General features: G+C 39.1%; 3 protein-coding genes across 3 annotated transcripts; 2 read left to right on the top strand and 1 right to left on the bottom strand.

Annotated features, from left to right (window-relative positions):
- Positions 1-12,599: 12,599 nt before the first annotated feature.
- On the top strand, positions 12,600-18,266 carry BCL2L15 (BCL2 like 15). The gene is made up of 4 exons (XM_044000117.1): positions 12,600-12,928; positions 13,836-13,957; positions 16,016-16,240; positions 17,521-18,266. The coding sequence occupies exons 1-4, from the start codon at positions 12,799-12,801 to the stop codon at positions 17,545-17,547; spliced, it is 504 nt and encodes a 167-aa protein (XP_043856052.1). The 5' UTR covers positions 12,600-12,798; the 3' UTR covers positions 17,548-18,266.
- Positions 18,267-50,859: 32,593 nt separating this feature from the next.
- Positions 50,860-124,963, top strand: PTPN22 (protein tyrosine phosphatase non-receptor type 22). The gene is given in 23 exon segments (XM_044004978.1): positions 50,860-50,946; positions 72,160-72,268; positions 74,055-74,131; positions 74,258-74,353; positions 74,526-74,564; positions 78,660-78,731; positions 78,848-78,907; positions 79,652-79,794; positions 80,678-80,744; positions 82,229-82,306; positions 85,236-85,328; positions 96,053-96,129; positions 96,229-97,049; positions 100,863-100,943; positions 101,391-101,521; positions 102,597-102,624; positions 105,906-105,983; positions 111,141-111,256; positions 112,608-112,638; positions 119,224-119,295; positions 121,225-121,271; positions 121,273-121,295; positions 124,364-124,963. Coding segments are annotated over 23 exon segments (2,496 nt in total). The 3' UTR covers positions 124,434-124,963.
- Positions 86,270-88,887, bottom strand: LOC122753524 (nuclear transport factor 2-like). The gene is made up of 2 exons (XM_044000914.1): positions 88,854-88,887; positions 86,270-86,658 (listed from the first exon to the last, which is right to left on the bottom strand). The coding sequence occupies exons 1-2, from the start codon at positions 88,885-88,887 to the stop codon at positions 86,270-86,272; spliced, it is 423 nt and encodes a 140-aa protein (XP_043856849.1).
- Positions 124,964-129,718: the final 4,755 nt, after the last annotated feature.

Here is a 129,718-nt window from a genome sequence, read left to right as displayed (position 1 = left end):
GATCGAATGCTTCCTGAAGGGAAGATTAGGCTCTTCAAGAATGTGGCTGCTTTCCCAGGTGGCGCAGGCAACTGTAGACTGTCCAGGTGTTGGTGAGTTAATTACTGAAAACCCTAAATTCCTTTGAACTAGCTTAATTGGAAACGGTCTGCTGATTGTATAGGTTAAGTTTAGAGTTGAGTATTCATCTGTATTTCCTTTTTCCTATTTCCTTGTCTTTGAGTTTTATTAATTTCACCTTTGTTGTTTAATTAATTCCCAAGTAATAAAATCTGATCCTTCTGTGAATTAAAGCTGTAAAGCTCCTTTCTTATTGGCCTGGGAGAAATATCTAAAAAGGGCAGTTCAGAGGGGAGGGTGAACCTAAAAGGTCCATTATTTCCAGGACCCGAATATTAAGGCGAGTCACCCAAATAACACTCTGTATATCAAATTTTGGCCCTCACAGTGTAAATCATGTACCCATTTTGACCTTATTTTACTATACGGTATGAGATGTTGGTCTATATTTTGTTTCTGCCATATTATTTTCCAGTTTTTCCAGCAATTTTGTCAAATAATGAGTTTTTGTTCTAAAACCTTGGATCTTTGGGTTTATCATATACTAGATTACTATAATCATATACTATAGTGTAAACCATACCCATTCTATTCCATTGATTCACCACTATTTCCCAGCCATACCAGATTGTTTTGATAATTACTGCTTTGTAATACTGTTTGAGATCTGCTGCTAGACCACCTTCTTTCACATTTCTTTTCATTGGTTCCCTTGATATCCTTGAGCTTTTGTTCTTCCAGATGAATTTTGTTATTATTTTTTCTATAAAATAAAATATTGGTATATACAGTTTGATTATCCTTTGGGTATAGTTCCAAATTGTTCCCCAGCATGGTTGGATTAGTTTACAACTCCACTAACATTCATTAGTGTCCCAGTTTTCCCCCATTCCTTCCAACACTTGTCATTTTCTTTGTCTGTCACATTAGCCAATCTGATAGGTGTAAGATGATATGTCAGAGTTGTTTTAATTTGCATTTCTCTAATCAATAGTGATTTAGAGAATTTTATATGATTATAGATAGCTTTGATTTCTTCTGAAAACTGCCTCTTCATATGCTTTGATCATTTATCAATTGGGGAAGGAATAACTCATTCTCATAAATTTGACTCAGCTCGCTACATATTGGACCCAGACTTTGGGACCAATCCTTTTTTTTTTTTAGTGAGGCAATTGGGGTTAAGTGACTTGCCCAGGGTCACACAGCTAGTAAGTGTTAAGTGTCTGAGACTGGATTTGAACTCAGGTACTCCTGACTCCAGGGCCGGTGCTCTATCCACTGCGCCATCTAGCTGCCCCTTTGGGACCAATCTTACCACTGGATGGGAAACTGGAGTCTTAGACTAACAGATCAGGGCTTGTGAGAAATGGGTAATTGTCTCCTCTCAATGTGGATATAATAGTCAGTCTTACTCTCCTGACCAGTTTGTAGGACGAAGGTCTCAGATCCCCTCCACCCCCTCAGGTTAGCAAGGTCACATGGTTCAAGGAGCCCTGGTCTCAATTAGGTCCTCTCCAGAGTTCTGTCCATATAAGGAAGTATAAGGTCCACTCCTGAGTTATGCCCATAGAAGGAAGAGGGGTGGGAATACTGCGTTCTGATTAGCTAGTTTTTGCGCGTAGATTGTAACCCCGAGCAGTGATGAAAAAGGGGAAGGTCCATTTGCATTAGGGACTAGGGTATAAAACAGGGCCTGCGAGCCCCCTTTAGGGGCATCCACTAGCTGCACACTAGGGTGCCTCCTCATGAGAAGAAAATAAAGCCTTTGTCACCTCGCCGATGAGTTCCTGAGAATTATTGAGAAGAGGATGGATTTTTCCCTCACAGGCTGCAGCCTTGCTGTTTACTGCTCCTTCTCTAAGTTGGTTCTAGTAAACACTGGTTTTTGCCATATTTTTTGGAATCAAGCTCCGCCTTGTACTCCTCAGTTACAGTAACTATCCATACTTTGCTTCTCTCCTTTCTACTCCAATTCTCTAAGATGAATGTTGGGCCTCTCTAACCACCTCTCTGACCCACCTCTGACCTTAGAAAGGAGTAGGATACAGCCTCTAAATTCCTGCCACCTGCTACTGGATCTCCTTAGTCCAACAGAGGATCTTTGGAATCTTCTGTCTCCTTACTGTTTTTTTTGTTTTGTTTTGTTTTGTTTTGCGGGGCAATGGGGGTTAAGTGACTTGCCCAGGGTCACACAGCTAGTAAGTGTCAAGTGTCAAGAGGTCGGATTTGAACTCAGGTACTCCTGAATCCAGGGCCGGTGCTTTATCCACTGCGCCACCTAGCCGCCCCCTGTCTCCTTACGGTTAACAAGCCTAGACATCCTATTACTTCCTGATACTGCTTTGATGCCCCTCCACCTCCCCTCATTGTCCTACCTGCCTCTTTATGTCAGTCAGATCTCTAGGTCCTGATCGTCCCCTGTTTGAGCGGTATATGCTCTCATTAAATGCTGCTTTTGTGACAGAGTATAACCCCAAAAGTGCAGATGAAAAAATGGACTCAATAGAACCACAAGGAAGTCATTTTCCTGCTTTATTGCTATTGTATTTTTCTTCCCCATAACTAACCTTTACCCTAGGTGTTTGTGGTTTGATAGTTCATGGAGCCCAGAGAATGGAAGGACAACCTTTTCCTCCTGGGTGTGGTAACAGGTGTTGAGCTGAAAAGACTTGTTAATTATTTGCATTTGCATTCTACTTTTATGCCACTATAGTTTTATAGTGTTTAAATACACTATGTTCGCATTCATCGAGGTTTGTTACTCTGTGTATCTTTGGACTATGTGACCTGGAAGAGGCCTTAGATATCGTCTACTCTCATTTTACAGATGAGGAAACTGAGGTTCAGAGAGAAGAAAGGATTTGTCCCATTGTCCAACAGATAATAAAGCAGCAGAATCAGGAGCTGAACCCATGTTTTCTGTCTTTACATCCTTTACATTCTGTCTTTACCACCTTATATTTTTTGGGGGTGGGGTGGGGCTGTGGGGGTTAAGTGACTTGCCCAGGGTCACACAGCTAGTAAGTGTCAAGTATGTGAGGCCGGATTTGAACTCAGGTCCTCCTGAATCCAGGGCCGGTGCTCTATCCACTGCACCATCTAGCTGCCCCTACCACCTTATATTTTGATAATGTTTTATACATTTTCAATGTTTTCCCATACAATAACTCATGTAGTGGATCATAGGATCATAGCTTTACAGGTAGACAGTACATTTCACTCTGTCTCAGTTCATGTAGGTCTTTCCAGATTTTTCTGATAGTATCCTGTTCATCATAACCTGTATATAGTACCTTAAACTTGACAGAGAATTTTCTTCATAATAGCCCAGCAAGGTAGGTACTATACTTTTTCCATTATAATCAATCATCATAACTATTTCCCTCCATCCTATTGCCTTCCCATGATATTTACTCTATTTTTTATATTCTTTTTTTTTTGCAGGACTATGGGGGTTAAGTGATTTGCCCAATGTCACACAGCTAGTAAGTGTCAAGTGTCTGAGGCCGAATTTGAACTCAGGTACTCCTGAATCCAGGGCCAGTATTTTATCACCTAGCTGCCCCCATTTGGTTTTTTGTTTTGTTTTGTTTTGTTTTCTATCTTCTTTTAACCTATTCCTCCTCAAAAGTGTTTTATTTCTAACTATCCCCTTCCCTGCTCTGCACTCCCTTTTTTTCACCCTTCCTTCCTTAGCCTCTTCCCCTCCTACTTTCCTGTAGGGTTAAATAGATTACTGCTCCCAATTGGGTGTGAATGTTATTCCCTCTATGAGACCACTCTGATGAGATTAAGGTCTTTGAGCTAATTCTGTGTTCTAAATTTTCTTCCTCCCTCCCTCTCTCCTCAACTCTCCCTATGAAATCAAGCAATTCAATATGTCATACTTGTGCAGTAATGCAGAACATCACCTTCCTCTAAAGTGTTTTGCTTTTTACTGCTCTCTCCTCCAATCTGCCCTTCCCTCCTTCCCCTTTTCCCACCCCCACTTTATTTCCTTCCCCTCCCTCAGGTCAAAAATATATTACTATACCTACTTGAGTATGTATGTTAGTCCTTCTTTGAGCCAATTCTGATGATATTGTATGATATGATTATGGATTTGAGTCAGATTAAACTCTGACCATGGGGTCTGGAAGGTACCCAGACCTGCCCCAGTATAGTTTGTTAGAAGTTTATTGCTTGTCAAAATTCTCACTGTCTCCTTTAAGTTTTATTGCCAATTAACAGTATTTTTACTTCTGCTCAGTCTCCCCACTTGTCAGCTACATATTAGTTTTGTCTGCAATCTATCATGTGTCAGAACCCCAGTCAGTGGGTCAGGGAGTTTGCCCACCAATTCAATACTCGGGACTCAAGAAGAAAGGATGGGACTAGGCACAGAATGCAGCCATTGAGTTGAGACCAGATGTTAAGTAACATTGTCTCTTTTTCTCAGAGCAGAATCCCCTTGGCCTTGGGGTCCCAACAATGGATTATTCTTTTCTTCCCAACATAGCCAAAGATAAATTTTAACCCTGTCATCCTTATCTTTAGAGACAGGGGCCTGGAGAGGGGAGTCAGTGGGAACTGTGAGATGTGAAACATCTGACTCTCACTCCCCTGTTTCCTTTTCCTTTGGTTTGACCTTGTTCCCCCTCCCCTTTTCTCCCTTGTCCCTGGAACACGTATGCATGTCTCCATACGCACCCTGGGTGAGACAGGATTGGATGTTAGATTGTGAGCTCATCCACCCTAGGTGTATGTGGGGACAGTCCTTTTCAAGATTACTATAAAAACCTAGAGGATTGGGCATATCTTTGCAAGACTTCAATGTGTAATTGGGTTTTGCCCGTCCTCATGAGGATGTAATAAATCTGTCTCTGCTTGACTTGGTGGTCTCCTCGAGTTATTTGGGTAAACTGAGGCAGTTTGCTCCATACAATATTAAGGTTCACTCACTCCCCAATTCCTTCCCCCTCTTCCCCTCCCCTCCATAAGCTTTTTTTCTTGTTTCCTTCATGTGAACTACCTCTCCCCAGACCATCTCTCCTCTTCCCCCTCCCCCAGTCTATTCCTCCTACACCTCAACCCTATTTTAAAGATGTCATCATGGGTTAGTTAGGTGGCACAGTGAACAATGTACCAGCCCTGGACTCAGTAGGCCCCAAGCCCAAATCTGGCCCCAGACATGACACCGCACCCTGTCTGCCCCACAAAGAACAAAACATAAATGCTTTACGGATATCATCCCTTCATATTCAGTTCAGACCTGTGACCTCTGTGAATTCCTTACTAAGATAGTTCTTATGAGTTCGAAGTATTATCTTCCCATGTAGGAATATAAACAGTTTGATCTTTTAATATCCCTCATGAAGTCTTTTTCCTGTTTACCTTTTTATGCTTCTCCAGGGTCTTGTATTTGAAAGTCAAATTTTCTATTCAGTTCAGGTCTTTTCATAGCAAATGCCTGAAAGACCTACATGAACTGAAACAGAGTGAAATGTACTATATAAAAAATAACAGCAATAGTGTAAGATGATCTGGAAAGCATGTGGTTATTTTCAGCAAGGCAATTGATATGGTGGGAAAATGGGGTACAGGTTGGTGGGAGTAGATGGGGTTCTTAGGAATTCCTCTTTAAAGAATTACACCCTCTTGCACACAAAACTTAGTTAGAATAAGGTGGTAGTTTATTTAGGAGCAAGGGAAGGGAAGGGTGGGGGAGGAAAACCATGAAAGAAATCCTTGGACTTTTCATGGGGAGATTTGGCATAAAGCACATGGCTCAGAGGTACCAAATCTCCTCAAACAGGAGACTGGAAGGTACTTTTATAAAGGACTGATGGGGGTGGACCATCTGCCTAAAGTTCCTTTAGTGAGAGAGGACCATCCCCCACTGGTGGTAGCTGGGGGAATTGGGTGAGGAGTGGAGGACCATCCCCCACTGGTAGTGACTAGAGGAATTGGGTGAGGGGTGGCTATGGATCCCTCTTCAGAACACAAAGGCCGCAGCCACACCCAAATTTATCTCCCCAGGATAAGGGAGACCAGAATGAAGGGTAGGAATCCCAAACTAGCTCAGTCCGATTTGGTTCAGTTTATCTCTCTAGGCGTTATCTGTCCTCTGGTTTAGTTTCTCAAGGAGAAGATTCCTTGTGTGCCCCAGAGAACTTCTGGGGTGCTCTGCACCCCATGACACAATGATCCAATATAACCCTGAAGGACTTATGAAAATGGCAACCCATCCACAGAGAAAGAACTGATAGTATCTGAAAACAGATGGAAACACATTTTTTTCTCCTCTTTGACAATTCCTCAATCTGAAGTTTTAGGGTTTTTTGACTGTTTTCTCTCACAACCTAGCTAATGTGGGAATGTTTTCCATGACTACTCATGTATAACTTATTTCAAAATGCTTGAATTCTAGTGGGTGGGGGTGGGAATGGAGGAGGAAAAGAAGTTGGAACACAAAGTTTTTTTTAAATTGATGTTAAAATCTGTTTTTGCATATATTTTAAAAATAAAATTCTATTCAATAAAAAAGGGGAAAAAAAGATTTACAGGTAGAAGAGGATTTAGAAAAAAATGTAGTACAGATCCCTCATTTTACAGAGAAGGAAACTGAGTCAAGTGACTTATCCAAAGTCACACAGGTGGTGTCAGATTTGTTGGGTTTTTCAGTTGTGTCCGACTTCTCATTGTAGTGGGACCCCAAGAAACCCAAAGGCCCTAACCCGTAAGAAATCCTTAAATTTTCCCAAGGGAAAAAGAGCTCTGTCCCCCCACCTCAGCAATGCAGTGTGGAAAAGAACAAAGATAATATATTGATATGGATGGGTGCTATTCATACTCTAGGCATTCCTTCCCAGTTGTTTCTCTTCTCAGGTGTTTTGCCCCTCTCAGTTGCTGTGCATCCCCTTCCAGTTGTTTCAATCTCCTCCCAGTTGTTTTGACACCTTACTCTCTTACTCAGTCTCCATAGTGACTGTCTCCTGACCATATATTCTTCTCTCTCCTAATAAATCTCTTTTATTTTACAAGATTTGCTATGAGCCTCCAATTCTTTGGGTGAGTTAGCCTTCCTGAGCAGGTAAGAAGTTATTCCTGATAACACCATACCTCATTTGGGGTGTTCTTGGCAAATATACTTGGGTGGTGTGCCATTTCCTTCTCCAGCTCATTTGAGAGATAAGGAAACTGAGGTAAATAGGGTTAAGAGACTTGCCTAAGGTCACACAGCTAGTAAGTGTCCGAGGATAGATTTAAACCCCAAAAGTTCAATCTCCCTGACTCCAGAATAGGCACTCCATCTACTGGACCAACTACTGCCCCAGAGATCCTTCTTCTATGTATAGACCCTAAGGAGATCAAAGTCAGAAAGAAAGGTCCTATATTCACCAAAATATTCACAGCACTGCTTTCTGTGGTGTCAAAGAGATGGAAACAAAGCAGTTGTACCTGCAAACTTGGGCTGGTTGATGTGTTGCTTAGTTTTTCTAAAGTGTTTTTCCCTTCCTTCCTTCCTTCCTTCCTTCCTTCCTTCCTTCCTTCCTTCCTTCCTTCCTTCCTTCCTTCCTTCCTTTCTTCTTTCCTTCTTTCCTTCCTTCCTTCCTTCCTTCCTTCCTTCCTTCCTTCCTTCCTTCCTTCCTTCCTTCCTTCCTTCCTTCCTTCCTTCCTTCCTTCCTTCCTTCCTTCCTTCCTTCCTTCCTTCCTTCCTTCCTTTCTTCCTTCCTTCTTTCTTTATCATAAGAGATGGCTCCCTGGGAATGGAATGGATATGAGAAATGAGGGCAGTATAAAAACAAAATATATCAATAGAAAAAAAAATTTTAAGCTTTCAAATAGAATTTAAAAGGTCTGTTTTTCATATAAATCTCTTTCACAATCATGGAAAAAGCCAATAGATGAGAAAAACAAACTTGCAAATGCAAGTTATTTATAATCAAACATGAAATTGCTTTAGAAGTTGACACCACTCAAGGATTTTATGAATTTATTGGGACATTTCTGATGAATGGAATGTAATACTTAAAATATGGGTCTAATCAGCAAAGCAGCTGTATGAGTTTCAAATCCAAATATCAAAGTTCCCTCCACTTCTGCTCTGATTGGCAACACCTGTATAGTAATCATCCATACATTGCCATAGCTTCAGCATCATGATTTAGCTTACATGTATAGTGTGAGAAAAATCACTCCAATAACTTCTGGAACTCAGCGTTGGTGATGTGTCAAAGGCTCATTTATTGTCATTCTCTTGAGAAGGGGCCACCCCTCCTTTATCTGGTACAATGACCACCAAAATGGAGGTTCACAGGCCTTTTATCTCCTAGTCCCTAACATGAATGGCCCCTCCCCCTTTTCACCATTATTCTGATTACTCAAGGGTTACAATCTATGGACAAAAACTAGCTAATCAGAACGCAGTAATTCTTAGCCAATGGGGGAGGTGATACAGGGACAATTCTTCAATTCCTCCCTTATATGGACACAGCTCAGGAGCAGATCTAACTGTGACCAGCCTAGCATTTCCCTGAATCATGTGATTTTGTTTGGGGGAGAAGCAGACCTTTTTCCTCAAAACAGGTCCGGATTGAGAGGAGACCAATCCCCATTTCCTCACATATAGCTTGCATGGAAATTTCGAGGCACCACATACCCGGTTCAAAGACAATGAATGTATCAGTCTTGATTCTAATGACAAAATGTCATGCCAGACTTACAGTATAACCCAAGTATTTAACTTCAAGCTTTTGCCCCACATACACACCAACACCCCCCTGGATACATTGCCTTCATTAGGGGTTACACAATATAATGGAGCAAGCACTGGAGTTGTAGAAGCATGTTAAAGTAGAAGTTCTGGGTTCAAATCCTTCCTCAGATACAAACTGTACAACCCTAAATAAGTCACTTAACTTGAGCCTCAGTTTCTCTTTGGTAAAATGAAGGGGTTGGATTAAGTGACCTCTGTGATTCCTTCCTTCTCTAAATCAACAATTCTACAATATTAATGACAATTCAATATAACAGCTGAGGAAGCTAGGTGGCATAATGGAAAGAAAGCCAAACCTGGAGTTGGGAAAACCTGAGTTCAAATTCTACCTCAAATACCCACTGGCTGTATGACCCTGGGAAAATCACCTAATTGTCTGTCTCAGTTTCCTGACCTGTAAATTGGGGGCAACAAAAGCACCTACCTTTGAGGGGTGTTGTGAGGATCAAATGAGATCATATTTATAAATGTACTTTAGACATTCCCTCCATCTGACCCCTCTGTTTCCACCACTGAGTGGATGGGCACAGCTGGAATAAATCATAAGACTGCCCCCAATGTGTCCATGACAAAGTCATGGTTAGAAAAAATTTTTTTTAGGGAAATAGATGTCCATTCTTGGGAAATGGCTAAACAAATTATCATATGCTAATGTAATGGAATATTATTGTACTGTAAGAAATGACAAATATAACGAATTCAGAAATTTGGGAAGATGTGAAATGATTCAAAATCAAATAACCAGGGTCAGGAAAACAATATGCATAATAACTAGAACCATGTAAATTAAAAGTATAAAAATGAAACTGAATGTTATATAATTATAATAACCACTCTTGGCCCCTGACATTTTGTTCTACTCTTGGGTGGAGACAGATCTTTTTGTCTAGATAGAAAGCCCTCTCTGTCCAGGGAGGGGTCACTTAGCCTACCCATTGAAAAGGGTCTTTAAATTGATGGCCCAAGGCTAGGGGTGGTCTGGTATAGCCCTTCATTTTAATATAGCCTGCCTCCAAATTAAGTTAGCCAATTAGATTTGATTGCTATTTGATGGACTACCAACAGTTAGAAGGGTATATAAATTGTGAGTCCACTGCCATTTTTGTCTTTGGTTAGAGGGAGATGGCCAATGACCATTCTTTTATTAATAACTTACTAGTCTTATTAATAAAATAATTAAATTGCCCAGAAACTATGTTTCTCATATTTTTAATCATTAGACCTCCTTTTTTGTATTCAAGTTATTATAAAGATCACAAGAAAGAAGACCTTGAGGGGAGTGGTCAGGGAGAGAATTGAGTAGTGACTGTTCTGAAATGTTAACCCTAAATTGTATTTTAACATTTTATGATCTTTTTCTTATTCAAGATTTTCATCAATGATACCTCACATCATCTTGGGGTAGAGACATGTCAGAGGGGATAAGAGAACTATGCCAATTCGGACATCTTTGTTTCTAAGCTAGAAATTGCTTGGCTATAGAATAATGATAAATTATTGTTTCTTGTACTGAAAATAAGGAATACAGTATTAATATATTTTTCCTTAATATAGTCCAATTGTCTGGAGGATGTCACATTGTTGGAACAATGGCTCCGAAGGAATGGGAGGTAGTATGATATGGTGGAAAGATCACTAGCTTTGGAGTCAAAGGACATGGGCTTAAATACGAGCTTTGTTGGGGCAGCTATATGGCGCAGTGGATAGAGCACCGGCCCTGGAGTCAGGAGTACCTGAGTTCAAATCCGGCCTCAGACACTTAACACTTACTAGCTGTGTGACCCTGGGCAAGTCACTTAACCCCAATTGCCTCACTAAAAAAAAAATAAATAAAATACTAGCTTTGCTACTTATTACCTATGTGACATTGAAGTGGTTATCTAAAATCTCTGATTTTACATTGTTTCTTAATCTATAAAATGAAGGTTGTGTGTCAGATGATCTCTCTAAGGTCCATTCTAGTAAATCTAAGTTACATCTTGTGGTAAGATTATTGGAATTTGCCTGACTGATTGGGATGAGCCACACCTGGCCTGCCCTGAGTGATGTGTGCTACTGATGTCAGCGGGAGAAGCCACTCTCCACAGGCAGTTTTGAAGGACCTCCCCTTTTGGGGGAGGAAGAGTAAACACTTGCTGAGAAGAGCTGAGTCTCTTCCAGAGTGACTTTCTTCTGGTGCGAGCAGCAGGGGCAGACAGTCCTGCAGGCCCTGGCTGCAAAACTGGTTTTCCATTGAAGCTACGGACCCCAGGCGGTGAGTTAACATACGAACTCTGATCTTTTGAATTAGCTGAACTGGAAGTGAGTTTGGGGATTGTATAGACTTAGGTTAGAGTTAGGAGGATTATCTGTATTTCTTTTTCCCTATTCCCTTGTCTTTGATTTTATAAATTTCACCTTTGCTGTTTATTTTATTCCCATTAGGGCAGCTAGATGGCGCAGTGGATAGAGCACCCAGGACTACCTGGGTTCAAATCCGGCCTCAGACACTTAACACTTACTAGCTGTGTGACCCTGGGCAAGTCACTTAACCCCAATTGCCTCACTAAAAAAAAAAAAAGTTATTTTATTCCCATTAATAAAACCTGATTTGTTTGTGGAAAAGAAGCTGTTATGCTCCTTTCTTATTGGCCTGGGAGAAATATCTAAAAAGGCAGTTCGGAGGGGAGGGAGCTTTGGATCTAGAGGTCCCTCATTATATCCGGGACCCCAATATTATGGTGAGCCACTCAATTAACTCTCCATATGTTAAATTTGGCCCTCACAATCTGTAGCTAATCCAGTGGGTTCCAAGAGCCATTTGTGCAATCAACATACTAGTACAGTACAGTACACTGAGGAAAGACCCTTCTTCATGACATAAATTGACCTGTAAATTCATTGGTCTGGCCTTCCCTGAAAAGATTCAGACTGCAGCCTTTGTACCACATTTGAGAGTTGCCACCTGGGATGTCTGTTCCCCAGCAGTCAGCTTGGCAATGAGTCTCTCTGGCTCATCACTTGTGAAGTTGGTCTTCAGATGAGTGATATGAAGCTGACCATGGGCCATATTTTCCCAGCTTCATAGGAACTGCTAGATATTTCTCTAAGCTGTCATAATCTCCAAGAACCCAGGGGTCCCTCCTGGCCATGATGAAGCACTAAAAACTGGAGGAGACACAAATATCAATAACATGTGGCTATGGATCCTCAAAGTCTGCCATGGAGTAACTGGATTATTCTTATACCAGAAGAACCATCCACGAGTTCTATCAATTGGCTGCTATCCTTGTACCAACATTCTAGGTGTGAGGTAGAACCTGTACAAAAGTCTAGAGATAGAGATGGAGTCTTGTATGTGTAGAACAGCCAGAACGCTGGTTTGCCTGGATCATAGAGTGCACTTAATGAGGAGGGATGAAAGGGAGTAATATATAATAGGCTAGAAAAGGAGATCAGAGTCTCGGTTGTTTAAAGACCAAACAGAAGAATTTATAGTTGACTCTAGCAGAAACAGGGATATTAGGGGGTGAGTCTCAGCTACAGAAAACAAACCATTTCTTCCATCCCATAAGCAAAGCCTAAAAGAAGCAAGTATTCAGGGCTAGTAGAGCATGTGGGACTTTGCAGAGGCCATCTCAGAGAAGTCATTTAACAGACAGATTTTCTTTCAGGAAATATTGCCTAATATGTAGTTATTTATTAATTTTTGTGCAACTAACAAGAGTGGAGCTCAATGATAAGCAACTAGGGAATTGTTACCAAGACTTCCGGGTGTTACATCAGCCTGGGAGGGAAGGTCTCAATTCTCTCCATAGCTTCTGTTACCAGGAAACTCGTTTGGGTGGGCAGGGCTCCAAGAAGACCCAACCAATTGTAAGTGGGAATTACCTCTACAGAGCAAAAATACTTGCTAAGTAGTTAGTCTCACTTCCTGTTGAAGTGAGTGATTGCTACTTATTTAGGGGAAAGGCTACTACTCAGCAAAGAGATCTAAAATGAAGACTCCAAAGACCTTTGAGGAACAAACTGAGTGCATTGTGGAATCCCTGCTCTCTGACTTCTTGGGTTCACCAAGGAGGGCAGCATGCCGCAGTCTCCATCATGATGGTGATGTCCCAGACTCTGGTAAGACTTCCTGAATGAGTGAGTAATGGTGATGGCTCTCTACTATAGGAACTGGACCTGTCCCAAGAGGAATCTTTCTCTATGAAAGCAAGTCAGCACAACTGCAGCAATTTATAGTTTTAGAGAATGGCCTGGGGCACTGAGAGATGAATTGGCCTTTCCTGGGTTGCACAGCCAGTATGTGTCAGAGGTGGAACAGGGATGACAATGATCCTCCTTCCTCCAAGGCCAGTTCTCTGTCTACTAAATACATCCCTCTTGTTCTTTAGCACTGGCTTCTCTCACCCCCTGGCCCTTTCTATTAGGTAGTTTTGTTGTTGTTCGGTCATGTCCAACTCTTCATGACCCCATTTGTGGTTTTCTTAGCAAAGATACTGGAGAGGTTTGCCATTTCCTTCTCCAACTCCTTTTACAGATGAAGAAATTGAGGCAAACAGGGTGAAGTAACTCGCCCAGGGTCACCCAGCTGGTATCTGAGGCCACATTTTAACTCAGGAAGAGCTTTCTTTCTGACTCCAGGCCTGGCACTCTATCCATTGCACCACCTAGCCACCCTATTAGGTAATAAAAAATTCTGACCGATGGCCTCTTTTTAGTATTTTTGTTTTTATATTAGGTTGTTTACAAAAAGTAACAATAGGCCACCAGCCAGTCAGAATTTTCTGTTTGTCATTGGCCAAAGTTTAGGTGTGTTCTGCAAATTAAGAGTGTTAAATTTATTTCTCCTTTGTGATAAACACCATGAGTAATTCAGTGAGGGATTCTCTGTTGGTGGAGACACACCATCCCTGCATTATTAGAAGGGGATCCATGAGGGAAGGGTGCTGAAATTATTTAAAACTTTAAGTGTACTTGCCCATTCCCTCTGGGCATTCCCTGAAGCATGACTATGTTTCCTTTGTCTTAGGTGAGTCAAGCTCTTTTGATGTGACAATCATTGCTGCCCGTCTTAGAAGCCTAGGTGATCAGTTCAATGGAGAAATGGAACTATCTGCCAACAGAGTCATCGAAGAAGCTATTAAGGGACAGGTTAAGTTTCTAATCCTCTTTCACCCTCTTGTTCTACCATAGCAGAGAGAAAGGGTGAGGCCCCAAACCCAGTCAATTCCTGATCTAAAATCTCTAGAGCTGAGAATATGCTTAAATTAGTCCAAAGTATTATAGAATTTCAGAGCTGGAAAGGACCTAAGAGGCCATCTAATTCACCCTCTTTTTGTTCTTAAGTTTGGGGTTACTTCAAAAAGAATTCAATCATTGCCAGCTGTGTGGGGGCCAACTACAGATTATCCTGCAATAGACCACTTCACAGACGTGCTTCAGTATGTCCAATGTACAGTGGCATGTTTGGTGACAGAGAGTGTGATGAAGGGTTTAGCCATCTTGCCATATGGAAATTAACTGAAGGAAGTGGGGATGAAAAGGTATAGTGGAAAAGAATGAGAGATTTTCAAATATTTAAAGGATTATCCCCAGGGCAGCTAGGTGGCACAGTGGATAGAGCACTGGCCCTGGAATCAGGAGGACCTGAGTTCAAATCCAGCATTAACCACAACACTTACTAGCTGTGTGACCCTGGGTAAGTCACTTAACCCCAAATTGCCTCACCAAAAAAAATTTTTTTTTAAAGAACATATTAAAGGATTATCCCGTGGAAAAGACTTCTTGTAGTTGGCTTTAGAGAGCCAATCTAGGACCTGTGAGTAGAAGAGCCAATATTTGTGATATCCTTTTGGGGGCAAAGAGCTTTTTCAAAAAAAAGCAAACCTCTTTTTCAAAGGCATTCCGCATAACAACCCAGTTTCGTTTTGTTCTTTAAAAGGAGAGGCACCTTTTCTTTTCTCTACAGTTATGGAAGCAGTACAAAAGGAGGATGAGTTTCAGATGAATTAGCAATGGAGTAAGGGATGAGTGTTAGCAGATCCCTGAAGCCATATTCAGCCACACATCAGTATCCTAATTGGAGTCAGGAGACAAGAGGATTTCCTGTACTACAACTATGCATCAGGACAATGTCAATCAATATTTACTTGAAGATGTTGAAGTCAAATCTTGGAGAACCCAGCCAGTATACCCGATCTCTGCCCAAGGCAGTGTTGTGAGTGTATTGTTTCAGCCCCTTGCTAGAAGCAGCAGAGTCCATTAATCTGGATGCCTGCCCTCTGTTAAATGGCGTCATGGATTTTTCACTAACATATCTTGACACACCTTGCCTCTACAACCTAACTTTTGTGTGTGTGTGTGTGTGGGGGCAATGAGGGTTAAGTGACTTGCCCAGGGTCACACAGCTAGTACATGTCAAGTGTTTGAGGCTAGATTTGAACTCAGGTCCTCCTGAATCCAGGGCCAGTGCTTTATCTATTATGCCACCTAGCTGCCCCACGACCTAACTTTATACCTTACAACCTCATTACTCAATTGTAATTGGTTTCTCCAAAGTTGCCAATGATCTCTCCATTGCCTTTTCTTAGTCCCCGTTCTTGTTCATCTATCTGTGGAAACAGACACTGCTGACCTCCACTCTCTCCTCAACATGGACACTTTCTCCTTTCTGGGTTTTTGTGACATTGCTTTCTTTTGGTTTTCTTCCATCTCCTTTTGCCGGATCATCATCTGTGTCCCTCTCCCTAACTGTGAGTGTCTCCCACGGCCATATCCTGGGAGCCCTTTCCTTCCCTGCTCAGTTTTCTCTCTTTTGGTGACCTCATTAGCTCTCGTGAGTTTCATTAGCAGAGTACCTGTGCTCCTGTGCCTCAGTGTTCTATCTTACCTCCATTTCTTAGAATACCTAGTTTCCATTCAAACCTCAGCTCTCAGGCACCATCAACCCAGCCGCTAGTGCCTTGTTGTTCCCGAATTAGTTTGTATTTATTTTCTTTATAGTATGTATGCATGCATGTATGTATGTATGTATGTATGTATGTAAGTATGTATGTATGTCTACAGACACCTGTTATCTACTTATCAACTCTAAGCTTCTAGAGGGCAGGAGTTTAATGTCTGTTTTCGTATCCCCAGCACCAAAATAGTGTCAGATGAATAGGAGGTATCTGATACATACTTACTGATTTATTGATTGTTTTTCTCCAGGCAGTTGCTGCACTACAGAGCACAGTGAAATCACTCAGCCAGGCGTGGTGTGCCCAAGACCCTAACCTAGCCTATGAGAGGGCCTTTCTGGCTGTGTCTGTGAAGCTGCTACAGGTTGTCTCCCGCAAAATACCTGAGACAGCCAGGCAGTTAGCTGGACCCATGAGGGATATGATCAATGAAAACACCAACGTGCGACAGTATATCGAAGGGCAGGGTGGTTGGGTAAGCACTCTCTTTAACTCTGCTAGGTTTTTGTCTTCTATTTGTACCGATGGCCAGAGGATTACAATTCTTTCCTCTACCCTGTCACTAATTTCCTGGTTGTAGGATTAGACAGGCTTATTGCCAGCAACTCAGCCTCTGTGTGGTTGATGCCAAATGCTGATGTTTGTAACCAGTGGTATGCTAGCAAATGTTTAATGAACTGGCTTTCTGAAAAAAATAAATGTGCACATAGTACACTTTTAAGTTTAATCTGAACTACTAACACTTTCTCTGTTATTTTCTTATGTCTAGAAATCAACAAAATGATAAATCAAACCTTGATTTGTAGCATTTGCTGATTTCCAAGAAGTAAATGCTCACACTGAAAATTTAACAGGCAGCTCTCTTGAGCTGGTTTGAGTGGGATCCCTTCCTATAAACACATATGTATACATACATATGCATGTCCACACACACACACGTGTGTGTATATACATACATGCATACATACACACACATATCGTTTCATTCATAGGAGATCCCTACTCTCTTTTTCTTTTTTTCAGGGCAATGAGGGTTAAGTGACTTGCCCAGGGTCACACAGCTAATAAGTGTCAAGTGTCTGAGGTCAAATTTGAACTCAGGTCCTCCTGAATCCAGGGCCAATGCTTTTATCCACTGTACCACCTAGCTGCCCCCTAGATCCCTACTAGTCTTTATAGTCTTAAGAAGTGGCTTAGAGCATTCATTGAGAGATTATATGACCTGCCTAGAGTCCAGAGCAAATATGTGTCAGGAGCAGAACTTGAACTCAGGTCTTCAAGGCCGGCTCCTTATTTCTACCTCTATAGTGGATTCTTCATTTTCTTTCTACATACGGATTATTTCATTTGTGAATTATATGTAGCAAAATTTCAATTTCAATTTGGCTTTCTAAAATGGGCTAACAAATCCCCAAATCACCTTCTGCCACTAAATGATGTGTTGTTAGGGAGTGTAAACTAATTTGAAGATAAACCTGAGCAAAACAAAACCCAACACATTGGAAAGACTGGAAAAGTAATTAAATAATGCATAATCCGGCCAAACCTAAATGATTTCTGCATGATCTTTTCTTTGGGATGATCTGAAGCATTGTTCTCCTCCATTAACATAGTTTATCAAAGGGCCCTCTAAAAGGTACACTTTCCAGAGTGGATCCCAAGTCACTGAGGGGAACAAGGCAGGGTGAGACTCCCACATTTCTCTTTTAAAAGTTTTTGAGGAATGAGACCCATCTGACTTTATTTTCTTTTCAGGAGAATCTAAGACCCTTTCCCCACTGACCATTATCTAAACCTTGACTGGCTGATTGAGCATCCTCCACTTAAAAAGAAAGAAGGAAAGAAGGAAAAAAAGAAGGAAAAAGGAAGAAAGAAAGAAAGAAAGAAAGAAAGAAAGAAAGAAAGAAAGAAAGAAAGAAAGAAAGAAAGAAAGAAAGAAAGAAAGAAAGAAAAAATTCATTTGTTCAACACCTGAATTTTGGTTAAGTAAGCTTAATTTTTCTTCTACAAATTCCTTTAGATATGGAGCAAATTCCTGACACCCACAGTGTCACTTTGCAGTCTTTGTTTTTGTTTACAAACAGACAAAAAGATTTTCAAGACTGAAAGGAAGGAATTCTTAATAGAAGAATTTAGAGCACTGTGACCCAACTTGTAGGAGAGACTTTGGAATAGGTGGATTCTCATATCACACCCTATAGGTAAATGAGTATTTATAAAATCAGCCTTGCCCCTTGATTTGATTGTGTCTACTCTTGCACTGATTATGCATCCAAAAGAATTTCTGGAAAATCTATGTGATGGGACTTTCCCCTATTTTGAAACAATTTTCAGTTTGGACTTGTAATTGTATTGATGTGGGAAACTCAAACTGTAACTCTGCCCTTCATATACTCTATGATCCAATGACACTGATCTCCTTGTTTTACCTTGAACAAAATACTAGGTCTCCTAACTTCATGTATTTTCTTTTTATAATTAAATTTTCTTTTTTCCAATTATTCAGCATCTGCCTTCACTCCTTCTCTCTTCCACTCTCCCTCCATTGGAAAAAACAAAACCAAACCCCAAACCCTGAAATACACACACTCAGGCAAAGTATATTCTCACATTGACCATACCCCCAAATGAGTGCCTCATTCTGCATATCTAGCCCATTATCTTTTTGTCAGGAAGTAGGTAGCATTCTAAATCACTAGTCCTCTAGAATTGTGTTTGATATTTGCCAGAGTTATTCTATTTTTCAAAGTTGTTCACTTTTACAATAGTTTTTTGTTGTCGGGAAATAGGGTAAGGGGTTTGGGATAGGGGTTGGGGTTAGGGGTCCTTAGGAATTCCTCTTTAAAGAATTACACCTTCTTGCACACAAATTCAATAAAATAAGATAATAGTTTATTTAGGGGCTGGGGAAGGGAAACCAAGAGAGAAATCCTTGGACTTCTCATGGGGAGAAGGCATGGCACAGAGTGTGGCTCTGAGATACCGATCTCCTCAAGCAGAAGACAGGCAGATACTTTTATAGAGGACTGATGGTGGTCCGATGAGGAGATCGTCTGACTGTGGAAAGTTCCCCTATTGAGGGATGACCATCCCCTACTGGTAGTGGCTGGGGGAATTGGTTGAGGGGTGGCTTCGGGTCTCTCAAGCCATCTCTCTCTCCTCCTCCCACCACAAAAGCAGCAGCTACACCCAATCTTATCTCCCCAGGGGTGAAGGAGACTGGAATGAAGGGTGGTGGTCCTGGAGCTAGCTCAGTCCTGATTAGGTTTCACTTATCTCTTTAGGTGTGTCTGTCCTTTGGTTTAGTTTCTCAAGGAGAAGATTCTTTGATGTACCCCAGAGAACTTCTGGGGTGGCCTGGGACCATAACATTTTTTGTTTGTTTTTTTGTTTGTTTTTGTGAGGCAGTTGGGGTTAAGTGACTTGCCCAGGGTCACACAGCTAGTAAGTGTCAAGTGTCTAAGGCCGGATTTGAACTCAGGTACTCCTGACTCCAGAGCCAGTGCTCTATCCACTACGCCATCTAGCTGCCCATAACATTTTTATACAGGGTAAGCCAAAAGTCACAATGTTTTAATAACTTTTTGGAAATTATTTTTTCTTTGTTTTTTTTACCACTTATGAGATCTGATTTTTCACATGTAATGTGAATATATATATATATATATATATATATATATATATATATATATATATAATATACATATATATATACTGTACATGATGCTATGGTATCGTAAATTAAAAACAAAAAATAAAGGAGTTATTAAATACTGAAACCCCTTTGTGACTTTTGTCCCACTCTGTTCTCTTGATTCTGCTCATTTCATTCTGTGCAAAGTCTATGAAAGGTTGTCCCCTCAACTTTCCCAGACACACTTACCTATAGCAGTTCTCAGACTATACTCCCTTTTGGGGCAACACAAGGCATTCCCCTTGAATGGTAAATTATTGGCTTCATGACAATTCTGACAACCCTTCCTGAATTAAAACTCAGAACAAAATCAAATTACAGTCCCAAGAGATTTTATTTCAAATAGCAAAATTTCACTAATCACCATTAGGGCTAAGCTATTATTATTTTTTTCTCAAGTGTGCAATAGCAGTTAACAATGAATGAATTAAGGCCATTTCATTTATCCTTCATTTATAAATTAAGAATCATCATCTTCTGGAATTCAACAAATACAATGAATCAATGATTCATTGCCCCCTGAATATGTTAAGCCTCCAATCTATATTTGCCTATTCACCCCTAAGGTAGGATTGAAATCTTTGAATTTAAGGTCTATTATTAGTAAGTTGGCTTAAAGATGTAACTTCAATACACACCCCATTAATTAATGGGAACTCACTCTTTAAGCAAACTTGTAAGTCTCCCTATTTTGACTGGGAGTGGTCCTAGCTTTTCAAAACTTCAGTACTTTAGAATATTATACCACATGATCAGCAGGATTAATAAACTCTTATGACCCCACCCAAGTAGCACTTTCACTGTTGTCCATGCCTAGAATACTCTTTCTCTTCACTGCCATCTTCTGGTTTATCTGGCTTCCTTTTAAGTCTCAAGTAAAAAGCCAATTTCTATAAGAAGTCTTTCCCTGTTTTCCTTAATGCTAGTGCCTTTTCCCTGAGATTACCTTAATCTATGTGTGTGTACAATATTGAATAATAATGGTGATAATGGGATCCTTGCTTTCCCTGATGTTACTGGGAATACTCTAGCTTATCTCCATTATAGAGTGGGTTTTAGATAGATACTACTTATCATTTTAAGGAAAGATTCATTTATTCCTATGCTTTCTACTGTTATTGTTGTTGTGGTGGTGGTGTTGTTATTGTTATTTAAATAGGAATGGGTGTTGTATTTTGTCAAAAACTTTTTCTACAGCTATTGAGATAATCATATCATTTGTCAGGTTTGGGTATTGATGAGGTCAATTATACTGATAGTTTTCTTGATATTAAACTAGCCTTGCATTCCTGGTATAAATTTCACTTGGTTGTAGTGTCTGACCTTTGTGAGATATTGTTATAATTTCCTTGCTGGTATTTTAATGAAAATGTTTGCATCAATGTTCATTAGGGAAATTAGTTTATGGTTTTCTTTCTCTATTTTTGCTCTTCCTGGTTTAAGTATCACCACCATATTTGTGTCATAAAAGGAATTTGTAGGATTTCTTCTTTGCCTATTTTTCCAAATAATTTACATAGTTTGGGAATTAATTACTCTTTAAATGTTTGGTAGAATTCACTTGTGAATCCATTAGGTCTTGGTGTTTTTTTTTTTCTTAGGGACTTCATTGATGGCTTGTTCAACTTCTTTTGTTAATATAGGATTATTTAAATGTTCTTTTTCCTCTTCAGTTAATTTGGGCAATTATATTTTGTAAATATTCATGCATTTCACTTAGGTTGTTAGATTTATTGGCATATAATTGGGCGAAATAGCTCTTAATAATTGCCTTATTATTATTATTATTATTATCTTGATTGATGGTGAATTCACCCTTTTCATTTTTGATACTGGTTTTCTTTCTTTTTTGTTTAAACCAAATTAACCAATATATAGAAATGGTGATGATTTATGTGGGTTTCTTTTATATCTTGCAACTTTGTTGAAGTTAATCATTTCAACTAGTTTTTTAGTTGGTTATCCAGGGTTCTCTATTCTATTTTTTCTAGAGGTTTATCATAGCAAACTTTTCTAAAATTCTCTTCATCTCCTTAACTTCTTTCCTGTTTATTTTGTTGTTAGAATTATCTAGTTCTGAGAGGAGAAAGTTGAGGTCCCCCACTAGTATGGTTTTATTGTCTATTTCCACCTATAACTTATTTAACTTTTCCTTTAAGAATTTGGATGCCATACCACTCAATGCATATATGTTAAGTATTGTTATTACTTCATTATCTATGGTAGGTGGTGCAGTGGATAGCCCTGGGGTCAAGAGGACCTGAGTTCAAATCTCATCTCAGACACTTAGTAGCTATGTGACGCTGGGCAAGTCACTTAACCCAAATTGCCTTAAATATCTGGGACCATCTTCAGTCATCCTGAATACATATCTTGCCACTAGCCTGAAATGGCTCTGGAGAGAGTGAGATTGGTGACTTTGCACAGCCTTCCTTCATTCCCGATGTCATGGTCCTCTTCCAGAATGAAGGAAAAACAACAGTATCTTTTAGCAAAATGTAGTTTCCCTGTTTATCTCTTTTTAATTAGATCTATTTTTGCTTTTTCCTTCTCTGAGATTATACTCCTGCTTTGTTGTTGTTGTTGTTATTTCAGCTGAAGCGTAATAGATTCTGTCTCAGCCCCTTACCTTTACTCTGTGTATCTCTCTGCTTTAAGTGTGTTTCTTATAAACAATATATTGTAGGATTCTGGTTTTTAATAGACTCTACTATCTGCTTTTGGTTTATGTTTGAGTTCATCCCATTCACATTCATAGTTATGATTTCTAACTGTGTATTCATCCTGGTTTTTTTTACCTCTTATTTATTTTCTTCTCTCTCCTTTTACCTTGTCTCTCCTCAAAAGTGTTTTGCTTGTGGCCACTGCCTCCCCTAATCTGCTCTTCCTTCTGTCAGCCTCCCCTTCTCTTATCTCTCTCCCCTCCTACTTCCTTGTTGGTAAGATAGATTTCTATACACAACTTGAAGGTGTATATTATTCCTTCTTTGAACCAATCCTGATGAGAGTAAAGTTCAAGCATCGTTTGCTACCATCACCTCCATTCCCCCTCCACTGTAGAAGCTCTTTCATGACTCTTTTATGTGAGAGAATTTACCCCATTTTACCTCTCCCATTCCCCTTCTCACAGTGCATCCTTTTTTCTTATCCCTTAATTTTGTTTTTGGGGTTTTTTTGGATATTATCCCATCAAAGTCAACTCACACGCATGCCCTTTATGTACACTCCCAATTGCCCTAATAATGATAAGCTTCTTAGGAGTTATGAGTATCATTTTGCCATGTAGGAATCTAAACAGTTCAACCGTACTAAATTCCTTATGATTTCTCTTTACTGTTTACCTTTTTATGCTTCTCTTGAGTCTTATATTTGAAAATCAGATTTTCTTTTTAGCTCTGGGCTTTTCATCAGGAGTGCTTGAAATTTCTCCATTTTATTAAATATCCGTTCTCCCCCCCCCCCCAAAGGATTATACTCAGGGTTTTTTTGTTTGTTTGCTTTTTTAGTGAGGCAATTGGGGTTAAGTGACTAGCCCAGGGTCACACAGCTAGTAAGTGTCAAGTGTCTGAGGCCAGATTTGAACTCAGGTACTCCTGACTCCAGGGCCAGTGCTCTATCCACTGTGCCACCTAGCTGCCCCTACTCAGTTTTGCTGAGTAGTGATTCTTGGTTATAATACTAGCTCCTTTGCCCTCTAGAACATCTTATTCCACACCCTCTGATCCTTTAATCTAGAAGCTGTTAAATCTTGTGTTACCCTGACTGTGGTTTCATGATAATTGATTTGAGATATTTTCTTGCTTGAAATAGTTTCTCCTTGACTTGGGAACTCTGAAATTTGGCTATAATATTCCTTGGAGTTTTCATTTTGGGATATCTTTCAGGAGGTGATCAGTGGATTCTTTGAATTTCTATTTTCCCCTCTGGTTCTAGGATATCAAGGCAGTTTTCCTCGATAATTTCTTGAAATATGATGTCTATACTCTTTCATTGATAGTTTTCAACATTCATTTTTGTAAGATTTTGAGCTCCAAATTTTTTTCCTTCCCTCCTTCTCCTCCCCCCTTTCAAAGCCAGCAAACAATCTGGTGTAGGTTATACATTACAATTATGTTAAATATATTTCCACATTAATCATGGTGTGAGAGAAGAATCAGAACAAGGGAAAACAACAAGAAAGAAGAAACAAAACCAAAAAAGCAACAGAAAAAGCTAAAATAGCATGCTTCAATCTGCGTTCAGACCCCATAGTTATTTTTCTGGATGTGGAGAGCATTCTCCATCATGAGTCTTTTGGAATTGTCTTGGATCATTGTATCGCTGAGAAGAGCTAAGTCTATCACAATTAATCATCACACAATGTTGTTGTTACTATTGTACATATTTTTTCATTTGGCCTATTCTGTTTTTTTAAAGTGTTCTTTTCTTTAGTATTTTTTGTGCTTCCCTTACCAAGCTGTTGACTCTTTTTTCATGATTTTATTGTATCATTGTTTTGTTTTGTTTTGTTTTGTTTTGTTTGTTTGTTTGTTTTGCGGGGCAATGGGGGTTAAGTGACTTGCCCAGGGTCACACAGCTAGTAAGTGTCAAGTGTCTGAGGCCCTATTTGAACTCAGGTACTCCTGAATCCAGGGCCGGTGCTTTATCCACTGCGCCACCTAGCCGCCCGCGTATCATTGTTTTTCCAATTTTTCCTTTACCTCTCTTTTTTGATATTTAGAATACTTTTTGAGTTCTCTCAGGGCCTGGGACCAAATTCCATTTGTTTTTTGAGGCTTTACATGCAGCAGCATTGATTTCATTGTCTTCTTCTGAGTTTGTTTTTATCTTCCCTGTCACTATAGTATCTTTCTATAGTCAGCTTGTTGTTGTTGTTTGCTCAATTTCTCAGCCTATTTCTTGATTTTTAACTTTATGTTAAATTTGGGCTCTGCTCCTTGGGTGGAGGGGGCAGTTTCCCAAGCTTCAGATTTTTCATGCTGCTGTTTTCAGAGCTAGATCTGGAGATCTATAAGTTTTCAGTCCTTTCAAGGTGGTATGATCTAAGGAGGGGTATGGTCACTGCTTTCTTGGTCTGTGTTTTGGTCTGTGAGTGACCATAAATGTTCTTTTCTGCCCTGGAACTGTGACCAAGGACCTTGCTCCTGTTGTTGCTCCTCCTTGCCCTGAGACTGTGACCCAGAACCTTGTATGGTAAATGCAACAGAGTCCTTCTCCCAATGTTAGAAAAGAGTACCCTGAAATCTCCTTCTGATTAGTTATCCAACCCTCTTACCATCTATGGGCTGAGAGATCCAGAAACTGTCATCCCTAGCAATTCAGTCACCCCCAAGGCCTCCTAATGGCTTGCCTGGAGTACCATGATCATCCTAATGAGGCAGACTTTTCCTACCAACCTTCTAAGTTGTCTTGGGCTAGAAAATTGTTTCAACCCATTCTTTTGTTTGTTCTGCCATTCCAGAAATCATTTTGCGGTGTTATTTTAATGTTGTTTGGAGGACAATTGGGGAGAACTCAGGCAAGTCCCTGCCCTTACTCTGCCATCTTGGTTCTATCATTTATCCACCTCTTGATCCAAGAATACTTTTAAATGCCATGGGGCAGCTGGTGGTTCAGCAGATAAAGTATGGTTGGCCTGAAGTTGGAAAGACCTGAGTTCAAATTCAGTCTCAGATCCTTACTATCTCTGTAACCCTGAGCAAATCATTTAACCTCTGTCTGTTATTTTCCTAAAGTTCAGATCCAACTTTATCACCCTGTGACTCAATAAATTCCAATGGCTCCCTATGACTTTAAGGATCAACTATAAAATCCTTTATAACCTAGCACTTGGATGCTTAGAGGTATCACCCATTCCCTCCACTCAGTAATAACACATTTCTATAGCACTTTGAATTTGCAAGATTTTTATATGCATGAGCTCATTTAAGTCTCACAATAATCCATACTGTTATTATCTTCACTTTATAGGAAAAGAAATTGTAGCTCAGAGAATTTAAGTGATTTACTCAGGTTCATATGGCATTGCATGCTCTTTTGCCTTTCTTCCACACACCCATCACCACCACTTGATTGTGAAATATTTCCAAATGTTCATTGTAGCCCACTTCTCCCTCTCAAATTCTAGTCCTTCATCTCTAACTGCTTACTTGGCATTTTGCTCTGCATATCTCACTGGCACCTGAAAGATTTCCTATGCTGTGTGAACTATTTTCTTGGACAAGAAACTAAGGACTTTAGTGGGGCACAATAGTTCAGTCATTTAAGAAGATGGTGTTTAAGAAGGAGATTTAGATTTCTGAACCATATCTAAAAATATAACAATGACAGACTCTTATCCAGGAATTAAGTACATCTAACAAGTGCTAGCAAAGGAAAAGAATATTTATTTGGAGTCTTTCAACTCTAACTAAAATAACCTTAAATTGAAAAGGAAGCGGGGAGGGACATGATCAATAGGATTGAGGACTAGCCATTTTCTCTGATTCTCATGGACCTCTCAAAACTCTCCAAAGCAAGAATTATGCATAAGAAGTATTGTTGCTATCTCCATAGGTTAAGACGCCAAGAACCCTGATGAAGTAATAACTTTAAAAATTAACAGCAAAGGGGGCAGCTAGGTGGTGCAGTGGATAAAGCACCAGCCCTGGAGTCAGGAGGACCTGAGTTCAAATTTGATCTCAGACATCTGACACTTACTAGCTGTGTGACCCTGGGCAAGTCACTTAACCCTCATTGCCCCACCAAAAAAAAAAATTTAACAGCAAATAATGCTAATCCCTAATGTTACAAGAATTTTTTATTCCCTTTTATTAATTTTTATTCTTCAGGGCCAGCACCATTCCTCTTGCAACTTTTGATTAACTAAAAGGCTGTCTTCTGTTAATATTAATTTTGCCTGACAAAATCCTGACTCCTAGAATAATAATGTTAAAGGAAGAGGATTTAACATTTTTTTTTTTAAAGCCAAAAGGGAGTTTGAGCTCCTCAAAGTGATTTAGTTATTTGGTTGTTTCCTTAACTGTGTAAGGAAGGATTTTCTTAGTGCCGATGTTCTTGGCTATCTTGTGACATGTAAATCTTCCACTTCAATCAGCCTATTGCGAACCCTCTAAATGTAGTTTAATCTGCAGCCTGACTTCGTTTACCTATAAAGTCAATTTAACTAGGTTTGGTTATGACTCTGTTTAACTTTGTTCAGCTTTTATGACAGTGAAGGAAGCACAATATTGCAATATGTAAAAGAATTATTTCTTTGTTACTCTGATGTAATTTTGTCTATAAGAGGCCTTGCTAGAATTATAATATTGGTCCAGGGTTTGTTTGTTTTTTTGGTCTAAGATCTGAACCTATACTTAAGCAATATAAAGCCTAGGTTTTTTCCTCCATAATTTCTAATTTGTGGCAGATAAATTTCAGCAGCAGTTACCTACCACATAAACTCAAAGAGGAGATATTTCTCCCATAACACAAGAAATGTGCTTGCAGCACTCCTTCCCTCATCTGTTTCCATACACTTGAAGGGCAGTACAAGCAAAAGCAAGGGCTTGTGCCCTGGGATTCACTCATTAAGACACTGGTAAAGAAATAAATTATCCCTGGAAAAGAGGAGGGGGTGGGGACTAGGAAGAGAATGATACCCATGGTGTTAAAAACAGCAACAATAACAAAATAAGAAGGGGGGGGGGCAGCTAGGTGGCACAGTGGATAAAGCACTGGCCCTGAATTGAGGAGTACCTGAGTTCAAATCTGGCCTCAGACACTTGACACTTACTAGCTGTGTGACCATGGGCAAGTCACTTAACCCCTCATTGCCTTGCAAAAATTAAAAAAAAAATAAGAAGAGAGGGACCTAAAGAAATTTCTTTCTAAAAGTACACAAGGAGAATAGAGTAAAATAGAAGGGATAACTAGAAGAAGTTACGGTGGACAAAGAGGTCTGAAACATCATGGACAAAAACTTACATCCTTTCCCAACTACAGGTGAATCAGTTGTTTTTTGTGGAACAAAACAGTGGAATGGGAGAATGCATAATAGGACAGAGGAGAGGAGAAAGGTAGAAAGAAATGTGTGATGCATCTTAATCAACTTAATGAAGGGGAAATAACTTATAGAGTCTCAGGAAGAAGAGGGGATATGGGAGAGAATGGGTGACAAAGAGAGAGAATGATATATAGAGGGAAAGAAAGAGAGAAGTCTTGATTCAATGGAGGGAGGGAATATCAATGAAGAAAACTCCTATGGAGGTAGAAACAGATTCAGGAATGGGAAATGAGGAACCTTAAATGGAAAGAATATGAAGGGATATGATGCTTAGAGAGGCTACTACCTCTGATAAAGCATTGTACCTCCATGGACAGTATCCTGCCTCTGGAGAAGGAATATCCAAAAACCTGGGGGCAACTGACATTCAGCAGAGTGGGAGGGCATTGATCCAGATTAAAGATTTAAAGACAAATAGGGAAAAGATGACCATGGGGAGAGCAGTGGGGCAGCAATGAACTGCACAATTAGGAACCCAGGAAAATATTTACCATGGTGTAATGCTTCTGCCCTCTCTATCTCCTGTAGGAATTGATACTAAGAGTGAAGCACACCAGAAAAGGGGGGAAGGGGCAAGATCTACAAGGCAATAATATAGAAACTTAGAAGAGGGAACTCAAAATAGGTACTTTAGAAGCTTTAATTCCATGAGGAATACAGAGACTAAAGAAGGAATAAATACTTATGCGGACCATGAATCAGAGAAAAAACTCTAGAATAGAAAGAAAAGGAAGAAAATTAATGAAGACAATGAAGTAAAGAATTCCTTTTTAGACAAAAGGGGAAATGGCAAAGCATCTCTATAGTACCTATTACATGCCAGATACTTTTGTTAAGCACTTAGTAAACATTTTCTTCTTTGAGCCTCACAACAACCCTGGAAGGTAGGTGTTATTATTATTATTCTCTTTTTATATTTGGGGAAAATGAGGCAAAGAAAGTTCAAGTGATTTCCCTCAGGGTCACACAGCTAGTAAGTGTCTAGGTCTATTTTGACTGCAGGCCCAGTGCTCTATCCACTATGCTACCTAGCTGCCTGGAGATAAGGCAGAGACAACAAAAAGTAAACCTAACAAAAGATGTTGATGGGGAAGAGAGTAAGGGGAATTTTATTTTACTTTACTGAGAGAAAAAAAGGGGAAGAATTAGATAACTAGATAAAAGGAAGAAAGAAAAAGGAACTAATAAGTAAGACAAAACTCCAAAACCAGGGAAAAGGATGACAAACAGAAGATATTGGGGGTTTGAGGGTAAAGAAAAGAGAGCCTGTGAAAAAAGAGTTGCCTTAAAAGTGATGAAGCAAAAATAACTAGGGACAAAATATTGTCTTAATAGAGTAAGAGGAACAAAAAAAAATCCTAATTAATATTAGAGTCAAATGGAGGAAAATATAAAACTAATTTTCATAACTTTTAATAACAAGAAGGTATTAAAACAATCCAATAAAATGAAAGGAATGACAGATTGGATAAGAAAACAAAACCCCATCATCTGTTGCTTACCAGAAACACACCTAAAAATGTAAAGGTACACACAGAACTAAAATGTGTGGTTGGGACAAAATTTACTATGCATTTGGGGAATCCAAAAAGGAGAAGTTGTAGTCATGCTATCCGATAAAGCAAAAACAAAAATTCAGAACTTAAAAAGACATAAACAAGGTAACTACATGATGCTGAAAGGAACCATAGACAACAAACAAATATCTATATTAAACTTTGTATGCTCCAAATGCCTTAGTATCTAAATTCATAAAGGGAAAATTAACCAAATTACAGGAAGACATGGACAATAATATAATAATAGCAGTAGACTTTAATGTCGCTATCATTTTTAGACAAATTTTACAAAAAGGAAAACAGAATTGAGCAAATTGCTGGAGAAGCTAAAGTTAAAAGATTAATAACATCTCTTAATAGGTATACTAAAAATACAGGGTGGGCCAAAAGTCACAAAGGGGTTTAATATTTAATAACCCCTTTATTTTTTGTTTTTAATTTATAATACCATAGCATCATATAGAGTATATATAGGAAATTAATTTATATTATATGTGAAAAATTAAATCTCATAAATGGCAAAAAATAAAGAAAACAATTTTCAAAAAGTTATGAACACGGGGGCAGCTAGATGGCACGGTGGTTAAAGCATTGGCCCTGGCTTCAGGAGTACCTGAGTTCAAATCTGGCCTCAGACACTTAACACTTACTAGCTGTGTGACCCTGGGCAAGTCGCTTAACCCCCATTGCCTCACTAAAAAAAACAAAACAAAATTTGGAACATATTGTGACTTCAACTGGCCCACCCTATAGATATGGATTTCTTAGTACCATGTGAAATTTTTATAAAAATTGATCATGAATTAGGGCACAAAGATATTGTAAATATGCACAAAATGGTGGAAATATTAAATATATCATTTATAGGCAAAACACAACAAACATAATTTAAAAAGAGAAAAGGACTGAATAAGCATTTGAAAATTAGAAAGCCAACAAATAAATAAGCCCAACATAAGCACAAAGAGGAGGTATTAAAAATAAGAGGAGAAAAAAGGCTATAAGAATAATACATAAAACTAAAATCTGGTTCATTAAAAAAAGACTGGCAATACTGACATACTTTTAGTCAATCCAACCTAAAAGAAGAATCAAATTGACAATAGAGCAAACAAACAAGGTGGCATTGTAAGAAACCTAGAAGAAATAAAAAGAATGATTAGAACCTAGGAAAACTGGGAGCACAAAAATCAGTACCATTTCTGTATAAAAGCAAAATAATTCAAGAGGAAGTAACAGAAAGGGTAATTCCATTCAAAATAACTACAAAATTAATAAAACCATTGGAGATCAATCTATCAAAGCACAGAAAATATTTGTATAGATTCAATTACAAAGTGCTCCTTAAAGAAATAAAGAAAAACTTCAATAGCTGGAGGAATATTCAGTGCTCATGTCTAGACTGTGCCAATATAATAGAAATGACAATACTACTAAAGTTTAATTTACAGTTTTTATTCTATAACTGATCAACCTATCAGAGGGATACTTTACAGAACTCAATAAAATAATGAGAAAATTACTTGGAAAAAGAAAGATTTAGAATGCCAAAGGAAATTATGGGGAAAGATAGAGATAAAGAGGAATAGCACTTCTATACCTCAAACTTTATTATAAAACAGCAGTAATAAAAACAATTTGGGAGTAATTAAAAAAAAACCAGAGAAGTAGCACAATGGAAAAAGACTGAGAAGGAAGGATCAGCAACAATGAACTGCAATAAACCAGTGTTCTGTAAAGTGGAAAACATAAATTACTTAGAAAATAACTCCCTAGTTAATTAAAAATGCTGGAAAAATTGGAAAGCATGCATAGACCACAATCTTATGTTTTATTCCATAATAAATTCTACATGGATATGTGATCTTAATATTAAGGATCATATCATAAAGGAATTAGAAGAGAAGCAGATCATATATCTTTCTTTTGTGAAAAAACATATATGAATACATATTTATTTTTATCATTCTTTTGTAAAATTTTGAGTTCCAAATTCTTTCCCTTCCTCTAGCTTCTACCCCATCCACTGAGAAGGCAAGGAACATTATGTCAATTATACATGTAAAATAGTGCAAAACATATTTACATATTAGCCATATCACAACCCTCCCCCCCCAAGAAAATATAGAAAGTGAGAAAATTATACTTTAGTTTGTACTCAGAGTTTATCAGTTCTCTGTAGATGGATAACATTTTTCATCTTCATTCCTTTGTAATTGTCTTGAATCATTGTATTGATTAGAGTAGCTAAGTCTTTCACAGTTGATTATGTTTACAATATTGCTGTTATTATATACAATGATCTGGTTCTGTTTACTTCACTTTGTACCAGTTCATGTAAGTCTTCCCAGGTTTTTCTGAAATCATCCCTCTTGTTAGAATAATATTGCAGAATAATATTCCATCACAATCACAGACCACAATTTGTTCAGTCATTCCCCAATTGATGGGCATCCTCTCAATTTCCAATTCTTTACTACCACAAAAAGAGGTGCTATCAATATTTTTATACAAATAGATGCTTTCCTCTTTTATTTGATCTGTTTGGGAAACAGACATAGTAATGGTATTGCTGAGTCAAAGAGTATACACAGTTTGATAGCCCTTTAGACATAGTTCCTAGTTGTTTTCCAGAATAGTTGTACCAGTTCACAACTCCACCAACAGTGTATTAGTGTCTGAGTTTTACCACATCCCTCCGACATTTGTCCTTTTCCTTTTCTCTCATGTTAGCCAATATGATAGATATGAGGTGATACCACAGAGTTACTTTAATTTGCATTTCTTTAATCAATAGTGATTTAGAGCATTTTTCATATGACTATAGATAACTTTGATTTCTTCTTCTGAATACTGTCTATTCATATCTTTTGACCATTTATCAATTAGGGAATGGGTCTTACTTTTATAAATTTAACTCAGTTCTGTATATATTTGAGAAATGAAGCCTTTATCAGAGAATTTGCTGTAATTCAAAAAATATTATTCCATTGTCTCTAGTACCTTTTTTTTTTTTTTGCGGGGCAATTGGGGTTAAGTGACTTGCCCAGAGTCACACAGCTAGTAAGTGTTAAGTGTCTGAGGCCGTATTCTAGTACCTTTTTGAGCAAAATGTAGTTTCTCTGATTATCTCTTTTAATTAGGTCTCTTTTTGCTTTTGTTTTGTCTGAGATCATGATTGGTACCCCACCTTCTTTACTTCAGCTGAATCATAATAAATTCTGTTTCATCTCCTTAGTTTAACTATATATCTGTTTCAAGTTTGTCCCATGTAAACTACATATTGTTGGATCCTGGTTTCTAAACCATTCTATCTGCTTCTATTTTATGGGTGAGTTCACTCCATTCACAGTTATGATTACTAACTGTGTATTTCCCTCCATCCTATTTCCTTCTCTTTGTCATTCTCTCATTTTCCCCTATTGCTCCTAAAAAAGTCTGTTATGCTTCTGACTACTGTCCCCCTTAATCCATCCACCTGTTTATCACTTCCTCCTTTTCTCTCATCCTCTTCCCCTCCTACTTCCCTTTTGGGTAAGTTAGATTTCTATACCCAACTGAGTGTGTGTGTTTTCATATACATATATCTGTATATATTCTTCTCTCTTTGAACCAATTCTGATGAGAGTAAGATTCTTGTTGCCTTCCACCCCCTATTTTCCCTTCCACTATAAAAGTGCTTTTTTATGCACTTCTTTTACGTGAGAAAGATATTCCCATTCTTCCTCTCCCTCTCCCCTTCTCTCCCAATGCATCCCTTTTTCTTAGAACTTCATTTTTTTTTGAGACCATCCCAAAATAATTGACTCATATTTTTGCCCTCTATGTAGACTCCTTCTAACTACTCTAATAATGATAAAGTTCTTAGAAGGTACAAGTATCATATTCCAATATAGGAATGCAAATGACATAATCATATTGAGTCCTTTATGATTTCTCTTTCATGTTTTCCTTTTTATGCTTCTCTTGAGTCTTGTGTTTGAATGTCAGATTTTCTATTTAGCTCTGGTCTTTTCATAAGGAGTGATTGAAAGTCCTCTATTTCATTAAATATCAATTTTTTCTCCTGAAGTATTATGCTCAGTGTTTTTCTGGGTAAGTGATTCTTGGTTGTAATCCTAGCCTCTTTGCCTTCCAGAATAGTCTGTTTCAAGCCTTTCACTCCTCTAATGTGGAAACTGCTAAATATTATTCGATCCTGATTGTGACTCTACCATATTCTTTCTGGCTACTTGTAATATTTCCTCTTTGACCTTGGAGCTCTTGAATTTGACTATAATATTACTGAGAGTTTTCATTTTGGGGTCCTTTTCAGGAGGTGATTGGTGGATTCCTTCAATTTCTATTTGATCCTCTAGATCTAAGATATTAGAGCAATTTTCTTTTATAATTTCTTTCTTTCTTTTCTATTTTTTCAGTGAGGCAATTGGGGTTAAGTGACTTGCCCAGGGTCACACAGCTAGTTAAGTGTCAAGTGTCTGAGGATGGATTTGAACTCAGGTCCTCCTGACTCCAAGGTTGGTGCTCTATCCAGTGCACCACCTAGCTGCCCCTCCTTTACTACTCTTATCTCTTTCTTAGGTTTGTGTCCAATTAGCATTTTTCTTTGAGCCTTTCCATGTAGCTGTTTTCACACTGTTGTCATCTTCTATATTTGTGTCATGGTCTTCATTTCTACTATAGTAGAAAGTCAACTCTTTTTTTGTTGTTTGCTCATTTTCCCAGCCTCTTTCTTGACTTTGAACTTTATGTTAAATTTGGACTCTGTTTAACTGGAGGTGGAGAGGCACTGTCCCAAGCTTCAGCCTTTTTTGTGCCACTATTTTCAGAGCTAGTTCTGGGAGTCTGCAACTTTTTGGTACTTCCAAGGTGGTATGATCTGGGGAGAGGTATGGTCACTGTTTTCTTGGTCTACACTCTGTTCTTTACCCAGGAAGGACCCATGATCCCATCCTGCCACAAGAACTAGAGTTCCTCTTAGTCCTGGAACCATGACCTCCCCTGTTTTCCTGAGGCCACAAGTCCTAGTATTCCTCTCTGCTTTGAAACTGTAGCAAGGGCCCCTGCTCCCTTGTGAGTGAACACAAGCATTCCTCTCTGTCCTGGAATTGTTGTCCATAATTGTATACAGGCAACAGAGTTGCCAAACGGTATCAAGTCCTGCCCCCAGTGCCAGCAAAATATCCCCTATCTTTGCTTTCTGATCAGTTGCCTGATCCCCTTATCATCTTTGGGTTGAAAGCTCATGAAGCTATTACTGCCACATCACAGCTACCAGCAAGGGTCTAGATCATTTGTCTTTCATAGCTGTGGGTAGGAGATGTATGATTAATGAAACAAAGCATAGGGACAATTACAAAAAATAAAAAAGGTAATTTTTATTAAATGAAACTGAAAAGGTTTTGCAGAAACAAAATTGGTATATCTAGGATAAGATGGGAACAGATTGAATGGGAAAAAATAGAAAGGGGATTAACAATTTGGCATAAGAGGTACAAAACCTTGCCCAAGAAATAAACTCTCTAAAAATTGCAATGAATCAAATAGAAACCAGTGACTCAGGAGACATCAGGCAATATTAAAGCAAAGTCAAAAGGCTGAAAAAAAAATAGAAAAAAATGCTATGTATCTCATAAAAAAAACAATTGACCTAGAAAACAGATTAAGAAAATAAAGAATCACTGGAATCTGAAAACCATGACCAATAAAAGATTCCAGGCATCCTGTTTCAAGACATCTTAAAAGAAAATTGCCCAGATTTCTTATAACCAGAGGACAGAATTGAGATAGATTACATAGGTCACCTTCTGAAAGACACCCCAAAGTGAAAACTTCCAGGAACATCGCAGCCAAAATCCAGAGCTTCTAGGTCAAAGGAAAAATGTGGTAAGAAGCCAGAAGGAAAAAAATTCTAGTTCTGAAGAGCTACAGTCAGAATCACAAACGATTTAGCAGTCACCACTATAAAGCAGCAGAGACCACTGAATATGACAATCCAAAAGGCAAAGGATATGGGCTTACAATTAAAAATAACTGACTGGGGGCAGCTAGGTGGCACAGTGGATAGGGCACCAGCCCTGGATTTAGGAGGACCTGAGTTCAAATCTGGCCTCAGACACTTGACACTTACTAGCTGTGTGACCCTGGGCAGGTCACTTAACCCCAATTGCCTCACCAAAAAAAAAAAAATAAAATAACTGACCAAGACAAACAGGCTTCAGTATAATGCCACTGGGTAAAAATTAGACCTTTAATGAAATAAAGGACTTCCAAGCATTCCTGATGAATAGAGCAGAGCTGCAAAGAAACTTTGAGATTCAAATGCAGGAGTGAAGAGAGACATAAAACAGTAAACATGAATTAACAACAATAAAGGTCTAAACAATGATAAACTGCTTATATTCAAATATGAGGAGATGATACATGTGTCTTCTTTGAGCCCCATCACCATCAGGGGTCATAGAGGGAGTCCAGTGAGATATGGTCCATAAGTGGTGACGTATTCCAGGCACTGCACTGAGTACTAGGGATACAAGAAGGCAAAGGACCATCTTGGCCTTTAAGAAGCTCACAATCTAATGGAGAGACCATTTGCAAACTACCATGTGCTAACAAGACATATAACAGCATAAAGTTTAGATAACTGATAGAGGAAAGTCACTATCATTAAAGGAATTTGGGAAAGGTTTCTTGTAGATGGTGAGATTTTTTGAGGGGGGCAGGGCAATCAGGGTTAAGTGACTTGCCCAGGGTCACACAGCTAGTAAGTGTCAAGTGTCTGAGGCTGGATTTGAACTCAGGTCCTCCTGAATCCAAGGCTGGTGCATTATCCACTGTGCCACCTAGCTGCCCTGATAGCTGGATTTTTAATAGGACTTGAAGGAAGTCAAGAAAACCAGAAGGCAGAAATGAGGGGGGACAGAATTCCAGAGCTGGGGGAATAGCCACAGAAAATGCTTTGAGTCAAGAAATGGAAGGTCTTATTCAAGATGCTGGATGGCAGAGTATAAGGTATGGGCAGGGTAGGGGAAAAGGGAGTAAGAAGACTTGAAAACATAAGGATTCAGGTTAAGAAGGGCTTTAAAAAGTAAAAAGAGACTTTTATATTTGATCCTGGAGATAAAAGAAAGCCACTGGACTTTATTGAATGGGGGTGGGAGGGTGGGCTTGTGGCAAGGGTGACATGGTCAGCCCTGGGCAGAAGATCATTATGGCAGCTGACTGAAGGATGGAAAGATTCAAACCTTGGAACAGTATTTGCCACAAAGTGGGTGCTTCATTGATTGATTAATACACTGGAAACTAATTTATGAAATTAGATTTTTAAAAGACATGCATAGAAAATGAAAATAAGGGCAGGTAACAGGATTAATGCAAAAATGTGGTGCTAAAGTTCTGTAAGACTAACATTAGGAATGCTTAAGCTCAGAACACACTAAGCCTGATAAGGAATGATGACAACAAAAGGGTTTTTGTGGGTTTTTAAAAAAAGTATGGGGGTGGCTAGGTGGCGCAGTGGATAGAGCACCGGCCCTGGAGTCAGGAGTACCTGAGTTCAAATCCGGCCTCAGACACTTAACACTTACTAGCTGTGTGACCCTGGGCAAGTCACTTAACCCCAATTGCCTCACTAAAAAAAAAAAAAAAAAAAAAAAAAAAAGTATGTCATGTAAGACATGAATCAAAGAAGGGGTATGGACATTGCTCATAGTAGATGGAAACTTTTATTTTGATTTTTTTTTCTACTGAAGGGCATTTTTTTGTTGTTGTTCTGGCAAGGACAGAAAAATGGCCAATAGGAAATTGAAACTCAGGTAAAGTGAGCCAATAGTATGAAAGAGTCTAGCTGTCTTTCATGAATTCAAGTTACCCTGTCCAGACTAACTACATCCTAGAATGTTGCAAAATGATGGCTTGCTGAGTCACTGGCAATGATGTTTGATAAAACCATGGAGAGTAAGAGAGATACCATAGAACTTGGAAGAAGGTAAATTACTTTTGTTCCAGTTTTCAAGAAAATGAAGTGGAGATTACAAACTATAGACCAATGAATGTTACTTCAATTTCTGGAAAAATACTAGGACATATTATTATAGAGGATAGTTAACATCTATTAAAGAGAAGTGAGCAAAGATATAGCTTCATCAAAAACAGGTCAAACCATACTAACTTTTAAAAAATGGGTTTTTAGAATTGGAATGCTAATGCATTGTTGGTGGAGTTGTGAACTGATCCAATCATTCTGGAGAGCAATTTGGAACTATGCCCAAAGGGCTATGGGACTGTGCATACCCTTTGACCCAGTAATACCACTACTAGGTGATATCCCAAAGAAATCATAGAAAAGGGAAAAGGACCCACAGGTACAAAAATATTTCTAGCAGCTCTCTTTGTGGTGGCAAAGAATTGGAAATCCAGGGAATGCCCATCAATTGGGGAATGGCTGAACAAGTTGTGGTATATGAATGTAATGAAATACTATTGTGCTGTAAGAAATGATCAGCAGGAAGATTTCAGAAAAACCTGAAAAGACTTAAAACCAGAAGAACATTGTACACAGTAACAGCAACATTATGTGATGATCAACTGTGATAGACTTAGCTCTTCTCAGCAATACAACGATCCAAGACAATTTCAAAAAACTCATGATGGAAAATGTTCTCCACATCCAGAAAAAAGAACTGTGGATTCTGAATGCAGATTGAACCATACTGTTTCTGCTTTTTGTTGTTGTTGTTTTTTCTTTTTTGAGGTTTTTCCCTTTTGTTCTGATTCTTTCACAACATGAACAATGCAGAAATATGTTTAATGTGATTGTACTCATATAACCTATATCAGATTGCTTTCTGTCTTGGGAAGGGAGGGAGGGAAGAAGAGAGAAAAAATTGGAACTAAAAATCTTATGAAAAAAATACATTGAAAACTATCTTTACATGTAACTGGAAAATAATAAAATACTTTTATAATTTAAACAACAAAACAAAAAACAAAAAAGGGGGCTTTAAGATAGATGTCCCATTAGGATTTCATTCTCAAATGTATCCCAAATGGATCACATTGTTTCCCATTCCTCCATCATTTATCCATCTTCCAAACTCCCATTTCTTCAAAGGATAGCACTATCTTTTCAGTATAATGTGTTCTAAGCTTCAGAATCATCACTTAATTTTCCCTTTCCCTTACCCCCTTCCATGCACAATCAGTTCTACTTTTATTTGAACTCTCATATCTATCCCCTTTTCTCCATACATTTGGCTACCATTCTAGGTTAGGATCTGATCATTTCCCCCTCAACTATTACAATAGTCTTCTAATTGGTTTGCCTACTTCCAATTTTGACTACCTCTAGTACATACTCCAAACAGTTGCCAAAGTAATCTTTCTAAGGCACATTATGATCATGTTACTCTCCTCCTGAAAAACCTTCAGTGTCGCACCAATTTTTCTAGAATACAAACTGTTTAGCCTGCCATTCAATATCTTTGACAATCTAAATCTTATTGAACTTTCTAGGCTTTTTTCACAGTACTCCAATTCACAAACTTTGTTTTTCATTCCTCAAACTCAACATTCCATTTTTGCCACTGAGCAACTAAAATGCTCTCCTCCACACCAAGGTAATGGTGGTCTGGCACATAGGCAGACTCCATCAGCTTTCTTGACTGATGCAACATCTTCACATGAAGGATGCTAGAGAGCTTGCTTCTAGAATTATGATGATGTCTTCTAAGGGAAATGCCTTAGAGAGACTGTGGAGCACACATAAAAATTCTAGAATTGATTCCAAGTAGCTGACTAATTGATGAAGAGAAGGCACTTTGATTGGCTTTGAAGGAATGTGGAAAGGCTACCTCAGTTGCTCATGGATGATGTTAGTGACCTTTTTACTCATAGTTTCTCATCAGAGATCATGCTATAAGGGGAGAGGCCTTAGGACGTTCCCCCTCTGAAGCCATATGGTGCCAAAAAACAGTCCTCAGCACTTGGCCTTTTTGCTTGTTCTTTTTTGTACTGGATGTAGGGAGTTGTAAGGGCCAAATTTTAAGTGGGGAGTGTTAGTTATGCAGCTCACCACGATGTTGGGGTAAGTAAGGAGATTAACAACCTCTTTCAAAAAAACAAAACAGGGTTTATTAATAGGAATGACTCTAAAACACAAGTAGGATTAATAGAACTAGGGACAAGGGAAAAAGGGAATAGGGGAAGGGAAATAATATGACCTGGAATCACACCAACCAGACTCAGCTGTTCCCAAAGAACAAAATGGCTGTACCCCATCTCTCTCACTCTCACACTCTCGAATGGAGAATCTCCTCCCTTCTCCTTCCCAGAAAACCCCAGGCCATCTGCACACAGCCCCAAGCTAATTGGCTGGCAGCCCTGTTTGACAGTCACATGACTGCCCTCACTGGGCTTCCAGTCATCATAATTTGGCCAGGCCCACGTAGGCGTCGGCACGTGGTGATGACATGAGCTGCAGCGCCATTGCGACGGCTATAGCCCGTGGTTGGAGCACCATGCTGGCATGGAGGTGGCCACGCTGGCCGGGGCACACCTCAGGGCTTCTAATATTAGCCAAAGATGGGGTCATAGAAACCTCAAATCACAATTAATTCTTCACAGAGTAGAGCTTCTGCCATATTCTGAGTTCAAGGGGTACATACAAACAGAGGGTACAGAGTCCAAGATGGGCTTTGCAGCCAGCCCATCATCAATGCCCTGAGGAGCAAGGAGCAACCTTTTTCCACTGGTCATGCCAGTGAAAGCTGAGAGATGAGCACCCATCCAGCAGTCACACTGCATCTGAACATGAACTTGGTGGGACTAATGCTGTGTTGGAACTGAGTCAACATTTGAGCCTAATCCCCTAGGATTGTTGTTCATTCTTCATGCTTAAAGAGGACCAATGACATCACAGTGTTGGGGTCAAGTTACTGTTTGTTTGACTGTGGCTGATCAGACTGACATAAGCTCAGAAGGCCCTACCATAGGTCAGGCACAAATAGTCTTTTTGAACATTTGGGATGGAGATGTCTCTAGATTTGTGCATCTCATGTTTCCTTTGTACTACTGTGATTCTGCTTTGCTCACAGAGCACAGCACCTTCTTTGATGCGGGCACACTATTCTGGGTGATCCTGTGCCAGCATCTCCTCTGTCTCACAATCCCCTAGAGACTGAGATAGCAGAAGAAATGTTTACAATTCCATATCACTGTTCTTGAAGTAAATATCCTTTTGGGCATTTAGGTGATGCGGTGGATAGAATGTTAGGCCTGGAGTCAAGAAGACTCTTTGTGAGTTCAAATCTGGTCTCAGACCATTACTAGCTGTATGACCCTGGAAGAGTCACTTAACCCTATTTGTCTCAGTTTTCTCATCTGCCAAATGAGCTGCAGATGGAAATGGCAAACCACTCCAGTATCTTTGCCAAGAAAACCCCAAATGGGGTCATGAAGAGTTGGACATGACAGAAAAACAATAAAAGCTGAGTTTTGAAAACCTTTCTAATTCCAAGATTCTCTGATTCTGCAATTCCATTAGATGAGTAACAGGTTGAATTTTGATTGCCTTACTGGAACTGATGGGTCTGAAGCACAAAGATGGTAGCTACTTCCCTGTGCCATCTGTGAGCAGCTGGTCATGAAGCCTATGGCATGCAGACCAGATTGGTAGGAGAGGTCCCAGGGCACTAAAGGGATGAAACAGGGCATGCCTGAAATGGTGATGTGATGAAAGCCGGCATGGCATAAAGTCAACTGGACTAAAAAAAAGATAGTTTAGCCCATCTCTGGGGTTAGCTTACAGAAAAGCTGTGTTGGGCTTATCTGTGAGGTAAAATTAAGAAAGTTGTAACCATCTGATTAGACAGAATATCGGATAGAAAATGCAACAGTGACATAACTGTGGGTTTATTCCTTTGTAGTGGAGTCAGAGAATTTCAGTGATGGAAAGTATCTCAGTGGTTTTGCAATCTAGCCATACTATAACCATAGTGGCTAGGTAGTACAATGCAAAAAGCAGCAAGCTTGGAGTCAGGAAGACCTGAGTTCAAAAATCTGCCAAAAACACTTACTAGCTGTGTGACCCTAGGCAAGTGACTTAACTGTTGTTTGCCCTAGTTTCTTTTTCTTTCTTTCTTTTTTTTTTTTTAGTGAGGCAATTGGGGTTAAGTGACTTGCCCAGGGTCAGACAGCTAGTAAGTGTTAAGTGTCTGAGGCTGGATTTGAACTCAGGTACTCCTGACTCCAGGGCTGGTGCTCTATCCACTGTGCCAGCTAGCTGCCCTGCCCTAGTTTCTTAATGCATAAAATGGGGATAATAATAGCACCTACCTCTCAGGGTTGTTTTGAGGATCAAATGAGACAATATTTGTAAAATATTTAGCACAATGCCTGATGCATCATATGTACTATATAAATGTTAGCTATTATTATCCTTTATGTAACATTCTTGATAAATGATCATATAGCTTCTGTTTTAAGACCTCTAGCCACAGGGGGCTCAGTATCCACAGAAGCAGTCAATTCCATTTTGGGATAGCTCTAAGTATTGTGAAAAATTTCCTTATATTTAGCTGAATCTGCCTCATCATTTCTACCCATTGCTCTTAGTTTTGCCCTCTGGATCCAAGCAGAACAAGTCTGACTTATCTTGTAAATAATAATCCTTCAAATGTTTGCAGACTGCTATCATGGCACTACTTATAGTCCTATTTTATTCCATCTTTTTCTTTTTTCTTTTCTTTTCTTTTCTTTTCTTTTTTTTTTTGGCGAGGCAGTTGGGGTTAAGTGACTTGCCCAGGGTCACACAGCTAGTAAGTATTAAGTGTCTGAGGCCGGATTTGAGCTCAGGTCCTCCTGACTTCAGGGCTGGTGCTCTATCCACTGCTCCACCTAGCTGCCCCTCTTCCATCTTTTTCATCTGCAAACTGGATTAGCATGCCATCGTTATGTTCATCCAAAACATGCTAAACAAATCAGGGCTGAAGACAGAGAACTGTGGTATTTTACTAGAGACCTCCTTTTACACTGAGAATTATCTATGAATAAATAGTCTTCAGGTTCATGTAGTTAGCCAGATCCTAATCTTCCTAACTATGCTATCACCCAGTCCATATGTCTCCCTCCATTTTTGTTGTTTTTTGGTTTTGTTTTGTTTTGTTTGGTGAGGCAATTGGGGTTAAGTGACTTGCCCTGGGTCACACAGCTAGTAAGTGTCAAGTATCAAAGGCCAGAATTGAACTCAGGTACTCCCGACTCCAGGGCTGGTGCTCTATCCACTGTGCCACCTAGCTGCCCCTCTCCCTCCATTTTATCCACAAGGATATCCAGAGGAACTTTGTTAAATGCTTTGTGGAAATCCAAATGTGCTGTGTCTATGCCATTTCCCCAATGTACTAGTTTAGTAACTCTGTTAAAAAAGGAAATGAGTTTAGTCTCGTATGACTTGTTCTTAATCACCACTTCCCATTCTGAATGATCATAAACCATTCCCTTAATAATCCATTCTAGAATTTACTAGGAATCCTCCTCACCAGTTTATAGTTGGAGCATTTAGTTATTTCCCCTTTTTGAAAACTGGGATGTTTGCCTATTTCTAGTCCTAGGGCATATTTCCTCTTTGCCATTTTATTTAAAAATTACCCACAGTGTTTTTGGCAATCACATCCATCCAGTCTTTCAATACTGTGGGATTTAGTTCATTTAGATCAGGTGACTTAGATTGATTGATTTATTTTAATTCAGTTTTATTTTACTTTCAGTTAAGTTCTTTCCCTCCTCCCTCCCCCACTAATTGAGAAAGCAAGAAAAAGTAAAGTCATTACAAGTATGTATATACGGATTCCTCTATCAGCCATGACACCCCCACCTTGTGTGTGTGTGCGTGTGTGTGTATCTATTTCAATCTGCCCTCTGTATCTGGATGGATAGTATGTTTTATCATGAGTCCTCTGGAATTATTATTATTATTATTTATTTTTTGGTCAAGCAATTGGGGTTAAGTGACTTGCCCAGGGTCACACAGCTAGTGTCAAGGGTCTGAGACCGGATTTGAACTCAGGTCCTCCTGACTCCAGGGCTGGTGCTCTATCCACTGCGCCACCTAGCTGCCCTGAGTCGTCTGGAATTATAACAGTTGGTTCCATTGTGACACGGACTTATTGAGAGCAGCTGGGTGCTTTCTTACCATCTCCTCCCTTATCTTGGGTTTTTATTCCATGTCAATAATTTTTATTTTGTCTTTCCCAATCTCAAAATCATTTTCCTTCATAGAGAAAACAGAGTTGGGTTGTTTTGCTTTCACGATCTCATCTACTATTACCTTCCTATTAGTGGCCGCAGCTACGGAAGACCCCCAAAAGAACTTCTCACCACCAAAGTCCTTGCTACCATCAAATGCTTCAACATCAGAAATAGATATGGTTTTATTAGTGAAAATGACAGTCAAGCCGATTCATGACTATCTGCCTTCCTGCTGTCCATTAAGAGCCACTGGACCATGACATCTCACTTAGAGCTAAAGTCTTCTAGAAGTTGTTTCTCCCTCCTAGAATGTGAGTTCTTGAAAATAGGGAATGTCTCACTTTACTGTTTGTATCCCCAGGGTGTGGCACATTGCTTTGCACATATTAAACAATTATTAAATGCTTTTTCATTCATGCTTTTTTTCACTCCTGTCCACACCTAGCAGCAGAGCCATATCCAGGACAGGGTGACCAGAGTATTGTCCTGGGTGCTGAAATTTAGAGGGGTGCTGACAGTACTTTCAGTCCTTCACCAGCATAGTGAAGGAAGAGTTAGAGTAATTAGTTAAAATAGGAAGCTACCAGCTAGTGTTTTCCTCCCTGGCCAGGTAGTTCCACCCTGTCCCCCTTCCACCTTACCTCAGGCTGAGGTTCTCTCAGTAACAGCCTCTTGTGGTAGCCTGGGATCTTAACAACACCCCTTCCATCCTCTAATCTGCATTGAAGGTGTATTTAGTGTTGCTTTTCTGAGGAACATCTTAGGTCAGTTCCTTCAGGTACAAGAATCACTTCTTCCCTCTACCTAGTAGGAGTTTGATTACTTCTTTGCTCTTCTCCTCCCTCCCATGGGAGAGTACTCTGCTCATTATTGTCTTGGCATTTATCATGTCTCTGCTCAGGCTGGGGTTTAACTTTCCTGACATTCATCTGGTAATAACTCTCATTTTCCTTTCTAGTACTAGATCTGAGTTTATAGAGGAGCTTCCCGAGTTCAGTGAAGACCCTCATCAAGGCTCTTTAGCTACTTTCCCTTTATTTCCTTTTTTGGGATAAGTTGAGAATACTGAAGCAAAACCCGGCACTTGATAGCAATCTATCCTTCTCACATAGACTTCTTTCTCTGAGTCTTGGGCCACAGAATCCTGCCTATGCTGGATTTTCTTTTCTTTTCTTTCTTTCTTTTTTGTTTTTTTGTTTTTTGGCAGGGCAATGAGGGGTAAGTGACTTGCCCAGGGTCACACAGCTCGTGTCAAGTGTCTGAGGCCAAATTTGAACTCAGGTCCTCCTGAATCCAGGGCTGGTGCTTTATCCACTGTGCCACCCAGCTGCCCCCCTGTGCTGGACTTAATCATGAGTTAAACACTTTGAAATCTTTTCTCTTAAAATCTAGGGAGCCCATCAGGTGCTGCTAAATATTCTTTCTTCTCTATCACAAACTCTAAGATGGAATGGCCACTGACCTCTCTAGGGTTCCTGACATTTCCACTTCTACTTTATTGATCAGAATCAAGACCAAGAGAGCAGTGGCTCCCATCATTCCTTCTTCCTGCTCAAGAACGTATCAGTTGCTCTGCTTTTAGCAAAGACCTCAGACAGAAGTTTGGATACATTCGGCCTGGTCTTTATTCAATATGCTGCTTCCCTGACACCAAAAGATCCTGATTTCTACATCTTGAGCAATGGCAGGCAATACCACTTGTGCTCTCCTGTTATGTAGCTTCAAACACTCACAGTCTGTTTCTCTTCTTCTTGTCACCTTCTTCCATCATCCAACCTCTTGTTCCTTATACCCCTGGCTTATAGCACCTTTCTCTTCCTTGTTTTCCTTTGGGGTCTATTCTTCCATACCTCTGTCATAGGGGTTAAATAGTCCAATTCGCTCAACCGTACAGATGAGGAAACTGAGGCCCAGAATAGTTATAGTCTTTGAGTCAGGAGTACTAAGAGATTGAGGGATTCACACCCAGGTCTTGGGACCCAAATCTAGGGTTCCCTACATACTATACCATGCTTCCTCCCTTCAGTTTTCATCATTCCACTGGTATCCATTCTACTTTGACCTCACAGATATGCTGGAGAGCAGAACAGCATTCATCCACCTTTCTCTCTAGCTGGGAGAATGGTTCACCCCTAATGAGTGCTTATCTTTTGATTGCCTGCGGCAGACGTACAAAGGCAACACAATCCCTGTGAGTGGCAGCTTGGCAGGAAGGGTCCTTCTGTTTGGGTCACAGCCCTTAGTCCAGCACGCCTTGCCAGGATCCAGGATCTCACTAGAGGAAGGGCCCATCTGCTCTTGGCACAGACACTGGGCATTCAGGGAGATGGGTAGCAGAGACTATCCCAGGCCGGAGATGGAAGTGTATTGATGTGAGAAGTAATTAGACCAGAAAGTGACTCTGACTAAATCATAGCAACGTTTTGAAATTTTAATCTTTTATGTATTTTTTGTCCCAAGAAGAAAGACCTAACACATGATGATGTGGAGACTTCCCTCTTTTTTGGGGGGGGGGCAGGGCAATGAGGGTTAAGTGACTTGCCCAGGGTCACACAACTAGTAAGTGTCAAGTGTCTGAAGCTGGATTTGAACTCAGGGCCAGTGCTCTATCCACTGCACCACCTAGCTGCCCCCTATTTATTTTTTTTTAATGTAACCTTTTTTTTTTCTTTTTGGTGAGGCAATTGGGGTTAAGTGACTTGCCCAGGGTCACACAGCTAGTAAGTGTTAAGTGTCTGAGATCGGATTTGAACTCAGGTCCTCCTGAATCCAGGGCGGGTGTTCACATATATTTTTTAAGCTTTTCTGTATTTTTTATTACCAAAACACTATCAAGTGTACAAATGCACATGATATGGTGATACTTTAATGCTCCTTTCCAAAGTGACTTTCTATTGCAGAAGAACTGAGCATGACATTTCTTGAGATATATTTGGTCCAAAGACTGAGGAAATGTAATATTTTCTGGATCTAACCCCTACTTCCCCCACCTCACAATTCTCTGACCAGTGAATGACTTTTTATGATTTGAACTGGAAATGTCCTTTTGATTAATTTATACAAGGTTGGACTTGATTCATAAGAGAGGCATCTGTTTCTAGTATGTGTATTGCAGCACATATTATGGGAATTTCTATTTCCTTTCTTTTATTTGGGACTTGGCCATTTCTCCTGCAGTTTTTGTTTAACTAAAAGTCTGTTTTAATACTAACCTCACCTGAACAAAAGCTGTTTTGTGGGATGTAAAAATTTACTTAAGAGGCTCAAGCAATCCTTAGAGAAGAAGCCAGATGACAAATCTCAGCTGTGCACAACTTCTCGGTGACCTGTAAATTCTCCTCCTCAATCAGCCTATTTTGTGAACCCTCTGAATGTTGTTTAATCCCCAACCTGACTTAGTTTACCTATAAAGATTTTTCTTTTTTTTTTTTTTTAGTGAGGCAATTGGGGTTAAGTGACTTGCCCAGGGTCACACAGCTAGTAAGTGTGCGTTAAGTGTCTGAGGCTGGATTTGAACTCAGGTACTCCTGACTCCAGGGCCAGTGCTCTATCCACTGTGCCACCTAGCTGCCCCTTAAAGATTTTTCTTAAACAAGGTTTGTTGCTTTACAGGATGTCTGAGTTTATGATTCTGTTTAAGTTTGTTTAATTTCTATAACATTGAAGTAAGTACAGGATTAGGGATTTATTTTCTCTTTAACTTTTATGGCCTAAGAGGAATGTGCAAGATAAAAACATGTAAAAGGATTTTCTGGCACTCTGATGTGATTTTGCCTGTAAGAAGCCTTGTCAGAATCCTCATGATGGTTCTCTGAGGCCTGAACCTATGCTTGAGCATAATAATAAAGCCTCGGTTTTTACCTCTATATTTTCTGCATTGGAGTAGTTATCTATTTGGCAGCAGTTACCCACCACCATTTGAATTCAGGAAGGAGATATTTCTCCCATAACACATGCATAGACCCTCCTCCAGGCCTCTCTCCATGGCCAATGTTTTTGGTAAAACCATAACATTTTACTGTTGCTACCTCCATCCCTACACACAGTGATGTGTACTCAAACACAATATCTCACCCAGTAAGTGCTTAATAAATGCCAGTTGACTTGACTTAACCCATGTAGGAACATGTGCCTGTACATGCACATGTCCCAGTCAGAACAAATTTAGTGACTCGTTCCCTCCACTGCTTCCTTCCTTCTGATGTACCTGCTATGAGCCCACCAAGCTCATGAAAGGATGACTCTTTCTCCTCTGCTCCCTAAAGTTGGCTCCTTTACCTTTTTTTCTTTCTGCAGCTCACACACAGTGGGTGAGCTCCAGGAGATGTGCTCACAGTGGGAGGTCACAGAAAGGTGTCTGAGCATTCTTGAGGCCCACGGGAGTTGGGTGCTCTTAGGACACGTGGCCAGGCCTGCTTAAGTGTTTCCTCACTGATTCTAAGCTTCTTTTAGGTATGTTTCCACCTTCTTTGCATGTATTTTCCCTTAGCTGTTCTTGATCACTGCACAGGATGCAAATAAGTCAATATCATCTGCACCATAAAGTGCTGTCATTCAGGAGAGTCAGAGAGAAACTTGCAAGGCTAAAATGTCAATTTGGCTTGGGTTCGTTACAAATAAAAGTTTCAAAAAAGAAGAGGAGAGTTTGTTTTTTCCGTTTCCTTTGGGCTCACTTGAATGGTCTGCTTAGAAGATGGCCATATACGTGCTTGTGGTTAGGTTTTTTGTTTTTTTTATGGGGTTTGTAATACCTTTCAGTTTTATAGCAGAACAAACTCCTTAGAATTGCAACTTCATGGAGGAGGAAGAGTTACAGTTCTCTTGAGATCTTTCTTTCAGATCTTTGGATTCTGAATAGGAAATTTATAAAGCACTCCTATCTTCTCTCTTCCTCCCCCCCCCCCATCCATTTACAAACATAGTAATTATAAGGCAAAAGAAATATAGTGAGAAACTGGGGCAGCTAGGTGGCACCGTGAATAGAGCACCGGCCCTGGAGTCAGGAGGACCTGAGTTCAAATTGTTGGGCTTCAACAGATATTAGGCTGAATAATAAAATTCTAGCAAATAAAGGCTGGAAATCACCTTAATGGTTTCCTAGTCCAATCCCTCTCCTTTTGCAGATGAGAAAACTGAGGTTTAGGGAGGTGAAGTAGGTTACCCAAAGTTGCATGGAGAAAGATCTAGGGTTCAAATCTAGGTCTAGAGTTCCTTCTGTTTCATCCTACCCCAGGTATCTGCTCTGATGATTAAAGTTCTGGTTCTAATAGAAGTAGAAATGTGCTGAGGGTCCTCATGAATGTGACATGGCATTAGCATACTCCTTGTCTGCCCACTCCCCTACAGGGGGTTAAATTTAGAGAAATTACCATCTTTTGGAACTGTATCTTACAATTCTGAAGAGAAGGAATTTCGCTTGGAAAGTGTCAATCTCTAGATATAGAAATGTAGCAAGGATATTTTGTTTTCTCTCTTGAGATTATTGTGGAATGTGTTGTGTTTTTTAAAAAAAGCATAGCCTAGTGTAGCATGAACTCACCCTTAATCATTAAATGAGGCTCATTTGAGAAGTGCCAACCTTTCCTGTGTGAACACTTTTGCTACAGATTTAGATAGGTCCTCTCATCTTGTGGGGGTTGGCATTATGCATTCAGAGAGGAAGTCTTAAATTATCTGTAATCCAGATACCTGGATGCATTTTTTTTTTCAGTCAATGGGGGTTAAGTGACTTGCCCAGGGTCACACAGCTAGCTGCCCCTGGATGCATTTTCTTAAATTATGTTTTCCTAATAGGTGCATCTCAGGGGACAAGGCTTCCTTTCTGCAGCTTAGTAATGGAAAGTGGCCTAAGAAACTCTACAGTTATGGCTTTCTGAAGGGAGCTGGAGCCCGTGTTGCAAAACAGTCACCAAAACCTAAAATAACAGAAGTTATAGGAAGTTTCTAAACTTATTCATAATCATTCCTGAGAGTTGCTCATGATCTTTTATGAATTTTTATCAAGTGCCTGCAGTGGGCGAGGGGCTTAAAGGGCAACTGAGATGTTTTTGCTCCTGTGTTATACTGAGCCAATGAGGTAGATTTAAGGAATTCACTGGGAATTAATCCTGGCTTGCTGAAGTTGACTGGGAAGTCACCCATGCAGGATCTGTCCAAAATAGTATGTTTCACCTGGGAAGACTTGTATGAACTGATGCAAAGTAAAGTGAGAAGAACCAGGAGAACAATTTATACAGCAACAGCAACATGGTAAAGATAGCAACTCTTAAAGACTTAGTAACCGATCAACATAATGAAACACCTCTAGACAGAGAGAGAGCTGATGGACTCAGAGTGCAGACTGATGTCTATTTTCTTTTCTTTCTTTTTGTTTTGGACATGGATAACGTGGAAATTTGTTTTGTATAACTATACATATTTATAATGGGTTTTTTCTTATCTTCTCAATGGGTAGGGGAGGGAAGTAATTTGGAATTGAAAATAAAATAAAATTAAATAACTCCTCGAGATGAGGATCCGGTCATATAAACTATGTATCTGGCGCCATAACCCCATCCTTAGAAGGTGCTCTGCATACAACTGGCACTTAATAAATACTTGTTGAATGAACTGACTTAAGAGAAGTGCTTGTTTGTCTTTTTTCCACCCTATTGGTGGGTGCTCCAGGAAGCTATTTCAACCATCCAGCATGTTGGGGCTGGGTAGGATGAGGGGGAAAGAACATCATTCTCTATCTTTGTGATCAGGACCCTCCAGTGAACCAGAAAAGGTCATTGGGTTGGAGCCCAATAAGTTTTCCCTTGGTGTATGACATCATTTCCTCAATGTGGCAGGAGGTAGAGAGGGTGCTCAGACATAAGTTTCTTAAAATGGGAGAGACCAGGACATCAGTGCTTTGGGATAGGCATAGAAAGTAAAAACTTTGAATAAAAAAGACCCACTCAGGTCTGTAGGACAGAGTCACTAATGACAGGAAGCAAATGGTAGGACTGTCCTTGCCTTCCAGTCCTTGGTCAACTCTAATGGTGTCTAGCTACATTCCTGGGCCTAACTGAATTTTTTCAGAGTTAATCCCAGGGCATGAGAAAACAATAGGTTTCTTAAGAGCTTGCTAAATTTGAAGCAATGAAGGGGAAGGCTCAGCACTCATATCCACTAGGTGCTGTTTAAGCCTCTCCCTGGGAAATAGGAAGAACAAAGGTATTCATGGCTAAAGGGTGGTGTGGTGAAGGCATCTGGAGCAGAGGGGTAAGCCAGACCACATGTTGTATTCTGGTTAGTCTCCTGTTTGTTAAAAACTCTAATCACATAACCAGGTTCCCTTGTTGGAAAGGGAGGTGCTGGGGCCTGGGTGGGAGGGGATGGCTTTGTTGTGTGACCACAGAAGCTGTTACGCACTAATTTCCTCTAGGGCTTGTGATGAAGTCAGTAAACCACAGTGTTTAGCAGGCACTGTTCTTACAGTGGCTCCTCTGTGGTGTCTCGACCATGACACACATTTGACATGCCCTTTCCTAGCCCCCTGACGGACTGGGGTGCTCCTGCTCTGCACCATGGACCAAAAGGAAATCCTCCAGAGGTACCTGGATGAGGCCAAAAACAAGAAACTTGTTCGGGAAGAGTTTGCTAGCGAGTTTCTGGTGAGTCTAACGCAGACACTTCTGTGTGCACGGGGTCTCTTGGTCAATCAATCACAAAATAGCTCAAGTGTCTGAGAATGATGGGATCACAGATTTGCAGCTGGAAGAGACTTTCACAGTCATCTAGTCTAACTGGGAGGTCCAGGAATTACATAAAGGTAGAGGCTCAAGAGAAATTTTAAAATGTAGCTTCTTTGGGTTGCTGGTATGTTCTTTAGATAGTCCCTCCAGGATTCTTGCTTCTGGAATTTTGTTTGCTGTTTCTTTGGACTAAACAGAGGAAATAAACCATTATAGTCTTGTAAATACTAATATGACTTGGATAGGAAGAATTCTCTGGACAGCTAAACAGGGCTTATATCTTACAATCCCAGAGGTAGTTGATGTTAAGGGGTCAGGGGCCAGAAGTAATTCCTCTAAGTATCAACACTTATGACTTGGCCATCTCTTCATCCTTGGAATTCCATCAAAGGCTACCGAACATCAGAAAAATTACCTATAGTAATATTTTCTTCCATGTAAATAGACATTTTATTTTTAAATGACTGAAAATTCATTTATGCTGACCTAAGAGCTCAGCATCTTGGATTTCTTTTGCTTGACAGTAGTTAGGGCTTGGGGTGTCAGGGCAAAGATTGAGGATAGATATCAGGATGAAGTCAGTTCTGTTAACCTAGAGTTGTGATGCAACTCAGCTGTGAGAGCTGTGAATGCTCATTTGCTATCTGAGACCCCTCTCTGCTCACCTGATACTTTGCATGTACGAGGGATGAGGGAGAGAATTGGTGCTTTGCTTTAGAATCCTCCTAGGACTGATGTCTCTGGTGGAAAGAAAGCGCACACTTTGTAGGCTTAGCTCCTCAGTCTGTGAGGTAGATATCCATCCTACTACTTGTTGATACTGTGACAGTGTAAAGAGAAATGACCTGACTCTCTGGGTCCCTTTGGGATGGAGCTGCTGGAGGAAGGAGATGATGGGGAAGTTCAGAAACATGTGTCTCTTAGACATGTGCTTTCTCACCCCGTGTGTGTCTCCTAAGAGGAATCAACCCCCTGACATGAAGGAAAAACTGAGCTTGGAGGCAATGCCACCCCCTGGTTCTAAGGACTTGTTTTTGGGTGGTGATTAAGTGGAACCCCACTGTTCACTGACTCATCTCCTCCAGTGGAAAAACAGAGCAGCCAGCCTTATCCTGGGCTGCACCCTCTGAAGGTGGTGGGCATGAGAAGTGAGGGGTAGCACAGAGGTGCCAAGAGGGAAAGTAGGTTGTTTCTAAGAAGTAATGTCCTTTCCATAGGGTCCCATTCTACCCTTCTCTGTTGTATTTGGTCTCTCAAGGGCAAATTCTTTGATACTTGTGAAGTTCAGTGCTCATATCATATGCCTTTCTTTGTCATTTCAGCATTTAGCCCAGGGCTTGGCACACAGTAAGCACTTGATAATTGCTTGTCGATGACTTGAAATGATAATTTCTCCCTAGAAATTCTTGAACTGGTGGTAGAATTGTTTTTATTAACCATGTCCTCTAGCCCTCAAACACTCATTCTCTCCCTCCCTCTCTCTCCCTCTCTCTCTCTCTGTCTCTCTGTGTCTCTCTCTCTTTTGTAAAGTCCACACTTGCTACTGTCTCTACACAGCCCTTGCTGCAGTATGGAGTAGGATTGATGTCTCAAGTCATTCCATATGCAATCTCATAGAGAATATCTAGGGTTAGACGTCTTAGTCAGGTTTCCAGCTTTTGTGACTGGATATTATTTGCCAGGGCAAGGTGTCCTAAGGACTACCTTTCTCGCCTGTTATGCCTGCCACCATCAATAATTCCCCTGAGGAAGCACCTTTTGGGCCTTTCCTTAACTTGCTATTTCATACTACAGGGAGAGAGGGTCAATGGAGAGATAGCAAGCGTAGGAGATGGGATATAGTTGGAGAGGCCCAGAAAAGAGGAGTGAAGAATATGGGACATTTAGCATATTAATCAGCATGCCCGGTATGGTATCTTTCAGAAAATATCATATAATGGAAAGCTTGGTGGCAGATGGGATGATTTGGGCAGCCAATTCTATAGTGTTAAAGACAAGTCCTATGCCTCCCATTTCCTAGAATTCCTTCCTTTAAGAACCTGCAGGTAGCTTCCTCACCTTAGTCCAGGGCAGATAGCATGATTCAATTGTCATTTCTGTTCTAGGTTAGTGTTGGCACTAGCATGGAAACTCGGCCTAGGGCTTTTACATCCTAGTGAGTGAGATTGCATCAACAAAGCTTGGGTCAATAAAACCTTTACCGTTTTCTCCCTGTGCTAGTTGAGAACCTCAGGTTAAGACTAGCACATTTGACCATACCAGGCTTTCTCAGCATTTCCATAGATGAATACTAAATTGACATAATTGGAACTTGGGAAACAAAATCAGTTTCTCCTCTACTCAGTCTACTTGGGTCAAAGACAGAAAGAAATGTATAGAGAGAAACAAAAGAACAAATCTAGAGAAAAGACAAAGAGGGCAAGAAATATAGATAGAAACAGGAAGAGAAAGGATTGGAGAGAGGGAGGGGAAGAGATAAAAAGAAAGGAAGAGAGGTGGGGTAGGGGAGGAAATAGAGCACTCCTCTGAATGCTAGGAACACTTTGGCGTTCTGATGGTTCTGATGACATTCAGTCTTATGTTATAATATTGGCCAATATCTTCCCTTCTTCATGCCTGCCACCATGAATAATTCCCCCAAGGAAACACCTTTTTGTCCTTTCCACTCTTGATTCCTTGGCTTACCCTTTTAAATTACAGGGAGAGGGTCAATGGATAGATAGCAACAGGAGCCAGTGTCTTCCCTTCCCTACTCCATCTCAGGAGAATTTAAGTTTATTGAGGACAGGGGCTATTTTGTGTGTGTGTGTCTCTATACCCTTATCACCTAGCACAGTGCACAGCACATAGTAGGCACTTACTTGCTGAATTGAAGAAATAATCGATTATTCTGTTTTTCTTGTCCACACTTAACGGTTCTATGACTCTGTGATCACATTTCCTCTAACCATTAACTAAAGGATCCACATCCACAGTTACTGTAGGTAGATGTGATATAATGTTCTAGTATTAAAGTCTTGAAAATTGCACACAAAGAGGTGCATACAACTCAAGGGCCTTACTCTTTTTAAGCTTAATCCTTTACTTTTTTCCCTTCTCTTTACATTTTTTCTTCTCTTTTCTATATCACACATTCCTTAGCACTTGGTACCCTTGGGTACTGTTTCATATTCCCTGACTGGGGCAGAATCAATAGAACTGCAGATGAGGACTCCATCCAGAAACAGTTGTGAAAGGAGAGGGAATGACGGCCAGGGAAAATGGAGCAAATCACATGCCACATGCAAAATCTCATCATCCTATACCATCCCAGCAAAAGCTGTCCGCTTCTTGTTGAAACAGGTTCAATCAGCCAATAAATAGATATTGATGGAGCACATATGGCCGGTACTATACTGAGCTCCAGTTGTGGGGCGGGGGAGGAGAGGATATAGACTACAAAAGCAAAAGTTTCATCCTTGCCCACAAGCAACTTGCAATGTCGTTGAGAAGACAAGACTATATGATTTAGATCTGAAAGGGACCTTAGAGAACATCTAGTCTAAAACCCTTCCTAATTTTACAAAATAGGAAACTTAGACTAAGAGAGGGAGAGTGACTTGCCAAAGCCATTCAAGTATAAATAACAGATCTGAAATCCAAGTCCATTAAACTTTATATGCCACCCTGCCTCTCAAAAATATATATATATATATCAATATATCATGTATGTATACATGTGTATGTATGTATATATATATATAATATCATGGGTGTATACATGGGTGAAATGATTAGAGAACAATATAGTTTGCCATGTAGTGTTAAATGATGGGGATAATTAGGAAATAAAATGGCATATAATTAAGTGGTAATTGTGCGGTATGGACAATAAATATAATAGATATTAAAGAAGAGAGACAACATTGGAAAATTTCATGGAGCAGAAAGATTGGGTAGAAACTGAAAAGGTGGGTGGGCATCATATGGAAAGGAACAATATGAACACAGATTTTCAGATAGGTCTGTGCATGGTGCCTGAGCGGAATAATGAGGAGATTGCTCTGACTGGAGAAGGTTTATGCCTGGAAATAGAGATTATGACTGAATGCTAGACTAAGTTTGGACTTGATCTGATGGGTAGGAGATGGGCATTATTTTTTTAAATAGGAAAACAACAGGGCTAATGTATAATCTGTGGTAAATTGCTTGTTTTCTCAAAGAGAGAGGACACAAAGGCGGAGAGAGAATTTGGAGCTCAAATTTAAAAAAAACATGTTAAAATTTTTTGTTTGCATGTGATGGAGAAAAAAATAAAATTAAAATTAGATGGAAAAAATGATCAACTTAGTGACTGGTATGGGGTGACTCTAGCACAGCCCAGTACCATTTACCTCACAGAATTATTGTTAGGAAAGCAGGTATAAACCTTAAAGTGAGTTCCCTATCATTGTCCTATCTATACAATGTGGGGAGAAAGGGTAGAGTAAGAGATAGAAAACTGGCCTTGGAACCAGAGGACCCTGAGGCCAAATCCCTCCTCTGATCCACAGTTGTTCTGTGGCTCTGGCCTAGTCACATAACCTCTGGTGCTCTCCAGCTACCTTGTTCAAACGATAAATCGTAGCGATATGGGACCTGCATCAGTAAATGGAGTTTCCTCACTTTGGGTTCCTTACACCAATGAAATCACACAGTGCTCAGTATGTAGTAGGCACTTAATATATGTCTTTTGATTGATTGATCTGTCTAAAGAAATATTTAAGGGGGCAGCTAGATGGCACAGTGGATAAGGCACCAGCCCTGGATTCAGGTGGACCTGAGTTCAAATCTGGCCTCAGACACTTGACACTTACTAGTTGTGTGACCGTGGGCAAGTCACTTAACCCTCATTGCCCTGCAAAAAAAAAATACAAAAAACAAAACAAAAAGAAACAAAAAAAAACAAACAAAAAAGAAATATTAAAAAAATAAATTGGAATAAAATTAAAAAATCACAAAACAACCTAATAACCATCAGTGAAAAACATCAAATAATCATACAAAACAAGGAACATTCATTAAACCAGGAACATGTTAGACTACACCATGTATTTTCTTTTAAAGTTTTACCAATGACTTTTTGTTTGTTTGTTTTTTTGTTTTTTTGTTTTTTTGCGGGGCAATGGGGGTTAAGTGACTTGCCCAGGGTCACACAGCTAGTAAGTGTCAAGTGTCTGAGGCCGGATTTGAACTCAGGTACTCCTGAATCTAGGGCCAGTGCTCTACCCACTGCATCACCTAGCTGCCTCTGTGTACTCTCCCTTTTAACAAAGAAAAATAGTTAAACAAAACTGACCCCTAAAGTAACCACTTCAGTGTACATCATAAAGCGTGAATTTAAAAATGGAATCAGAGAATTTAAAATACAAGCTACAAACAAATATACAGAAGATGTAGGGGCTATGTCTGCCAAATCTATTTGAAGAAGTGTTCTTTTAAAAGTATAGTTATATTGAATGCAGATGCTGTTCTGAGTTCATTAATCTTGGTGGGTTTTAAAAAACTCATTTCATGTTAGTGCATTCTTCACAAATGCTCATTTCTATGTTTAAACTATAATATGCCAGCCCATTAATATGTCATGGTTTATTCAGTCATTCTCTAAGCATTAGAAACATAGATGGTTTCCAGCTTCTTGCTGCTACAAATAAAGAAGCTATAAATATTTTTGTACGGATAGGTCTTTTTATCCTTTGCATGATATATTTAAGATAAAAGCCTCACAACTGGATCCTTAGGACAAAAGGCACAGACGATTTTGCTACCAGCTTACTTTCTAAAGAGTTAGCACAGGGGCAGCTAGGTGGCACAGTGGATAGAGCACCGGCCCTGGAGTCAGGAGTACCTGAGTTCAAATACAGCCTCAGACACTTAACACACACCTACTAGCTGTGTGACCCTGGGCAAGTCACTTAACCCCAATTGCCTCACTAAAAAAAAAAAAAGAGCACAGTTGAAAGTCCTACACAACGTCTATTTCCCTGCAGCCCTGCTGGCATTGTTTTTGTTTTTTTAAATCACTTTTCTTTCCATTTAAACACATTTGGTGGCTATTAAGATTGTCTTGATTTACATTTTTTGGATTAGAGGGGAATTTGAAGATCTCCCCAAATGGATAATAATAATTTCTATTTTCCTTCAGAAACAGTTCTTATTCTTTGCCCAGTTTTCCATAAAACAACATGTAGTATCGATAATAACTAGAGATCAGGTTCCAGATCTGTTATTTGGTTTCTAGGTAAAGATCTGACTTTATTGGAAATTTTGAAATCCAATAAGACAAATCCCTTTCTTCTTTTCCATGTGTATTACCTAATTGTCTGCAGAGTAGCTTATGGATATTTTGATGAATATTGCAATAAATCTATAGATTAATTGGAATGTTTTCATATTTTTCCTCCATTTACTCCAATTAGCCATAAGTATACTTTGATACTTTCATGAACATTAGATTTTTATCAATGTTCCCTTCAGTGATGTATGATTCATTCACATACATCCATAAGTTCTTCACAACATGGTATAGACTTTGCATGGATAAAAATGGACTGTGCACACTATCCATCAGGTGGTATTGCTACATGACCATCCTGCTTCCTTTTCTGGTCATATATCTATTTAAAGATCTTCTTAAAATGGTTTATCCTGTGTTGTTCTCCACTGGTAGCCTATGGCAGCCTTCTCACACTCACCATGCATATTTCTATTGCTCTTTCAGTAATCTATGACTAACTCTTTGGAGGTCATGGTATTCCATGACTCACAGACATACAGCTACTTAGCAGTATTAGAAATACAGTGATGTTAAAAAGATGGACCTTTGTTTCAAGGAGAAATTTGGAGTTATTTAAAGAAGGATACAATTTCCCAAAGACAAAGCAGTCTCTTTTTCTCTTCTCAATTCTCAGACCAGGGTCTGTCAAAGATATATTGGCAGACCAGTCAGTTCTGATGACTGGGTATCAAATGGCAGGCTCTGATGATATAGGCATTCTTCATATACTATCCACTAGGTTTTTCTTGTGATGACTGTTAGGCTGGCCTCTTTTGTGTGATTATGGATCTCATTTCAGAGGCTTTAAAATATCTGATACATTTATTACAAATCTATTTCTTTCCTTGATATGCAGCATGGTTTCATAGATAAGAGAGGCAGCCTCAGAGTCGGGAAGACCTAGCTTCAAGTTCTATCTCTGACACATTCTGACTATGTGACGTTGGGCATATTTCTTGACCCTTCAGTGCTCCCACAAGTTTCTAAGCAAGTGATGGTCTTCACTGATAACAGGATTTTCCATATCCAAAAAAAATTAGTTTTTGACTTTTTTTTAAACTATAGAGATAGTGCTTTTTGTTGTGAAAAAATCCCTTTCAGTAATCAAACCCATCAATTTTTTCTCTAATAATTTCTTAAATTTGTTTCATAACAATGTTCCTCATATATGACATTCTATTTCTGGACTCCATGCTTCTGGGCTGGCTAGGCTCCATTTCTAGAAGGTTCTTCTTCCTTACTGCTGCCTCTTAGCTTCCTTGGCTTCTTTCAAGATTCAGCTCAAATTCCACTTCCTGGTAGAGCGCTTTCCAGATTTCTTTTTCTCTTCTCCTCCAGACCTTCCCTCTGAGATTACCCCCCACTTAGACCGTATATGTTTGGTATGCACCTAGCTATTATATTGTCTAAAATATAAAGTCCTTGAGAGCAAGGATTGTTTTCCACTTTACTTTTATGCTCAGCACTTAGCACAAAACCTGGCACATGGTAAGTGAATAATAAATGCTGGTTGACTGACTACTCTCCATAACTGAGGCAACTCACTGTTCCTTTCTTAAGTTTTACAATTTTATATATATATGTACAGAGAGAGAGAGAGAGAGAGAGAGAGAGAGAGAGAGAGAGAGAGAGAGAGAGATGTAATGGATCTAGTGAGAGTTTAATTAATTGTATGGTGCAATATGGATTAAACTAATTTTTCACCAATTTCCCAAAAGTTTTTATTCAATTATGATACAATTCTTTAGTGTTTTTAGACATGCATTTATCACTTATCTCTTCCATATATAGGTTTCAGTTTTGAGATTCTCTCATCTGTTTCATTCCTCTATTTTCTCTAATTCTCTACTACCAGACAGGAGTAAAAATGATTATTGCTTTATTGTACATTTTTATATTTAGTATGAGAATTCTTTTTCTGCTTTTCCATATGTATTTTGAAATATTAAATGTTGTCTGTAAAGAAGTTTATTGGTATTTTAATTAGTATTGCAGTAAATCTGTAAATTAATTTGGAAAGTATTAGTATTTTTACTATTTTTGCTCTATTTAATCATGAGCAAGGGATATACCTCCATTTCACCGTAGGTTTTTTATTAAAGGAATGGTATGATGGAAGCAGGGCTTTAGGAAAATTAATCTGGTGTTGGTGTGTGGCATGTTTTTGAGATGGGAAGTGATTAGAGGTAGGAAGACCAGTGAAAAAGACCACCTATCAATTAAGTGATAAGTGATAAGGACCAGGACTAGGGTGGTAGCAAGAGACATAGGAAGAAAGGGGAAAAGTCAGCTTTTTAAGAATTTAATGATTGATGGAACAGGAGTAAAAGCAGTTAGGAGAAAGTAAATTTCAAAGCTATCTCCAAATTTTCAAGTTGGGGTTGGGGTAAAGGGAGGGAAATGGAAATATGGTTATTTAGATTAATGATGAATCACAAATTCATGGGAGCTTTGGCAAGAAAGATGTTTAATTCTAGATGTATCAAAATTGAGGTAAAAGCATTTAAATGGAAATGTGCTCTAGCCAGCTGGAAATATGAGCTTGGGGCTTATATGAGAAGCTGGGACTGGAGCTGTAGAGTTCTGAGTAATCAGCTTCTAGGATATGTTAGGCACTCATTTACATTTCTGGTGGCATCCATTTATGTGCCCATCATGTTTAAAAAGCAAGAAAGTGTATGTTATAAGCATCTATACTTACCCAAGGGGCTTCAGGTTCACTGAATGATTGGGTAGTATTGGTTATCTTAAGTGGATGTGTCTAAAACCAGACCGTGCATAGGTATTCTTGTGCCTGTGACAGGTTTCTAGGTAGCTCTAACAATGCTAGTCTAACTAAGGCCAGAAACATTTATTCTTGGTATTCAGTCCTAGATAGATAGACAGACAAATAGATAGAAAGATTATTTATTAAGCTCATACTGTGGGCTAGGCATTATGCTAAGTACTGAGGATATAAAAAATAAGAAAGAAAAATATTTCCTATTCCTGAGGCACTTACATTTTACTAAGAGAAGAGAAAACATAAAGGGGAACAATGGAGTAGGAAGGAGGGAGGGAAGAAGGAGACACTGATGTGGAGGTTGAGCAGGCCTGATGCTGAGCCAAAAGCAGAGCGCCTTGGCTCTGGTCCTTTAATTCTATCAGGGCTCTCTTAAAACAATAACACCACCTTATACTTGTTTGTCGTTTACACATATTACGGAAAGTTTTCTGAAGCCTGAGTGTCTTGGGTGTCCAGAAGCTGGGGGTAGGGTGGCATTTGTATTTTCTTATCTTTGTGGCTGGCCTCCATGCTGTCCTCTTCACTTTCAAGGTCTTTGATTTGTTTTCTATCTTTGGCAGGGAGGGTGGAGGATAACCACTTCCCTCTTTGCCTTCAGCATCACCTTGGGGGGGAAAGCATCCCCTTAATACTTGTGTGGCTCTTTATGGTTAGGATATTTGAGGCTCAGATTGGCTAAAAGGTGTGAAGCAGCATAATACATGTGAAGAAGCATGGCGTAGTGGAAATAACTTTGGATCCAGGAGAACTCTGGATTGGAAGATGAGGATTTGTATCTTAACATTGCTACTTACTGACTACCTGGCCTTTGGCAGATAATCTAACTTCTCTGGCCTTCAATTTTCTTATTTATATGTAAAAGTTCCAGGAAGAATCTTAGAGCAGCAGTTGGAGGTGCTGTTATATGTAAAATGAAGGGGTTGGATATCACTGATCCCACTCTAAATCTTATTAAGTTGTGGTTTAGCAAAGATCACACAGCTAGTAATTGACTGTCAGTACTAGAACCCAAGTTTCCAGAATTCAAGTCCAGTGATTTTTCCCTCTACATCATGTGTTACCTATAGTCTGGAAGCTTTCCCTGTTCAGTGTGCAAAAGTTCCAGAAACTCAGTCCGTGGCAAAATCACACTTGCTATACCCGCTAGTGTTAATACCTTGACTCAGTTGCAAATTATTTTTTCTTGAAATGAGATTCTAGATTATATAATAAAGAATAGTTTTTTCTTCAAATGAAGAAGTTCAGTGACCTTCCTCAACTGTAGTGATTGCTATTATTATTTAACCTCAACTACCTGTAAGGGCAGCCATAGCAAGATCTTACTATTATGTGGAATTGACACATTCCCATAATCTTGAACTCCTGAAATTCTCCTCTCTAATCACAACCTCTACCTCTTCCCACTCTCTCATTCCTACTGATCTTATTTTTCCTAATCCTGACCCTAGTCCTCTGGTACCTCCCTACTCTATTACTCCATTCTGCCCATTCTGATCTTATATGCTTCCCTACCCTGTCTGGACCCCATCTATGGTAATTTACTTCAACAGTGCAGTCACCATCAGTTCCCTTTGGCATATTGTTGTTTTTATCTGTTAATTTCAAACCTGGGTAACTTTAACCATCTACTTGCAACATTTCTGTTTCTGGACATTATTAGAGAAAGTTATAAAATGCTCTATAAATTCATGGCACTTAATCTCATCTGGGCCCTCACTGGCTGTGTAGCAATACTTTTATTCATTTCTTATCAACTCATGATAGAACCCATAGCAACTGTAATAAACTTTCTTCTCTTCAAATTCCCAGCTCCATTCGCACCTCCCCCAACCTCGGTGAATGAAGAAACTTCCTACTTTATAATAAAAATAACTGACACTTACATAATACTTTAAGACTTACAGAATACTTATGTATATCACCTCATTTGATCCTCACAAGGACCCTGGGAGGCAGGTCCTATTATTTTGTTTTTGCAATTGCAGAACTTTGATTAGCCCAAAGACTTATCAGAATGAAATTATTCGTTACAATTTATACATAAGTTCAAGTTGGAGTATAGAAAATTAAGAGGAATGTGAGAAAATATTTGATTGAAATCTGCTACTAATAAAAATATAGATTACATAATAGCTATAATTCTGAAATCTGCTACTAATAAAAATACAGATTACATAATAGCTATAATTCTTAAGTGTAACTCTAATTACAAATTACTTTTTTAAACTCTTGCTTAAACTTCCTTTATAATCCTGATAATATCTGTATTGAACCACAAAATAAGTGCTAAACTGCAGTAATCCTGTTTAAAATAGTGTTAAACTGAGTTAGACATGCATGTAGCTCTAATCTTGCTGGAGAATAAAATTAATTTTTTAAAAATAATAAACATTTTTATTTAAAGTTTTGAGTTCCAAATTCTATCCCTCTTTCCTTCCCTCTCCCCTCCCTGAAGCAGTAAGCAATTAGATATAGGTTATACATGTGCAATTATGTAAAACGTTACCATATTAATACTTTTGTACAAGAAAACTTGAATAAAAGAAAAAATGGAAGAAAGTGAAAAATAGCATGTTTCAGTCTGTGTTCAATCAATATTAGTTCTTTCCTTTGGGATTGATTTGGATCATTTTATTGCTGAGAATAGGTAAGTTATTCACAGTTCTTCATCAAACAATATTGCTGTCACCGTGCACAACATTCTCTTGGTTCTGCTCACTTCACTATACATCAATTCATAAAAGTCTTTCCAGGCTTTTCTGAAATCATACTGCTTGTCATTCCTTACAGCATAATAACATTCCATTACAATCATGTACCACGGTTTGTTCAGCCATTCACCAATTGATGGGCATTCCTTTGATTTCCAATTCTTAGCCACCACCAAAAGAGCTTCTATAAATATTTTTGTACAAATAGGTCTTTTTCTCTTTTTGGAATTGTCTTTGGGATATAAACCTCACAGTGGTATTACTGGATCAAAGGGTATGCACAGTTCTGTAGCCCTTTGGGCATAGTTCCAAATTGCTCTCCAAAATGGTTGGATTTTTTCACAACTCCACCAACAGCGGATTAGCATCCCAATTTTCCCACATCCCCTCCAACATCCAATATTTTCCTTTTTTGTTATATTTGCCACTCTGATAGGTGTGAGGTGATATACCTCAGAGTTGTTTTAATTTGCATTTCTCTGATAAATAGTGATCTAAAGCATTTTTTTCATATGATTATAGATAGCTTTGATTTCTTTGTCTGAAAACTGCCTGTTGATATCCTTTGACCATTTGTCAATTGTGGAATGACTTGTATTTTTATAAATTTGACTCAGTTTTCTATATATTTGAGAAATGAGGCCTTTATGAAAGATACTTGTTTCAAAAATTCTTTCCCAGTTTTTTGCCTCCCTTATAATCTTGGTTACATTAGTTTTGTTTGTACAAAAACTTTTAAACTTTATATAATTTTCAAAATTATCTTTTTTATCTTTTGTTATTATTTTCCATATCTTCTTTGGTTCTAAGGTCTTCCTCTGTCCATAAATCTGACAGATAAACTATTACAGGCTCTCTTAATTTGCTTATAGTATCCCTGTTTATGTGGAAATCATGTACCCATTTTGGGTAGGTCCTATTATTACTCCAATTTTGCAAAAGAAAGTCACACAGATAATTAGTATCTGAGGCAGGACTTGAATTCAAGTCTTCCTGATTCCAGGTCCAACACGATGTCCATTTTATCATTTAATTGGCCAGCATCTTGTTTCTTCAACTTCCATTCTTAGCACTTCATATTTTCATTATATCTTTGCTCATCTTTTTTTTCTTTCCCTCCTTTCTCAGAGAATATGATGTCTCCTCATCAAAGTTACCTGCATCCTAGATCTGAGCCCCTCTCAGCCCTCCCAGGACTTTGCCTCAGCAATTAGCCCTTCTCTCTTGCATCTTCGATCTTTCCCTTTCTACCTGCTCCTTTTCCATAGCTTACAAACATGCTTAGAATGCCTCAACCCTAAAGATATTTTCCCTTGATGTTCAACTTGCAGCAGCTGTTCTGTTTTCTCCTGCCCTTTCCTGCCTGACTTAGAAAAAGTTATCTTACATTCATTGCTTCTTGTTATTCACTAGCTATTTTCTTCTCCACCCTGTAGGGTTTGGTTTCCGTTCCCAGCACTGTCCTCTCGACCCAATGGCCTTTTTTCAGACCTCAGCCTTCTTAACTTTTCTCCAGCCTTCAGCATTGTTAACCACCCCCTCCTTGACACTCTCTCTTCCTCTGGCTACTGTGACACTGGGCTCACTTGATTGTGCAACCTCCCCTGTATCCTTCATGGCTTCTCTTCCTTCTCTCATTCCCCCAATCCGGTACTCTCCAAGTTCCCATATTTTCTCTGTACATCTTATCATCAGTAATCATCTGCCCCTGTGGCTCCAGGTATGATCTTTATTGGGTCTGTGCCCAGATCTGAACCTTCAGCCTTGACTTCTCCAGGGCTTGAGATCTGCATCACCATTGCAACACCTCCTCAAAACTTCCCACTGGTATCTCAAACTCAAAATATTCAAAGCTGAACTCATCTCTCCACCAAAACCTGCTTCTTCTCCAAACTTTCTTATTTCTTTCAATGGGATTGTCATCCTCCTAGACATATATGGTTGAAACTTTAGAGTCGTCTTTGAATCATCCCCCTTCTCTGACTTTCATCAGTTGAGAAATCCTTTTGATTTTACCTCTTACCTTTATTCCCTCCTTTCCATTCTCAAGACCATCACTCCCTCACTTCTGGCCTGGTCTACTACAACCACAATTTAACTAGTTTTCCACTGCCAGCATCTTTCCAATTCATCTTTCACATAACTGCCATCTTAATCCTTTTAGTGCACAAGAATGAATCTCTCAGCTTCTTGAACACCTTCAATGACTACCAACTACCAACTATTTACTGAATCAAGTCTAAACACCTAAGACTGACATTTATGACCTTCTTCAATCTGGTTCCTGCCTATCTTTCTAGGTTTGTCTTTTACTGCCTCCTTCAACCTGAACCACTTGCTATTCCCTAAACATGTATCTCATTTTGCTACCTCTTGACAGTTGCTCATGTTCTTCCCTTTTATTAATTAGTCAACTAACCAACAAGCATTTTTAATACCTATCATGTTCCAGGTCCTGGGGATACAAAACCACAATTAAAACAATACTTTCAGGGGCAGCTAAGTAGCACAGTGGATAAAGCACTGGCCCTGGATTCAGGAGGACCTGAGTTCAAATCCGGTTGCAGACACTTGACACTCACTAGCTGTGTGACCCTGGGCAAGTCACTTAATCCCCATTACCTCACAAAAAACAAACAAGCAAACAAACAAACAAAAAACAATACCTTCTCTCAAGGACTTTGAATTCTTACAGTGGAGACAACATGAACATATAGAGATACAGCCAGGGCCTATTTAGTGCAAATAATGAATCCTGTGAAGTAGTTGCAAGTATTTGAATTCACACTATTTGAAGTCCTAATAATGTAAACCATGACAGCTGGTTCTAGCCCAATGGAAATATATTGATATAGTCAAATAATGTGACCACTTTATGGGCTTCATCATATGCCCTAATCAGTGACAAGCCATATACACAAAACACATACAAAAAAGATACAAGGTAACCTTGGGTGGAGGTAAGGGGCAGGGGGGAGCATTAACAGCCAGGGGGACAAGGAAAGTCCTCCAGAAGATGGTGTTTCATTTGAGCCTTGAAGGAAACGAAAGATTCTAAGAGAAAGAAATAAGGAGCAAGAGCATTCTAGGCATGGGAACCAGCCAGTGCATAAGCAAATAGACTAGAGTTAGAGTGTAATGTGCGAGGAATGCAAGACAACCTGCTTGACAATATTGCAGAGTATATAGAGGGGAATAACTTATATATATATATGCTAAAGCTAAAAAAGCAAGATAGGGTCACATTGTGAAAGGTTTTAAATACTAGATGTCTAAAATGATCTCCAATACATCTTACCCATTTAAATATTACCTGACCTTTTAAAATAGTTCAAATATCACCTTCTACTCTATGCTATCTTTGATTTCCTTAGAAGAAATCTCTCAGATTTATTCTCATGGTGCTTCATTTTATAAACTTATGAACTCATCACATCAGCATAGAGCAGAGAGAGCAATGGATCTGTAGTTGGAAGATGGGATCAGGGCTATAGACTGGACCTATGATTTTATTGGTATAGGAAACTTCATCTTCCAATGCAGGCTGGCATCTTCTCTAAAACCTATAATTATGTAAAGTGTAGTCTTGGCACAGTGCCTGGTACACAGTAGACACTTAATAAATGTTTAATGACTGACTGACTCACTTTCCAAGTTGACATCAAACTATTTATGACTAAAGTCCAGTCCATCCAACCAGTACTGAATCCACTTGATTGTGCTATCATTTAGCCCATATCTCTCCATCTTATCTACAAGAAGAACACGAAAGACTTTGTCAAGTGTTTTGCTGAAATCTAAGCATGCTAGGTCAACCACATTCTCCTGATCTGCCAGGCTACTTACCCTATCAGAAGGCAAATGAGGTTAGTCAAACATGACCTGCTCTTGATGAAGCGACATTGGCTTTTAGTGGTCTCTGCTTCCTACACGTGGAGCAGATGCAAAAGCCCCCAGTGTTTCACTTCTTCAGTGGAAGGAGGGAAGCTCATTTTCTTACCTCTTCTCAAGGCCAGCTTTGGTCATTACCACTCCTCAGCATTCACTTTGACTTTTTGGTAGTTCTTTCTGCCTACGTTACTGTAGTTGTTATGTGTTGTTTTCTTGCTTCTGCTTATTTCATTACATCCATTCATCTACCTTTCCATGTTTCTCTGAATTCCTGTTTGTGATTTCTTAGGGTGCAATGAAATTCTATTGCTTTTATTTATCACCATTCATTTAGCTATTCCCTAATCAACAGTAATATAGGAGATGGAGGAGGAAGCTAGGTGGCACAGTGGATAAAGCACCGGCCCTGGATTCAGGAGGACCTGAGTTCAAATCCAGCTTCAGACACTTGATACTTACTTAGCTGTGTGACCTTGGGCAAGTCACTTAACCCTCGTTGCTCTGCCAAAAAAAAAAATCTAAACTTGTTAAGAAGCTTCTTCTACATTCACATTAGTATCTTTGTGGAACCCCTTTTTCCTTGTCCTTGAAATTATTTCTGCTACTGTCTTCAGAATTTCTTTCTATTGAGCTTCCTGTTCCTCTTGGACTGACTCTACCAATGGAATTTTAGTCCATGAGATAATAATAAAATGACGATAATAATAATGATGTTAGGTAGCATTCCAATAGCTCTTTAAGGTTTGAAAAGCACTTTATATTCTCCTTTATAGTCCTTTGGGGGTTGGTGCTATTATTATCCCCATTTTATAGATGAGGAAACCGAATCTGAGAAGTTAAGTGAATTTCCCAGAATTACACAGCTAGTGTCTGAGGCTGCATGTTAATTCAGCTCTTCCTTACTTTAAATCCAATATTCTATCCACTATACCATCTAGTTGTCTCATTATCCTATCTATCCTTTCTCTGAACTCTGAAATATGCTCTTCCCAAGTCAAAGATACTTGCATGATAATGTAAGTAGAGTTTTAAAAGATTAATCTGGCATCATTATATAGGATGTGTTAGAATGGGTTAGCTTCGGAGTAAGAACAGTGAGGTGGCTATTGTATCAGTCTAGGGGAACCAAACTAGACTCATAGTTAGCTTGTTTCAAACTGGCCTCAGTGGCTACCTTCCCCACACTAGGATGGATTCCTTGCCTCATAGCATGGCTGAATTTATACAGTAATATTTTTTTTCAGGGCAGTGAGAGTTAAGTGACTTGCCCAGGGTCACACAGCTAGTAAGTGTCAAATGTTTGAGGCCAGATTTGAACTCAGGTCCTTCCGAATCCAGGGCTGGTGCTTTATCCACTGTACCACCTAGCTGCCCCCTACAGTAATATTTTACAAAAAAACCAAACCCAACAGTGGAGAAACTCTAAACCTGACACTACTCTTTGTGGGGGAAAAAATCCTATCTAAGGATTTAAAAACCAGAGTTGCTAGGACATAAGAGGGGGGCTCAAAGGCAAAGAGCTGGGAATCAAGAAGACTTGAGTTTACATCTGTCCTCAGACACTCAAGAGCTGTGTGACCCAGGCCAAGTCACTTAACTTCAGTTTCCTCAACTGTAAAAAAGGGATAATTATGGCATCTACTTCACAGGGTTGTTGTACAATAGCTGTAAAGTGTTTAGCACAGTGCCAGACATATTGTAAGGGCTTAATAAATTATTATTCCCTTGATTCCTTTGTAACACAAGCCACTGAAATATTTCCCTTTTTCTGCTTTCTGCACTTCATGCCCTTCAGGAGACAAAAGCAAAGCCAAACCTGAGTTTCTGAAAGTCCTTGATTGAAGAGGTTTGGTCTTTGGCTATATTAACGTTTATTTGTGTGCGGTACCTGGATGGTGTAGTAGGAGTTCTGGATTTGGAATCAGAGAACTTGATTTTAAATCCTGGCTTTCCCATTGACTATGGGAGTTAACGGAGCAAGTCATTTAACATGTTCAGGACTATTTTTTCATTTTTAAAATGGGGGATGGAAGTGGAAGAGGAACTACGTTTATTCTCTTTGGCTTTAGAGCTTGAATGGACTTTGTAGGCCATCGAGTTAATCTCCTCATTTTGCAAATGGGGAAATTGAGGCTGAGTGAGATCAAGTGGCTTGCCCAGGACTGCCCAGCTAGAAAGCATCTGAAAAGGGAATTGAACCCCAACCCTGGCTGACTCTGAAGTCAGTTCTTCTCAAAGAACCAGGCACAATGGTTGGAAGTTGCAGAGACAAATTTAGACTTGATATTACATTGTCAGTTAGGCTTGTGACTATCAGTTCAGGTGTGTTTCAGTTGTATCCCACTCTTTGTGACCCCATTTGGGCTTGTTTTGGGAAAAATAATGGAGTGATTTGCCATTTCCTTCTCCATCTTTTTTTTTTTTTGCTGGGCAATGGGGGTTAAGTGACTTGCCCAGGGTCACACAGCCAATAAGTCAAGTGTCTGAGGCCGGATTTGAACTCGGGTACTCCTGAATCCAAGGCCGGTGCTTTATCCACTGCGCCACCTGGCTGCCCCCATCTCTTTTTACAGATGAGGAACTGAAACAAAACAGGGTGAAGTGACTGGCCCAGAGTCACTCAGCTAGTTAAGTGTCTGAGGCCAGATTTGAACTCAGGAAGATGAGTCTTCCTGACTCCAAGTCAAGGGCTCTATCTTCTGCACCACCTAGCCACCCCCATCAGAGTGGTCCAAAAGTGGAATATTCAGATTCTCCCTCATTGAAGGTCTTGCAACAAAGACTGGATAACCACTTGTCAGGCAAGATCTAGCCAGGATTCCTTTTCTAGTGTGGATTGGACTAGATGGGATAAATTCTATGATCCCAGAATTCATTCCTGATTGTACAGTGCTCTGACTTGCTAAGTGCCTGGACTAGGAGAGTGGCAGCGAGAATGCAAAGCAAGGGTGTGGCATGTGGGCCGTGACAAAGACCTTGGTGGCCGAATGCATATGCAAGTTGAAAGACTGAGTTAAATATGAAAGATTCCGAGCCTGAGTTCCCAGAAGTATAAGTACAATGGACAGAAACAGGGAACTTGAGAGGGTGAGCCAACATGGGGAAATAGGAAGATGATGATATTTGGTTTTAAATGTGTCGAGTTTAAGGTAATGCCAGGATATCAAAGAAGACAATGTGTAACTGCTATTGAGATACAGGGTAAAAGCCTGGCATACAGGTCCAGACCAGAGGTATCCATGTGGTACTTACCTGTGTAGAGATAGTAGCTAGAGAGTAAATGAAATCTCTAAGGGGAAGAGTACATAGAGGGAAGAGAATAAGCATTTATGTAGAACCTACTATAGACCAGGCTCCATGCTAAACACTTTATAGAGATCTCATGTGATCCTCACAACAACCCTGTGATGTAGTGCTATTATCAGCCCTAACTTACAGCTGAGAAAACTGAGGCAGGAAGAGGTTAAGTGACTTGCCTAGGGTCACAAAGCTATTAAGTGTTTGAGACTAGATTTGAATTCCAATCTTCCGGACTTCAGACTCAGCATTCTGTCCATTGTACCTCCTAGTTTCTCTCTATAGAAACAAGAGTGGAAGGTTAAAGACTGAACTTTGGGAAATGTACAGTCAGGAGAGTAGAGGAGAAAAAAGAAACTAAGAAGAAACTGTTAGAGGCATAGGAGAAGGATGAGGATAATATGTCACAAAGGCTAAGAGAAGAATGAACTTCAAGACAGAGGAAGAGTTAAAATAGTGAGGATTGTAAAACATACAGGCCAATAGACCCTGTCCGGTAATAAAGAATTTGCATTTTAATTTAGTTAGATAATTATTTGTTGAGTTCCAATGATCTTTCCCCTTCTCAAATTGAGTGGGATATCAAGAAAGTCGGGTCTTGACTTGATGGGGATTCTTGAATGATACATGAGGTGGAAATGCATAAAAAAATGGCTAAGTCATCTCTTATGAGTTGCCCAAGTTATTTGCTGGCATTTCCTTTGACCTGTAATTTTGGAGGGCAGGCCAACACTAGTAAATGGAAATAGTTCCAAGGGGATACTCTGCTTTCTAGTAAAAGCTTATTTAATGACTTTACAAACACTTACCTGAATATTTCCAATAGATTATGATGCTGCATTAGAAGGGATGGGCCGTAGGACTGAGTCACTGAGTTAAAGCCACCCTAACAGACTTTGCTTACAATTTAGATTCAAAAAGATAAAAGTAACTTTTCCCAAACACATCCATTCATCAGTTCAATATACATTTATTAAGTCCTTGCTATGTAAAAGGAAAACTTGTTGGAGACCAAGTCCCTCTGGCTGTTCAGATTCAAGAATGGAATGAACAAAGACTCTCATAGACCATCTAATGAGGAAGTTGACTTAGCCATAGCATGGACAGAACACACAGCAAAGATACAGCACTGATATAGGGAGACACAGCTCTACTCATCTCCACACAGAAAAGTGTCTGATCAGCAGCGTGCCGTGACTTTCAGGGCAATAGGACATCTGACAAATATGAGAAGTCCTGACTCTTCCTAGACCATCTTTGTATATCCTTAGGTGATTGGGAGCCTGGTAAACGGATGGACCCTTGGTCTGTTGGAGCAATTAAGTCAAGAGGATAGTTTCAATCTTTTGTGTGTGTGTGGTTTATGTTGTTGTTGTGGTGGTGGGGTTTTTTTTTTGGGGGGGGCAATGGGGGTTAAGTGACTCGCCAAGGGTCACACAGCTAGTAAGTTGTCAAGTGTCTGAGGCCGGATTTGAACTCAGGTCCTCCTGAATCCAGGGCCAGTGCTTTATCCACTGTGCCACCTAGCTGCCCCCAGTTTCAATCTCTTTTAAGGAAACACTAAGCCTGCATGGCTTAGGGCCCTAGGAAAAGATAGTTCAGCCCATGTGGTAGGGCCCTAAGAAAATGTTTCTACCCTAGTACTACACTAGTTGCTAGATATATGAGGTCAAAACAGAAAACCTGTCTATGACTTTAAGGTGCTCACATTCTTCTTATAGCATTTTTGGGCAGGAAGCACAGGGAGGTTGTATTTAGCTTCTGTTTATCTTCTAGCTGAAAAAAAGTGATCTCTGCAAGAAAATATTATTCTCTTTCTCTCTCTTCCCCCACCCCACCCCCCACCTCATCTCTGATACTTTGGTTCTTTGGTTGGAGATGGAATTTTCTTTTCTGAAGATGCAGGCCTGGACCTTCAAACATTCACCACAGCCTCACCTCTGACTTGCAGGTGTTTGTGGCTCAGCTGTAGCAAGTGTGATGTTTCCATTCTTTAAATACCAGACATGACACATTTCTTTTCCCCATAGATGTGCTGTGGGACTGTCTAGAGTACAGGCAGCTAGAGTGGAAAAGGAGGCTCTCTAGGGATTGTCATCTAGCTCTTTGCTCTCTTCTTATTTTCTCTTCTTCTCTTTATTGTTTCACTACAGAAGCTGAAAAGGCAATCTACCAAGTATAAGATGGATAAAACATACCCTACAACCGTGGCTGAGAAGCCAGAAAATATCAAGAAAAACAGATACAAGGACATCTTGCCTTGTAAGTAGAGGATGTTTCTATTTCTCTTTACAAATTTGTTTGTCCTCCTAAATTTACTCACCAACTGTCTTTGCCATGCCTTTTCCTAAACCTTCTATCCACTACTGTCTCTAATCTTGGAATACAACAATGACTTTTGGCTCTTATCATGTACGCCTGAAGATAATAAGCTATTTCTTCAGTAAACAACAATTTGTCAATCAATAAGCATTTTTCCAAATAGATTTTTAGTTGCCTTCTTTTATTTTTACATTGCCTAGATTTCTCTCTGTAACTCATACTCATAGAGCTGTTCCTTATAACAAATAATTTTTTAAAAAAATAAAGAAGAGGAAGAGGAAAAAAACCCAGCCAAACTGAAAAGAAAAAAAAAATCTAACACATGCAATATGCAGATAGGTAGCTTGGTGTTTAGAGTTCTGGGCTTGGAGTCAGGAAGACTCATCTTCCTGAGTTCAAATCTGGCCTCAGGCATTTGCCAGCTATGTAACCCTGGGCGCATAGTTACTTCACCCTGTTTGCCTTATTTCCTCATCTGTAAAATGAGTTGAAGAAGGAAATGGCAAACCACTCCAGTATCTCTGCCAAGAAAGTTCCAAATGGGGTTGCAAAATCAGACACTCCTGATCAATGACAATGGTGCCCTTCCCCCTAACCCTGGCAAAGGTGGGGGGTGGGGGAAGGAAAGGGAGAGCTTTTCTTACCTTCTTTAGGGCCAAGCTCAAAAAGTTTTTATTAAGCACTTCCTATTTGTCAGGCATGATGATATAAATGCTAAAACAAACCAACCCTGCCTTCAGGGAGCTTATTTATTTATTTTTTTGGTGAAGCAATTGGGTTAAGTGACTTGGCCAGGGTCACACAGCTAGTAAGTGTTAAGTGTCTGAGGCTGGATTTGAACTCAGGTCCTCCTGACTCCAGGGCCGGTGCTCTATCCACTGCACCACCTAGCTGCCCCTGAGGCAGTTTACTTTTTAAGGAGAGAGACAAGTTGCTGTTGTGAGATTGTCGGTATAGTACCTAGAAAAAAACATTTGTGCTCAAAAGATTATGAGTCGGGGCAGCTAGGTGGCACAGTGGAGAGAGCACCGGCCCTGGAGTCAGGAGTACCTGAGTTCAAATTCGACCTCAGACACTTAACACTTACTAGCTGTGTGACCCTGGGCAAGTCACTTAACCCCAATTGCCTCACTAAAAAAAAAAAAAAAGATTATGAGTCAGACAGTGTAGTGTGTACAGGCATGTAAGGGGGTCTCCCTAGTCCTACAATCCTACAGTGCCTGGCACGTAGTAGGTGCACTATTAATGCTAGTTATTATTATTATTATTATTCAAGAATTTCGTCAACCTTAAAGCACTACGTAAGGGCCAGTGATCATTATTTTGTCCCCAGAAAGAAGTAGAAAGGTACTCAATGTCCAAGGTTCATCAGGCACAGCTGTCATGTCAATGCTCATCACAAAAGACACACAGGTGCCCAAATGCCAAAAACTTCAACAAGCAGCAATAACTGTAATCACATTCTCCAGGAATGATATGTAATGAAGGCTGATACTTAAAATACCTAATAAATCCATAATTTAGGTGACAATTATGCTATAGTGACATGGGTTCAGACCAACTGTCAATCTGCATAAGTGGCTGGTGTTTCACCTCAGGGAGTTCCCTCAACCTAGGACGTCACAGGTCCAGACCAAAGAGAAATGATGAGAGTAGTGTGCAAGGGACAGACATACCTAGAGCCCCCTGGTTCCAACACTCATTTCACTGTACCTTTCTCTTGCAGTTGATCATAGCAGGGTAAAGCTGTCCCTGATAACTTCTGATGAGGATTCCCACTATATCAATGCCAACTTCATCAAGGTACTATAAAAGGCAGCACTCAGTGTTTCTATGAGTAGCAGCAAAGAGAGGGGAGGGTACCTCGTAGGACTCTTGGGAATAATGGTTGGATTCATACACCCATCTACAATCTGGGTCTCATTTCAGGGTGTATATGGCCCCAAGGCATACATCGCCACGCAGGGGCCTCTGGCCACCACTCTTCTGGACTTCTGGAGAATGATATGGGAATACAGCGTTCTGGTATGTTCTAGTGCATCTTCCTATGGTTTCCTTCTTTCTTACAGTTGGAAGTGCAGTTCGGAGTAACTGTGACTTCCCGTCAGTTCATATTTTTTGGCTTCAAGGCTTAGTGTGGTAAGTGCAGGATTTCACTGGGCAGGCATTCATGTCTTTGTGTCTTTCATCCTCATAGATCATTGTTATGGCATGCATGGAGTTTGAAATGGGAAAGGTGAGTACCTTGGTCTGGGAAAGACTTTCTACTTAAGAGAGGGAGAACCTGGAGGGAAGAGGGGAAAACTGAAGGTGAAACCAGAGCAGGCATCTTAGGGAAGTTAAATGTCTGCTATTATGCTTTGTGTTCAGTGACCAAGTTCGTCCTTTAGCTTAGTGCTCAAATTAAGTCGGGCAGCTAGGTGGCACAGTGGATAAAGCACTGACCCTGGGGTCAGGAGAACCTGAGTTCAAATCTCACCTCAGACACTTGGTAGCTGTGTGACCCTGGGCAAGTCACTTAACCCTAATTATCCAGGAACATCTCCACTTAACCTTAAATGTCCAGGGATATCTCCAGTCCTGACTTTATACACATACATATGCATACACACATACACATATGTACACATATATGTATGTGTGTCTATGGACATATACATACATACACACAATGTATTATATACACACAAACTAAATCAGTGAATTTCAGGATTCCTTTCTCCTTAAAGACATTGCCCTTCTTTCTTGAAGAGGACCATGACATCGAGGTGATGTCATGACTTGGAATGAATTGGATTTAAGTGAGGGAGGGCTTTGCAAAGTTACCAACCTCTCTCTCTGGGTCCAGTGGCAAGATATATATCAGGACGACTAGAGATGGCCTCGCATATTTAAGGCAATTGGGGTTAAATGACTTGCCCAGGGTCACACAGCTAGTAAGTATCTGAGGTCAGATTTGAATTTAGGTCCTCCCAACTTGAGGGGCAGTGCTGCCCCACTTGGAGACATGCCTGCAATGAAGGAGGCCTCCCCACCTTCTGTGGCGGCCCATTTCACTTGATTGTTAGGAACATTTTCATTATGTTAAGTCAAAATCTGCCCCTCTGTAGCTTCTACCACTGCCCATTTGGGGCCAAGTAGAACAAGTCAAACACCATTTCCCCTCAAGTTATTATCCTCTAATTCTCTTCCCTTTTGTAGCCTAACTCCAAGAAAAAAAAAAAGTCTACCTGCTGCCTTCATTTTCTCATCTCTCAACTTATTTCTCAATTTATTGCTATCTGGCTTTCTACCTCATCTAAAGTCATCTGAAACTGGTCTCTCCAAGGTTCTTAGTGGTCTCTTAATTTTTCAGTCCTTATCTTTCTAGCTCTCTGTTCAGGATTTTACCTTTTGAACTTACTACTAGAAAGTCTCTTCCCCCCAGGGTTTGTATGCTGAAGCTGTCATGTGGCTCCTACCGCTTTGGTGGCTCTTTTCTCAAAGTAGATCTCAGTCCCCTTTGCCAGATCATCCTTCATGTCCTGGGTCCTTGTCTGTCTCTGCAGTCTCTCTCAGCAATCTCATCAGGTCCAATCGGCTTTAACTAGCATCTTGATGCAGATTTTTGTTTGTTTTGTTTTGTTTTTTAGTGAGGCAATTGGGGTTAAGTGACTTGCCCAGGGTCACACAGCTAGTAAGTGTTAAGTGTCTGAGGCTGGATTTGAACTCAGGTACTCCTGACTCCAGGGCCGGTGCTCTATCCACTACGCCACCTAGCCGCCTTTGATGCAGATTTTAATAGCCAGCCCCAGTCTCCTCCTTGAATTTCAGTGCTGCATTACCAACAGCCTGTTAGGAATCTCCAATAGAATGTCCTTTAGGCACGTCCAAAATACCACTCATCATCTCCCAAAACCTATCTCTCTTCCTATGTCTGTTGAGGATACCACCATCCTTTCAGTCTTGGGGTCACAGTCACTCACACTCACTGTACATATTCAGTCTATTGCCGGGCTGGTTGGTTCTACTTCTCTATCTCCATCTCCCCCCTTGTCTTCACTCCCACAGGCACCACCACAGTTCAAGCCCCATCAGCCTCTATCACCACAATCCCAGTAGCCTCCTAACTAGGCCTCCAGCCTCTGGTCTCTCAAACTGCCAAACTGTTATTCTTAGAGAACATTTCCTTGTTACGGAAGCTCAGGTAGCCCCCTTTTCTCTCGGACCCTCTGCAAATCTCCGTTGGGCTTTTATAGCCCTTCACAATCTTGCACCAGTTTATCTTTCCAGACTCTACGTGCCAGTCAAACCGGCCTTCTCACAATTCCCGGTACAGTCTTTCACCTCTGTGCTTTTCGTTACAGGAGGAATGAATAATCTCTTTGAGATCATGTGGTAGTTTACTGCTGCCAACAGTACAGAAATGACAGCGGTCAAAAACCTAGGCTTTATTATGCTTAAGCACAGGCTCAGGATTCAGAAAAATAATCCCTAACAAAGATCAGGATTCTAAGGAGGCTTTTTATGTCAGAGTAACAATTTTTTTTTTTTTAGTGAGGCAATTGGGGTTAAGTGACTTGCCCACAGTCACACAGCTAGTAAGTGTTAAGTGTCTGAGGCCAAATTTGAACTCAGGTCCTCCTGAATCCAGGGCTGATGCTTTATCTACTCAAACAGATTATCTCAAGCTTCCTTCAATTAAGGTTGAACAAACTAAGTCAGACAAATTTGTAAACAGACTAAGTCACAGGGTTAAACACTGAGTTTGTAAAATCCTACATTTATAAAACTACAAAGCTAAATTTTAAAGAAGTCCCAATGAATGGGCTAATTGTGGGTTGGGGGTGGGAAGGAATTTACATGTCACCAGAATAACCAAGGAGTTTGATTCCATTTGGGATCTTTCCTCAAAAAAAGCAAGTCAAGTGACTTCAGGAAACCTTGACTCCCTTTTTGGCTTATGTGAGGAATAGATGAGGCCTAATGTATATTTTCACAGCCCATGGGACAGGTTTCAGCCAGCTCTGTTACCTCCCAACTCCCTGCCTACCCCAACCCCCCAATAAAAATAAAAGGAAATAAAAAAATCTTATGACCCTTTCTACTGGCCATTGGTCATGACGGGAAGGCATTCCTTCCTCACCTTCACTTTCTGAACTCACTGACTTCCTTCAAGACTCAACTCAGGTGTAGCCTCCTGAGTAAGCCTATTCCAGTCCTCCCAGTTCTTAGAACTCTTCCCCCAGAAAGAAATATGTATCTACTTTGAATTTAATTTTCTATGTACATGTTGTTTTAACCCCATGGAGGGAAACTGAAGGCAGTGATTATTATTAATATTATTTTTTGGTCTTTGAATTCATACTGAATCCTGCTTGGCAAAGGGCTTACTAATGAATGAATGAATGTGTGTGTATCCTACACTAGTGACTCAGGAGTCCTTTACAATTTTCTCTCCCTAACCAGATTGTATAATTGAGCATAAAATCTATGTTTTGTACTTCTGTGTCCTTCTCAGATTCTAGCACAGCCTAGGCACACATCAGACACTCATTAAAAGGAATCACAGCATCTCAGAGGCTATTTAGTATAACCCATACCTGAATTAGAATCCTCTGTATATCATACCTGAAAAGTGGTCATGGTTGTTGTCCTTTGTGCTTGAAGAGGACCAAAATGACACCACTATGTCGGGGTCAAGGTATAGTGTGCCTGACTGTGGTTGATCAAACCAATTTGAGCTCAGAAGGCTCTACCACAGGTTGGGCATACATAGTCCATGTGAACATTTGTAGTGGAGATGTCTCTAAATGTGTGTATCTCACATTTCTTTTGAACTAATGCAATTCTGCTTTTCTCATAAAGCACAGTGCCTCTGTATAGCATACCTGAAAAGTGATTATAGCCTTTGTTCAGAGACCTTTAGCCATATGAAAACTCACACTTCCCAAAACAGTCCATTCCATTTTTGCCTGGTTTTGTCAGGAAGTTCTTTGAATTAAACCTAAAATTTCCTCTTTCCATCTTCCATCCATTGCTCCTAGTTCCACCCTCAGAGGCCAAACTGATCCCACTGATCCTCAAGTCTAATCCTACTTTGAGGTGACAGTCCCCCTTCCCCCCCAAAAAAAAAAACTTTAAAGGCAGCTTTCCTATTTTCAGTAATTAGTCTCCAGGCTCAACATGACCTAGAGGCCATTCACCATCCAGGCCCTTGAATAACCAGAATGACACGGGGTTAATGCCCTAGCATATTAAAGGTTCTAAAGTAAATGACAGGAAGTAGTTTTGGCTACCCAGAAGAAACTGAAAGGAGAGGGACATCATGACATCTTGTTTTGTGCCACAGAAAAAGTGTGAGCGCTATTGGGCTGAGCCAGGAGAGACCGTTCTACAGTGTGGCCCCTTCTCCATCTCCTGTGTGAGTATGTCAGATCTTCTTGTCCTACTGAACAAAGATCCCAATGACCTACGTTACTATGCAAAGCATCTGGTCAGTAGATCTTACTGATCTTCCCCCCAATATATCTTTTTTAGGAATCTGAAAACAAGAAATCAGATTATGTTATCAGGACATTAAAAGCCAAGTTGAACAATGTAAGTCTGAAGCATCTTCCTTTCTCTTCCTTAATAGTGACAATCTGGTTAGGGAACTTCAAGGAATATTAAAATAGCTGCACGCTCCTTTACCCTAACTGTGGGGTTTATTAATAATAATATGTAAAAGGGCACTAGGAATATACATAGATTCATTGGATATTCTCTCTGGGCCTTAATCTTGTTTGGGTCTTGAGAACTGAAGCCACACACATTATCACAACCCAGGAAACCAACTCTACTCAGAATTTAAGGATAATTCTGGGTGGCTTGAGCTGTTCCTGGCTAAGAATTTAATATTCAGTAGGACAAAAGGTGCTAGGGACTTTGCCAAGCAGACCAAACTGAGATAAACAGAGTCCAGGTCCCTGAGATTCATCCATTCTGACAAGAGCACTATTCATGCATTTGATAAGGGCAAATCAGGAACTGCTAGAATTCCTTTGGTATCTGTGGCTGTACAGTTGGACTTCATCATTGGGGCTACTTTTGTTAACATGCTTCCATTTCCTTCCTCTGTGGGGATGGACCTAGCTCAACCAGCTTATATCAAGGCCATAGATCATGGCAAATCTTCGGTATAATCTGCCCAGATGACTAGAGAGTGGGTTGTTACACTTGGAAGAAAATGCATTGATGGCAAAGAGGATTCGATCTTGGATATTTTGCTTTGTGGCAGCTGCTGGATTTTCACAGTGGAGGCACCTCTCAGTTTCCAACTTGGAACTCCCTCTCCTCCTTTAGGAAACTCGAACCATTTATCAGTTTCATTACAAGAACTGGCCAGATCACGATGTGCCCTCATCTATAGATCCCATCCTTGAGCTTATCTGGGAGATGCGGTGTTACCAAGAGGATGACAGTGTTCCCATTTGTATTCACTGCAGGTACGGTGCTGCCTGGGAGGGGATGGGGATTCCTTTTAGAACAAACCATAGGTTACAGCTTCTTCTATAATTGAAGCACCATTAGTTTCTCTTAGCATTCAGAGCAGTCTAAGCCCTATCTGCCTGTTGGTTGGTGAGTAGTGGAATTTAGAAACATGAATCAACGAAGGAGAAAAGTTGGGGTTAGTATTTTTCCAACTTCAGTATTTTTAAACTATCTGTGCTTTCATCTAGGTAGCTACTTTCTCCACTGACGCAAATAACAACCCCACTTCCACCCTCCTCCTCCCCATCCCCACAGCCCCTGTGCCTTAGCAGCTGATGCACATGCCTTGCTCTGGCCAGAAAAATTCACCCCCTGATGGTCAGCCTTCTGGTGGTGAGCCTCCCTGCATTTAGCTAGGCTTGTCCTTGCAATAAAAGACATGTGGTCTCTTTCCAGGCCCACAGTTGAAGCTTTTCCAGGTTATTAGGGACTTGCCAGAGCCTATGTTCTGTTGGCAAAGTCTTTAAGAACCCAGGGTCACCTTCACACCATGATGAAACATCAGATTAGGACTTGAGTGTGTGGCTCAGGGCAAGAACATACTGGCTTAAAAAGGAACTAGAATCTTGAGTTTCTATTTTTCTGATAAAACACTTAGTGAGAAAGGTGATTAGAGGAGAGATTATAGAGGATAGGTGAGGACGCTCAGCTGGTCTAGGAGGAAAGGATTTGGCAGCTGGTGAATGTGCTCCGGGAAGTATTTACATGGATGGCAAGCTTCACTGCCTCCATGAACGTTCCTGGTCAGTGCTGTTTATGAAATTTCCCAAATGTCTGCAAACGACACGTTTCCGGTAACTGACGCTCCCCCCAGTACTGTGATTTTTTTCATTTCAGCGCCGGCTGTGGGAGGACTGGTGTTCTTTGTGCTGTTGATTATACCTGGAAACTGCTTAAAGACGGAGTGAGTATCTCTCAGCAGGCCCTTCCCATCAGCCTTGCCCAGGAGCAGGGATACCCAGAAATGGCTTCATTCTGCCAAACACCTGTTTCTCAATTTAGGTTTTCCTGAATTTACATTTTCAGTTTTTCTTTCTACATGCCAGAGAGTGAGTTTTACACACATTTAGCCGAGCTGTTTTCCCAGATGCACCTGTTCTACACTGATCTTTGACCTGAACTATCATAGGTTATAAAATGTTTTGTTCTTATACCAATGTTCCCCAAATGAATTTGGTTACAGAACGTTTCTGAACTTGAAATATATTGATGGAACCAATAAATGCTAGGCTACCGGCATAAAGAGGTAGGGAAATTTTGGAGCAATGCTGAAGAAGTTAAATTTACTTTTGCAATGAAAATATTGTTATACATGCTGTTGATACATACATACAATATCATTTAATACTTTAGAGTGGATTTTAGATGAGGATTAATGTTGCAGGAGAGCATTGGTTTTTTTAGAGTCTGAGAACCTGAGTTCAAATTCTGGCTCTATTACATGCTTATTATGTGATAGAGTTTAACCTCTCTGGGTCACCATTTCCTTATATGTAAAACAAGGGCAGGAGTTATTCTATATAATATCTAAGGTTCCTTAGAGTAAAATCTGTGATTTTACTATTTGATCTAAATTTTCTCATAGAATACCTACCTGTTCACTTGACATGACATCCTAGGCTTGCATGCAAGACAATTTTTAGTTGTTTCCAACTCTTCATGACCCCATTTGGGGTTTCTTGGAAAAGATACTGGAATGGTTTGCCATCTTCTCCAGTTCATTTTACAGATGAGAAACTTAGACAAACAGGGTTAAGTGACTTGCCCAACGTCACACAGCTAGTAAGTGTCTGAGGCCAGATTTGAACTTAGGAAGATGAGCCTTCCTGACTCCAGGCCCAACACTCTATCCACTGCACCACCTAGATGCCTGAAAGATAATTTGGGAAATGTGATATACATAGGTCCAGACACTTAGATCACTATAGCTTCCCCCACAAAAACACCTTAGCAGTAAAAACCTGATAAAATGTTATTGCATGTCATATAAATTCTCACCCTTATCTGCTGCACATTTTCTCTAATCATGTCTTTGGTTTCAGTCATTGTCTCTTCCAAAAAAAATAGGGAGTTCAAAATCATGTAAAATCACTTTAGAGGAGTTTTGTGGATGCACTTCAGGGTTAGACATTGTCTTCAAAAGCACCAACTTCTGTGTTTCTTTTCTTTTCCTTTGTCCTTTACTTCTCTTCCCACCCCTCTTCCTCTTCTCTCTCCCTCCCTGCCTTCCCTTCATGTGTGGAGACCTATCAGCCATGACAGCAATCATTTGTTTTTAGCATGGATTTAGAATAGATGTTGAGGTATCATGGGAAGAAAAGACAATGGGGACATGAGAACAAGGCACTGGGTCAAAAGCAATAAGATTTTATTCCTTTCATTTGGCAGATAATTCCTGTGAACTTCAGTATTTTTAGTTTAATTCAAGACATGCGGACACAGAGACCTTCCTTAGTGCAAACTCAGGTATGACTGATTTATTGTAAACTGACCATGGCATATGTCTGAGCCTTCCTTCCTTCCTTCCTTCCTGCTTTCCTTCCTGCCTTCCTTCCTGCCTCCCTCCCTCCCTTCCTTCCTTCCTTCCTATATCAGAGTTTAAGACCACCACCTTAAAGAACTTTCTCTTGTCATAACAGCTACTTAAGTCACTTTTTGTGAGTGATAACTAAGTAGAAACCAGTAGAGGGGTCATTACAACGTGAGATGTCATTCAATAAACATTTATGAAGAACCTACCATGTGTGACCATGCACTATGTAACCACTGGTAGTAATGATAATAGACTAATCAAGAACCAAATAATCAACGAGGATTTATTAAGCACCCACTATCTGTAAGGCACCGTATTGGGAAGTGAAGTCATGGAAATAGATTGACTATCAAAGGAATAGGCCATCAAAGATTTTGGATTTCCCTTTCATGGGTAACTGGTAGGGTTATTTTTCTTAGAGCTCTTACAGAGATCTTTATCTCCAAGATGCACATTAGGCTCAAATGTCCTGGCAAGTAAGAGTGAATCAGTATATCTGGCCATTACAATTTAGGTAGACAGGTCCACCTTGCTTTGATGTGTTAAGAGCTTAAAGTGAGAACTATATGTAGACTTGGAAAGAAAATGATTAGCACTATTTTATTCATGTCTAAGATTCATAATGGTACTACAAGGATGTAATTTCTAGCTCTTCTGAGCTTGACAGACTTTAATAAGATTTGTGCTTTCATCAATATAGTCACACTCTCCATCAATGTGGTTTACAACCTCTGTACATTTTAGGAGTTTCTTTGTAAAAGCATGAATTACTTGGTAGTCAATCTTTTGTTATTTAGGTATGCCTTAAACAACAGATACACTATCTTTGGCAGGGCCTTTCTGTAAAGACTTTCCAGTTTGGCAGGATCTGCCATAGCTTGTGGTTCTGTTGACTTAAAGTTCAAGAATTCAGGGTCACCATGATGCCTCAATAAGGCAGTAAAACAGTGAGCCTAACAGAAGGGTTGACAGTTTTGTCTCCTGTTTTGATACTGACAAAACAAATATTTTAACTTAGAAATTATAAACAGTTTGGTCAAATGAGTCAGCTCAAAGAAGAAACAGTTATTGCAAAATAAACCTATCAATTTGCCCCACACCAAGAGAGGATTGCATTTTTCCATTAAGAGGCTATGAGTGGGGGAACAAAACCAAAAAAGCCAAACTTGTCTCATGTTGATTGTGGGCATTTTCTTTCTCCTTCCTCTGAAGTAGGAAAGTTTTTTCATCAAATGAAGATGTGGAGATAGTTTCATTATCAGATTTAAAGGGAGGGTCTGTCCATGCAAATGGAATAAGGCCTCACAATGTATGTTCTCTAGGAATGTTGTGTAAAAGTACCTTTTCAAAGAAACATCCCCAGATGAGAGCTGCTCTGAGTCAACTATTCAATCAACTATAAAATGCCTGAAATGTTTTGGAATTAACTCCCATATTATGGCATCATCAAAGAGCAGTGAATTAAGACACTCATTTTTTAAAAATTTCTTCCACCCAGAAAATAAAGCATAACTGATGTTTAAACTTCCTGCTTGCTTTTCCTTTTCTCTTAACAAAAGCTAAAGAGATTTTGGCTGAAAATGAACAAGATGCCAATCCCTGAGATACTACTGATGTATTGAACAGCTATAAGTATGAACTATCTTTTGATAGCTCACTTATGTAAAATTTGTATTTAATTTAATTAAGACCATATGAAGTAAAAGTAAGAGAAAATTCCTAAACAATATCATTCAGATGAAAAGAGGACCTGAACGCCAATGCAATGGATACCCCCTAAAACACTAGTTTGCTGTATCTTGAGCTATTTTTTGCAGAAAAATCAGATAGCAGAAATAGGAATCCACCAGCACTATAACAGGTGACAGAAGTTAAATTCCCTTACAATGAAAATTTATAACTTTATCTAAGATTTATAAGCCCCAGCCAGTGGGCCATTAAAAAAAAAAGCATTATGTGAAACATTTCAGCAACATAGTATAGAAAGAACACTAGTCTAGGGCTCAAAATCTGGTGTATAATCTTTGCTCTGCTTCGGATTATTTCATTTTGAGAAAGTATTTGGCCTTTTTGAGCCTGTTTCCTTATCTGTAAATAGCATATAATTTTGTAGCCTTTCTTATTGACTCAGCCTGTGGTACATAGTAGATGCTTAATAAATGCTTTTGACTTGTTGACCTCATAGGGCTGTTGTGAAGATCAATTACATAAAAGTGCTTTGAAAACTACAAAATATTATATATGCAAATAAAATTATCAGCTCTAGAAATGGAAGAGATTTCAGAAATCATTTCATACAACCCCTTCTTTTTATAGATGAAAAAGTTCAGAGGGGTTGAATAATTCACCTACAGTCACATAAATAGCTGAGCCAGGAAGCAGTCTCCTGACTTCTGATACCAAAATTTAATATGCTTTCCACCACACCAGACTTTCCAAATTATTATTATTATTATCATCTACAAAAAGTGAGGCAGTCCCTCAGAATTTTCTCTAATGGGATTTGACCCATTGGAACTTCTCCCATTTTCTACTTTTATGCTCATTTTTTTCTAATGTAAGTGACGTTCCTATAGTATTTTAAAGTTTACGGAACATTTCACATGCATCCTCTCATCTGAGCTTCACAACAACCCTGTAGGGTGCATGATAACAGCATTGTTATCATCATCTTATAGATCCGAAAAACAGTCTTGGAGAGGTTAAATGATGTGACCACAATTGCATGGCTAATAAATGTCAGAGGCAGGATTTAAACCCAAGTTTCCTGACCACAGGTCATGGGTTCCACTGGGCCACGTAGCCTCTAACCCAGCCCTACAATTCCGTGGCTTTTGATGCTTGGTTTGTGTTGTTCTTTAGGAGCAGTATGAGTTGGTCTATAATGCTGTGCTAGAACTGTTTAAGAGACAGGTGGAAGTTCTCACAGATAACCAGGATGCTGCTGGTCCACAGGTAGGATTCATATATTTTTACTTCCTTTGATGTTCAGGCTTGTCTTCTGTCCAATGATCTCAAAAGATATACAGGTCTTAATGTATTAACTGCCTTTGCTATTACTATTGAGTGCTGGATGTGCATGGGACTGTTACACGAATTTCCTGTGGGGTGGAAAAGTGGCATTATAGCCACTCTTTTTTAAAAAATTAATTAATTAATTAATATAGCCCCTCTTAATGAAGTAGTCAGTCCATGGAGAGAGGTTTTTAATTCAGAAAAAAATTTTCAATATTTTATAAGTTTTGCATCCAATTTTCAGCTAAACATGAGAGGTAGCAAGTATGTCTTGGGGATGTGGCAAGAATGAATTATTATCTTGTATTTCAGACAAGCATAGAAGGAATTGAGTCCATATGCAGTTTTGTAGCTACTGCCCCTGCCTTATCATCATTGCAAATTCCTGGTTCATGTTTGCAAATTTTTTTAAAATCAATTTTTAGCTAAAGCATAAAAATCATAAAAACCATTTTTTAAAAGAAAATTTTCATGGTTTAATTGTATAATGAGGCATTGGAACATCTGAACAAATCAAGATCTGGGCTGCACATGCAGCTGCTGCTTTCTCCTTCATTTCTTTGGGTTACTAGAGCAACTTGTCAGTACATTAAAAAAAAAAAGACAACCTTTTGCATTACTTAGTCTTTCTAAGGCATGCGCTGGTACAACACAAACTTCTCCTGTCAGATACGGCTAGTCTAATGTCCAAACATCATGCACAACATACTCAAACAGTGATGCCACTGCCACCACACCACAGTGGTGTCCACCCACTGTGGCCTTGTGGGCTTGTGTATGATATTTGGAGTGTTCTGAGGGGCTGGGGAGAGAGGAAGTGTGAATAATATCAGGAAGAGGAGAGAGAAGGAAACAGTGTGGGTGCCTTGGAAAGACAAAGTTCAGCCGAAATTGTGCAACGCTAGCCTGAACAAGTCTTTGGTGCACACCCAAGCATCGTTGATGTTCTTTAATAGAAATATCTGGTGGAATCCCATGATGGGGTCTTCATCAGCCTTTAGCTGCCCCACCACCATACTGAGTATACAGCTGTCAGGGGTGGGCTGGTGGTCCTGAGCTGTGATACTGTGCTGGATTTTCTGAAACGGAAGGCTAAACAATTTCTCCACAATGGCTGCTTTGCCTTGGAATTGCTGCCCTTCCCATGTAAGGCAAGAGGCATCAATATATACTGCTCCTAATTGGGTTCTGACATTATCAAATAACTGGTAGTAATGTTGCACAAAGCTGGATCCAATCTGCTCCCAAATCTCCCATTCTGGATCCTCACCTAGCAGCAGAAACTGTGTGACCTTGGGTCAAGCCTCCCTCTCTGGGCCTCATTTTCCTCACCCTACAGGCTGGTATGATGGCAGCAGTGGCAGCAACCGAGCTCGGTCCCAGACCGACTGTCTCCCCCCCCCACCCCATAAAAACCATTTTGATGGGCCTAAGTAAGAGTTAGATTAGATAAGAAAAATAAGGCCCTTAGGATGTTAAGTTTATCACATGCCATAGCTTGCTCATATTGATAGATATAACACTTATACAATCATAATCTAAAGTTTTAAGGAATGTTAGGGGTCATCTTGTCCAACCCTCTCATTTAACAGATTAGGAAACTAAGGCTGAGAGAGGTAACATCTGTATTAAAATTTAGTTGTGATTTATCATGCTCCTTTCTAAATATTATAGGATGATCAATGAAATACTACTTCTTAAACCTATCAAAATCTAAACAAATTTGTTTTCATTAGAAAATCAGATTGATTCTTTTTGTATTTAAAATCACATTACGTTTTTAAACATGCCCTTTTCAAGAGGATGGCTTCCTTTTATTAAAAATATAGGTCCTGGGGCAGCTATGTGGCGCAGTGGATAAAGCACCGGCCCTGGATTCAGGAGTACCTGAGTTCAAATCTGGCCTCAGACACTTGACACTTACTAGCTGTGTGACCCTGGGCAACTCACGTAACCCCCACTGCCTTGCAAAAAAATATATATATATATATAGGTCCTGGGGCAGCTAGGTGGCGCAGTGGATAGAGCACTGGTCCTGGAGTCAGGAGTACCTGAGTTCAAATCTGGCCTCAGACACTTAACACTTACTAGCTGTGTGACCCTGGGCAACTCACTTAACCCCAATTGCCTCACTAAAAAAAAATTAAGAAAAAATATAGGTCCCTCCACAGAATCACAGGTTTTGAGTGTTGGAAGAGACTGGAGTGACCATCAAGTCTAACACATACCAAAAATTTCTACTATAATATACTTAACAAGTGGTCACCCAGCCTTTGTCTGTCCCTCAATAAGAGGGAACTCACTAACTCTCAAGGCAGCTCATTATACTTTTGGATGGCTTAAATTGTTAGGAACTTGGTTGGTTGTTTTTTTTTTTTCCCTGACATTATGCCTAAATTTCCCTCTTTACAACTTCCACTCATTGTACCCAGTTTTGACCTCTAAACAGACTAAAGCCTCTGGTTCGTCTCCCTGCCTCAAGTTTCTCTCCATCCCAGTCTATCTTCCAATCAGCTGTCAAAGTGATTTATGTAAAGCACAGGCCTGCCATATCATTCCCCTACTCAGTAAACTCCAGTTGTCCCCTATTGCTTCCAAGATCAAATATAAAATCCTCTATTTGTTTTTTAAACCCAGACCTCTTCTACAATTTCTTGTCTTCCTATACTTTATTTCTCTAGATGTACTCTATGATTGAGTGGCACTGGTCTCCTTGCTGTTCCCCCCACAAGACACTTCATCTCCTAATTTCTTGCATTTTTATTGTCTATTTCCCATGCCTGGACTGCTCTCCCTCCTCATCTCTACCTCCTGCCTTTACTCAAGTCTCAGCTAAAATCCCACTTTCTGCAAGAAGCCTTTCCTAGTCCTCCACCTTAGTTCCTTCCTTCTGAGATTATCTCCATCTTGTTAGAACATAACTATTTTCATTTTGTCTCCCTTATCAGACTTGGAGGGTCTTGAGAACAAAGATTATCTTTTGCCTTTCTTTGTAGCCACAGCACTTAGCACAGTGCCTGACACATAGCAAATGCTTAGTATCTGCTAACTTGACTCTTCCACATGACAATCCTTTAAATACTTGAGTAAAGCTAAATACATTTCTAGCTCCTATTACATGTACTCAGGGTCCTTCCTCATCTTTCATCAATATATTCCTTAAACTATGGTGCCCAGAATGGAACAGAATACTCCAGAAATGACATGACTAGGGTAAACTCTGAGGAACTATTACTTCCTTATTTTTGGAAGTTATGGCTTTCTTAATGAAGCCCAAGTTTTCATTAGCTTTTTTTCTGGCTGCCTTACTGTTCTGCTAACCTATATTGAGTTTGTAGTTCACAAAACATACTCAGATTTTTTTCAAACAGCTAACCATGTCTTCTTTAGCCTGTGAATTTTATTTTTTAAGTGCAAATATAAGGCATTACATGTTTATTGACATTCATAGTCCAACTTTCTCACCAGACAAGATATTTTTGGATTCTGACTTTGTCATGTAGTGTATTCACTATCCCTTCCAGCTTTGTGTTATAGTAATAACAACAACAATAATAAACATTTATATAGGGCTTTAAAGTTTGCAAATTACTTTATAAACATAATCTCATTTTTTTCTCATAACTATCCTCAGAGTTAGGTCCTTTTATTTAATTAATTTTTTTGTTTTGTTTTGTTTGTTTTTGCGGGCCAATGGGGGTTAAGTGACTTGCCCAGGGTCACACAGCTAGTAAGTGTCAAGTGTCTGAGACTGGATTTGAACTCAGGTCCTCCTGAATCCAGGGCCAGTGCTTTATCCACTGCGCCACCTAGCTGCCCCCAGGTCCTATTATTTTAATTCTCATTTTACATATGAGAAAATGAAGGGAGGCAGAGATTAAGTGATTTGCCCAGATCACATGGCTAGTAAATATCTGAGGCATGATTTGAAATCAGGTCTTCCTGACTCTAGGTCCAGTGCTCTCTCTACTGTGCCACCTCACTGCCACATAGGCATATTTGGTGATCATGCCATCTTTACCTTTATCCAAATCACTGATAAAAATGGTAAACTGCACAGGCTGAAGTCCAGATCCCTGAGGCACTCCATTGGACACTTCCTACCCCAACAATAACTACTCTTTTAATGTGGCCATTCAACTAGTTCTGAATCCACCTAAGTTTTTCATAATAGAGTCCACATTTCTCTGTCTTCTATGTTTGCAGCATCTCAAAAGACTACCTCCACCATAAAGAGCTGTTCAGGTACCAATATTTGGTGCTATTGTCACAGTCTCTAGGAGACAAGTTTTGTAGAGAACAGTATCCCCAGAAAACACCCCTATATGTGATTATTCATCCTGTACTCAAATATCTCCAGGGATGGAGAACTTACTTTGGACAGGCCCATTATTTCAGTACTGGCTAGTTTTTGATATTAGAAAACTTCCTTTTATTGAGTCAAAATCTGTTTCCTATTAATTAAAAAATATATAAATGATTCATTTTTTAAAAATGATGTCACTTCCCAATAACCTACCCCCTCCTCAAACTCCATCCTATAATAAAGAAAAAAAATTTACTCTGACAGCATATGTCTAGTCCACAGCTGCAGACCACTGTTCTCTAATCACAGAAGGGAGTTATGTTTTATCATCCAAACTCTGGAGTTTTAGGTTCATTGCACTGATATAAGTTCCGTTTTTTTTAGTGCTGTTTTCATTTATATTACTCTGGGTATCGTGTATATTGTTTTCTTGGTTCTGTTTATTTCTCTCTTTACGTATTTTAAATTGTCCTTTAACTTTTCATTTGTCCTTTTTAATAGCACAATAATACTCTATTCTAATCATATGCTACCATTTATTCAGCCATACCCCAATAAGTGGGTTCCCATTTTGTTTCATTTTTTTTGTTACCATAAATAAAACTGATATGAATATTTTGTCAGATAAAGGATGACCTTTCTGTTACTGACCTTCTTGGGGTATATGCCCAATTAAATAGTGCCTTTTCCTACAAAATTCCAAATTGTTTTACAGAATGGTTGGACCAATTCATAGTTCATATTTTCCCACAACTTCAACATTGAATTGTTCCATTTTTATCATCTTTGCCAATTTAATCTTCCTGTAATTTTCACTGGTTTGTCTTGGTCTTGTCTTCCATAATGACAGAGAATAAGTCTACTTTTAGTTTGTATGTACATAGTTATTTGCATTTTTTCTCCCCTAGTAGAATGAGCTCCTTGAGAACAAGAGTGTGTTTTAACTTTCTTTGAATTCCCAGGAATAGCCCAATGGCTGGCACTTTTTAGATATTTAATAAATGTTTGATGACTGATTGACTGATTACCCAAGTGAATGGCCCAAGATCACACAGTAATTGGCAGAGCCAGAATTCAAACCCAGGTCTTGACTCTTGTCAGTCAACAAGCATTAAGTACCTACTATTTACCAGGCACTGTGCTAAGTACTAGGATCCACTGTTGTTTGTACTGTACTATATCACACTACCCTATTTATTCCACTTATTATTATTATTATTATTAATTCAGAGCTAGGTGCTATACCAAACTTTTAAAAAGGTAGAATTACTGATTGTAACCTTAGAATATCTATAATTACATAGCTTTTTCTTTTTAATTAAGAGTTCATTAAGAGTACTTTTAAAACAAAAGTATTAATTAAAAACAATAGTAATAATTAACAATTTCATGTTTATAGGCAACCCAGACAGTACAATAGAAGCTTAAGCTATAGTCTCTGCTCTCAAGAGGCTTACAGTGTAGCTGGGAAGACAAGATCAACACGCATGATCTGTCTAGCAAATAATTCAAGCTGGAATGGTATGTTACAGTATAAAATACTACAAAAGTCAGAGAAGGGAGAGATCTCTGCATGCTGCAATAGGCATGAAAGGTAACAGGAATGAAAGGCTGCTTGAAAGAAGTGGGATTTAAAAGTAGAAGTTGGGGAGAGAGGAGAATTATGAACAAGATGCAAGGATAGTGTTAGCTCTGAGGAGAATGAAGTAATTAGCATAAAGGGACAAAGGGAAATGGTACCACAGCACACTAGGACCCTTTCTCCCCAACTATTTTATATTTAACTACTTTTTTTATATATTCACTTAATATTTATGCTGTGTATTTATGCTGTGTATATATACATATATACACAGCATAAATATTAAGTATGTACATATACATACATATATACACACAGACACATATATACATATACATTTGTACTCCCATTACAATGTAAGATTCTTTGAAATAGATTGTTTCCTTCTTTGTACTTATATATCCAGGCCTAGCACAGTTCTTGGCACAGAGCTGGCACTTAAAAATACTTGAATGATTGATTAGAAGCACCAAAGAACCAAACATTTAAATATTTTTGAGAAACAATACTAGCATCTACTTTATAGTCTAGGTGTGTAATATTAGAGTTTTATCTGATATAGCCATTATCCTTTGGAGACATGAAGCAGGCTTTAGTCATCCCAAACTATATAATTATACCCCACTTTATAATTCAGTTCAACAGGTCAACATAAATTTATTAAATACTTATAAGTATGTGTCAAAGGCTGGAGATATAGAGATCTGTCACAGGCCCTGCTTTTAAGTAATCTAATTGGAGGAAAGGTAGATACACCAATAACTGTAATAAAAAGGGGAGTAAGATACATGCGTATGGGAAGTTCAGTCAAAGTACTATGCAAAATTTGAGGAAGGAGAGATTACTTTCAGCTAAGTGGAAGGTATAAGGAGTTAGAAAAGTCTTTATGAAGGAGGTGGTAACTAGGTCTTATTTGAAACTTTTTTGTGGGGGTGGGGCAATGAGGATCAAGTGACTTGCCCAAGGTCACACAGCTAGTATGTCAAGTATCTGAGGCTGGATCTGAACTCAGGTCCAGGTGCTTTATCCACTGTGCCACCTAGCTGCCCCTGATTTGAAACTTTAAAGAAGGAATGGACTTAAACTATTTTTTTTTGGCAACAAACATTTATTTGTAAGGGTAGTTTTCAACATTCATTTTCATAAGATTTAGAGTTCCAAAATTTTCTCCCTCCCTCCCTTTCCTCCCCTCTCCACAAAACCACAACCAGGTTATATATGTACAATCCACGAGTGCTCTTTTTATCAGTTCTTTCTATGGGGGTGGATAGTAAGCTTTGTCATTAGTCCCTTGGGATTTTCCTGCATCATTGCTTTGCTGAGAGTAGTTAAATCATTCACAATTGCTTATAGAGCATAATGCTGTCACTATGCATAATGTCTTCCCAGCTCTGCTCACTTCACTATACATCAGTTCATTAGTCTTTCCAGGTTTTTCTGGGATCATCCTGTTTGTCATTTCCTATAGCACAAGACCATTCCACCACAATCTTATACCACAGCTTCTTCAGTCGTTCCTCAATTGATGGACATTCCCTTGATTCTTCAATTCTTAGCCACTACAAAGAATTGCTATAAATATTTTTTGTACAAATTTTCCCCCTTTTCTCTTTTTCATGATTACTATTGTTAACTGTTTCCCTTCCATCCCATTCCCTTCCCCATGATATTTATTCTATTATCCATCTTCTTTCATCCTATCCCTCTTCAAAAAGGATTTGCTTCTATCTGTCCCCTCCCCCAATCTGCCCTTCCTTCTTTTGCTCCTCTCTTTTTTTTTTTTTTTAGTGAGGCAATTGGGATTAAGTGACTTGCCCAGGGTCACACAGCTAGTAAGTGTTAAGTGTCTCAGGCCGGATTTGAACTCAGGTCCTCCTGACTCCAGGGCCGGTGCTCTATCCACTGCTCCACCTAGCTGCCCCTGCCCCTCTCTTTTTATCCCCTTCCCCATCTATTTTCCTGCAGGGTTAGAGAGATTACTCCACCTAATTGAGTGTGTACATTATTCCCTCCTTGAGCCAATTCTAATGAGATTGAGGTCTTTGAGCCAATTCTGATGAGTGTTAGGCTCATTTACTGCCCAGATTAAATATATTACTCCACCCAGTTGGGGGTGTGTGCTAGTTTCTCCTTGAGGCAACTCTGATGAGTTTAAGGTCTTTGAGCCTTTTCTGATGAGTATAAAATTAATTTACTGCCCTGCTCCTCCCCCATCTCTTCCCCTACTCCATAAGCCTTTTCCTGTTTCTTTCATGTAGGATTTCACCTTTGCCCTTCCCCCACCCCCAGTGCATTCCCCATACCCCTCAATTTAACCCTAAAGATGTCATCATGGGGCAGCTAGGTGACACAGTGGACAAAGCATCCACCCTGGACCCAGGGGGATCCCAGCCAAAACCTGTCCTCAGACACAAGACAGTCACCCACTGCATGACCCCAGGTATGTCCCCCAACTCCACTTTTTTATAGTTCTCTAGGGTCTTGTATTTAAAAGTCAAATTTGCCATTCAGTTCAGGTCTTTTCATCACAAATATCTGAAAGTCCTCTTTTTCATTAAAGTCCCATTTTTTCCTCTGATAGATTATGCTCACTTTTGCTGGGTAGGTGATTCTTGGTTGTAATCCCAATTCCTTTACCCTCTGGAATATCATATTCTATGCCCTCCAGTCCTTTAATGTAGAAGCTGCTAGATCTTGTGCTATCCTGACTGGGGCTCCACAGTGCTTGAATTCTTTGTTTTTGGCAGCTTGCAATATTTCCTCCTTGACCTGAGAGCTCTGGAATTTGGCTATAATATTTCTAGTTTTCCTTTTGGGATCTCTTTCTGGAGGTGATCAGTGGATTTTTTTCAATTTCTATTTTAGCTTCTGCTTCTAGAATTTCAGGGCAATTTTCTCTGAGAATATCTTGGAAGATGGACTTTAACTTTTCTTTCACTTTTGTGTGTATGTGTTGTGTATGTGTGTGTGTGTGTGTGTGTGTGTGTGTGTGTGTGTGGCAATGAGGGTTAAGTGACTTGCCAGGGTCACACAGCTAGTAAGTGTCAAGTGTCTGGGGCCGAATTTGAACTCAGGTTCTCCTAAATCCAAAGTCAGTGCTTTATCCACTGTACCACCTAGCTGCCCAGGACTTTAACTTTTAATAAGAGTTCATTCTAAGTATGGGAGAACATGTCAATAAAAGTATCGGGAAAGGAGAGGCCAGAATAAGAATTAGGTTTGTAAAGTGATTTAGCTTGTATGGAATATAGACTACACGAAGAAGAATAATCTTCGGAAAAGTTGGGCAGCTAAGTTGGGAGAAAACTGTGAAGTTCTTTGAATGCCAGGAGCAGGAGCAGATAGTCAATATAGAATCACTGAAGTATTCTGAGAAGAAAGATGACATGGTAGGAGAGGAACATTAGATTACTCAGGCAGCAGTATGATGCTTGAATGAAGAGTGGAAAGACTGGAAACAGGAAGACTATTTGGGAGGCTATTAGAATAGCCTATAAAAGAAACGATAATAGCCTGAACTAGGGTGATAGCAGTGGCAGTAGAAGGAGGGGATGAATGTGAATGGTATCAGGAAAGTAGAATTTCTCAGAACTGGAAACTGACTGGATGTGTTTGGTGAAGAACAGAGAAAAGTCAAAGATAATTTTAGGGTTAGGAGTTTGGATGCCTAGAATGACATTATTGCCACCAATATGAATAGAGAAATTAGAGAAGCTATTAGAGGGAGAATGATCAGTTTACTTTTAGATATAATGAGTTCTAAGTGCCAGTGGTTAACTGAAGCAGAGATATCCAACAGGTAGCTGAAGATATATAAAGAGACTGTGGTAGGCAATGGGGAGCCATCTTTGGAGTTTGTTAGTCATCTACAGACAGCTAAAGTGATGAGAGTTGATGAGATCACCCAGGGAGAGGTGTAGAGGGAAGGAAAAGGTCTGAGAACAGAGCCTGAAGGGATACCTATGTTTAAGGTACAGGAAGAAGACAAGGAAGATGACAAGCTAGTAAGAGAGTTCTATTTTACTAATAAATACAAACCTTAAAAAAATTTTTTTTTGGTCAAGACCTGTGATTTTATTGGTTTGGAGAAAACTCAGGGTAGAAAATTCATCTGTCAATGTGCATTGGCAACCCATCTGTGACATTCAGTCTTATTTATTGTTGTATTTGTATCCCTAGTAATTGGCAAAGTACCTGGCACATAGTTAAGTGTTTAATAAATTCTTTTCCATCAATCCATCAGCAAGTACTTATTGAGCACTTACTATGTGACAGACACTGGGCAAATAAGTAAAAAGAACAAAACAACTTCTATCTGTAAAGAACTCGCATTCTAATGGAAAAGACAGCAAGAACCCATAAAACAGATATAGTACAGATAGTACACACAACACACACAAAGAAGGTATGTACAATGGGAGAGTGGGAGGATCAGGAAAAGCTTTGTACAGATGATGCTAAAGCTACATCTTAAAGGAAGTGAGGGGTCTTAAGAGGCAGATTAAGAAGCACACACCTTGTTCCTCATGGGTCTTGACTAAATAAATCCCTAACCCTCAACATTTCTGAGCTTTACCTAATCTTTTTATAAATCATTTGAAAATCTGTAGCTTTCTCAAAGACCTGCTGCCTTGCCTAATGAAAAGCACTGGACAAAGTAGATCTATGAACAATTCCATCACTGCACAAGATTTTCTTTGGTAATCTTCACCAAAATATAGTCTTAAATGTCTGATCCATTTCTTTACCCACTGTCTTCCTCTTCTTCTTCCAAAGATTCAAGGAAACCATGCAATACTTAAGCCACATTCAGCTCTCGAAGGTGATCCTTATTCTCATATGGCACCAGATTGGTGAGTTTTGTGAATCATCTACATAGGGAGGGATAGGAGAATATGTGCTTGTCAGTCATGAGGATGCTTTGTGGTCTCACTTGTTACTGTTTGTTACAGTCCTGATGAAGACGACTCAGTAAAATGCCAGCAGAACAAACATGTGACCCAAGAAGGAACAGTAAAAGCTTCATCATTAGATTGTGGTACTCCTGAACCACATGGAAGCCAAGGATTCAGTGCACATTCAGTTAAGCAGGATGCTTCTGTTGAAGTTTTGGAGTTAAACTGTAGTTCTGAGCAAAATGCAGATAGATGTATGAAATGGGAGACAAAGTTACATTCACTGCTTGGGGAACCACTCCAAAAACATGGAAGTTTGGATTTGAACTCCATTTTGGCTGGGACTTGTTCCAATTCAGGACATGCAAATGGAAGACAGCCTAATGTAAAGGTGCCACTGACACGAACCAAATCCACTCCCTTTGAATTGCCACCACCGAGACAAACAAAGGAGTGTGAAATCAATGCTGCATTTCCTTGTTTGGAAGCCCAGCAGGGCCACTCCTACTCTTCTATTGACTTACAGGCTCAAAGGCTAAAAACTATTTCTTCAGTGGAACTGAATCATTTACTAAGTGACCCGAAGCCCCAAATGCATGCTGCTTCCCATCCCAAGGTCTATGTTTCCAGTGCATACAAGGTACATCCTTACACTTCCTTAGCAGAAGACCCTTATTTTTCACAGCTGCCTCCAAGTAACGCTGATCCTCCGATGTGTGTCGATTTCTTGGAGAAGCCAGGTGGAACTGTCTTTTCTTTCTCTTCATCATCTACAGCCACTACAACTCCAATCTGTGATGGTGGTTCATTTAATTCTTTAGCATCAAATCCTTCAACCAATCATTTTCATCCACCTCTCAGTAGAAGGACATCAGTAGGTAAGTTACTAAAAAAAGGATGAATGCAATCCTGAGATTAATTACATTTCCAGTAGATGTGGTTTCCTATTAAAAAAAAAAAAAAAAGGCAAAGTCAGGAAGGCCTGAATTCAAATCCAGCATCAGACAGTAACTGAGTGACCCTGGGGCAAATTGCTTAACCTCACTGGGTCTGTGTCCTTACCTGTAAAATGAGGGGATTGGACTCACTGACCTTTGAGGTCCCTTCTAGGTCTTTATGACTATCACAAGTATTTTACTGTTAACTACACTGGCAATGCCAAAGGAATACCATTAAAATAATAATTGCTAACATTTATATAGTGCTTATCATATGCCAAGCATTATGCCGAGCGCATTGTACCAATATCATCTCACTTGATCCTCAAACAACTGTATCAGGTAGGTGTTATTATAATCCCCATTTTATAGATGAAGAAACTGAGGAAAACAGAGGTTTGCCTAGGTTCACACAGCTAATGTCTGAGGCTGGATTTGAACTCAGGTCTTCCTGATTCCAGGCCCAGTGCTCTGTCCACTATGCCACATATATGTATACACACATATTTGTACATATATACACATACATATATGTAAAAAATCATTTCTATTGGTTACCCCCAATTTTTTATTTTAGGGGATTTTTAAAAACATTTTTAAATAGTTGAATTTACTAATGGGATATTGCAGCACTGGACTATACATCAAATTTTTAGGTCAGATATCTTTGGTGTCCATTGCAAGGCTCACAGGAATATTGTACAATAGAATCACATGCCATACTAATAAAAGCTCTAACTTAAGGGGAATTTTCACCATGATAAAAAAGTAGTTGTTTTCCTTTCCCCTTTCTTCTTCCTATTTCTTCCCTCCTCTTATTCTTTTTTATCTTCTTTTCTTCCTTTTTTTTTCTTCCTGGCACCTTCTTTCTTCCTTCCTACTTCCTTCCTTGCTCCTTTCCTTCTTTATTTATCTATTTGGGGGGAATTTAGGTACGAATATGATAGAAATAGCATTGCCTTTTTATACATGATGGGAATGAAAAAGAACTGATGTTTAGGTAGCATGCTAGTAACTTTTACTTCTACCCCTTTTGTCATTACTCTGGATTTTCCTTTATGTAGCATAAATTTTTTGGTGTTAGGTTTAGAAATTTGGGTGACTTTTTCCAATGAAGGTATTTAGAAATGGTACATTTTTCTTTTGGGTGGTTTGGGAATGTGGGTTCCTTTTCCTGCTGGGAGAATTTGGGAAATCTGAAGTGATGAATACAAGGCCTTCTCTAATGCCTCATTATGGCAGGAAGAGGTCCCTGTTTCAAAGATTATGCCAGCAAAGCACAAACTATCAAACTATAGGTTAGGGAGCAGACTTTGTGGTTCTCATTTGAAGAGTTCAAAGAAGTACATTATCAGAAGGCTAGTCATCAGGTGAGGCATTTTGGGTGGGCCACAGCTTTAAATTACCCGAAGCTCATTTACTAAGGCACAAGGAGTTGGGATCTGTATTAGTAAAGGGAATACTAATAATTGTGAAACCACTGATCTCCGAAGTTGAGGAGGTGAAAAAGGGTGAGAGGAGACAGAAAGGAAGCAGAGTTCTCCTTAGCATGTATGTAATCAGGTATTTTCATTATACAGTTGTTAAATATGTAGGGATACAATACCCCTTACTATTCAGGAGTATTTCTTGTAACAAGATCAACAAAGTATAGTTCTTATCCTTGCGAGGCATGGAGATAGCTTTGTTTGCCGGATGTTTTGTTGCAAGGGATTTCATATATATTTAAAGAAAATTACCTTGTTCGATCAATCTAAAACAATCAATGAATAAGCATTTACTAAGTGTCTACTGTATGCCTGGCACAGTACTAGCTACTAGGGTAGACATACAAAATCTCAGATTTGCTGGAGTTGTTTAGGCATTTAAATGCCTTATTGGATACCCACAATATTGCAGACATAAATAACAAATCTCCATTTTCAGAGTTGCACCATCTGATACATGTGCCACCTAGTGATCATTCACTTTTTTCTCTCTTTTTTTTTTTTATCATAAAAGTATTTTATTTTCTGGTTACATGTAGCGATAGTTTTCAACTTTTGTTTTTATAAGATTTCTAGTTCAAAATTTTTCTCCCTCTCTCCCTTCCCTCCCCCATCCCCAAGACAGCAATCTGATAGAGGTTAAAAATGTACAATCACATTGAACATATTTCTGCATTAGTCATGCTGTGAAAGAAGAATCAGAACAAAAGGGAAAAACCTCAAAAAAGAAAAACAAAAAAAGTAGAAATAGTATAGTTCAATCTGCATCTAGATTCCACAGTTCTTTTTTCTGGATTTGGAGAGTATTTTCCATTATAAGTCCTTTGGAACTATCTTGGACCACTGTATTGCTGAGAAGAGATAAGTCTATCACAGTTGATTAACATACAATGTTGTTGATACTGTGTACAATGTTCTCCTGGTTCTGCTCATTTCACTCAGCATCAGTTCATATAAGTCCTTTCCAGGTTTTTCTGAAATCCACCTGCTCATCGTTTCTTACAGCACAATAGTATTCCATTACCTACATATACCATAATTTGTTCAGCTATTCCTTAATTGATGGGCATCCCCATACTTTCCAATTCCTTGCCACCACAAAAAGAGTAGCCATAAATATTTTTTGCACATGTGGGTCCTTTTCCCTTTTGATCATTTACTTTTTTTTTTTTTTTTGGAGAGGCAATTGGGGTTGAGTGAGTGGCTCAGGATCACACAAATCTGAGGTCAAATTTGAACTCAGATCCATCAACTGTGCCACCTAGCTGCCCCCTGATCATTCACTTTTAATATTTCCCTACCCCCCTAATGATGCAGTATTTCAGGAAAATATCATTAATATACACTAGTATCCATACATCTTAAGAACAAGGGAAATATCTATAGTCTAGATAGCTACATTATCACCAAAAAGATGCATAGGACCACTACAATTGTCTTTTTTTTTTTTTTTGTGGGGCAATGAGGGTTAAGTGACTTGCTCAGGGTCACACAGCTAGTAAGTATCAAGTGTCTGAGGTCAGATCTGAACTCCTGTGCTCCTGAATCCAGGGTCAGTGCTTTATCCACTGCGCCACCTAGCTGCCCCCTACAATTATGTCTTAACCATTGACACAGATGAGTAAGTTGCATAGCAAGGCATTTTAAATCATTTTTATTGTGCAAACTACATAAAATGCTCAAGCAAAAGTGATATGTAGAAAACAACTTAAAATTACCTTAAGTTAATATATTTTGTTTTACTAATTCACCTGGTACTTTAGAAACAGTCATGAAATATGCCTGAGTTTTATAGGTTTTAAGACAAAAATAGAATAATAGCTAACATTCAAATAGCACTTTAAGGTTTACTGAGCACTTTTGTATATACCTTGGGAGGCAAGTACTGCATGTATTGTTATCCCAGTTTTACAGATAAAAAAACTGAGGCTCAGAGAAGTGAGGTAATTTGCCCCCAGGGACTATCTAATGTCATTAAAATCCTAGTCTTCCCCTTTTTGAGCTGGTTGGTATGGGTTGGGCTGGATAGCTGCTAAGGTTCCTAACAAGTCTGAAAGTCTCAGAACTAAGCTACTTGCATAGGCATCATGAAATCAAGATCAGTGAACTCCTATTACTGCTCCCCACCAAGGTGGCAGAACAAGTAGGTGTCTCACTGGTTGAAAATGGTTAATGTTGCAATCAAGCATTTGCATTAGAATTAAAATTTTCTTTGGGTTGTTCAATTCTATTAGTTGAGTCCATATTTTTGGCATTTTGGATTCAGACTCTGCAGAATTAGATGATGAAATCCCTCCTCCTTTGCCTGAACGGACCCCTGAATCCTTTATTGTGGCTGAGGAATCTGGTGAGTATAGATGGCTTAAAAATACTCAAGTGGCAAGAGTCAGTTGCCCCCAAAGCAATCATAGCGCCTAGAACAAATCTAGTTGAGAGGATTGGGAATCAAGGGAAGAAGTGCTGCTGCGATGACCCAGAGTATGGTGGTCTGAGGCTTGGTGAGGACCTGATTGTGGTTTCCTTGCCCTTTTGCACCAATAGACTGAGAAACAGGGAAGGAAGTTAGGAGGACTTTGGGAAATGTGTCCCCAGGTCTTCCCAACACAGTTATGGCTCTGGTCACCAGAGAAGACTCACGTAAAACGAGGGCATAGTTGGACGACATCATCCCAAATTCTCTTCCAGCTCTAAAGATCTATAAAATCCTTATGTTCTGTGTGCTGGTTTTGAGTCAAATTTAACTTTCAAGGGAATAAATGTTCCCAGAAATTAAATCATATTTAATGGATTCCAGGAAACTTTTCAGAGATGACTTCCAAAGCCCACTCTTCACCTGCGAAGCTAAAAATTGGAACATCATTGGAATGGAGTGGAGTTACTGAATCAGAGAAATCTGATGACTCAATTCGACTGAGACCAAGTAAGGTAAATAAGTATATCTCTTCTGACTCATCTCATCTGGGTTTACTTGATTTCTTTATTTATGCGTTTCTAAGCAGTTATTCATTCTGTTAATTCATTTGATCAATATTTATCAAGCACCCAGAATCTTCAGAACGTTGGGCACTATGAGGGATAACAGATGAATTTAGATATGGTTTCTGCCTCCATGCCTAGAACCTAGCAGGGGAGATTAGACAAAAATAACTGCAGTACACAGACATAATATGATAAATTACATGAGAGGGATGGTCGAAATTCAAAGGAAAAAGATCTTCTCTGGTTGGGTGGATCAGGGAAGGAGGTGGCATTTAAAATGAACTCGAACAATTAATTGAATAAAAACAGAATGGTTCATGAATTTGCAGTTCCCTATATCAATTTTCTGGCAGGCAATATAAGTTAAATGTAGGGTGATGTGTTGTGCAAAACAACTTTCTAGTTTCTTTGCATATTAAAAATCAGCTTTATAACAATAATGCTCTGAGCTTCAGGGACCAAAATTATGCATAACTTTTGTATTTCTCCCTAATTCTATAAGCTAGGAAACATTTGCAAAAGCTAGGAAATTGTTTTAAAAATTTCTATTGTTTATTTTAGTACAATACACAGTAGGCAGGCATTGAATGTTACCATTTGTATTTATTAGAAGCACCAAGTAATCATCAACATATGCTTTATTATAGAGAACTTTATCCTAAAAGCATTTTAGAAATTAAGTTAGGGCTCTATTTTAATAATATGTTTCTGGTTTTTAAGAAAGGAACTTGAAGAAAACTTCTCTAACTGAAACCTCAGGGGGAATTTCTAAGTAGGAAGGAAATAAATTCTTCAGGTTGGGTCAGTTCAGGACTAAGTGTCATGGGATATAAACTAACTGTAAGAACGGAGGGTAATGGTTTCGTAGCTTATCTGACTTATGAATCAGGAGAAACAGGGAGTCCTATTAACCTCTTCTATAGCAATCTCCGTTGGGACATGGGAAATCATTTTCCATTATACTACTTACTGCCTCTTCTGTAGATATTAAATGTTTTTTTTTCCTTTTGTTTACTTGTAGAGTGTGAAGCTAAGAAGTTCCAAATCAGGTAAAATTGTCTTTGGTTTTGTTTTTTTAAACAATTTTTGAAATAACATAATGAAGACCTTTCAGATAGTGTAAAAATGATCCACTGAACTTTAAAAGTAATTAACCTCCAAAACCTGTGTGGTTTCCTCCAATAGCTGAAGATATGTAACCTTAGATCAAGAGGAAATATTTCTGGTTTCCCTAGTCCAGGGGTTCTTAACCTCTTTTTGTGTCATGGACCCCTCTAGCAGTCTGTGAAACCTAATGACCCCTTCTCAGCATATTTTTAGATGTATAAAATATATAGGTTTACAAAGGAAACCAATTATATTGAAATATCGTTATCAAAATATTTTTTTAAAAAGTTCAAAGACCTCAGGTTAAGAACCCCTGCCCTAGTGTAAAAGATCTTCCTCAGCACTCCCATCTCCCTATCCTGTCCTATAGGCAGGTTTAAAACGTATAGTTCTCTGTTCCATACCAATTTTCCTTGATTCTATTTAAAATGAAATATTGCGGGGCAGCTAGGTGGTGCAGTGGATAGAGCACCGGCCCTGGAGTCAGGAGGTGACCCTGGGCAAGTCACTTAACCCCAATTGCCTCACACACACACACACACACACACAAAAAGAAATATTGCAAGCCTTTTAACCATTTCATTGCCATGGGGATATAAGGTAGGGGAAAATGGAAAGGGTATGTCCAGGAGGGTCATTTGGACTGGGCCTCAAACTTAGCAGGTGCTAAGGATCTGTCACTGTTCAGCTGTGGAACATTTGAAAGGCTTTGCCAGGCTTAATAATTAAATGAAAGCTAGATGTATATTTTCTCAATAATTAGCATATTTGCACAGGAAGAGGCTAGAATAAATTTTTTTGGGGGGGCCATATCTTTTTCATACTTGGGTGGATTTGTAACCTAATCAATATGAGTATTCCCTCCAGTGATTAAAAATGAAAGATTTTCATTTATGTTCATGTTCTTTATAGAGGTTTAGGCCTCTCTGAATCTCTGAGAGTCCTGGTCACAAGGTGGATCTTTGACTTGCTCTTTTGTTCCCCAATTTACAGTTTTTTTGGGTGCTTTCCTGATTTGTGTCACCACAGAGGTACTGACAGATTAGGAAAAGGAAGTAGCTGAGTTTAATTCTTTCAGATTATTCAGATCTTATCAAACAAGCACTGAGCAGCCACCACAGAACCAGCACTTATCTATGTAGTAAAGAATATTGAAGTAGAGCCAATTTTTTCCTTGAAGGAGTTTTTATATATGCAGATGAATAAACACACAATTATTTAAACATCAAGCTTTTTCTTCCCCACTTTTTGTGCTGACTGCACAGTAGGAATTTAGGGAAGAGAGATATTACTACGGACTGGAATAGTTAGAGAGGATTGCATAGAAGAGGTAGGCTTTGAGTTAGATCCTGATATCAAGTATCATTTGGATAAACAGTGGAGAAGAAGGAGGACATCCCAGGTGAGGGAACAGAATTAGCAAAAGGTATGGTGACAGGAACAACCAAATGTGGTACAGTTAACAGTGAAGAAACTGGCTTCACTGAATTATTGGGAAATAATGCCCAGATAATAAGGAGTTGTTTGAAAGCCAGACAGAGGAGTTTGGATTTATTGTAGTATGTGAGAGTCAGTGTAGGTTCTTCATCAGGGGCTGACATGATGAAATTCTTTTTTAGGAAAATTAGCCTGGCAGTGGTATTCAGTTATTTGTTGATTGACTTGAGTTCCACAAAGCATCTTCTACTGGCAAACAGAAAGATGACAAAGTTTCTAACATTTGAAATCAATAGTCCTGTTATGCTTTCCCTTACTCTATGTAAGGTACAGGCAAAAAAGCTTTAAAAGTCTATTTCATGAACCTTGAAGCAGGAACACACCAGTTTGATTAGTCGATTCAACCTTTTTTGATGGTACAGAATCTACCTAATTCAATTTAAAGTATTAATCAAAGATGCTATACAAAGTTTTAGGATTTTAACATCTTAGGTATTACATCACAGCCTCTTAAAATTAAATTCCACATTTTCTAACTGCCAATTATGAATGTAATAGTGAATTTTTCATTAAAAATGTCCCTCTTTCGGGAAAGCTAGGTGGCACAGTGGATGAAACACTGGCCCTGGATTCAGGAGAACCTGAGTTCAAATCCAGCCTCAGTCACTTGATACTTACTAGCTGTGTGACCCTGGACAAGTCACTTAAACCTCATTGCCCTGTCCAAAAAAAAAAGTTCCTGCTTTGTTTTTTAAAGTTCCTGTTTCTATAAAAAAAAAAATAAAAGCCTATTTTAGAGACAAATGCTAGGATTGCTACAAAATCAAATTGATAAATAGGTGAAAGTCTAGCATTAGTGATACCTCATAGTAATGGCAAAGGAGTTGCAAATCAATATGTCCACCAAGCATGATAATATGCAGCATGAATATTTCATAGATGTGAACATACCTTTTGTAAATATCTTGCATGTTTACAATTTCTTCCAAGCATATAATAGGTGTTTATATGATTGTATGCTTTACATGATCTCATTTGCATGCCCTAATATCCCTGTGAGGTATTATCTACATTTTATAATTAAGGAAACTCAAACTCACACAGTTAATGTCAAAGTAAAGATAGGAACCCAGGCTTTCCTGACCCTAAATCTACTATGCTATTACAATAAACTGCTTCTTCAGATGAGGTTGTGATTAATAAAATGCAATTCATTTAAGAGCACCATTGACTTCATATTTTAGCTTTCTGGCACATTACTAAGAGGAATAACTACTATCATTTTTTTTTTTAAAACATTAAAAGGCTCCTCATACTTGGAAAGAATGGGAGCCACTGCATTGGCATCTAGTTGTGTTCAATCCCCAGTTGAATTTTTAAACCCCTTATGTTTTGTTGTACTTTCCACCATGGCAGAAGCCTCATTAAAGAGCTGCCTAGCCCCGCTCTTCTCTTGGAACTAAAAGCCTAAGAATGGAACTTAACTGTATCTCTAGTGCTCAGCGAAGCACCTGGTGCAGAGTAAATGTTTTTAAAAATGCCTGTTGACAATACTGGAAAGAAGCTCAGGGACTGGACAGATGTAGGTAGAGAGACTACTTGAGGCTTTAATATTTTAGGAAGAAATATTAGAATCACCTTATTTAGGTAGTTGCAAATTAATATTGAATAAGTTCGTTTGGCTACAATAAACAAAGGTCATCCAGGATTGCAAAGATTTTAACTTTAAGACATAATTTTTAATTTAAAGACTTTTTTGCTTTTCTGTTCTTCCTTCATCTCATAGATGAGGATCGTTCTTCATCCCCTCCTCCTCCACTTCCAGAAAGAACACCCGAGAGCTTCCTTCTTGCTGATGAAGACTGTAAGTGGCAAATGTCTCCTCCTCCTTAAAAAAGGGTTCTTATAAATGACAATTTAGAAAAAAATTAAAGATACTGTTTTAAGTTTGAAAACGCTGGGCAGAAATGAAAAGTACAGAAAGGGTTAAATAAGATACAAAAAAGGTACAAAACTGAAAATATATAGAAATATCAGAAAAAAACCAAACCAGGACAAGTGGTTGAACTTATAGCTAAGAAGTGACACTGGCTGGGTGCCCAGATTTGAATTCTCATGTTGCTATCAGAGCTATTTCTCATGGAATTACTAGTTCTCATGGAGCTATTTGAAGTGCTCAGTAGGTTTGGTAGGCTTAGGAACTGATTTACACTAAAATGTCACAAGAGGCTGACTTATAAACCAATGAAAAATATGCCTTTCTCGTGGCTTAAGTACTGTTTATTATCTAGGGCACTCCATTCCTATATTATAGTTCCTGGGAAACTAATTTTAATCCTCTGGTGATGTCACCACCTTGCTGCTCTCTGCTGGGTGGCACTGTCATCATTGAGCTGCTTTCTGCTTTCATATATTGGAGTGTAAATAGAAAGCCTCTTCCTGAGAATGAAGAGGTAAAGCTCATTTGGTGTACAGGCAAAAGTGAGGAGCCCCACATCCAGCCAGGCAGTCAATACAAGTCAGCAAAATCTTCCAGGCAAAAATGAAGTCTAGGGGCAGCTAGGTGGCGCAGTGGAGAGAGCACCGGCCCTGGAGTCAGGAGTACCTGAGTTCAAATCTGGCCTCAGACACTTAACACTTACTAACTGTGTGACCCTGGGCAAGTCACTTAACCCCAATTGCCTCACTTAAAAAAAAAAAATGAAGTCTACTCTCTTTACTTTATTACTGGTGCCTCTATTCAACTATCAGACTTGGAGTTAGAAAATTCCTGGTACTTTTGGTTAAATCCTTAATTATCAAGCTGTAGCCCCAAACCCATGTTAGAGCCTCTCCAACAAAATCCCACTGAACCTGAGTGGAAGCCAGGGCTATGAGCTCCTTCCCATCATTTTGCCTGATGGCATGCATATGAACCTAGAAACAAGACAGAAGGTTGAGCAACACAAGATCTGTTAGCCTCTGCTAATTTACCTTTTTTTTTTTTTTTGTGGGGCAATTGAGGTTAAGTGACTTGCCCAGGGTCACACAGCTATTAAGTGTCAAGTGTCTGAGGCCAGATTTGAACTCTGGTCCTCCTGAATCCAGGGCCGGTGCTTTATCCACTGCACCACCTAGCTTGTCCCTGCTAATTAACTTTTTTTTTTTTAATGAGGCAATTGGGCTTAAGTGACTTGCCCAGGGTCCGACAGCTAGTAAGTGTTAAGTGTATGAGGCCGGATTTGAACTCAGGCACTCCTGACTCCAGGGCTGGTGCTCTATCCACTGCACCACCTAGCCGCCCCTAATTTAGTTTTAATATGTATCCTGCCATCAACAAATCTGACCTTGCACTTCGTTCTAGCTAGCACAAAAATGCTAGTTTCTCTATGCTCTTCCCCAGTGAGGAACTTGAAATCATTGCCTATCATACCTGATGCATGGTAGCTATTATTAGTTTTCACTGATTTTACCTTAGTCAACAGAGAATCTAATTAATTTCCCAATGGGCAACAAGTGGCTACAATATATTGTTTTTGCAAGGGCCTGGGTTGTTTTCTAGACTGGTAAATTGACCAATGGCTTTCAATTAGTCAGCCATCTTGTATGTTCCTTGAACACCAAGTTTACTTAGCAGAACTCCATTCCCTTAATGAAGTTTTGAATAATGAACTTGAACATTATTACCCCTTCCCTCAGTACAATGTAAACTTCCTGAAGGCAAATTCTATTTCATTTTTGCCTTTGTATTTCCTAGCATATAGTAGGAATTCAATGCTTTCTAAATTGAAAATCCCTACTTCTTCCAATCAGAGCTCTTTAGAGCTGATGTCACAGGTCAGGTCAGCAGTAGATCTCGTTTAAATCAGTTGGCATATATTCTGGGTTAGGCCTAACTCAAGCCAGTCCCTTGATATTTTAAATCTAATGGAACAGAAACTTTGAAACTAGGGATTATTTCATATTTTCTCCATATCTCACCAGAGCTTAACATCGTGGCTATACTCGAACAAAAGAACATATTAGGTAGTTCAACAGTAATCAAAAGATTGACTTAGCCATAGCAGGAGGATATTCATCAAGGATATTTAGCAAGTATACTACTACTACCACTACTACTGATCCAGTTGAAGAGAGCCCCGTGTTCAAGTTGTCCTTCCCAGGCCACCAGTCAAGTATCAGAAAGCACCGGGAACTTTTTGTAGCTATTTTGTACCCATGTGGCCAAGAAGTGATGACTATTGGTTTGGACCTTTAGTCCCCTCAGCCAATAAAGTCTTGAAGATAGTCTTAGTACTGCTAAAGGAAATGCTAGCCTATCTCAAATGAGGCAGGGGATTAGGGTATTGTTCCCACCATAGCATATCAACTGGCTATTAGTCTGTTCATCTCCTGTCTTCCTAGATGCTAAAGTATAAATTATTAGGCAACTGTGACTGTTCTCCAAACTTGAAAAGGTATTAAGGTAAAGATTGCAGTAGCATTCTTGATCATGCTGTATATATGTACTAGAAATGTGCCATGTTGATTATGCTGAATCTTTTGCTCTACTGTAATTGAAAGATGAAATGACAGGAAAACAAAGGTTGGATTTTCTGAGCATATCAATTTATTAAGCAGTTTAAGCCTGGACCCTGAATATAGGGGAACACAGACATACACCAAAAACAATAAAATAAGGCCAATTAATTAAAAGGAAATAATACAACATTAGGTAATCTGATTTCTAATTGGAGGAAAGATTAAAAATTTTTCAAGTTGCAGGGCGAGAGAGACTGAACAGGTATAATTTCCTGATAGCAGAAAAGGAGGTGTTCCACTCCCAAAGTATCGGTAAACAGTTAAGGGAACATGGAAACAGTAACATGGATTCATCAACACGGGGTCAGTTTTCAAATAAGACATATGAATTACTTGAGATATACAATGGTGAGAAAACTCCTTGGGTGAATCTTTTGGATCTGTGTTTCTGATCAGCATAACCTTGGCTTTTGGTTAAAGATCTCTAAACAGGAGGTAACGGTTATCCAGTTTCCCAGCCACATAGGGATAGGTTCAAACAATGCAATAAGGTTTTCTCACAATACAGAATTTGGACTAGACCCCTAATTGAATAGAAAGGGAACAAAGCTAGATCCAGAATTGAGTCACAAGATGGAGTCAGGGTGATTCACTCAATTCCCAGAATTAATAACTTGTTGTGCTAATCTCCTCAATTCCCTCAGATCAGATGGTGAGTCTCCTGGTGATGAGCTATTTCTAGGGGGAGATTGATGATGATGGTGTAATCAATCCAAAGAGTATGGATGGTGGGAAATGAAGAGTTGGGGTTGCTGAATCCTCTTTAAATGCAGGCTTTGGGAGTTTTCTGTTCTCATTTATTAGGCAGGTATTACATGCCCAGGCACTATGCTAAATGCCAGGGTTACAAATACAAGCAAAACCCTCCAAAACAAAACAAATAAAAAACTAGTCATTGCCCTCAAGGAGTTCACAATCTAATTGAGGAAAGCAATATGGCAAAAGGAAGTTTCATGAAGGAGTTGGGAAGGGAGGAAGCTACTCACATAGGAGCATGGTAGAAAAAGAAGTCTGGAAACTCCAAGCAGAATATGGAGTGAACATGGCTGACTGGCCTGGGTACTTTCCTTAAAATAGAAACTCTGGGATGAACTAGTCAATTAGAGGCAGGGACTTCAGGGGTGGAGGGATTTCCAGGATGAGAAGGCTGTAGGGACAGAGTGAAGTTTCGGAGTGAGAAGTTTGCTGTGTCATAGTCAAGAAAGAATTCTGGAGTCAGGAGGGAAGCCTGGGCAGTAGAAAGTGGGCATACCTTTCAGCAAACCTTGGACCTGACCAATACATCTTCTATATTGGTACAAATCCTTCATAGTGTAATTAAAGCATAGGAAACAGTATTTCAGATCAGTTGAAATGGTCAAGTAGGTCAAGATGCCCAATCTTAAGGACATGACTATTTTTGGTCGGGGTCAGAGTAGGAATAGTGTAGACACACCAATAAGACTGGATCACTGGTCAAGTTTTATGGAGAAGATTGTATAAATTCAGGCCTATGGAGCCATATCTATGGATGGTCCTAGCCCTGAATATGGATCTTCATAGTACCTTCTAGATTCCGGGAACTCCACAAAGTTCTTCCTGTTCCCATTACCCTGAATGGCATGCGAATGATCCTAGTAGAAAGAACAAAAAGCTAGATGGAACAGGTAGGGTCATGACTCTTGTTCTACATTTATGCCTTTATTAGTTAGAGTTGCCAGGGACTAAATTGCTGACTTTTTATGCATTCTGATAAGTTCAGTCTCTTCATAAGAGCTGGTTTTGAAGAGGGGAGGGGCTGGAGGTAGGGGATCAACCCTAGAATAAGGGAGATTAGACATTATGGTCTGATCAAATTTGGAAGACTAAGGAGTTTTCTGAGATAGCCTCGTTTCCTGATTAGCTTTGGGAGACAGCACCTTTTGACTTGCAACTGGGAATATGTATTATCTTCTATTAGGATATGAGATCCTGAAGAGCAGGGACTGTATTATCTATTTCTATCTCCAGTTTATTTTTTAAATAAATTTTTGGTTTTGGGTTTTTTTGTGAGGCAATTGGGGTTAAGTGACTTGCCCAGGGTCACACAGCTAGTAAGTGATAAGTGTCCGAGGCCGAATTTGAATTCAGGTCCTCCCGACTCCAGGGCTGATGCTCTATCCACTGTGCCACCTAGATGCCCCCCACTGCACCACCTAGCTGTTCCTAAAATAAATTCTTATTATTTTTATATTGCAACTGAGAAACTTCAGAAGACAGGTAATCTTACCCATTTTATGCAGATTCTTATTAGCTCATTTTCAAGATATTATTCTCATACTACGGGGACCTATCTATCAACTATGCTATACTAGAGCCTAAAAAGACTGTATTAAGAATTGTAGGATGAGTATATGCTTATGTACATAAACACATAGATTAAGGGGTTAAATGAATAAATGTGTATTTTTACATGTTTTATTAAGTGTTTTTGTTTTCTTAGCTATGCAGATCCAATCTGTAGAAACCCGTTCTACCAACTGCTTGGAGAACCTGGAAGATATAACTTCTTCTCAACAGTCATTGAAGACTTCTGGAAAAGGATTCACAAGGAGTAGGGTAATAACTTCAGAAACTCCAGTGACTTTCAGTTGCTTTAAAAACTGCCTTGGTTTAAATATCTCTATATAAAAATCATGTTTGGTAGGCCTGCTGCAAATTAGGTTAGCAAAGGAAATATAAAACATGAATCAAAGAACATTTAATTAAGCATTTCTAAAGAACCTACTGTGTAGGAAGCAACTGAGGAACTACTAGGCTAATAAAAAGAGTCATGTATCTTCTCTATAAGGTCTTACCATACAAGCATAACTTTTTTCAAGTATATTATCAACAAATGGAAATAGGAGAGATTGAAAACAGGGTTGCTAGGGCATATAGATGATAGAGTTGGGCAGGGTTGAAAAGGCTTGTAGAGAGAAGTTATGGGGTAAACTCTGAAAGAGAATCAGAACTGGAGAAGATGTTGGGTGGAACTGCTTGAGCAAATGAAGAAATAAAGAGCATGCAAGGGATAAGAAGCAGATTGGTTAGGCTAAGGTAAGTCAGCAGCTAGACTTGGAGTTCAAGAGCTTGCATTCAAATCTTGGCTCTACTACATACTGTCTTTGGACAAATTACTTAACCTTTCTGATTCTGTTTCCTTATTTGAACAATGAGGTGTGTTGGGCTGGATGATCCAACTCTAAAAGGATGGTCCTATGATTTATATACTCAAAGTCAACTCCAGTGGACTTCAATCAAGAAAATGTATAATTGGACCCTTGTAAAAGTGGCTTTTATAAAGGGCCAAATTATGTTCTTTGATTTTTATCTGTTGGCATAAGTGAGATAGAAAAAATAATCTATAGCTTCATAGCTCAGATTGTATCATTTCTAAATGGTATGATATACCTTAAGATGGTCTGGAAAAAGTTAGAATGTGAAGCAACATTCAAGATTCTCATTGAACTTAAAATGTCAAGATGAAAAAAAATATGTTGGTGCTGTGGCAGAATTAGTACGTGATTTTCATGGTTACTTTTAACCAATTGTTTGTTCAGGGTGATAGCCGATTTCTCATTTAATGAAACTTAAACATTCTAGTTGTTTTTAATTATTTAATTAAACTATCTCCAAAGATAATAAAAAATAAAATACAAAAAAGTATAATTTTATGTAAAACTTTTAGCATTCAACAAAGCATAAGCAAATGAATTAACCTAAATCCATGTGAAATTGTTACTTTTGCTCGTTTTTTCTTTCCTTCCCCTCTCTTTAGAAAATTGTTAGCACATGTGCCATGTTGGTTCTCCTAATCTTGGTCTGCAGCAACAATGTCTATCCCGTATTTCCTTACATGCTTCATACATTATTTTTGGAGTTTTGTGGTGAAAAAATTAACATTATTCTTCTCTCCTTGTTTTTATAGAGTTTAAAAATTCTACGAAATGTGAAAAAAAGTAAGTTTCTAAAAAGTTATCATTATTGACTAGCATTTCTATTCCCAGGTAGGGCTAAATCATAAGGTACAAGTAAATTGGGGAAGTGATCTCAGGCCTTATGCTTTGGATTGCTGGTACTGGGCCTTAAGAGAGGAAAATGTAGGAGAAATTTCCTATTTAATACAGAGGAATAATCATTTTTTATAATACTTGGCTCTATACCCATTCTAAGATGCTGTAATATAAGACTGCTATTTAAAACTCCCAGCAACGTAACCTCAGATGTGTTCTTTTTGAAAACAGTCATAGCAAAGCATATTGTGAACCAAATGTGTTGTTTTTATGAACTAGGCAAAGCACTGACAAGTTTTCAAATTTCACAAAGTATTATTAGCAGCAAGGGCCTGTTGTTTACCACTGTGCTAAAATGTGATGAAAATAAAACCCACAGGCTCCTGAATGTGGGAAATTCTCTCTTTATACATTTCTGAATCACAATTAGAAATACCTGGCCCGGGGCAGCTAGATGGCACAGTGGATAAAGCACCAGCCCTGGATTCAGGAGGACCTGAGTTCAAATCCGGCCTCAGACACTTAACATTTACTAGCTGTGTGACCTTGGGCAAGTCACTTAACCCCAATTGCCTCACCAAAAAAAATTAGAAATACCTGGCCAAAGTCAACAAAATGTGATTATATGCTTATCAATAAATTCTGTAAGTTAATTTTTTTGTGGACATTTTAGAACCCCAAATTTCTTGGTTGGGGTGGACAAGGTTAATATCCACAGAGAGACATGCGCTCTTTCTGCCCCTTGAGCTTATGAGTCATTGCAGATACCATGGTAACTGGCCCTTAGAGCTTTGCTGATCCCCCTACTTAACTGCAGGTATAGAAAAATTCCCTCTACTTGTTAGTTCAAACAAGACAAGGTTGCAAGTTTTCAAAAGGAATTTTTATTAGGAAAACTAAAACAGCCTTGATATGATTGCTCAGTTGTTTTCAGTCCTGTCTGATTCTTCATGATCCCATTTAGAGTAAAGATACTAGAGTGGTTTGCCATTTCCTTCTCCAGATCATGTTACAGATGAGAAAACTGAGGCAAACAGGGTTAAATGACTTGCCCAGGGTCACACAACTGCTAAGTGTCTGAGGCTGGATTTTAACTCAGGAAGATGTCTTCCTGACTAGAGGTCCAGCACTCTGTCCACTGCACCATCTAGCTGCCTCGTTGATATAAATAAGTTTATAGAATACCAATACCAATTTACATTTATATACTAACAAGGTCTACACAACACTTTCCTTACAACAATCTGATGAGTTAAGTAGTTCAAATGTGAATATCTACATTTTATAGAAGAGGAAAGTGAGGTTCAGAGGTGAGCCTTGTCCAGAGCTATACAGTGAGTAAATATCTGAGGTGGAATCCAAACTCAAAGTCTCCTCACTCCCAAGTCCAACACTACTGTACAAGATATAACACTGTGCCACGCTCCCTCAGATCTCTTGTTCCTTAGTCCAAAATTAAAACAAAGACTGGTCATACTGGCATAGTTTATGTCATGCTTAGTTCTGTTCCTTTCCCTGACCTCAATTCTCAGTTAAAAAATCCAAACAAAACAAAGCCCTCAAACTTTTACATTTCATTTGTTTGTTTTGTTTTTTGGTGAGGCAATTGGGCTTAAGTGACTTGCCCAGGGTCACACAGCTAGTAATTGTTAATTGGCTGGATTTAAACTCGGGTCCTCCTGAATGCAGGGCCAGTGCTCTATCCACTGCGCCACCCAGCTGCCCCAACCCTTACATTTCAAATCTGAGGATTTGGCTTGGTATTTATTCCTGCCTGGTCTGGGGAGATTTTAGATAAGGATCCTTCCTTCTGCCCCTGGCCTGCCCAAGACTTACAACTCAATGTCTACCTTGACCCTTTTAGGTCCTTCAAAGACTCTTGGATAAAGATGATATTTTGATGTCAAGGATTCTTGTCTTCAAGCACTGAATTTAGAGACCATTGCTTCATTTCTCTTAGTGGTCCCTGAATTCAAGCCCTAGAAATCCTATCCCTGGCCCTGATCAATTTGGTTTCTCTAAAATATAGTATACTCCCAGTTACAGGTGGCTGCTCTTCTCCTGGGAAGCTACACATCCTTGCCTATGGTTTGAGGATTAACGTTCTCTTTGTTGAGAGCCTGTTGGTGCTACTTACCAAGAGAGGGCCTACTGACCTGTTGCTCTGCCCAGACCTCATGAACTCTCTCCAACCGGTGGAGAGCAGGCCTGGCCCTTATCTCTGAGGTTTCAGAAACTCCATTTGATGATCTCCTAGAGGGTGGAATATGAAGTGCCCCAGATTGGGGTTTGAAAGGCCAGGATTTGTGGTCCTGTTTGGTTACTAGAGTTATGTGATTGTGGCTATGTCATTTTACTTCTGGACCTCAAGACCTTGATCTATAAACTGGGACAATTTTGAACTAAGTTACAGTGTCGATGAAAGGAAAATGCTTTGAAAAACTTAAAATATTCTGGTTCTTCTAAGTTAAAAATGTGAGATGTGTTTGTTTCAATAACTTGTGGTCTGCTCAGGGTATGTCTTATGGGTAGTGAAGAACAAATTATAAAATCAGGAAGTTCCTGGGTGAATACAGATTTAGAACAAAGGAGGGAGGTGCTCTTGAGGCATATTTTAATCAAGCCAAGATAGCTTATTAAATAGTCAGATGGTACAAAATTGAAAAGGATAGCTAAACTGTTGGATGACAGGATCCCCAAAGAGGCTGAATCAATGAAAATGAAATAGGGATAAATCACATTTGAATTTTTAAAAAATCCCCACTGTCATAATATGGGAGATGAGGTTCAATAGTAGATCTGCAATCTTGACTTACTGTTAACAGTGAGAAATAACAACCAAAAATGTAATGTAGTATCAGATTGTATTAAGAGAGGCAGAAAAAAGAAAGGTAGAGATCAAGATAAAAGGCATGACAGTCTGCGGTCAGATCACATCTAAAGTATGCTAGATGCCGTATTTTAGAAAGGCCTGAGGGATTTTTAGAGAGTTGGAAGATTTCCAGGGGAGGGCAACCAAGAATCCGAGAGCCTGAAGATCATTCCAGGTAAGGACTGGCTGAAGGAACTGAGAATATTTCGTTTGAAGGAGACTTGGGGAAAGGGAGAACATCATAACTGACTTCAAGTATTTGAAAAATTGTCAAGTAGAAAAGCAGGCTTGGAGTTTTTGTTCAGCCACATAAAAGAGGACTCAGAGAAATGATAAGTTGTATAATGGTAGATTTAGCCTTGATGTAAGAAAATATTTCTTACACCTAAAAAAGAGTTACCCCAAAGTGGTATCAGCTGCCATAGGAGTTGGGAGCTTCCCCCTCACTAGAGGTCTTCAGACCAAAATTGGGCGATTACTTGTTGGGTATGCTGTTGAGGGTATTCTTGTTCAGGTACAGGTTGGATTTGCTGGCCTTTGATGTGCTTTTTCAACTCTTGAGATTCATAGTAATGATTCTACTTCATGAATATTTTTGTTGAAAAATTGGTACAGGTAACCTAAAATTAGGACACCTTTTCTCTTCTCTCCCAACCCGGACAGGTCTGGAGATACACATATTAATTAAAATAGCGCTTAAAACATATTTTAAATTATAAACCAAATAATAGAAAATAAAATGTTTATACACACAAAAACCAGAAAAGGTTTTAATGACAAACTAAACTTCTGCTGGATACAATTTATTTTTTTAAGATGTGATACATACAAAACATAGCAAAGTAGTAGCACACAAGCATCAGTCATCAAAAACCTGTGTGATCCATTAGAGACAAATTACAGTTTCCAAGATTAAAGATAATCTTATGTTAAAGAAATTCTAAGCTTAGCTTTCCTTTTTAAGGTGGTACTATCATATGACTAGACTATAATACACATGATAAAGACCGAGTTTTACCTCAGAACTATCAAGGATTCATTTTTCAATGACCTAGTTTCAGGGTTTCATCATAATAAACCCCCACAGAGGAGTTCTGTGCACACATCCCAGAGCTGAGTAACCAACAGTATCCTGGGCACATAAGACTAAATGGGGAAACATGGACTTTGTCTCAGATACAAAAGGGGAATTACCAGACCTACATCTCTCCCTCCCCCTTTGTCTCTTAGTACTGGGGCCCTAAAGCAGGTCCTAAGAACAGTCATTCACTTCTAATTATAACGAGTGAGTGGAGCACAAGCATAAGGGCTGATCCCCAAGGAGAGAAGGGCTTTGGGGCACCACAGGCTCCTGTTCTTTCCCATTCTTGTGTTTTCACCACAAAGCTTCCCTACACTTGCTGGAATAAGAAATACCCTGGTTTTGTTAATAAAATAATACATTTGAAAAACTTCCTTTTATGGTAGTTTATTCCTACAGCAATGGCTAATTCAATTGTTTTATGCTGATTTTTGTTAGCTTCTGTTTCTGAGGATATCTTCTGATATGTTATAAATTCTAGAGATATGTTATAAATTCTAGGGATACACTATAGTACATATAGCTTCTCTAGCACCAACTACAATAAGCTTTAAGTTCCACCTGCCCAATAAGACCCTTTTCTCTGGTTAGGAGTTCACCTTCAGCTTCTCAGATTATAACAGAGCTAGCTGACTGATGGTCAGAGAAAAGGATTCTGGGCCTTGGCCATTTCCTAGGGTTCTTTGTGATGACTCATCATTCAGGTAAACCTGGGGAAAGGGCCTTCCCCTCAAACCCAAATCATCATTACAATTATACAAGATTAAAAAAAAATACTTGACACATGATAATATAAGTGGGTTATTATTACTTTACATTTGGACCTTGCTATCACAGGGTTTACAGTCTAATATATACAAGTACAGGTAATCTTTCTGCTGTTTTCTGTATGAACACAAAGCATGAGGTTGAAAATTAATGGTTAGACCTTTTAAATGACTGTTTTGTTTAGAAAGTCTGTATAAGCCTGTAGTTAGTATCTGCATTTCTAGATAGTGCCTTGTGCAGTAGGAGTAAGGCAAAATGCTTACTATGTTTATATTAGGCTATTTTTGCAGAGTGCCATAAAAATGCATGAAGAGGATAAAAGTATCAAAAAAGACATTTTTAGGCAGTGTTGGGTGAGCATATGTGAATACGGAGCAAGAAGTGTAGGCTGCATATAAATAACTAAAATGGGAGGGAAATCTTATCGAGCCAGACTTTCTGGGGAAAAATGGACATAGAAGAGGACTTTAGATGATGAGAAAGATATACACTGGCAAACAGAATCAATCAATCAGTCAATCAGCTTTTTTGCCAGGTACTAGAAATAGAAAGAAAAAGCAAAAATAGTCCCAGCTTTCAAAGAGCTTAATTTTCAAATGGGGGAGATAAGTAGATAGTAACATAAACACAAGTGTATATATATGTGTGTATATCTGTATCTATATAAACACTATCTACACAGAGAGAGCAGTGGAAGGCGGACCTAGGGAAGGGCTTCCCCTTTGGGACAGAGGTGAGGGGACAAAAAAAAAGCCTCTTGCATGAGACAGAGCTTGAGCTAAGTCTTAAAAGAAGCTAGGGATTCCAAGAAGCAGAGGTTTGGAGGGAAAGCATTCCAGGCATGGGGGAGAGCAAGGGCAAAGGCATGGGTAACAGAGATGGAATGTCATCCTGTATGAGAAAACAGGAAATAGGCCAGTATGGTTATAGCAGAGTGCTGGTGGGGGTTGGGAGGGAGAGGGGGGGGGGCAGATAAAATATAAGAAGACAGGAATGGAGCATTTTAAGAGCTTTAAATGCCAAACTGAAGCATTTCTATTATGTCCTACAGTTAACAGCGAACCATTGGAGTTTACTGACTTGGGGGAAGGGGGACATGTGGCTTGACTTAGATTTTAGGAAAATCACTTTGGTAAATAGAGGCTAATGTAAGGGAAAACATGGAGACTGTGGAAGAATGAATTAATGAATATAGGAAATAAGTATAGTTACTGGAAACAAAGTAAGGTACAGTTCATGATATAGAATTTTGAAACTTAAAGTTAGATTTTAAAATTCCCAAATGATAAAATAAATTATAAAAGTTTTACTGCTAAATATTTTGTTTTATGCTGAATCTTTACTTTTTACTAACTTCACTGCAATTAAATTAACCTTTTTTTTTTTTTTTGGTGAGGCAATTGGGGTTAAGTGACTTGCCCAGGGTCACACAGCTAGTAAGTGTTAAGTGTCTGAGGCTGGATTTGAACTTCAGGTATTCCTGACTCCAGGGCCAGTGCTCTATCCACTGCACCACCTAGCTGCCCCTAAATTAACTTATTTTTACAGCTTAATTAGAAGATTTTGTGGTTTTAATCTAATATGCAAAGACATTTTGTTATACATATGGTGATGATACATATCTTCTTGGGCATGTAATAGTATTTTTATTTGTAGATCTATAAAGAAAGATTATAGGTATTAACTAAATCAGTAGAGAATTGTGTTTAATAGTTGGACTATAGATAAGGAAGTCTTATTCTGTCGTATGAAGAACAATTATCCAAGTTTGTTTTTGTCTCTTTCCCTGAAACCTTTCCTTCATTTCCAGGTATCTCATCACAACCAGTCAAGCCAGCAGAATCTGTACAATCAAACCACTCTAGTTCCTTTTTGAACTTTGGTATGTGCAATTCTGGAGTTATTTTTTTAATAGTTTTGGCCAAGTCGTGTGTGTATTGAGTATAGGGCTTTATACTTTGAAAGTATCTTAAAGTGACAAATAGAGACCTTATATTTATCTCGTAATTGAGATGTCTGTTGCTTCTTAACTCACTCAAGGATGGATCGCAACACATTTTGGAAACTAAAATTAAGCAACATAATTATTTTGTTAGCATTATATATAATTATATATGTGTGTATACAAACAATGGATACTTGGTAGATAAATATACAAACTAGATGGAGAATATAGATTTTATAATTAAGAAGTCCAGTTCATGGCTAAAACAAAGTTATAATAAATTCCCAAGTAAGATGAAAATAATCAATTGCTGCTACCTGACCTTGTGCAAGCCACTGAAAAGTAGAAGATAAAGTAGCTTCAGTACCTTAAAAACATGCTAGGGTAATTATTCACCCAATTACAAATATTATAGATCTATAATTGTGTAGTGATCATGTGGTATTATTTCAAACATCCTATTATTTGCTATATCCATGGTACTTATAGTACCACTGTAGACTGTCATTTAGTTGTAATGATTATGACAATTAATAGAGAATATTATTACTAAAGGATATTATTAACCAAAAAGCTTCGTATGATCCAAAAGTGCTTAGACATTTTATGGATAAAAGTAACTAGCATGCAAGCCTATAAAAGCTTGACTGTCCTGATACCTTGATTATTTTCAGACATAAGCTTTCTTAGAACTAAAATGTTTCTTACTTTGTACCTTATATTTATTTGAATCTTTGAGTATGTCTGCACCTCACCTTTTAAATAACTGGAATAATAATTAGACAAATCACCTCAAAGTTCTACTGTGGTACCTCACTGAGATGTGGTGCTAACCCAGCCTTCTTAAAAGCTCTAGCCAAGCCAGAGAGGTTTTGAGTAAGGGCCTGGCGATAGGTTGTCACTAAGGTCTACCCTACTGAAGTCAGATAAGTTCTATGATACAAGAGCCATCAGCATTTGATGACTTTTGTGGGCCATGATAACTCATAAAACGGCCTAGGTGTGGAAGGTGTGTTCCATTTCATTGGATTTGGTTCCTCTTGTCTTTCACCTGAACTCCTGCAACTTTTTCCTAATTAGTTCCCCAATTTCTCCAAACCATCTTGTAAAGAGCAACCAAACTAATATTCTGGTTTAATCTTTAAGCCTGCATGGCCTATTCTTTTTTTTTACCTTTGCAGGGCAATGAGGGTTAAGTGACTTGCCCAAGGTCACACAGCTAGTAAGTGTAAAGTGTCCGAGGCTGGATTTGAACTCATGTCCTCCTGAGTCCAGGGCCAGTGCTTTATCCACTGTGCCACCTAGCTGCCCCTCAAACTAATATTCCTAAAATATAGCTCTGACTAAAAAATGTCCAGTTACTCCCTATTGCCTAGTCTAGTATAAAGTGCAAAACTCTCAGCCCATCATTTAAAGCTCTTTACAAGATGGCCCCCCACCTACTTTTTCACTATTAAATGAAGGGGTTGGAGTAGATAAATGATCTTTAAGATTCCTTCTACCTCTCAAGTTTTACACTTCATAATTCTAATGAAACCATCTGCTTCAAAGCATTAAAAACCCAGTAAGCTAAGAGAAGCACTTACTCACTAAATGGTTACATCCATTTATTTATAAGTCATCTCTAATTAATTTATAACTAGCTGGGTTATATATTCCTAGTTTTCCAGGATCTCAGGCGTTTGTGCACTGCCTCCTTCCTTCAACAATTAGGCTTGCTGATCTAGAACCAAGGTCTTAGACCAAGGTTGCCACCTGCTGACCAATGGGGAGAACTGTTTAACCTAACATTCTTGCCTATCATTTCCCTTCTTCCCTCTTAGGGGGGAGATGATGCCCTTTCCCACTGTTTCCCCCCATTCATAGGGAAGGCATTCAGAGTTTATTTCATACCCATATGTGTTATCTTTACCCCACTTCTATCACTATTTGCAAAGGTATTTTCAGAGTCGGTTTTCTAAAGTAGAGGTCCGACCATGACAACCCTTTTCCTATTCAAAAAACCATAAGCTCTCTTGGCTTCTGATTGCCTTCCTGGAATCCAGGATCAAATACAAAATCTTCTGGTTAGTGTTAAAAGCTCTTCATAACCTAGCTCCTGTCTACCTTTCTTGTCTTCTCCCTCTTACGTGAAAATGGCCTCCATGCTGTTACAGGAGCAAGACATTAATTACATCTCTCTGCTCTTGTTCCCCTATGACTGGAATGATCTTTTTCATCTCTGCTCACAAGCTTCCCAAGGCTTACCTGGTTTCCTAAAATCCCATCTTCTATAAGCAGCTTTGCCAACCCCTCTTAATTCTAGTGCCTTCCCTCTGTGAGGTATCTCCCATTTATTCTGTATATAGCTTGTTTGTTCATATTTGTTTGCTTCTTTTCCCCCAACAGGCTGTAATAGACATGCTCCTGGAGGGCATGGATGACTTTGCCACTTTTTGTATCCCACCCCACCTAGCAGAGACCAGGAGCTTAATAAATGTTTAGTGATTGATCTTACACACACATATACATACCCATTTCTTTCTTCTCTCTCCCAACTTTTCATTTTCTTTAGTTCTTCATATGGGGAAAAAGAAAGGCAAAGTGGAGGTAGTAGAAAGACCAGTGTCCTTGGAGTCAGGAATACCTGGGACTTGTGATGCATATACTAGCTAACTATACACAAATCTTTTTAACTTCTCAGTTGCTTCAGGCAACTGAACTGACTGCCAGTTGCATGTTAGTTGCTGTTTGCTGCACTAAAAGGCATTTACAAGGAATTCTCCACATGGATCAAATCACAGGTCCAGATCAGAAACAATCAAAAAACCTATGTATGATCACACAGTTAATAATTCTGAGATGGGGATCGAAACCAATCTCCCAACTTTCAAACTATTCCCCTCTTGTACTCAAAGTACTCCAACTATCCCAAAGAACCTCTAAAAACCCATTTAAGTTAATGGTTCCCTATACTGAAATGGAGAAAAAAATGCATTAAAAATAAATTTCTAAGGGGCAGCTAGATGGCGCAGTGGTAAAGCACCGGCCCTGGATTCAGGAGTACCTGAGTTCAAATCCAACCTCAGACACTTGACACTTACTAGCTGTGTGACCCTGGGCAAGTCACTTAACCCTCATTGCCCTGCAAAAACAAAAACAAAAAATAAATTTCTATGTAATATCAAATTTTATTTTTATCTGAAATGGAAATTTCTTAGTATTTGAGGAGAGCAGGGATTGAGGAATATGGTACTTGTCTTTGTGGAACTTTAATATCCTGTCTACGCATAACCAAAAACCTTTATACAATTATCATTACTAAAAAATTTTAATGGTTTCCTAATAAAAATTATTAGAATGTAATTTTCACTTAAAATAACTGTCTTGGTATCAATTTTGCTGTACTTATAAAAATATCAGCTAATGAATAATAGTTTTAATATAATTCAAATATATCTTTACACATATCATAGAATCTATTGGAAGGACGTTCAGAGATCATGTAATTCAGTTCTCCATCAGATGCATGAGAAGTAGCTTAAACACTTTTCAGTACCTTATTAGGAACCCTATTCCATTTTCAAGCAGTTTTAATTAAGGGATTTTGCCAGTCAAGAGAATTTCTGGGTAATTTAATCATTTCATTAATAATGCCAGCCTTTTAATAAAAGGATGGTCATTTGGCTGTCTCTCTCTTAGACCAAAGACAATCATACAATCATGACAGTGAGCTCACAGTTTTTATTCCCTTTTAAGAATAGGTGTTTCCCAGGGTGGCAATCAACTCTGACTGCTTAACAATTAATAAAAGAATGAATGCTACAACGAGGGGCTGGACCTAAACTTTGATGATGTCCTTTATTTCTTAAATTAATATTAATCCAAGCCGTGGGCAATATATTCAAAGAATTTATCCCCCACCCAAACCTGACACAATGGCTGCCCCAGTGGATAGAGGAGGTTAGCTCAACCCTCAGAGACTGAGATCTTGAAATGAGGAAAAAAAGAAAAAGGGGAAAATCTTAAGCTCCCCAAATCACTGATTATTGATAATTTCTCTCAGGATCTTTCCTGATACAAAGCCAAAAGCCTCCTTCCTATAATTTCCAGAAATGGTTTTAGTTTTGTCCTCTAGAGCCTAGCTTCTTAAACTGTGAGTTGTGACCCCATATGGGGTCAAATAACGGAATATGGGGGAGGGTCCCCCCAAATTTGGTAACAATGAAAGGTTATGTATACCTATTTTATGTACCTATATACCCAGGGTCGTGTAAAAATTTCTCAGGCAAAAAAGGGTTGCAAGTGGAAAAATTTGAAGAAGCCATGCTTGAGACACAAAGAATAACTCAACTTCCTCTTCAACATGATGCAGAATAGTAACAACTCAAAACTTATTTAGCCCTTTTCGTCACAGCAATCCAGTGAAAGCAAGTTATGGATTAAGATATAGCACCAAGGCAGTGAAGTGACCAGCACACAAGTGCATGGCAGGCAAATATCAAACAGAAAAGGTACCACTTAAGCAAGCATCCTTGCAGGGAGCATACTGACTTACAAAACTACGTATTAACATCATGTTGTATTATATTTTAATTTGGTTCAGGTCACACTAGAGAGCACTACTGGCCTCTTCTTGTTTCACACCTCTGGTCTGGATGACTCTTACCTTTTAGCTTTAAATCTACCACAGGCTTTTCTTTGTAACCCTAGTCCCAGTCTGGTATAGTAAGCACTTAAATGCTTGCTGTATGATTGATGACAGAGTCGCCAACATTCTTTTTACTGCCCTTCTTGGTCCCACTTTAGCTTGCCAGGGTCCTTGATAAAATGAAGTGCTCGGAACCAAGCACAGTCTTCTAACAGGGACAGTAACCAAGACAGAGTGAGTGGGACTATCACTTCCTTTCTTTCGATATTATAACTTTTATTAACGTAGCCTAAGATCATATGAGCTTTTTTAGCAGCTAGGGACATATATATATATATATATATATATTAATATTTTTGAACTTTTTTCTTATAGGCTTTGCAAACCGTTTTTCAAAACCAAAAGGACCAAGAAATCCGCCTGCATCATGGAACATTTAATCTGACTTCTAACTTGCATTCAGAAGAATGCAAATTGGAATTTGCAGAGTAAGAGAGCATTGTGGCCAAACAAAAACATCAGAATGCTGCCAGATGAAATAAATGTGCTCTATAATCACCACATCACCAGTGAACTGATATGCTAATGACGCAAATAGCTTTAAAACAAAAGAGATGCGCAAATATGTACATCATTTTGGGACATTCATCTTATTTACATCTAGTTGGAAGTAACTAGTTCAAGAGTTGTATTTAGAGGCTTGAGAATGGATTTTCTTTTTCCGCTTCTGAAACGAAGCTATTCTTATATTTATGTATATGGTAATAAGGTTTGCAAAAGTTGAATGTTAGATATTATTTCTATATAGTCCTGGCTCTGCGTGACCTTGGGGAAGTGACTCTACTTGTCTTGGCATCAGGCGGTTTTTTTTTTTGTCTATTAAATGTAAATAATTATACTAGTCTTGCACATCTACATCACAAGGTTGTAGTGGGTAATAAAATAATCCAAATAAAAGTCCTTTGAAAATGTAAAGTGCTATTCAAATATAAGCCAGTATTATTATTAGAAACTCATCCTAGTTTCCATTAAGAATTAACCCAGGGGCAGCTAGGTGGTGCAGTGGATAAAGCACTGGCTCTGGATTCAGGAGGATCTGAGTTCAAATCCACCCTCAGACACCTGACACTTACTGGCTGTGTGACCATGGGCAAGTCACTTAACCCTCATTGTCCCACGAAAAAAACAAAAAAAAAGAATTAACCCAATAATCACTTTTTTATACCCACCGAACAAAACAACAATAATACCTAAATCTATAAAGCACCTACTATGTACTAGGCCCTGTGCTAATAAGCCTTACAATTACTCTCATTTGTTCCTCACAATAACCCTGTGAGGTAGAAACCATTATTATCCTCATTTTACAGGTGAGGGAACTAAGGCAAACAGAAGTTAAGTGACATGTTCATTTGGTCAAATAATGAGGGTCTAATAATGGCTGATTGAAAATAAGGTCCAAGTGTGTGATGTACTGCCCTGCCTACTTGCCTCTCTAATACATACAATAAAATATAATGTATCAATGTATATGTACACATGCACACGTTATTGATCGTTAATGAAGAACCCAATGGGGAAAAACTGAATACCAAATAATCAAATGTTTCTTGTCTTTTCAACAAAATACAGTTTTAAAAGAGGGGCCTAAATGTAGGGAAAATATCATACCCAAATAATCTACCCCCTTCTCTTTTTTCATATTTTACTGCACATATTATGCTGGCAAACGTTTATGTGGTTATGTCATGTATCACTGTCCTGAAGTGTAGGCACCATTAATTCTCCTGACTAATCAATATTTTAAAAGGGAGTAAAAATGTAAGGACATTTTAGAGAAACTTTTAAAATGAAAGTGTTGGGCTGTTTCCCTATTAACTCCATATTCAAATAAGAGACAGCTAGCATTTTCAGATTTTAAATCCTGTAAAAAGTAGAAAAATCAGATTCTTTCCAGTTAGCAGGGAGACCATAAAAGTGAATGAATATTTCCTAACCCCAAGTTTCCTCACCTCTATCTCATCTCAGGAGACAAAGAGAGAAGATGGGGTCAGTGTGGGAAGGAACTACTTCAAAAGTACCAGATCATGAACAACGTCTCTCTATACTTTAAGTGGGAAATACATTGCTATTATTTGTGACTGTCCTCTGATACAGATAGAGGACTTTTCTAAAGTACTCCCTGTCTTAAATGGGGGTAACTCTCTTTCTCTAAAGAAGTACTACCAGAATACATGATGGCCGATGCTAATCCTACCTCAGGGTTGCAACTACTCTTTTTTTCTCTCTTATCTTTAGAAGTTCAGGACTGCCAGAATTGACAGTACCCTCTCCCCCAGAAAAAAATATTCCTTATAATGTATGGGGGCTGAGAAATGCTAGATCATAGGAAATATGGAAGTAAATGTAGAAATCTTGAAACAGATGACTGGGATACCAAATTGATCCTTATTTATCTAGTAATTAAATTATTTTTAATATATATTTTAATCAGAAGATGTTGTCCTTCAATTCAACAAGCATTTATTAAACCTGTGGAGGGTACTGTTGGTTCTTTTAAGTCAGTGAAATAACTCTATTCATTCTGGGAAATCCTTGCTCAAGTCCTTTTCCAATCCTCCTCAAATCATACTTTTTTCTTTCATTTTTTATTAGTACTTTGTCTACAACTCTCTAATCTACATGCCTTTGAATTATCTTTTTCTGTGCAGATCTTACTCTGTTTCAATGTGACTGTCAGTTTCTTGAGGGCAGGAACTATGTTTTGTTATCTTTTTGTGTTCTGCTTCTCACAGCTAGTGGACACTTCCTTATTACCTTCTTAATTTAAGAAGTCCTCCCATTTGCTCCATGGACAGCAACGATGATGTCATTCTCTCTCTATACCTTCAAAGTTTTATTTCACATAATTTGTGCTCCGGCCAAAATGTGTTAATCCTCTCTTCCACAAACATCTCATCTTTTCCCACTTGTGGGCCTTTATTCAAGTTATATGCTACTACAAGAAATGAGCTTTCTGCTGATAGATATTCTCCCCATTCTTCATGCCCCAATACCACCTCCAGTCAGGAATGAATTTTCCCTTCTTGGAAGGCTGCTAGCACCTCAGTTATGTAGTTGTTATATTCGATTTTGTATTAGTTATTTGTGAGGATGTTTTGTTATTACTACTAGACTGTAACCTCCTTGAAGACAGAGATTATGTCTTATTTTGTATCTGCTTTATCCTAGCACAGTACATCATGTATAACAGGTCTTTAGTAAATGTTTCTTGATTGAATTGGTTGATTCAGAACTACACTTTAGCAAGAGTAATCTGCCTGTGGGGTGAAGAAGGGAGGTAAAGAGAGCAGCGAGAAAGCTATAAAATAATCCAGGTAAAAGGATAATGAGGCCCTGGGTTAGGATGCTGTCCATGAAAATGGCAACATTTACCAAGCATTTCTATAGTGTGTTCAAACAAATTCATTTAAAATTATTTTATTGACAAAGATTTTATTTCTGGACTGAGGCAGTATGGAACAAATGGACTTGTTAGGAGTGAGATCTGGTTTTTTTAAAGTCCCAGACACATGAACTTGGGCAAATCATAACCTCTGTGAACTTGTTTCCTTATGTATAAAATGAGAATAACATGTGGATGAAAAGCAGCCTGGCCTAGTGAATAGAAGGAAGGGCCACCAACCAGTCAGGAAAACCTGGGTTCAATTACTCTCTCTTACAACATACAAAGGAAGGCACTTAACCTCTGCAATTTTCTAAGACAACTGAAGAAGAATTTGTATTGGTATTAGAAGTTCCCTCACCCAAACCTTTATAAATCACTGAACTCTCAGGTCCTCATGAAACTCTTCTCAGTCTTCCCCTACCTGTACACTTGTATAACTCTCACAAGGTTGTTGTGAGAATAGTTTTATAACGTTTAAAAAGCTTTACAAAGTTTAATGTAATATATGTAAACTTACACACAGCTTTCAGAAACATATATTGTTTACATGTGGACACAACATACCAATATTTTTTTCATGGGCCCTGCATATTTAATACTCAAGTGGATCTATAACATCACTGATGTGAATATTCCTTGAATACAAGATGAATAAATGGTTACTGAATTCAAATGTCTAGTAGAGTTTTGTGCACATTCAATAAGCTTAAATAATTTTTTAAAAGTTCTTTGGAGTAAAGTTTTATCACTGAGGTAAGGAAGCAGTGCTCTGGAAGCTAAATATGGGTCAATCATTTAAAATTCAGGATCTCTGGTTTCTTGGCACATGCAACTCCTTTCGTTAGATAAATTTTATTGACTTCACTGAGGGAAACAGAAATAAAGTGACTTGCCCATGGTTATGCAGTCAGTAAGTGTCAAAAGCAAAAATTGAATTTAAGTCTTCCTGACTTGGTAAGTACTTTAACATTTCTCCAGCTGATTGACCCCACTATAATAGCCACTCTTCTTTAATATTCATTCTCTATTTATTGGCTCCTTCTCTTCTGCTTATAAATATGTTTATGTCCACCCTATTCTCAAAAAACTCTTACCTGATCCTACCTTCTCTGCTATCACCTTTATATCTTTCCTGCCCTTCTCAAACTCCTTGAGAAAGCCCTCAATGCTCATTACCTCTATTTCTCCTCTCAATTAATTCTAAACTCTCTGTAATCTTGTTTCTGACCTCATCATTTAACTGAAACTGCTCTCTACCAACTGCCAAATCTCATGGCATTTTCTTAGTCCTCATCTTTCTTGGCTTCTCTGCTGCCTTTTAACAGTGTCCCAACCTTTTTAGTCTCAGGACAAAATTATTGAGGACCCCCTCCAAAAAGGCTTTTGTTTAAATGGGCTATATTGGTATTTGCCTTATTAGAATTTAAAAAGGTTTTAATATTATTATGAAAATAGTTTTGACTTTACAGACTCCTTGGAAGGATCTGGATCACCTTTCTCCTGGATACTTTCCCCTCTCTAGGTTTCCATGACACGGCTTTCTTCTAGTTCTCCTCCTATCTGTCTGGTAGTTCCTTTTCAGTCTCCTTTGCCGGATCTTCCTCCAGGGAGGAAGGAATGAAACATTTAAGTGTACTGTGTGCCAGGCATGGAGCTAAGTACTTGCTCTCATCTAATCCTCACAACGCCCCCGGTAGGAGGTGCTATCATCATCCTGTTTTCCAATTGGAGAAAGTGAGGCAAACTGCTGAAATGACTTGCCCAGTCATACAGCTAGCTATCTTCCTGCCTCCAGGCCCAACATTCTATCCACTGTGTCACCCAGCTGCCTCAAGGGTCTGTCCTTGTCCTCCCCTTCCCTTCTCACCCTACATTATCTCCCCCGATTTCCTCAGTTTCCATAGATCATCTCTATGCAGATAATTCTCGGACATGGTTATCAAACCCTAACTTCTCCCACCCTCACCAACTCACCTACTGGACAACTCAAACTGGATGTCCCAAACACTTCCAAAATAGAACTCATTATCTCCTCTCTGGGCCCCTCCTCCAAACTTCCTGAATAACGCCAAGGGCACCATCCTTCTCCCAGTCATCCAGGCTCTTCATCCCTGACTCCTCATTGTCAGTCATACAGTCTGTTGCCACAAAATCTACCCTCAAAATCTCTCTCCTATCCATCACCTTCTCTCTTTTTTCACCCTCCACCCTGGAGCAGGGGCCTCATCACTTCATTCCTGGACTATTGCAATCCTCTCTTAATTGGTCTCCCAGACTAAAGT

This window comes from Dromiciops gliroides, chromosome 4, assembly GCF_019393635.1.
Source record: "Dromiciops gliroides isolate mDroGli1 chromosome 4, mDroGli1.pri, whole genome shotgun sequence".
NCBI classification, from domain to species: Eukaryota; Metazoa; Chordata; class Mammalia; order Microbiotheria; family Microbiotheriidae; genus Dromiciops; species Dromiciops gliroides.
The sequence above is the reverse complement of the archived record's forward strand: the minus strand, read 5'-3'. Positions and strand labels throughout refer to the sequence as shown.

Bases quoted from the DNA above. Each gene is read 5' to 3' on its own strand.
- BCL2L15 (XM_044000117.1), top strand. From the start codon at position 12,799: ATGAAGACTCCAAAGACCTTTGAGGAACAAACTGAGTGCATTGTGGAA. The intron at 12,929-13,835 runs GTAAGACTTCCT...CCTTTGTCTTAG, and splicing joins TGGTGATGTCCCAGACTCTG to GTGAGTCAAGCTCTTTTGAT. The intron at 13,958-16,015 runs GTTAAGTTTCTA...GTTTTTCTCCAG, and splicing joins AAGAAGCTATTAAGGGACAG to GCAGTTGCTGCACTACAGAG.
- LOC122753524 (XM_044000914.1), bottom strand. From the start codon at position 88,887: ATGACAAAGTCAGAATCCAAAAATATCTTGTCTG. The intron at 86,659-88,853 runs GTGAGAAAGTTG...TTCTGCTGCTAG, and splicing joins ATCCAAAAATATCTTGTCTG to GTGAGGATCCAGAATGGGAG.